The sequence below is a fragment of the Bos indicus x Bos taurus genome, chromosome 6 (genome assembly GCF_003369695.1).
Source record: "Bos indicus x Bos taurus breed Angus x Brahman F1 hybrid chromosome 6, Bos_hybrid_MaternalHap_v2.0, whole genome shotgun sequence".
NCBI lineage: Eukaryota > Metazoa > Chordata > Mammalia > Artiodactyla > Bovidae > Bos > Bos indicus x Bos taurus.
In genome coordinates, this window is record NC_040081.1 from 55,847,774 (window position 1) to 55,991,952 (window position 144,179).

Sequence of the window (144,179 nt, forward strand, 5' to 3'; positions counted from 1 at the left end):
TTAATGTGGGCTGACTGCACCAAAGTTTGGGGTCAGTAACTACATAGAAACTCAAAGAAAATAACAAAATCAGATAACAGAACTAATAATGTTGCTAACATCTGATGTATCCACAGCTCCTCACCATAAACAAAGTGGAAAATAGCAAACTTCCGTATACTTCGAAACTTTACTGTCCTCTCCTGCCTAGCATCAGTAGGCTGTCCAGTCTATTGCAAAGTTATATTTCTTCACTTGTTCAGTGAGTGACTGTCCTGCTTACTGGAATTTCCTCTGCACTCACTTTGATACTTTTGTATGAAGAACTGCAGTCTTTTCAACCACATAATGTTTTGTATGAATTCAAGACTGCATACTAATTCCTTTAATGTCAGTGGAAGCAAAGAATTCTCAGTAGAGAAAGTATTGTAGTCATAATAATGAGTAACCACAATGAAGATGCTAATCCATTGTAAAGCCCATCAAGGTGAATTTTTTGCAGTTAACTTCTGTGGGTGTCACAAACCTTGATTGCAAATGTCAGTTCTTTCCATGGTTAGTGACATCAATTAACTGAAAACAAGATGCAGGAACATGCAGATGCTTGTTTTAATGAGTAAACACAGCAAGCGTGGCCTGTGGTAGGTCTCACCTTGCAATATTACATATTTTGGGGAAGCCAGACAGAGAACAAGTTTAGACTTGAGGACAGCAAATGTCAATGAGGCTAAAGCAAAATGTTTGGGCTTTTTTCCTCCTGACCTGAGAGAGTATTTTCCTGCATATCTAGAAAGAAATAAATGTATATTGGTTCAGTGATTCAGCATTTCATTATCAGTTTTATTCAATACTTAAAATGTACATGGTGTAAATTCCCCATTAAAGTCTTCTGTTTTTAGGGATTCATTCACACCTATTCAAACATGCCAATATTTTTCTGACCTCTCCTAAATGTATTAGATATTCCAAAGAATTGTCCCATGCTATCTAAAAGATGATAAATCCAAAATTAATCAAATGATCTACCTATCAAGCTGAATTTTTTTCTCCAAATTCCTTGACTCATTTGGTTTACTATCTGTTCAGTCACCTAAACCAAACATTTCAATCATACTCCATTACCAAGCACAGTTTTATACAAGTGGCCAAGAAATGTTTCTCAAGTAAATAGATGACTGGGTTTTCAATACTTTCTGTTCCTCTTTTTATAACTGATGATTTAGAAGTTATAATTCAAGTCAGGTTTAGTCACTCAGTTGTGTCTGACTCTTTGTGATCACATGGACTGTAGCACGCTAGGCTTCCTTGTCCATCACCAACTCCTGGAGCTTGTTCAAATTTACGCCCATCGAGTTGGTGATGCCATCCAATCACCTCATCTTCTGTTGTCCCCCTTCAGTCTTTCCCCAAATCAGGGTCTTTTCCAATGAGTCAGTTATTCGCATCAGGTGGCCAGAGTATTGGAATTTCAGCTTCAGCATCAGTCCATCCAATGAATATTCAGGACTGATTTCCTTTATGATTGATTGATTTGATCTCTTTGCAGTCCAAAAGACTCTCAAAGGTCTTCTCCAACACCAAAGTTCAAAAGCACCATTCTTTGGTGTTCAGCTTTCTTTATGGTCCAACTTTTACAACCGTACATGACTACTGGAAAAACCATAGTTTTGACTAGATGGACCTTTGTTGGCAAAGTAATGTCTCTGCTTTTTAATATGCTGTCTAGGTTGGTCATAGCTTTTCTTCCAAAGAGCAAGCATCTTTTAATTTCATGGCTGCAGTCACCATCTGCAGTGACTTTGGAGCCCCGCAAAAATAAAGTCTGTCACTGTTTCCATTGTTCTAGTTCTAGTTCCTTTACTTCAAATCTCCTCTCAAAACATCACCTTCCTTTGCCTGCACTGTTGCTGCTCTAACATGGACTCTCAAGTCACTTAATTCTTGTGTGTCTACCATCTAAAACATCTAACTCCCTAAAGCATAGATTTTACTATAGAATTATTTGGTTCAAAAATATTTAATATCTCTCTTTTGTCTGCAAAAACACAATTCCAACTTCACCACTCTCCGTAATTATTTCTCTTACCATTCCCAGACTCATAAACCCTCTTCAAAAGCCATGCTTTCCTCTTTTTTATCATACAATGTCATGTCTTACTTCCTTGCCTCTGATCATATTATTTCCTATGCTGGAACATCCCTTCCCTCTGTTGTGAAAGCTGCTCAAATCCTGCTCACACATTAGCTCCTAATTAGGGATTAGGCCTCTAATCTGGAGAAGGAAATGGCAACCCACTCCAGTACTCTTGCCTGGAAAATCCCATGGATAGAGGATCCTGGTAGGATACAGCCCATGGAGTAGCAAAGAGTCGGACATGACTGAGTGACTTCACTTTCACTTTCCAGGCCTCTAATCCGAGTGAAATTTTTACCCCTCAAAGCTTTGGGGATACTCTGAATTCACAGTTCTGCTCTAATTCTCAACACAGTTTAAGCTGATTTTAATCATCTTTCTGCCTTTCTCTGAAGTTCCCATCATGTAGATAGTACCTGGGCCACAGTAAATGCTACAGAAAGTTCTCAGAATTGGTATCAAATTAAAGCCATATACACAACATATGCAAATTACATACATATTTCAGGAGTTAAAGGAACAGAAGTCCCTGAAAAATAAGATTTCCACTGGAGAATAAGCCCACACCTTTACCCCAACCCTTACCACCCCTTCCCATATCACTCTTTTCCTTTTCCTCAGCCTCTTCACACCACAAAAATTCTTGGGCAGTATTTAGGCCTGTGGTGGCATTCACTCTTTATTCCCTATTCACTGGGCTGTATTTTCCCATTTCATCTTCTAGGTGTTCTGAGTGTTGCTCTAAGAACTCTGGTGCTTAAGATGAGACAAGGCAATGCCCATGGGAGGGAGGGCGGAATTCAGGCTGTGCTTTGGAAGTTTTCATTTCATTTCAGAGTCTCCCAGAGAACAGGAGCCTGTCTGGAATGTACTGTCTTCTGCCTCTGGTGCTGTACTCTCCCTAATGAAAGGAGGGGCCTGGAGAGGAGGCAGCAGGCTTCTCTGGGTTTCTCCTCACACCCTGGACTCCTCCAGTATCAAGTCCTGTAATGCCTTGGCCTCTGTACAATGTGCCAATGGAGGGGCAGGCAGCAATGGGAACTTGCTGTGAATGAATTCTAATTATACACAGTGAAGATTTCTCACTAGTTAGAGAAAGCCACTCTTCAGGTTTGCTTTCTTTTAGTGAAGGAGCATTTTATCCAATTAGAGAGAAATTATCAGAGAGGAAAGAGGCCAAGTACCTATCTTGATCTCACTGCAGACGTGCCATAGAAGAAGGCACTAATTAAACTAATCTCCTACCCAGTGGTAATAGACTTTGCTCCAGCAGAGGAATATTTTTAAAAATTCTTTATGGTAAAAATATTATAAGTATATGCTAACTAGAGATAATCATAAGGACTCTCACATGGAACTATATCCAGCTTCAACAATTATTAACCTATAGCTAATTTTATTTCATCTATACACCACTACCACAATCTCAGATTATTTTAAAGCAATTCAGACAACATATTAGCTCATGCATAAGTATTTTAGAGTATCACATAGAATTATTAGCAATGTTATTAACTTAGTTTACCTTTGATTATTATACTTCTCATCCTACCACAGAATCCACATTTTGTTGCCTTAAAATGTGAAAAATGTATGGAGCTTCCACGGTATATCAAAACTGTAAAACTTACATGGCGAGTGGGATTGTGTGAGCTAACTCTGTCCCCGTGGTTTACCATTCTGTACACAATGGCATCCAGGGTGCTGGAATGCCCCTCCTTTGGTCACCTAGTAACTTTTCACTGGTCAACAGAAGCTGAATAAACTATTATGTGGCAGGAAAGTGCTTGGCGAGCTGACTTGGATCATCTCCTAGATTTTAGAAGAAAAAAAAAAATCCATAGCCAAGATTAAATTTGCTAAACCTTTAGGCTTTGCTGTCAGGAAACATTCCACTCTTGGAGAGTAAGATGGATGCAGAAGACATGGGCTCAGGTAAACTAGGCCATATATTGAAGCAGATTTGGAGACAAAATCTGATGCTAACGCAGGTGCTTCTGGGTGAAGACCACTGTGAAGGGGCTGGTGGGGCCTCTTGGATCGCCACAGTGGTCTTTCTGGGTCAGGAGCTCAGTGGGGCCCTTCACCAACTCTTGGAGCACACTGCAGGGACTCTGCGCTCCACCTGCCAGCAGCTGTATGCACTGCTTGACAAAGAGAATCATTGTACCTGGAGACAAGGCAAGTATTTATTTATTCTTTCTCTAAAAAATATTTATTAGCCACTCTGAGAGGGCTAATGAGCACACAGAGGCTACGTTAAGGTCTCAGTCCATAAAGAATGAACGATTTGATGTGGGAAGTAACACAACTGCACAGTAACACAAGGGACACTGAGGACAGTCCCATTACAGACGTACAAATGAAGTGCCTTAAGTCTTCAGAAACAGGTGAGATTACACTTTTTCAGGTGGAGAATTTTGCTAAGACAAATGCAGCATCTAACCTGAGGGTGAAGGAATGGATTGGGTTTATGCAGCCAGAACTTGGGCACGTTGAAAGAACATTCCAGGCAGAGGTGTTATCAGCAGGATACAACACTTAGAAGTAGGAAAATATAGGCTTAGTTTGAGGCAGGTTGATCAGTTTTTCCATATTGAAATATGATATTCTAATTTTAGACTTATTTAAACTTGAACTTGCTAATCGCAAAAATATTGGGAAGTCCAGGGTGGGATGGAATATGAAATTATACCCCCAAGACACACATAAAGAGGGGTGCAGGTTCTTGGGAATAAGCCCAGTTATGGATGCTAAGTACAGCATGGCAGGAAGAATGTGGTATCCAATGCCTATTATCTCAAACAACAGTTACTCTAGATAAGAAGATGGGCATCATGAAATCCAACTCTAAATAACATGGGGTGAAGGCAAGTGGGCAGGTCTCATCAATTGGGAATCCAGGGCAGATAATGTTAAAAATTCAGTCTAGAGAGCAGATCGTGGACATTGAGGGAAATCTGTCCAAAAGCAGCATGACCCAGAGACCCTAAGCTGGAACTCAGAGACAGGAATCAAATCTCTAGAGAGAACTGAATGTGATTCTAGGCAATGTATGAAGACGTGATTATTCATGGAGAATAAGGCCAGCTCCTAGAAGAGGAGTTCAAAATAAAGACTGGTTCTCAGATACAAGACAAAAAAAAAAAAAAGTCAGAACTAGAGCTCAATGATAAGGCTAGACTAGTTGAAGATGTTTTAGTGATGACTTTGAAAACACTGAGCCATATGGCACCTTAAATTACATATTTCTGAGTTCAGAGTTGAATTTTAAAGATTGGAGAGTTGCTAAGCCTATAAGAAGCCATCAAGTGACCCCAGCTGTGAGGAGAGGAGGAATGATTAAATAGGAAAATAAAATAAGAAATAGGGATGGAGTAAGAGACTATGTCAGATCAGATCACAATGAGAGGTTTACACCAGAGCAAAGAGGTTTGACTTGGTTTATTAGTTCTTGAGTAGCCAGATTCCAATCAGAGAATTGGTGTCAGAGCTATTCTTTGAAAGGCTTATTGAAAATTTGTCAGTGATCACAAGCCCAGCAGGATGAATAGTGTGAACCTAATTCAATCATAATAGCAAACAAAGTACTCAACAAAATATAGCATCTGCATCAGCAGAAATAATGTAGATATGGCATGCCTGCTACCCAAGTCTATTTGAAGCATTCCACTAAACTTCAGGCAAATCATTATATGTGGATCATTGATAAACTGTATAGTACTTTCAAAGAAGAAAGATAATTTCCCCCAAATCATACCAAATGAGGAATGAATGGAAGGAGATGTTGACTTCAATAAGACAGCATGTTATGGGGAGGTTGGTGGTCATGATACCTTCAAATATTCAAAGAATTTTCACAAGCAAGAGGAATTGGATTTATTCTTTGCTATTATGTTAAAAAGACAATTTGTCCCCAATTTCTAGATGTGTTAAAAAAATTACAGTTGTACAAATGACTTCTTCAAGAGGGATACAGGCTTTAAAGCCTAGTAAGGGTCTTATACACACAAAGGTCTTTACAGATTTCTAGGATAATTTCTCCATACTTTATTACATGTCAGTGGAAAAACAATGTGGTTTAGTTTTGTATTTATTCTTTTTATGTGTCTCTGTGTGTATTGTGTGTGTAGAAACCATTACGTTCATAGACTGCCTCATGAAAATAAATGAATATTTGGGGAGCACTGCTACATTTCTAAAGAAAGAAGAAAAGGAGATGTGTAATTTATGCGGCATGCATGATGAATGTACTCCACTGCAGACAAAGTCCACCATTCAAGATATCAAAGCAACAGACATTGCTGCAAGAGGGGAACAAAATGTCATAGAAACAGCTACTGTTTCTCCCACAAATGGAGAGGAAAGTCATTACACAAACCAGGTCCAGTTGAAAAAAAATAAAATACATAAGAGTTCAGAATTAGTGGAAAAAGAAAACAATACATCATTGAATGGAGATGTAACAGGGCAAGAAGAGTCACAGAACAAAATGTTCCCAGATAATGCAGAAAATAAAGATGATAAACAAATAGAACACATGACTATTGAGAGCATAAATGGAAACAGGGAAGAGTTGCATGACATAATCCAGACAACAGAAAGAGAAATTCAAGAGATTTCAGAAAGCCAAAGAGAAGAGATTACCACATCCTCAATAACATGTGATAGCTCCAATAAATGTGTGAATAGTCTTCCCAGTGACTCAGAGAGTCTAAAGCAAAAGAATAACATAATGGAAAAGGAGTAAGTAAATACAATGTAAGAGGTGCTTGTGTACGCCTACCTATATGTGTTTCCACTTGTATATAAAACAATTTACACATGAGTAAAATTTTATATCTATATTTCATATCTCATAAAGATATTAGCAATCAATAACTGTTTAAATTACTACCATAAAAATTTATAAGGCTGTTATTATTAGTTTCTTACAGCTTCCAGAAAAAAAAATGCTTCTTTAATGGAAGAAGGAATTGACTGTTTAAGAAAGTGGTTAAAATGAACAATTGTCCTGAACACGGACAGTTTCCTAAATCAGTACTCTTTAGATTGTCATGAGGAAAAAACAACTAGGAGACTGCAGAGTTCAAATATTAGAAGAGAATTTCCTAGCCTCTGATTTATTTTATGTATATTTTCAAATTCTCACATTTATTTTATGTATTAATATAAATCATCATGTATCTGTAACCTGTGTCTGTAGAACTCTGGGAGGGCTTAGGCATAAGCTTCGGGAGATTCTTAAAATTGAATATATATTTTCACAACTACTTTATATCCTTGGAGATGGTCTAGAGCTCTCGCCAGACTTTCAAAGAGCCCATGACTTCAAAAAAATATGTTGAAATTGACTGGTCTATTTTATGAATCCATCGCCCCTATACAAGGTAATAATAATCCATATTTCTCTAAATAAAATAAAATATTCATAAGCTATATTTTCCCAGTAAAAATAAGACTCTTAGAAGACAATGGGGAATAAAAATATCATTGGTTTAGAAGACAGATAGACATAAATTTATCTCCTGTTTTATTCCATACTAGTTCTGTGACCCTGAGCAACTTGTTTCATTTCTTAGACCCATTTTCTTATTTGTAGAAATTATATATACTTCCTGGGATTATTTGATAAGATCAAAGGATAAAATCATCTAAAGGGTCTAGTACCTTGTTGCTTGGCCAACCTTCACTCTCAGCTAAACATCTCTATGTTGATTTATTTTACCACCACCAATCCTCACTTTCTCCACCACACACACACCATCAAACATCACTTATCCCATCTGTGCTCTTTCAGACACACAATACCATTTCCAGGACAACACCACAAATGAGTCTATGGTCTCAGGCAAGTCATTTTGCTCACTTTGACTTTGTTATCTCATCTATGAAAGGAAAGGGATGAGCTCTGAGGTTCCCTGCATGTCTGAAAGTCTAGTCAATTTCATAGATGTCACAGGAGCACATTCAAGGCATGAAAGACCCCCCAGGTTTGAAAGACTTATGCTTCTGAAAAACAACTGTTAAAAGCAGTCAATATGTGGTTCCCATTTCACTTGAGAAAAACATTAACACTTTGAATCCTCACACTCAGAAATGACTCAATGCATCAACTAATGAGTCACTGCTGAACCACTCCCTCTAACACCTCCTTTAGGTGTTCTTGTTAGTGATTTCCTCTTTGTGGCAATGTAACCACTTTTGCTTGGCTTGCATGTTTCGTAAGATGACTGCTCATTGAAGCTCCTCAGGCTAGGAAGCCATGGTGCCCCAAGAAAGATGAGTGTCATAAACAAAACCTAGTTTGGAATCTGTTGTGATTCCTTCCTGAAGAATATTTTTTAAAAAGTCTAACTCTTTCAGGGTAGTTGTCCTAGTGTATACAGACTCAAAGGGAAACAACACTGGAATAAACCAATATGATTATTTTGGTGGCTGGACTAGATCTGCTTGATTAGATCTACAGGTCTCCTTGCTCTACTTTGTTAGTCTTTTGGAAGAAGAGTGTATTGAGTTGGGCTTCCAGGGCACAGAAGAGAGTCATTTTTGAAGTGTTACAAGGCAGAATCATTGCACCTTCCATTAAACAATGTATCTAATTTTCTGAAGTACCATTATCATCATGATCAGAGAATACTCAAACAGACCAATGACTTGAGTAATTTTCTATTCCTTCTCACTGTATGGGTTAAGAATTGTAAATATAAATAAATAATCCTCTCTTCTATTTCAACATATTTTTTAGATTTCTGTGTTACAGGGCATTTTAAAGTTAAATTTATTAATTGAAAATAGTTAAAACCTGATTATTTTAGAACTGGGTATTTACACTGTATTTTATAAAGATCCTTTTCTTTTTTTTAAAAAAAAATCTTTTTTAAAGATTCTCTTATTTCTCTTTGACACTGTTTATGTTTCAGTCATGTCACTGGTAGGAAATAAGAAATAGAAAGAAGAGAAGAAGTGCAAGCTGTGTAGAGATTTAATGTTTATTGAAAACTCATTTTATGTTAATTCACTATTATAAGAAGTTGAAACATTTTATCTCATTCAATCTTCACACTATTGTGAAGATTGAATTATTTGATATTTGATATTTGTTTCAGTTTATAATGGATAATGAAACCAGCGTTTTAGAATGATTTGAGGAAGTCTGATATAATAGAAAGTTTGAGCTTTTGTGTTAAAGATAGATGGATTCATTTATTGACTCTACAACTTACTATCTGTGTAATTTTCAGAAAGTTAAAATTTCTAAACCTCAGTTTCTTTATTTATAAAATGGTAATGACAGTGGGATATGCCTGACCCCATAGCATGGGAATTTAAACGAAATAATGTCTAGCACAAAACCTGATCATAGAAAGAGCTAAAATATTATTAATAGCTATTTTAATAAGAATTATTGATGTTAAAGATAAAGCAGTTAGTAAGTAACTAATATCAAATTTGAATTCAAATCTATAAGATTCTAAAATGTTTGGCAAAGCTGATGATGCAGAAAGTAAGAGTAAAACCAAAGGTAAAAATAAGCTTTTGGATTGGTTCTTTGAGGAATGTGAATATTCTGTTTCTATTCACCTTGATTAAATGTACATTCACAGTACTTTTATATTTTCTCAATTTTTATTAAAAATGTAATAAGCATCATCACTTGATTTATGGCATTTAGACAATTCCAGGACAACACACACACACACACACACACACACACACACACACATTTCCTTTCATCAAAACTTAGAAAACTATCCAGGTATTAGTTTTGATTTATCAAGAAGCTTCAGCAATCTTCAGATTTATATTTGAAGTGAGCAAAACTGAGAGATGAATTGACCACCTAAATAATAACTGTAATAACAACAATAACAATGGATAACTTACATGGTACTTACTATATGCCAGGCATAGCTTTTAAATGACTTTACTGTATAATTGTTCATTTAATTCTCACAGCCTTCATATGAGACTGGTATTATTTTTCACTATTTTAGAGTTGAGAAAGTTGAGGCACAGAGAAGTTGTGTATCTTGCCCAAAGTCACAGTGTCAGAAATGGGAGAGCTGGGATTCACACCACAACACCGTGGCTCTAGAACTGATACTCTTAGACATTTCACTATATAGTCCATAAATCAACTAATTGAAAAACAATGATGTCCCCTTTTCCCCTACAGGTATCTTGATGTGCTGAGTGATGATACTGTCCCCCAAGTGTCTTGTTATATTACAGCACCAGCCTATGTTCTACAACATTTACAATGCAGGATAACTAATAGCATGAGTTCTTTAATAGTGAGTGAGAATGAAGAGTTGGTCAGCAATGTCATCACTGTGGAGTGCTCAGATATGGAAAAGAGAATTCCATTTCCAATATGCATTGCGATTCCATTTACTGCACGTTACAGGGGAAATTACAGAGATATCATGGTGAAAGTGTCTGACATAAACCTTCGATCAAGTTATCTAACTCCAAATTCACTGGAGGGAAAGACAGGAAGTTACAAGGTTGGTCAATCCTTGATTACACCAATATTTTCTCTGTGACTCTTCTTCTAACTAATTACTCAGATTACCAAATCATTGTATAGATATAATTGCTTCATTGGTAAAAATGGAAGGATTGATGAGATTTATGCTGGTGAATCCATGTGTTATTTTTGTTTGTTTGTTTCATTTTTCTATACATAAAGATCAAACAGCAGAGCTTGTTGGTCAAATTTGGGAGTGAAAAACTTGATTCTAGGAACCAGCAAGTGTTATATTTTTGCCTGGAAAGCAAAACCAACATCATTGTTTAATTAGCGTCATACCTTAGACTAGTTTAGACTAACATTTTTAATGGGATGAGCTTCTGTTTAGAATCTCTAGATGACAGTAGCTTTATTTTTATCATTCATGGGTTGAGAAAATATTTGAGTGTCTGTGTGTGCTTGTGTGTGTGTTTGCACTGAGATAAATCATGTTTACTATAAATCATGTTTAGTATATATATGGAAAACAGTAAATGTGGTAGTTAGGATATGGATTGTGGAGGAAGACTGCTGGGTTTGAAGTTTGGTTCCTACATCAAACTTTGGTTGCTTGCAATGTCCACTTGAGTAAATTATGTAACCTTGCTATGACCCAGTTTTTTCATCTTAAAAGTGAATACAATAATAGTGTCTACCAAGTAGGGTAATAAGGATTAAATGAGAAAATACACTCAAGATGATAGAAGGAAGCCCATAAACACATTATAGTAGTTAATAAACTATCATTTATATGGTAGACTTTACTATAATAACTCTAAAGCCATCTATTCCATTCCAATCCCAAAGAAAGGTAATGCCAAAGAATGTTCAAACTACTGCACAGTTGCACTCATCTCACGTGCTAGCAAAGTAATGCTAAAAATTCTCTAAGTCAGGTTTCAACAGTACATGAACCAAGAACTTCCAGATGTTCAAGCTGGATTTAGAAAAGGCAGAGGAACCAGAGATCAAATTGCCAACATCTGCTGGATCATCGAAAAGGCAAGAGAATTCCAGAAAAACATCTAATTCTGCTTCACCGTCTATGCTAAAGCCTTTGACTGTGTGCATCACAACAAACTGTGGAGAGTTCTTCAAGAGATGGGAATACCAGACCACCTTACATGCCTCCTGAGAAATCTGTATTCAGGTCAGGTAGCACCAGTTAGAACTGGACATGGAACAACGGACTGGTTCCAAACTGGGAAAGGAGTATGTCAAGGTTATATATTGTCACCCTGCTTATTTAACTTATATGCAGAGTACATCATGCAAAATGCCAGGCTGGATGAAGCACAAGCTGGAATCAAGATTGCTGGGAGAAATATCAATAACCTCAGATATACAGATGACACAACCCTTATGGTAGAAAGCAAAGAGGAACTAAATAGCCTCTTGATGAAAGTGAAAGAGGAGAGTGAAAAAGCTGGCTTAAAACTCAGCTTTCAAAAAACTAGGATCATGGCATCTGGTCCCATCATTTCATGGCAAATAGATGGGGAAACAATAGAAACAGTGAGAGACTTTATTTTCTTGGACTCCAAAATCACTGCAGCTATGAAATTAAAAGACATTTGCACCTTGGAAGGAAAGCTATGACCAACCTAGACAGCATATTAAAAAGCAGAGACATTAATTGGCCAACAAAGGATGGTTAGTCCAAGTTATGGTTTTTTCCAGTAGTCATGTATGGATGTGAGGGTTGGACCATAAAGAAAACTAAGAACCAAAAAATTGATGCTTTTGAACTGTGGTGTTGGAGAAGACTCTTGAGAGTCTCTTGGACTGAAAGGGTATCAAACCAGTCAATCCTAAAGGAAATCAGTCCTGAATATTCATTGGAAGGACTGATGCTGAAGATGAAGCTCCAATACTTTAGCCACCTGATGTGAAGAACTGACTCACTGGAAAAGACCCTGATGCTGGGCAAGATTGAAGGCAGGAGGAGAAGGGGATGACAGAGGATTTGGTGATTTGATGGCACCACTGACACAATGAATATGAATTTGAGCAAGCTCCCGGAGTTGGTGATAGACAGGGAAGCCTGGTATGCTGCAGTTCATGGGGTCGCAAAGAGTCTGACACGACTGAGCAACTGAACTGAACTGAACTGCTAGCCATCTGTGGTGACAAAATCATATGCTTTGAAGAAAGAATACATGCACAATTATTAAACTGAGCATAGAGTTGATGGGAACTAAAATTTGAAGTTCTTCTCTGGACCACGGGAACTTATTTTTAAATAATTAAAATTATTTACTTTTCAGCTTTATATAAGTTGTTATTATTTGTAGAGGTGGGTAGGGAATAAATGTAAAAAAACGCCATACATACAAAGAATTCTTCTTGACTCATCTTTTCCTCTTCCAATTTGGGTCTTTTCTGAGTTATAAACAAGATTATACAGTTGAATATGAAAGCTGTGCCTGTTCTAATTATTTACTCCAATTCGTGCAACTAAGACGTTTTCTATTCAGTCTAGGAAGTAGCTTGTGGCCTTTTACCATTGACCTATCCATGTGACTATCATAATAATAACAAAAAATGTTCATAGCACATATGCTTTTCACCAAATAGATATGAATATGGTTAATAAATAGCGCAAAAGAAAAAAGGGAGAACATTTCTACTCAGAAAAATAAAAGCATATACTTTTCTTTTAATAGTTTTCTAATGGTAGTTATCCCTATATTTAGCCCAAGAAAATTTAAACTCTGGATTCCTTCCAAATTTTTGTGTGGTTCATACGACATTTAAGAATTCTAATTCTGGAGTCAGATAAACCATCGTCAGAATTCTGCTCATGACACTCCCCTGCTTAAAAATCCTTCCGTTTCCCCAGTATCTGCCAAATATACTCTAACTGCATGGCAACCATCATGAGTTCCGAGAAAACCTTTTTTCTTACCTCTCACCATTTTCCCTCTGGCCAATTAAGAACATTCATCATGCCGTGAATTTTCCCAGCAACAGATTCATACAGAGATATTGTGAAATCTCTTCCTTAGTCAGTTTTCAAATGATAGATTATTTTCCATTGTGATTGTCCTGAAATGTTTGTGTGTGTGTCTGGATGATTATCCTCTCATGCCTGGGTGGAGCTCGGCTGGTGTTTGGGGAAGCATTGAATAGACCAGATTACTTCTAAGTCCTCCTCTTCATTTTAAGCTTTGGTGATTATATTGAGTAGATAATTATGTTTTCATTTATGTACACAGTTCCTTTCTGTGTGATAAAAAAGCTTGAATATGTCCTTGCATATATGCATTCCAAATTTAAATGTCACTATATAAAAAAGAAACACAAGTGTGTCTCTTTGCAATCATCTGCTCCCCCTGCATGGAAGAGAGAAATAGAGAAAATGACTTTATCAGGAGGTTATGAATTGTCAGAGGAAGGAATTTGCTGACAGTATAAGTGCTGTAGGATTGGTGTAAACTACCCAAATGATGAAATTTTAGCCCTCAGAATTTCTAAAACTGTTAAACTTTCTGGATAGAGGCCAGTGCTTAAAGTCCATTCTGGAAAAGAAGGATAGGATTCCAAACATGATTAATATTTGTGAAAACACTAAATTTACCTTTTACCTTTTCAGGGGAATAATTTAAATTGAAAAATATATTTATTTCTCTTTTTTTCTATTGTGTGGTTTAAGTTTGAGAAACTCCTAGTAACTGCTTCTAGTTTATCTCATGAAAGGACCATCCATTTTGGGTTAATGAAGAAATTCTCAATGACAGAAACAGCATATAGCTATTGTTTTTTCTTTTTTCCCCACAGCTGTAGAATATGTACAGCATATACTTCCAGAATAATGCACTACTAATGTGTTTTAATGTCATTGTCTTAATATACTTCAATCCACACAGGGGACCTGTGCTGAAGTGAAAGTTTACAAGTTGGGGATCTTTTCTGTTGTGTCTTGTTTAAAGAAAGAGTCCTTTACAGTAACAAAGAAAGGTCTTACTCATAAGACAACCATGGATTCCCGAATATCCTTAAATTACCCTCCAGGAGTTTTCAACTCACCAGTGCTTGTACAAATAAAGGTAAATATTAAAAACTGGTGAGGCTTTGTGTGGGTTATCAAACTTTGTCCTAAAAGGGAAGAAGATACAAATATTTAATATAGCAATAAATGAATTTTCATACTTTTAATCACCTAACTTATAGTGTCATCAGTGAAATAGTGGTGATTTAGAGCATATTAAATCTCATTCCCAAAGAAATCCCTGACTTATTGTAAAGCCTGTTCTAGCTATTTTTTGTCTTATTTTGTTGTACTGTTTATGATATTTGTTGACCAAAAAAATGTTGAATATCTATGATAGAATTAATGTTGGACTTTGGGGCTTTTGTATAATTCAAGAATTCCACCTGAGAGGATGTTTAAAAAAGAAGCTAATCAATTAGAACATTTCTGATTATGAATATTTGGTTATATTTAATTATAAAACAGTTCTTTTGGGGATGAGAATTTAATTCATACAAGCATTACATACAAGACGTACAACTATGTATCAATATACATTTTAGAAAACATATTTCTTCAATATTTCCTATCCTTCTAGTCTAACTCTTCCTCATGCTCTCCTATTTTTTCCCAGTTGTTACCATAATGGGTAAGGGAAGAAAAGTCAGGAAGAAAACATATTATAAATAATTGATTCATAAATATTTTCTATAAACTGTGAAATTTTGAAATCATTCTAGTTATTTTTATTAGCCATTCTTATGTGAGAGGAAACAAATAAATGTAGTCTTGTTTGTCTAGTTTCTGAAGATCACTTGATCTAACAATAGTTCTAATTAGAAATTATGTAAAATGTCTATTTTGTTTTCTGGGTCATTTTGTTGCCTACAATTAACAGTGATTCTCAGTTATTTATAACATAGAACAAGAAACCTAGATTTTACAAAGACTTTGCAAAAAGAGGACCAATCGCTATGATCTTTCATAAGATAGTGTTGATTCTAGCCAACAATGCAGAGAAAAATGTATAAAACTATGTTCTAATAAATTTTTAGAAAATTGACTTGGACATGTGCTGATACTTTGCATCTTCTGCTATTAAGATATAGCAATATATATCCTTTATTTTTCTTTGTTTAGGTTCAACCAATTGAACCATCTCTGGTGGCATATTTAAAAACTCAGCAAGAGACTTCCTACTCAGTACTATCCACAAGCCCTATGATTCATGTTCAGCACCCATCAACACATTCTTTTCAGAAGCCAGTCACTGTACTCCTACCTTGCTCTCCACACCCTGACAAAAAAAATCTTGGGTCTGAAATAGATCATAAAAGAACAGCTAGTACCACAACAAACAGAATCATACCTTTGTACTTCAACAGGTAAGTTTGACCCTAATGGCTCTAATTGACTTAATGGTAAACAAAGAAACATGATTAAAAGTGTAATCAGATATAGTTAAGTATCAGCACTGAAATATGATGAAATATTTTTAATATAGAAACAAAATATTGTGGATCTGGAAGGGTAATGGTTTTAGCTGTCATAGGTCCAAAAGTATGCTCTGAGAAAAGATTGACACAAAAGAGGCAAAATTAATCCTCGCTTTCAAAAAATTTATGATATGGTTAATTACAAAGATGTAAAGGTTTGATCTCTGGGTCAGGAAGATCCCCTGGAGAAGGAAATGGCAACCCACTCTGGTATTCTTGCCTGGAAAACCCCATGGACAAAGGAGACTGGAGAACTACAGTCTGTGGGGTCGCAAAAGAGTCAGACACAAGTTAGTGACTAAGCACACACACACACACACACACACACACACACATGCACACACACACACACACACAAATAGTAACCCTAATCTTTGTTTCTGTCCTTTCATTTAATACTTTTTTTTTTCCTAACAAGAAAGGTAAACAGGAACCTTTACATTCTTTGATTCTGAAGGCAATTTTTTTTTTTTTTCTTTTTGGAAAAAACGTTAGAGGGAGAAACAACTTCAGACAGAAATAATAACAATTATTAACTGAGAAGCTGATTTTTTAAACCAGATTCCTTATGTATATTATCTCATCCAATCTGCCCACCACCTCACCTTCATTTTATCACTTGGAAGTCTGAAACTCAATGAGACTAAGAACTTGTATTATAATTATCTGCAGGTTGTACATCTGAGGATCAATCTATCACAGGTCAATAATATTTTTTTAAAAATTCTAGCAAGCTTCCCAAGGCAAAACTTGAATATGCCATGCACTGGCAACTATTTATATACCATTTAACTGTATCAAGTATTATAATTAGTCTTGAGATAATTAAAAAGAAGACGTGTGTCTAGATTATGTGCAAAGCCTATGCCAATTTCAAAAGGGACTTGAAAAGTTTGGTACCTGTAGGGGTCTTGGAACCAGTCTCTTGCACCCAGATACTGAGGAGGGACTGTGCCTAAGAAGTGTGTGAGCTGGGTTTGGACTCACATATTTTACCTCTAATCATGACTCTGTATAGCACATGGATCTGCCATGTATTTAGTTTGAGGCTGTAAGATTAGAAATTGAGAGGTGGAGTATTTGCTCTTTACCACTGTGTTTCTAATTTAGGAAGCTGACAATAGTAGAACATTGGCCAGGCGACCAAGTTAAACTTTTGTTAGTATTAGGTATGTGAGAGCGAACACAGAAGTATAGACACGATTCAGTTGTCTGTGCTTTTGCTGTACAACATTATATGTATTATATCCTAATTGGCATTGAGTTAATCCATGTTCTTGTATATCATGGTAAAGTACGATTTAAAACCAAAAATATCCTGGAGCTTCCTACTTAAACATATTAGTCTTAACAGATTAAGACATTCTCTTTCAAATATCCTCGCATTTTATATACATATATTTTATGTGTGTGTGTGTGTGTGTGTGTGTGTGTGTGTGTGTGTATATATATATATATATTTAAAGATGAGAACTTAACTCTAAAATTTGATTCTTACTGGTAACTTATTGCTAAAATCTAGTAAATGTTTCAGTTGTCTCTAGGGTAGGTTGCAAAGGATTAATAAAAATAAATTTGTGTTGACATGTACTTTATATTATAAAACAAAGTAGCTACATTTGCCAGAAAGATAATAATAAAACAATTTCCTGTTCCCAATTGTTGATCTTATTCATAGTCTATATACACCAGTGAGAATAAAAATGTATCCCTGTCATACACAAATATCATTTGTGCAAGTGACTAGATCAATGTTTCTTTTGCCTCTCCCTTGCTGTACTTCCACATCCCTCAGAAACAACAGGGCAGAATGTGGAGAGAAATTGGAAGCAGTGTATTGCACTGTCAAAAATGAAATTGCCAAAATATAGGGATAACAGTAGAGGCAATAATATCTCTAAAAGATATGCATACTGGGGGTGGCACATTTTCATACACTTCATTGACTCAAAGTACTGGAAATCTAGTCAGTACCGATAGGAGAATGTTACACCTTGGTCCAGAGAAATTATACTCGGCAAAAATGACTAGACACTGAAAACTGGTTTAGAAATGTTGCCCTCTAGATCTATGAAAGATTCAAATGACAACCAAATTGAAAATGGGTGAACAGATGTTCACTCAAAGATAAGAAAATACCCAACTCCTCCATGATGTGGTAAGGGAAAAAAAAAAAAATACCAATCAACACCAAGACTTCAAAGAAGAACAAAAATAACCACAACAAAAATATATAGAAATGACCATCAGGATGGGGCAGAAAAGAATAAAGAACAGCAGGGTGAGATACAAAGATAAGAGACTGAGATGAAAAGTCAACAAGGTATGATAAGGGCTCATCTAAAGTGATATAACTTAAGAAATTTAAGTACCATTGAGAAAGAGACCAAAACAACCACAAAAAAGTAATAATCAAAGGCACAGAGATGTAATTTTCTGATGTTGACTAAAACCCTGAGTTAGAAAGTGTTATTTCAAATTTTATGGAAAAAAACCTATACTTTAGACATAACATAGCAAATTGAAATGTATTTTTAAATAAAAGGTAATTCCATAAGCATTCATTCAGCAGAAATAGATTCAGTAAGAAGGAATAAAATCAGTCTAGCCCCAGGCTCATTCTGTATAGCATGATAAATGGACTAAAGCCTTCATAGATTTGAAGGGAAGATGTGGAATTAGGGTTTTCACCTAACAAGCTTTTTTTTTTTTTTTTAAATACAAGTGCTCACAAAATGTACCACTCACTTGATCTTAGCAAAATAAATAGATAAAATTAATGAGTTGGGAATAAAAATTTAACAGATCAAGAATAGGACATTAACTCATTTTCAAAAATCTAGAATTGAATATAAATTATATAAAAGCAAAAGAAAAGTAAAAATTCATATGGCAAAATGGTAACAGAAAGAAAACAAGAAAACAGCATGGTGAAATTAAAGAGAAACTATTATATAAATAAAATCATCATTTATATTAATGGGAAATAGATGGGGAAACAGTGGAAACAGTGTCAGACTTTTATTTTGGGGGGGCTCCAAAATCACTGCAGATGGTGACTGCAGCCATGAAATTAAAAAACGCTTACTCCTTGGAAGGAAAGTTATGACCAACCTAGATAGCATATTCAAAAGCAGAGACATTACTTTGCCAACAAAGGTCCGTCTAGTCAAGGCTATGGTTTTTCCAATGGTCATGTTTGGATATAACAGTTGGACTGTGAAGAAAGCTGAGCGCCAAAGAATTGATGTTTTTGAACTGTGATGATGGAGAAGACTCTTGAGAGTCCCTTGGACTGCAAGGAGATCCAACCAGTCCATTTTAAAAGCGATCAGCCCTGGGTGTTCTTTGGAACGAATGATGCTAAAACTGAAACTCCAGTACTTTGGCCACCAAATGCTAAGAGCTGACTCACTGGAAAAGACCCTGATGCTAGGAGGGATTGGGGGCAGGAGGAAAAGGGGACAACAGAGGATGAGATGGCTGGATGGCATCACCAACTGATGGACGTGAGTCTGAGTGAACTCTTGGTGATAGTGATGGACAGGGAGGCCTGGCATGCTGTGATTCATGGGGTCACAAAGAGTCATACACAACTGAGCGACTGAACTGAACTGAAATATAAATAGGTTAAACATAATTTATATGAATGTCCACCTTAATCTTAAACATTTTTAATATTTTACATGCTACATTTGTGGAGATTTCCTTAGATTTATCATATATTTTACCAATTTTACTGTCAATTGTTTAAGTTGTTCATTTTAATAATTATAATTCTCTTTTCTAAAAGGCTATTATTATATATTAAAAATTTTAAAATATCTTTTCTGAGGTTCTCTATTTTTTAATTATGCTTACTATTTCTTCTTTTATTCCTTTAATCATTGTAAACACTTTCGTTTTAAGTCTCATTCAGATTATCTTACCTATGAGCATGATATTAACTGTGATATCTATTTACATGGTATAAACTAGTAAATTGCCTTTCATACTAATTCTACTCTACAAATTTTAGCCTTAGAAATTTATTTCCAAGTATTGATTATACTTCTTGATCAGATCAACTGTTCTTTTCCCTTCCTTTCCACCCACAGCTTTTTTTTTTTATTTTATTTTATTTTTAAACTTTACATAATTGTATTAGTTTTGCCAAATATCAAAATGAATCCGCCACAGGTATACATGTGTTCCCCATCCTGAACCCTCCTCCCTCCTCCCTCCCCATACCATCCCTCTGGGTCGTCCCAGTGCACCAGCCCCAAGCATCCAGTATCGTGCATCGAACCTGGACTGGCATCTCGTTTCATACATGATATTTTACATGTTTCAATGCCATTCTCCCAAATCTTCCCACCCTCTCCCTCTCCCACAGAGTCCATAAGACTGTTCTATACATCAGTGTCTCTTTTGCTGTCTCGTACACAGGGTTATTGTTACCATCTTTCTAAATTCCATATATATGCGTTATTATACTGTATTGGTGTTTTTCCTTCTGGCTTACTTCACTCTGTATAATAGGCTCCAGTTTCATCCACCTCATTAGAACTGATTCAAATGTTTTCTTTTTAATGGCTGAGTAATACTCCATTGTGTATATGTACCACAGCTTTCTTATCCATTCATCTGCTGATGGACATCTAGGTTGCTTCCATGTCCTGGCTATTATAAACAGTGCTGTGATGAACATTGGGGTACACATGTCTTTTTCCCTTCTGGTTTCCTCAGTGTGTATGCCCAGCAGTGGGATTGCTGGATCATAAGGCAGTCTTACACTGTTGGTGGGAATGCAAACTAGTACAGCCACTATGGAGAACAGTGTGGAGATTCCTTAAAAAACTGGAAATAGAACCACAGAAGCTTTTGTATGCTTCTTTGTTGCTTTCCTGAGTCAGTTGTTCAAAGGGATTTTGGTTGTTTTTGTTGTTTCTCATTTCAAGGCCAGTACTGTCCTTTTGGGGGTTCCAGTTTTATGACTGAGTCAGTTCTAGCTGACAGCTGGAGGCTGTATGTAATGGGCCTAAGTGCATGTTAGACTCCAGACCCCACACATCTGGTGTGTGTGCGTGACTGGTGGGATTGGGGCAGGCTGGTTCATGGAATCAATCCCTTGTGTTCCCTAGGAAGGAAAAAGAATTCTAGCTTTTTGAGATTTTTTTCCCCCCAGATCTAGGGGATTTTCTTTCCAGCTTCAGAGTTTGTCTAACTTGTGTGTTTGTGTGTGTGTGTCACTTTGTCTGGCGTTCTAAGATTGCCATTTGTCATCAATTCAACTAGCCAAATTTCTTTTTTCTTCTCCATTTCTTTGCCTTAGTACATGATCTCTCTGCTTTTTCTGCCATGATTAGCTGAAGAACTCTCATTTGTTCTATAAGTTGAAGCTCAGCTCTCTCCTTATGTCAAGATAGTCTGTGATCTCCAGAAGGGATTAACTGCTCCTCTCTTAGTTCCAGCCCTGTTCTTTTGTATATCTTAAATCACACCATAGTGTTATTAAATTTATCTTTTCCATTTATAATCACTCAGCATAATTACAACATAGTTGGTGCCATGTTGAATTTGGTGAATTAAATAAATTAATGAGTAAATTTGTGGAAAAATAAACCATGCCATTAATTTTCTGTACTTTCTGACAATACTAAATTGATAAATTATGATATGCTCTGCTGCTATTAGTGATAGACATGGGAGATGCATTTTCCCTATCTAGAGGAGCATAAAACAATTAAGTAAAAACCTATATGAACTATTTACTTAACATTCTTATATCAAAGAGTAAAAGTTAGCTGAACATTTTCTGTGGAAATAGAAACACAATGAAGCAATCCATGTCTCAGAATATAAAAAAGATAAAATGATTTGATGTCAAAATGTAGTTTGAAAATAAAGAATAAAAGGTCTTTGTTGTAGTACATTCCTTCATGTGTGAATGATTTCTGGGCAAAACATGACAGTCATTTAATTATGAGCCAGAAAAGATTTATTGATAGTAATGAAAGGAGAAATTAATTTATTAAATAGAAGCTTATTTCATATTATGCAAGAAATATTTTAGAGAATTAGATGGGAAATTGTGTTTTTTTTTTTTTTGCATGAAAAATGCCATTTCTACAAAATGCTGTTGGTTTTAAGATAACCTTATTAAAATATATGTGAGTCATATACAAGAATATCTGTACAATATACATGTCATATAAAAATAATAAAATGGAGAAACTGGTAACACTATCACATAACTTAAGAAATTATATATCATTAATAAAATTACTTCTCTTTACTTGTCTCTTCCCATCCTATCCCTTACCTCCCTACCCTAATTACTCTTCATTTTCACCAAAGTTAACCACTATTAAAACATTTTGACTCATTCCTGTGCTTTTAACTTTTTTTACTTTCATCAATATATTTTTATTCATCCATATATAATGTCTTGTGTGGCTTTGTCTGTGCTTGCCACTTCTAAAAATGCTACCCTTCTGCATATAGTCTTATGGTCTTGCTGTTCCATTTATTATTGTATAAAGTTTGTTCTCATTTCTGTATAATAGTCTATTGAATAGCTTCATATTTCAATCATCAGTGTTCTTATTGGGGGATATTCGTGTAGTTTCAATTTTTGCTAACATGGATATTACTATTATGATTATTCTTCACTCAAAGTATATTGTGTAGGCACTTCTTCAGAGTATCTACCAGTCTTACTGCTGGGCATAGAGTATACACATGTACAATTTTACAGGTTTTACAAACTGGTAGAACTAAATTTCATTCTCCCAGTATTTTTTATATTTTTTAGCCTTGCATATTATCAGATTTTGTAATCTGAAAATCTAATAGTTGTAAAATGGATTTTTGTGGCTTTAATCTGTAGTTCTCTGATTAAAATAAAGGTGGCATCTTTCATAATGGCTTTTATTAGATATTTGTGTTTTCTTATATGTCAGTTCAGTCAGTTCAGTCGCTCAGTCGTGTCCGACTCTTTGCGACCCCATGAATCGCAGCACGCCAGGCCTCCCTGTCCATCACCAACTCCCGGAGTTCACCCAGACTCACGTCCATCGAGTCAGTGATGCCATCCAGCCATCTCATCCTCTGTCGTCCCCTTCTCCTCCTGCCCCCAATCCCTCCTAGCATCAGAGTCTTTTCCAATGAGTCAACTCTTCGCATGAGGTGAACAAAGTACTGGAGTTTCAGCTTTAGCATCATTCCTTCCAAAGAACACCCAGGGCTGATATCTTTCAGAATGGACTGGTTGCATCTCCTTGCAGTCCAAGGGACTCTCAAGAGTCTTCTCCATCATCACAGTTCAAAAGCATCAATTCTTTGGTGCTCAGCTTTCTTCATAGTCCAACCCTCACATCCATACATGACCACTGGAAAAACCATAGCCTTGACTAAACGAACCTTTGTTGGCAAAGTAATGTCTCTGCTTTTGAATATGCTATCTAGGTTGGTCATAACTTTCCTTCCAAGGAGTAAACGTCTTTTAATTTCATGGCTGCAGTCACCATCTGCAGTGATTTTGGAGCCCCTCAAAAATAAAAGTCTGATACTGTTTCCACTGTTTATCCATCTATTTCCCATGAAGTGATGGGACCAGATGCCATGATCTTCGTTTTCTGAATGTTGAGCTTTAAGCCAACTTTTTCACTCTCCACTTTCACTTTCACCAAGAGGCTTTTGAGTTCCTCTTCACTTTCTGCCATAAGGGTGGTGTCATCTGCATATCTGAGGTTATTGATATTTCTCCCAGCAATCTTGATTCCAACTTGTGTTTCTTCCAGTCCAGCGTTTCTCATGATGTACTCTGCATATAAGTTAAATAAACAGGGTGACAATATACAGCCTTGACATACTCCTTTTCCTATTTGGAACCAGTCTGTTGTTCCATGTCCAGTTCTAACTGTTGCTTCCTGACCTGCATAAAGATTTCTCAAGAGGCAGATCAGGTGGTCTGGTATTCCCATCTCTTTCAGAATTTTCCACAGTTTATTGTGATCCACACAATCAAAGGCTTTGGCATAGTCAATAAAGCAGAAATAGATGTTTTTCTGAAACTCTCTTGCTTTTTTGATGATCCAGCGGATGTTGGCAATTTGATCTCTGGTTCCTCTGCCTTTTCTAAAACCAGCTTGAACATCAGGAAGTTCATGGTTCACATATTGCTGAAGCCTGGCTTGGAGAATTTTGAGCATTACTTTACTAGCATGTGAGATAAATGCAATTGTGCAGTACTTTGACTGTTAATTTCTTGCTCATTTTTGAACTTTTTACATTGATTTGTAAATTTTTAATGGTCTTGGTGCTAACCTTTGTCAATTTGTGGCCTGTAGTTTTATATTTATGTGACTAATTTATCATATATTTCTTTTATTATCAGTGTTTTTTGTCCAAGTCCTAAAATACTTCTATCTCCTAAATTATAAAAGTGTTCTTCTTTATTATCTTATAATTTTAAAGGTTTGGATTTCATGTAAGTCTTCAATCCATCTGAAATTGACTTTTACATACAATGTGAGGTAAAAATTCATATATTGTTTTTATGTGGATAGACAGCATGATTTATTGAATGGTTATTTCTTTCCCTAACAATCTGTGAAGCCTCCTCTGTCATATAACAGATTTTCTTTGAACTGTTCCACTGGTCAGTCTTGTTGTATAGTTTTGAGCTAATCTAACACTGTCATAACTTTTAAGGCTTTATAATAAGTTGATCCCTGATAGGTAAGCCATATCATATTATTCTTATCCAGATATTTTTTGGTTTGTTTTCCTTGAAATTTTTCCACTCATATAAAATAGAATTTGTTAAGGTCCACAAAAACAAACTGTTGGGGTTTTGCTGGTAATTGCCTCTGACATATGGGTCAGTTTGGAGAAAGATGACATCTTTAGTATATTGTATCTTTAAATCTATTACCTGTAATATATGCTTCAATTTGTGTTGTTTTCCAATGTCTTTCAATGAAGCATTGCCAAAAAGTCTCCACACATATACTATATACATTTTATTAGGCTTATTCCTAAATACTATATAGCTTTGGTATGTGGATTGGAAAGTCAAGTAAGAATTTAATTTTCCAAATCAAAAATAAAATATCACTCAGACTGGCCAACATAATACAGTAAGTCTCCTTATGTGCAAGTTGTGAACTTTCAAAGATGTGAACATGTGTCTGCATGCCCAACCATGTAAGTTAGTTCACATGTCTGGCATACATCATCATGTGTATACATTCTCTACAAGTGGCTGTGATTTTGTGTACTTTATTGTTCTATGGAGTATTCAGTAGAACAGTATCTTTATTTCAAGTCCAGGATGTATGGAAAAAAGAGTAAAAGCAGTGGTGATACAGTTGGTACTGCTAAGAAGTGCCAAGAGATACCGATGGAAACAAAAGTGAAAATAATTGAGAGAGTGGAGCGAGGCGAAAAGATGACAGACATCTCTTGTTCTTATAACATGAATTGTTCTGGTATGATTCTAAAGAAAAAAGACTTGTGAAGATTATAGAACGTGTGAAGTCTGCTGTGCTGATGATGTCAATGATGTCGGCAATACTATTTAAGAAGCATGGAAAAGTGATAGAGGAAATGGAGACACCTCTCAGTGTGTGAATGCATGCATGCTAAATTGCTTCAGTCGTGTCTGACTCTTTGTGACCCTACAGACTGTAGCCCGCCTGGCTCCTCTGTCCTTGCAGTTCTCCAGGCAAGAATACTGGAGTGGGTTGTCATGCCCTAACCCAGGGGATCTTCCTGACCCAGGGATCAAACCAATGTTTCTTATGTCTCCTGCATCAGCAGGTGAGTTCTTTACCACTAGCACCACCTGGATCAGCATCAAGTCCCACTTAGCTTAATGCTGCCTGGGAGTTTCCTGAAATACTTTGAGAAATTATTGATGAAAGCAAGTATTTACTTAGTATTCCCTGGTAGCTCAGATGGTAAAGAATCTGCCTGCAATTCAGGAGACCTGGGTTCAATCCCTGAGTTAGGAAGATCCCCTGGAGAAGGAAATGGCAACCCGCTCCAATATTTTTGTCTGGAGAATCCCATGAACAGAGAAGCCTGGTAGGCTATAGTCCATAAAGCTGCAAAGATTCAGACACAACTGAGCAGCTAATGCTTTCATTTACCTAAGGAGGTTTTTAATATGGATGTGACAGCGAATGTGCAACAGAGAAAGAACAAAGAGAAACCAAAGGAAAAAGGAGTAACTGAAAAACCAAAGAGATTCATGACACAGGAAATGGCAAGGAGATTTTCTTTATTTGAGGAGGTACTGTTTATTCTTGAGGGACAGGACCCAGATGTAGAATGTTACATGAAGGTTGAAGCAGCCATTGCAGAATGCAATCCAAAGCTACCCTGTCATCTATGACAAGAAAAAAAAAGAGCTACTACCCAGACATCACTGGATTTTTTTTTTCCAAGAGGGTAGATAGAATTTAATCCAGCAAGAAACCAGAACCTGTGCCATCAATGTCAGGCATGAGTGAAATTGCAGCTTGGCCCCCATCTCCTATTGCTGATGATCCTTCAGCTCTACCATCTCTCACTTCTTCTCATTCCTCTAGTCAGTAACTTGTTTTGCTTCTTTACTAGATGTCAACCCCTGTGTGCAAGCTATTGTAATATACTACAGTACTTTTCAAGGTACTTCATGATTAAAAATGATTCCTTTATTTTTTGTGTTTGTTTTTTATGTATTATTTGTGTGAAAAATATATTAAACCTATTACAGCACAGTACTATATAGCTAATCATGTTAGTTGGGTACCTAGGCTAACTTTGTTGGACTTATGAACAAAGTGGACTTATAAACTCTCTCTTAGAACAGAACTCATTCATATATAAGGGACTCACTGTATTAAGGAAGATCAACATTGGAGGACTGACCCTCCCTGACTTCAAGGTGAACTATAAAGCTACAGTGATCAAGACAGTGTGGTAGTGACCACTTAAGAATTGACACATAGACCAATAGAACAGAATACAGAACCCAGAAAATACAACCAACTGATCTTTGACGAAGGGAAAAAGGCAATACAATGGAGCCAAGTCAGTCTCTTCAACAAATGGAGTTGGAACAAGTGAACATTCACATGCAAAAAGAGTGAGTCTAGACACAAATATTATACCCTTTACAAAAGTTAATCCAAAATAGTAGCATGTAAACATAAATATGAAACACAACAGCATACAAAACTCCTAGAAGATAACATAGGTGAAAATCTAAATGATCTTGTGTAAAGCGATGACTTTTTCGATAAAACATCAAAGGTATAGTCTGTGAAAAAAATAATTGATATTGTTGGACCTCATAAAGTTAGAAACTTCTACACTGGGCAAAAAATGCCAAGTGTGTAAGAAGATGAGCCACAAACTGGGAGAAAATATTTGCAAAAGGTACATCTGATAAAGGACTGTTATCCAAAATTTGTAAATAAGTCCTAAAACCCAACAATAAGAAAACAAAGACCTGATTCAAAAATAGGCCAAAAACTTTGATACCTCACCAAAGACAATGTACAGTTGCCAAATAAGAATTTAAAAAGATGATCTATATCATATAAGTGAGACTCACTTATAACACTTATAACATATAAGTGTTAACATAACACTCTAACATACGTAGATATCACTACATATCTATTAGAATGACCCAAATCTGGGACATTAACAACTTCAAATGCTGGTGAAGATGGGGCAAAACAGGAATTCTCATTCGTTGCTGGTGGGAATGCAAAATGGTACACTTTAGAAGATAGTTTGTTGATTTCTTACAGAACTAAATATAATCCCACCATATGATCCAGCAATAGCACTCCTTGGTATTTCCCCCAAAGGAGTTAAAAATGTATACACACAGGTGTTATAGCAGCTTTATTCTTATCTGTCAAAACTTGGTAGCAAGCAAGATGTTCTTCAGCAGGTGAATGAATAAATAACACCCACACAATAGAATATTATTCAGCACCAAAAATAAATGAGCTAACAAGCCACAGAAAGACATGGAGCCACCTTAAATGCGTACTGCTAAGTGAAAGAAGCCAATCTGAAAAGGCTACCTACTGTTTGATACATACTATACAGCATTTTGGAAACGGCAAAACCATGAAGACAGTAAAATATCATAGTTATAGGAGTTTGGCATTGGAGACAAATGAACGGCACAGTACAAAGACTTTTTAGGTTGGTAAAAACCTAAATCACTCTGTACAATACTATAATGATGGATATGTGTCAATACGTATTTGTCCAAATCCACTGAAGTGTTAGTCACTCAGTCATGTCCTATTCTTTCAATCTCATGGACTGTAGCCCTCCAGGCTCATCTGTCCATGAAATTCTCCAGGCAAAAATAATGGAGTGGGTTGCCATTTCCATTTCTAGGGTTTCTGTAGGGGAAACTAGAATTGGATGCCTCCTCTAAGGAAGATTCCTGGGCATGTTCATTGTCAGAACATTCCTCTCCTTTGAAACACTTAGGGCTTCCCTGATAGCTTACCTGGTTAAGAATCTGCCTGCAATTCAGGAGACCCTGGTTCAATTTCTCAGTTGGGAAGGTCTGCTGGAGAAGGGATAGGCTATCCAGTATTTCTGGGCTTCCTTGGTGGCTCAGCTGGTAAAGAACCCGCCTGTGATGTGGGAGACATTGGTTCAATCCCTGGGTTGGGAAGATCTGCTGGAGAAGGGAAAGGCTACTCACTCCAGTATTCTGGCCTGGAGATTTCCATGGACTGTATAGTGCATGGGGTCACAAAGAGTTGGACAGACTGAATGACTTTCACTTTCACTTTCTAACTGCCAGATTGTTTAATTGTTAGCCATTCAGTGCAACACAAAGAGTGAACTCTAATGAAATTAAGGACTTTGGGTGGCTATGCTATGCCAATGCAAGTTCATCAATTATAGTAAACATACCACTCTGGTGGGGAATGGGGAATGGGGATAAATGGAAGAAGTTATGCATTTGTGGGAGTAGGTGATATATGGGAAATCTCTGCACCTTCCTCTCCTTTTTACTATGAATCTAAAACTGCACTAAAAATATAGTTTAATAAACAAGAAAAGAAATTATCCTTGAAAAGTCCCCTGTATCGTCTATTTGCAAAGACAAAATATTGAGGTACTTTGGAACAGATCTTTTTATCTTGGAGAAAAATCTTTAATTGTGTGGCACTAAGGCATATGTCTGGGAATTATGTTATCAGTACACTGTAAGACTTGAAAAAAGCAGCCTAGGGCGGATATGTGCTGGTTTGTGTATCCTTCTACTTTATTTTTAGATAATTATACCAGAAATTCTAGAAATTGTCTTTTCCATCCATGTGGAGCTCATAGAAGTTTTCATGTTCTTCAGTGTTCAGTATAATTGAATATTTGACCTCAAACGGCCCAAACATAATTCCCTCAATGCCTGAAATTTTGGACATGGAAAGAGTCTTGAACTCAAGAAATAGCAAAGTCAGCTGTTCTTGAATAAACAAGTTGATTTAATAAAGGTTGATTATGTTTTATGGAACTATTAGTATATCAAAATCTCATCTTTTGTGGAGTCTGATCAAGAGCTATTCACTGCCAGGTAATACTACTTGTCAAAGTTTGCTGATGGTATCATAAAATAAAGAGTTTAATTGCAGAGTTGTTAAGAACGTCTGGAATAAATAAGGATGTCATCAAATTATTTAATTTCAATACAAGTTGTGTCTATTATCATATTAAAGACTAAATTTTAAGTGATAGATGTACTAACTAACCTAATTATGGCACTACTTGTCAATATATACAAGTATCAAATCATCACATTGCACATGTCAAACTCACATAAAGTTATATGTATATTGTATCTCAATGGAAAAAAATAGTCTAAATTTGATCTTCATATCATTAAGGACTTTTTTTACTTTAAGTGATAGAAAAACAAACTCAACAGGGAATCCTTTAGTTCATGTTAATTACAAATCTAGGGATACTTTTATTTTAATATTTCACTTGAGCCATAAAGAATAATATTAAAATATTATTTTTAAGTATTTCTGCTTTTTCTGCCTTTCTCTGTGCCAGTTTCATTCTTTGACATATTCCTCATGCTGGAGATATTTCTACATCTTCAAAACTCCAAGTTCAGTAGAAAAGAAGAATCTTCCTTTCGCCATGACTATACGTAAAAGCCCTGGGTCTTATTCTTACTCCAAATCTGTCACAAACCCATCACTAAATAGATCACTGAAACCAAAAGGAAGACGTGCTATACAAGGCAGGCTTGCCTAGTTTATGACATGATAACAAAAACCTGATTCATCAAAGCCAGGCTGCCTCTTGGTCATCTCTCTCCCAGACTTAAGTTGAAGGGCAGTCATTGTTTTGTTGCTGTCATGGTAGCAGAAAAAAGAGCCTTGGATACACTTAAACTAGCAGTTAAATACTTAGCCTGAAAATGACAAAATGACATTTCTCAATATTCATTAACCAGAACTGGTCACATAGCCCCACTCAACCACAGGGGACAAGGAAGTACATTTCTATCATGTGCTCAGAATGTGCAGAAATCGGGCATTTTGGCAGACAGCACTGATGAATGCCACATGTACTATATGGCTCAAATCAAACACCCACCCAGACCTGGGAGTGGGGTCAGCCCCACCACAGTGGATAACATGTAGATTTTCACAGAAAACTTAGGCTATTAGCAGGGAAAAAGTAGTTTTTTATTAGAAAAAATATTACACATAATGAAGTCAATGTATAGTAAATGACCAAAATTCTGGATTCAGTATGAGTAGATCTTCCTGTGTTAATAGATCATTAACTTCCAAGTGTTAAAAATTTACCATATTTGTGGTTATAAGCCAAAAGCTGAAAACTTATATTTTCCCCTATCCTCTTGCTTTTAATCTGGGTTGATCAACATAGTCTAAATTTTTAAGGGTAGACATTTTAAACATAGTTCAATTCCTCATTCCGGTTCATAAGATAGCTCAACCTGTGAAACTAAAGTGGTTTTAAACACATAACTAATTCTATTCACAAGTGAAGATGGGAGATTCACGTTTACATATTCATTCTTTTTGTTTGTTTTGTTTTCTTCTTTCTTTTCTTTTTGTTTTAACTTTTTTGGCCTCATAGTATGGCATGTGGGATCTTAGTTCCCCGAGCAGGGATCAAACCCACATCCCTTGTCATGGAAGTGAGGAGTCTTAACCACTAGACCTACAGGGAAGTCCTTGTCTTAATTCTTTTAATTTTTTAAAATGTAGTTTCATTTATTTATTTCTGGCTGTGCTGGGTCTTTGTTGCTGGGTAGGCTGTTTATCCGGTTGTGGGTAGCTGGAGCTACTCTGTAGTTGTGGTGTGCAGGCGTCTCTCGTGGAGCACAGGCTCTAGGGCATACGTGCTTCAGCAGGTAGGTTCAGTATTTGCGGCTCCTGGGCTCTAGAGTACAGGCTCAATAATTGCGGCACTCGGACTTAGTTGCTCCACTGTACGTAGTATCTTCCTGGATCAGGGGAACGAGCCCGTATCTCCTGCATTGGCAGGTAGTTTCTTTACCACTGAGCCATCAGGGAAGCCCCCTGTCTTCATTGTTAAGTCCTTAGCTAGAGTTGTTCTATCCTCTTATGGGATGTAGCATCATTAGATAGGGTTTTGTTTTTCTTTTTCCAGAAAGATATTCAGTATCAAGGAATTTTCTTTCATTAATTGTGAGGAACCGGTATCTATTTCAATGAATTTAAGAAAAGAAGAACTTACTGTAAGGCTTCAATACTTAAATCTCTGCTTTCTCCATCTCTAAGCCTACATTACTTGATCTTGTTTTTTTGTTTATTGTTTTTCCTTTTCTCTCTTCACATCTGCTCTGGCATTTCTTTCTTTCTTTCTTTTTTTTGTTTTCAATGTACTGGAATTTTTCCTTTTCCTTTTTTTTTAAAATTTTTATTTTATTTTTAAACTTTACATAATTGTATTAGTTTTGCCAAATATCAAAATGAATCTGCCACAGGTATACATGTGTTCCCCACCCTGAACTCAAAATGGATTAAAGATCTAAATGTAAGACCAGAAACTATAAAACTCCTAGAGGAGAACATAGGCAAAACACTCTCTGACATACATCACAGCAGGATCCTCTATGACCCATTTCCCAGAATATTGGAAATAAAAGCAAAAATAAACAAATGGGACCTAATTAAACTTAAAAGCTTCTGCACAACAAAGGAAACTATTAGCAAGGTGAAAAGGCAGCCTTCAGAATGGGAGAAAATAATAGCAAATGAAGCAACTGACAAACAACTAATCTCAAAAATATACAAGCAACTCCTACAGCTCAACTCCAGAAAAATAAATGACCCAATCAAAAAATGGGCCAAAGAACTAAATAGACATTTCTCCAAAGAAGACATACAGAGGGCTAACAAACACATGAAAAGATGCTCAACATCACTCATTATCAGAGAAATGCAAATCAAAACCACTATGAGGTACCATTTCACGCCAGTCAGAATGGCTGCGATCCAGAAGTCTACAAATAATAAATGCTGGAGAGGGTGTGGAGAAAAGGGAACCCTCTTACACTGTTGGTGGGAATGCAAACTAGTACAGCCACTATGGAGAACAGTATGGAGATTCCTTAAAAAACTGGAAATAGAACTGCCTTATAATCCAGCAATCCCACTGCTGGATTACACACTGAGGAAACCAGAAGGGAAAGAGACATGTGTACCCCAATGTTCATCGCAGCACTGTTTATAATAGCCAGGACGTGGAAGCAACCTAGATGCCCATCAGCAGATGAATGGATAAGAAAGCAGTGGTACATATACACAATGGAGTATTACTCAGCCATTAAAAAGAAAACATTTGAATCAGTTCTAATGAGGTGGATGAAACTGGCATTTCTTTCTTAATAATCTCTCTGCTTACTCATTTTCATAGCCCAGGGCACTACAACCAAAGGGCAGCAAGTTATAATACAATATCTGGGCCTCTTTATCAGTTAAATTTCAAAGACAGGAATCAAATTGGTTAGGTGTTGGAAATTGATCCACTGTTAGCGAAATCAGCTCTGGTTGGGGGAAAGTATCACGTAATACATACAACTGCCTCTTTTAAGGCTTTAAGGTGGGGCAGGTTAGCAAGAAGGAGAACTGTACAAGAAAGCTAATTGGCCATGCCTACTGTAGGAATTAGGATGAGAATATCAATACCATTTACGCTTATACAATTTTATGTGCTTTACAAACTGTAACTCATTTAATACTACAAGGTTGATAGTATCATTACACTCATATTGCAGATGAGAAGACTGAGATATAGGGAGGTCAAGGCAGAGCCATCCAGAATTTGGAAGTAGGTAGCATTGCTCCAGAATTTATGGTGCTATATCATGAGTCTTGGCTATCCTAAAATATTGGTTTACATCAGTGAGTTTACTGTCTTGGGATATTCCCTTAACTCTTTGACCGGGAGCAAAATGCTTCTCATTCTCCAAGGCTCATCTTGAATATTAGCATTGCCACTTTGCAAGCTCTCCTTCTGCTGTTAAACCGTCTCATACATTCCCTTCATTACTACACAGATCACCTTGTCCTGTGATTAACACTGTGAGCTTCTACTGAGCAAGGGCAAAATATTTCTTACCTTTGTGTTCTTGATGCATGGTATAATGACTGGCACACAACATATACTTAAAGAACTGTTATTGGATAGTTCACTTAATGAAAGAATGAATGAATTAAATATGATTTATGCTACACAAACCTTACAAATTTCTCTCCTGCTACTGCAATATAGGACAAAAAGCACTTCCATAAGAAAACCCAGAAACAATGCTTGCGAATCTTTGAAATTATTGGGATTCAGAAGCCGGGAGAGTGGTTGGTTTGTGCTTGATGATGTCGTGGTGAGATCTGTGCAGAGTGGCCTGATATCATTTGAATTGTGTGAACATCTAGAGAGGTAATACAATAGTAAACAATAAATGTTGATGATATTCTATTCTGATGGCTTGTAATTGATGTTTATAGAAGTAGAATCATAGGATTCGATTTTTTTTATTTCTCAGATAGAAATATGAATAGTCCTTTAGGGTGTGTTTAAAATGCAAACTAGATCTGACATGAATACACTATCTGTAATTTCATTCATGATAGTTTAATAAGTGCTGTTGGAAACCAGTCTTAACTTAGATTTATTTTTACAGCTTTCTTCTAACTCCAAAATAGTTCTAAAATAGTGCCTTCATTTCTGAAATTCCATGGAGATAGTAATTAACTGTTCTTATTATGCTCATCTCCTACGTATGTATTAACTGAATTTGTTATTTCTGTGTCCTCATTTTGCTTTCTCATTTCCATGTTTTCTAGACAGCTCATTACTCTAAGGGTTTCAGACATTTAAAGGTTCATGAGAAGCAGACACTCATAAAGAGAGGGCCATTACATGTCCAAAGACAACCTTTATCTTACAAAGGAAGAGTTACATCTACAATTGTTGTGGGTCAGTTTCCCTAGAAAGAGTCTAAAATGAGAATGCAGGTGATAGATTGAGAGAAGGCTTCCAGCGGACTCCTGTTGAGGAATGAGAAAAACAGATAGGGGCAAGGGAAGAAATGGGAGAAACTATGGCTTAAGTTGAGGTTTGACCTCAGCCTGACACCTCAGGAGAGCCCTGATGTGAGTACCAAGGAGACTGGCTTCACACTCTTTCATCAGTTAGTCTTTGTGGATGTGGGGCTGTGCTGGGGGAGGGGGCTCTTTAATGACCTCACACTGATTTGATTACCTCTGTTAAGAACATACCTCCAAGAAAGCCACATTCTGAGGTATTGGGGATTTGGCCTCCAATACAGAAGTTGGGTGGAGGTGACACAATTCAAATCATTCGGGGTACATTGTAACAACCCTTATCACAGTGATGAGATGAATATTTCTATCCCCACTGAATATGATGTATATTTTTATCCTATTGATATTAGGATATTGTTGATAATAAATGGATTATCTTGATTCTCTCTCTCTTTTTGAAGGAGTACTCTGGTAATGCTAGGTAAAATGTAATTTAAAATATGCTGCCATAGGTAGAGCTAACCTGATGATTTCTTTGTTTATGGGCATCTGTTTTAGATTTAGCTTGATTTAAGCTGGTTTCCTGACTGCCAAGAGTTTCATTCAAGTCATTCATTCAAATTCATTCCATTAATGGATTTAATCAGTCTTTAGAATGCTTGATTTTTAAAGGAGGTTTGGTTTATCATGGCCTTTCGGAGGTGTGATTAGTTATTTGTGATATTTTTGAGACCGGTTGTTTTCCCTCAGGTCACTCCTCTTTACCTCTCTGCAGGTTTATCGTGCTTCACTCTTCTTCCAGTGTGGACAACGGCCATTTGGTTTCCTTTGTGAAGTCTTTGGAGGAAGCCATGTTCAGCACCACTGCCTGTGTTATACTTTATTACCAGAAAGACAACCCACATAGAATTGTTATTTTAGTGGTGCCTTCTAAAGATTTATACCAGGTGCTTGGGAACTTGCGCTCAGAAGCTTCTAGTGGTCCTCCAGAACCATCTCGCCATTTCCAAGTGAAAGAAGGAGAACTGCTTCTTTTACGATTTACTGGAAATATATTTGCTTCAAGTAAGTATCATGAAATTGTTTTGTATATACTGTGGGCTATCAGCCACGTGCTTCAGATGGAGTTCCCTAAAGGTGCTTCAAAAGAGTCTTCAAAGGACTGAGGGAAGGCTTTGGAAAAGTAGGAAAAGGACAAGGACTTATTTATGTCTTTCTTTCCAGTCTGTTTCTTCTCTTTTTTAGGGCATGCATGTTCCCTTATGGGCCTACTCTAAGTGACACTCTTCTGGAAATAGTCTTCTCTCCATAACTGCTCTAGCTGAGACTATGCTAGGATCATCTTTCCAACACCAATGTAGTTGCTTTCTAAATATTCCTTTGCTTCTACTATTAGCCATGTGAAACAAAATGTATTTCCATACAGTAACAGCAGTGATCTTTTAAAATTATAAATCATACTTTATTACTCCCCCCAGTTAAAACTTTGTAATTACCTCCTATTCTACTTCAAACAATATCAAAACTCTTTATGTTGTTCTGCAAAGAATCTGATCTAGGGTCAGTGTACTCCCAAGAGATGTATGGATAGAAATATGTTTCAGTATAATTGCCTTATTTATAATTCCATTTCTTTTATTTTGTATACCTAAAAGTCTACACTGAGAAGGAGTCAGTAAGTTTCACCACACTCAAAAAGGGTTCAAAAGTTGCTATGAACCTCAAATCCAGATGACATACCCCTGCTTACCTCTTATCTTTACATTTATCTAGTGATCTTTTATTTCTATTACAAATCTTACCACAACTTGAAATTATTTTTTTGTTCTTATACTTTTCATTCCTATACTTAAGTTCTTGACTAGAATGTAGATTCCATGAGGGCAGTGACTGTGTCTTTCTTGCTATGCATCCCTGAGACCAGAGTAGTTCCTGGCACTTCAAGGGCTTTCAATAAATACATAGTAAATGAATGAATATATGATGCCAAGGAAAACAAGGTGAATGACTATGAGAAGTGACAGGAGAGGTGGGAGAAGTAAGGAAATGACTGAGGTAGAAAAGCTAAAAAGAGATTTAAAAAATAGTAAGCAAAAAGAACAGAGAGAAAACAGCTGTGTGAGAGAAGGGAAGAAAAGATCTTTGGGGGTGCTGCCATCACAGGCATTTATTTTTATGAAAAAGACTACTTTCTCTTTCTAACTCCCTTCCTTGAGGTAGAATAAGATCTAACAGTGTGCATGTAAAGGAGGAGGTGTGGGGGGAAATTCAGAAATGGGTTTTGTGGGGATTTCTGGCTCATTATAGACTTGACTTAAAGTAATATTCTCTATTTATAAATTAATATAGATCCCATTGATTTTTTAATGGTTTCTGTTTTCTAATTTTGAAAATTACTCCAAGCTCCACTGGCTCTTTGCTCTTTGTTGTTTCCAAAATGATGTGGCTTAAAGCTTCAGCTGACCGTTTTTGGTTTCTCAGAAATAAGTGAGATTCAAAGTGTCCCAATTTGAAGTATCTTTTCCACTGTCACAGACATTGCCTCAGCCATCTGAGCCAGCTGTCAGGACCTAGGGAGTAAGTGACACAATATCAGAAAAAGGGGAAGGGAAAGGAGAGGAGGAAAGGAAGGAAGGGTGAAAGACATCCCTCCTACTTGGCTTCCAGAGAAGAAACCACCCTGGGACAATCTCTCTAAGATACAGTCAAAACCTGGAAGTGTCTCACCCAAACTAATGATGCAGAAGACTTCCTGTAATACTTGGGACAGCAGCTGTGTTTACTTCCTGCCCTAAACAGGAGAGTTACTGTGATTCTCATAGGCAGGGGTGAAGTGTACTGTCATCTATAAGGGGGAGTGAAGAGCATACACTAAAATAAAAGTGCCTGGAGACAGCCAGTGTGTTCACAGTTCCTCAATATAGGAATGAAATACTCCTCTTCAGTCAGGGAAAATGCACCAGGCAGAATGCCAGGATCCTTCCTGCTTCGCCTTTTTTAGAGATGTATATTCAGACATGGAGCTTCACTGGATTTTCTCCATCCATCTTTCTAGTGTATAACATATAAGCCCCCAGTACAATCTAAGAGGAGCAAGACCCTCAGCAAAAAACTGAAACCTCTGTTTGATTCCCTTTGTTGTATGGCAGAAAGTAACACAACATCTTAAATAAACTATGCTCCAATAAAAAAAAACAAAAAAACAAAACAGAATTTTTACCTCATCCTTTCATCAGGGCCTGTGGTAGCCTCTGTGAATCTCAAATACAAACAGCCAGAGGTTGTCTGCCTGGGGGTCCATCTCTTGACCTATCCCCACGGGCTTCTGCAGTTGTCTCCTACTATATTTTCATATCTCGTTATAATGATCATGTTCAGAGAAGCCTTTCCTGTCTTTCCTGATTATATCAGTTTGTATTTTACTTTTTCAGATTTCTATGTAACTCTCATTGGAAATGGTCATAGATTTCATCTTCTATTTATTTTTTAATTGCTTGATCAACATCAGTGTCTGTGACTACAGTCCCAAGAGAGGACTGTCTCTTTAATTAGGGAGGACTATTCAATTCCCAGCACCTAGAATGGTACCTAAAAGCTATACGAAGTATTTGTTCAAAGAATGAAGATAAAACCTTGGGGATAAACTCAACATTATAGTATTGTGTGATTAAAAGTATTTAAAACTTTAATAAATTTAGATGGCTTCTCTCTGAGAAATATCAAAATCTCTAAATTCATTACATAGTTGGACATTCAGTCATGTCTGATTCCATGGACTTTGTGACCCCATGGACTATATAGTCTATGGAATTCTCTGGTCCAGAATACTGGAATGAGCGGTCATAACCTTCTCCAGGGGATCTTCCCAACCCAGGGATCGAACCCAGGTCTCCTGCATCACAGGTGGATTCTTTACCATCTGAGCCACCAGGGAAGTCCAAGAATACTGGAGTGGGATCTTCCCAGCGTATACTTCCCAGGAATCAAACTGGGGTCTCCTGCTTTGCAAGCAGATTCTTTACCAACTGAGCTATCAGCTGGAGCGATCAGGGAAGTCCGGGCTACCAAGGAAGCCCTCTAAATTCATTACATGGAATATAATGATTCTTTTGATTGAGGATCTCGCTACATGGAGATTATTTCTACTTCTAAGAGAAAATTAGACATATTTCCCCTTTACACTGGCCTTTGGCATTCCTCTGGACACTGCTAGAATCTGCTGTCTTTCTCTAGGTTATACATGTTGATATAGCACTTAAGCTTTCTAGTGTATCACATCTGAGCCTCCAGTGCTCATAAAATTCATAAAATGCTGGGAAAGGGGCAGAGAGAATTGTACATAATGATGCCTTAGCACAACTCACTCATAACACTAAGTAATGCCCTAAAGAGGTTTGTGTGTGTCCAAGTTTCCCCAAATACCCTTTGGCCTAGAGAAGTAGTTTTCCCAGACACAAGTGTTAGAGTGTTAAAATGGCCATCCTTTTATTCATTTAACAAAGATTCCTTTCCTTTATTATATTGTATTTTACTGCAGAGAGACATAGAAGAAGCAAATAAGTAAATAAAATGTACAGCTTAATGAGATGGAAGCTTCCTTAAAGAAGAATAAAGCAGGGAAGGGACATAGAAAGTCTCAGAGAGAGTGGCAGATTTGTAATTTTAAATAGACTCATCTGAGAAGATCTTTTTGAGAAAGTACCATTTCAGCAGAGACTCAAAGATGAGAGAGCAAGCCACGATCCTATCCCAGGAGAGTCTGTCCCAGGCAGAGCAAGAAGGCTGGGATGGCTGGATGAGAGGGAGGGAGAGGAGACTTGGAGGAGATGAAATGGATACTGTTCCTGCCTTGAAGGGCATTTTAAGGACTTTTCCTTTTATTCTAAGTGAAATGGGGAGCCCTGAAGGATTTTCAACAAGGTTGTCACACAATCTGGGTCAGATTATATCTGTGTTGAAATTAGATGATGTAAGGCAAGTTAGCAGCAGGGAAATCAATGAATAAGCCATTGCAATGAACCAAGCAAAGAATACTGGAGGTTTAGAGGCAAACATATTGGAAATCATGTCTGGCATTTTTGCCATAGACATCTTTGCTGTGAGCATTTTTACTGAATAACTTATTGACCATAACGCAATTTTGCCATAAAAGATACAGTGACAAAAAATAAAAAAGGGAAATTTAAAAGCAAATTTTAAAAGCTAGTGGAGGTGATGGAATTCCAACTGAGCTATTTCTAATCCTAAAAGACAATGCTGTTAAAGTGCTGCACATAATATATCAGAAAATTTGGAAAACTCAGCAGTAGCCACAGGACTGGAAAAGGTCAGTTTTCATTCCAATCCCAAAGAAGGGCAATGCCAAAAAATGTTCAAATGACCATACAATGGTCCTCATTTCACATGCTAACAAGGTAAATCTCAAAATCTTTTAAGCTAGACTTCAGTACTACGTGAACCAAGAACTTCCAGATGAACAAACTGGATTTAGAAAAGGCAGAAGAACCAGAGATCAAATTGCCAATATGTGTTGGATCATAGAAAAAGCAAGAAATTCCAGAAAAAAATATGCTTCATGGACTATGCTAAAGCCTTTGATTGTGTGGATCACAACAAATTGTGGAAGATTCTCAACCAGACCACCTTGCTTGCCTCCTGAGAAACCTGTATGCAGATCAAGAAGCAAAAGTTAGAACTGGACATGAAACAATGGACTGGTTCCAAATTGGGAAAGGAGTACATCAAGGCTGTATATTGTCACCCTGCTTATTTAACTTATATGCAGAGTACATCATGTGAAATGCTAGGCTGGATGAATCACAAGAAGGAATCAAGATTGCTGGGAGAAATATCAACAACCTCATACAAGCAGATGATACTACTCTAAAGGCAGAAAACAAAGAGGAACTAAAGAGCTTCTTGATGAAAGTGAAAGAGGAGAGTGAAAAAGCTGGCTTAAAACTCAACATTCAAAAAACAAAGATCATGGAATCCAGTCCCATCACTTCATGGCAAATAGAATAAAGTGGAGACAGTGACAGACTTTTTTTCTTGGGCTCCAAAATCACTACAGATAGTGACTGCAGTCATGAAGTTAAAAGACACTTTCTCCTTGGAAGGAAAGCTATGACAAACCTAGTAAGCAAGTTAAAAAGCAGAGACATCAATTTGCTGACAAAAGTTCCGAAGTCAAAGCTATGGTTTTTCTACTACTCATGTATGGATGTGAGAGTTGGATCATAAAGAAGGCTGAGTGCCAAAAAATTGATGCTTCCAATCTGTGGCGCTGGAGATGACTCTTGAAGTTCCCTTGTACAGCAAGGAGATCAAACCAGTTGATCCTAAGGAAATCAATTCTGAATATTCATTGGAAGGACTGATGCTAAAGCTGAAGATCACATGTGGCCACCTGATGTGAAGGGCCGACTTGTTGGAAAAGACCCTGATCCTGGGAAAGACTGAGGGCAGGAGAAGAGGGCGACAGAGGATGAGACGGTTGGATGGCATCATTGACACAATGGACTTGGGTTTGAGCAAATTCTGGGAGATAGTGAAGGACAGGGAAACCTGGCATGCTGCAGTCCATTGGGTTGCAAAGAGTCGGATGTGATTTAGTGATTGAACAACAACAAAACCACCTAATGAATCATGAGAAATGAATAACAAAATTATAAAGACTTTATTGTGAAATATAAAATATTTAAATACAATTAAAATGTGTGTAGTTTCATGCCAATGCTGCACAGATAACTGATTTATTTTGTGACTTGTACCTAAGCACTTGTCTCTAAGTATCTGTTCATTTTTTTATATATATTTTTACTTGTTTATTTATTTAGCATTGTTTTTATTTTTTTATTCACTAAAATGTCATCCATCACTGAGAGAGGTATCAGTTTCCAAATACTGGGATGCATATTTGTAACTGAGCTTTGTGGAGCACTGCAAAAATACTGTCTGTCCTTCGTATATTGTCACATGTCCATTGATACATGTTCCAAAGTTCTATGGGAAAAGTGAAAGTGAAAGTCACTCAGTCACATTTGACTCTTTGCCACTCCATGCATTATACAGTCCATGGAATTCTCTAGGCCAGAATACTGGAGTGGGTAGCCTTTCCCTTCTCCAGGGGATCTTCCCAACCCAGGCCTCCCACATTTCAGGCAGATTCTTTACCAGATAAGCCACAAGGGAATATGTGTTCAACTCTGGGTCTCTCAGGCCCATGGTCTCAGCCTCTTTCTACCCCAATGTAGTGTTTCAAAGAAACAAAAAACAAAAAACAAAAAAAACAATTCATGGGGTAAATCATTGTCATCTGTCATGATTTTTTGGTTGTATATGTCAAATGAACCTATTAACCAGGTATTTTATCTCTTACAGCAAAATTGTCTTGTGGCCTGATCACTAAATCTGTGATATTACACATGCTGTGCTGTATATAGTCACTCAGTCGTGTCCTACCCTTCATGACCCCTTAGACTGTAGCCCATCAAACCCTGGGACTGAACCCAGGTCTTCTGCATTGCAGGTGGATTCTTTACCGTCTGAGCCACCAGGGAAGCCCAAGAATACTGGAGTGGGTAGCCTATCCCTTCTCCAGGGGAACTTCCTGACCCAGGAATTGAACCAGGCTCTCCTTCATTGCAGGTGGATACTTTACCAGCTGCTCTACTAGGGAAGCCCTATGGCCTGAGAGTTATATGGCAAAAAAGTTTGTGGAAAAAGGCTCTGAGAAAGAGCCTATAACTATTTGCTATAGCCTATTTGTCTATAGCAAATATGCTTACAGTGAAAGTACCTATAACTAGAAGAGATGTGTTAGGACAGAGAAATATCCCAAGCCAGTGGTTTTCATGAGAGTCTTCTGGTTCTCCGCGTCCCTAGCCTGTTACTTCCTCATCTTACCTTTATAAGCAAAAGCACGTATTACTACCTTTGTACTTCCTATGTTTTCAGTGAAAAATACTCCAAAACCCAATATTGAGAAAATATATTGCTATAAGAAATATCTAGTAACACAAAATATAAATAAATCCTGTTCTTATTTCTATGATAAATTTTTACTGTATAGTTACTACCCTACTATTCCTACTAGGAACTGTATACATAATATGCACAAAGAGAAAGGTTCTCAAAATGTCAACTCATGATTGCTTTTATAATTTTGGTATGTAATGAATGACTTTTGGTTTTACTTCTCTAAATATGACAGAGTGGGAGAAAAAAAATAAAACAGTGCAATTTTCTGTGCTACTCATCCTCTTTTGGTTCTGTTATTTTTTTTAAAACTGTGACAAAGGGTCTTCCAAATATAGTGCAGTATATCTTAGTGACAGTGAAATTCCACCTTTAAAAAGCTACATAATGTTTTCTATATAGAACAATAAGGTAATGTTATTTATTACTAGTAAATGCTCAATAATTTTATCCTTATTTCATATGTAAATGTGATTCTTAGAGATTTACATTTTAGATCTTTAGCTTTTTTTAATTAACTGGCAATAAAAGGTCGATAAGTTCCTCAATCTTTATACAATGTATGTATGTAAATTATTCCTTATGAGTAATTGTGTACCTGGCAGGGAGCACCATTCATGAGATGGAAATAGAAATTTAGTAAATTATATTCTACTGGGACAAAAGTCGCAACGTTTTTCTTGCTAGTACTCTAGAGGGATGGAAGTAGGAGTTTGTTAGGTTGCCCCCCCGCCGTGATCCAGAAACTCTAATTTATTATTTTCAAGATGGCATTTCAGTTTCAGTGACTCCAAATAATTTTCTGCCCTCCTACCCCATTTTTTTTTTTAACCAGAGTGATTCTTTTAAGACAAATCAGTCTAGTCATGCTTATCTTAGAATGTCTTAGGAATCTGTTTTGTTCAATGAACCAGGTTGCCCCTAAAACACAGACTTGTGCAAAGGAACATACTGCTATACCTTCCATAACCTGGAGTTATTCTAATTCTAGATTTAACTGTGCTTTAGAAAGCCACCAAAATGACCTCTAGCAGTCACAACAATTAGAAAAGTATTGATGTCATCTGCATCTCTCAAAGAACTCTTATGTCATTGGGAAGATTGGAAGTTTCCAGTCAGAGAGATACAGAGGTAGACTGAGATAGAGATAGGTAGATAGAGAAAGAGAGATCTTGGAGTAGTCAACTTTCAGGCCTCTCAGAGCAGCAGGAAGTTGCTGCTGATATAAAAGCTTCATATTGACATTTTTTTAAGAAATTCCAGTGGGTTGTTTTTGTCATAAACACAAATTCAAAACAATGTAAGAATCCCATCTGTTTTTTCTCATTTGTTGTCTTGCTCTTGTTTACTGAGCTCTTATTATGTGCCACATCCTTTCCTAATCATTCTATCCATACATTATCTCATTTCATTCCCAGAACAATCCTAGAAGGTAAGTTTTATTTTTCTTGTTTTAAAGATAAGGAAGTGAAGGCTCTAAGAAGTTCAGATGTGAAAGAGCTGGATAAATATTGCCATGTAAATAAATACTAGAAGCTGAACTTGGATCTAGATCTTTATGTCAGAAACATATTATAACTACGACTTTATAGCTTACTTTTAAATTTGTAAAGGGTAATGCACACCTGCCTTAGGGAATGTGACTGTGTCTGTTTTACTATTCCAATGAGAAGGTGAAATAGCCTGATAGTCATGGTAAAACCCCTATGAGTGAAATGTTATGTTCACTAAAGTTCCATTATTTTCAGTGGATCGTTGAGAAGACTTTTACATAGCCTTGTGTGGGGGGATTCACTAGGTTTTAATAGAAATTTCAGTAACTATTAAATCTAGAAACTATTACAGTTGGAAGTTCTAGAACAGCACTGTATTTCTGCCATGGTGAATATGTTTTATATATGTACTCTCCAATAAGGTAGCTACAGACAGATGTGGCTATTGAACATTTGAAATGTGGCTACAATGCCTAAGGAATTGAATTTTTAATCTTAGTTTCAACTTTAATTTTAAAAGCTACATGTTGCTACCATATAGGAGAATATATTTCTAGAATGTCCATGGTGAGGTCATGATAGTGTGCAATATGAAATGGATAGTTAAGTGAAAGGAAAAAATGTCATTGTTAAGAAGTGAAAACAATTTTCTAAGTAGAGAAACAGCTAAATATTTCCAATGGTTTCTTGTAGTATAATGTAACAGAAAGTGAAAATCAGATCAATGATGATTCCCACAAATGCATAAAAAAAGAAAAGAACCAAGGATATGAGATCTAGAAGAAGCGGCCAGAGAGAACGTAGTTCAAGTATAGATGAGAATTCTTTTAGCAATTTACACAATCTCAGTCTAGTGCTGCTTTGCTAGGTTATGTTTTGATAAGAAGTATTTACACACAACAGATAAATTTAAAAAATGAATGATTATTTGAATTTTTAAAAATTAAGTTAGATCTGTGGTATGTATTAACAGTAACAAATACATTTTGCTTTTATTTAGGCAATGGGAAGGATTATGGGAAAGACTACAAGCTTATTTTTCATTTACAAAGGACACCTAGACTGGAACTCCAAATCAAAGAAGTGGATGAATTTGGAAACTATAGCTGCCCTCATTATAAGGGTGCCATTGTAGTTTATAAAGTACCTAAAGAAAAGATAGTCAACAACTTGGATGAATCTCTTATATTTAATGAAAACAATTATCAGTTGCCACTTTGCAAATTAGCATTGAGATTACCAAAGGTGAGTAATTTTGCCTCCCTAATTACTATATTTTGTTAATTTCCTGTAATTCTCTACAAATTCAATATTGCAGATATATGGATACTTATGGTTAAAAGGAAAGCTAGGAATAATGGTGACAAGGAAGGAGTGAGTAGCCCCAATTTAAGAGTAATAGAATACATATCAGGATATAAAGTTCTTTCATATCATCATTATTCTAGGAACAATTCAAGTTGGTTTGATCCTGACAGGATGTTGTTAATGACTATTGAAAAATGTCATTCATTTCTATAACTGCATCTGATTAACTAGAAAAATCAATTATAAAAACATTGAAAATATTTGGAACACAACACTTTGAAAAATTGTGTGGTGAGCAGAAAAATTGTTTTGAAATACATTCAGGATAAACAAATCCTGCACATTTAAGACTTAATTACTCTTTCATTTCTGATTTTACTTGAGTTCTTTTTTTCTTCGTTAGTCTAGTTAAAGTTTTTTCAATTTTGTTTATCTTTTCAAAGAACTAACTCTTAGTTTCACTGATCTATTTTACTGTCTTTTCAGACTCTATTTCATCTATTTCCACTCTGAAAAAAGGAAAAGTATTAATCACTCAGTTGTGTCCAACTCTGTGGGATCCCATGGACTGGAGCCTGCCAGGCTCTTCTGTCCATGGAATTCTCCAGGCAAGAGTACTGGAGTGGGTAACCATTCCCTTCTCCAGGGGATTGTACCAACCCAAGAACTGAACCCAGGTCTCCTGCCTTGCAGGCAGATTATTTACCATCTGAGCCACCAGGGAAGCCCCTATCTCCATTCTAATCTTTCTTATTTCATCTCTTCTGTTAACTTCAGGCCTTTTTGCTCTTCTTTTTCTAGTTTTTTTTTAGGTACAAAACTAGATTGTTTATTTGTGATTTTTCTTGTTTCTGAAGTAAGCCTGTTTTATTATCATGAACATTCTTCTTAGAACTGTTTTGGCATAGATTTTTGTGTTTACATTTCTGTTTTCATTCGCCTATGTATTTTGTGCTTGTGTCTTTGAATTTCTAGTTGGTTACTGGTTATTCAGTAGCATATTGTTCAATCTCCACAAATTTGGTGGTTTTCTGTTTTTTCTTATGGTTGATTTTTAATTTCATGACATTGTTGTTTGGAGAAGATGCTTGACAGGATTTTGGTTTCCTTAAATTTATGGAGACTTGTTTTGTGACTTAAGTGTGTGGAAATGGCCCATGTACACTTGAGAAAACTGTGTATTCTGCTGCTTTAGATGGAATGTTTCTTTTTTCTTTCTCTGTATATGTATATCTAATCTATTAGGTTCATTTGGTTTGATGTGTTGTTTAAAATTGATGTTTGATTATTATTTTTCTGTATGGATGATGTCGGAGAAGGCAATGGCACCCCACTCCAGTACTTTTGCCTGGAAAATCCCATGAACGGAGGAGCCTGGTAGGCTGCAATCCATGGGGTCACTAGAGTCGGACACGACTGAGTGACTTCACTTTCACTTTTCACTTTCATGCACTGGAGAAGGAAATGGCAACCCACTCCAGTGTTCTTGCCTGGAGAATCCCAGGGATAGGGAAGCCTGGTGGGCTGCCATCTATGGGATCGCACAGAGTCGGACACGACTGAAGCGACTTAGCAGCAGCAGCAGCAGCATGGATGATGTATCCATTGATGTAAGTGTAATATTAAAGCGGGACTTCCCTGGTAGTCCAGTGGCTAAGACTCCAAGCTCCCAAGTATTGCTGTCAGTTTCTCCCTTCAGGTCAGCCCTAATATTTGCTTTCTTTATTATAGTGCTCCCCTACTGGGTGCATATATATTTATAAATGTAACATCTAAAGAATAAATTATAATTGAGACCATAAAAATAAAAAATATCATAAGAAACTACTATAAACAATTATAGACCAGCAAACTAGGCAACCTACAAGAAGTGGATAAATTCCTAGAAACAAACTATCTTTTAAGACTTAGTCATGGATAAATATACTGAATAGAAGATACTTAATCATGAAGAAAATCTGAATAGATTGATTTCTTATAAGGATATTGAAATGGTGATAAAAAAAATCTCTTAACAAACTATAGTCTAGGATCAGAAAGCATTGGGGGTGAATTCTCCCCAAAATTTAAAAAAATATTTAATACTATCCTTCAAACTCTTCCAAAATGTTGAAAAGGAGGGAATGTTCCTAAACTCAATTCATGAAATCAACATTACCCTGATACCAAAATCAAATAGGATACCACCAAAAAAGAGAAAAGTACAGGCTAGTATCCTTAATAAATGTAGATGTAAAAATCCTCATCAAAATATTAGCACACTGAATCCAACAATAGACTCATACAGCAGGATCAAGTGGGATTTATCCCAGGAATGCAAGAATAGTTCAATATTTGAAAATCAATCAATGTGTTATACTACATTTCAAAATAAATGATAAGAATCATATGATCATCTCAATAGAAGCAGAAAAAGAATTTGACAGAATTCAACATCCATTTATGAAAAAATATCAACAAAATAGGTATAGAGAAAAGGTACCTCAACATAATAAATGCAATACATGACAAATCGACAGTAAACACCACACTAAATGGTGAAAAACTGAAAGTATTTACACTAAGATCAGGAATAAGACTTTTACCTAAGAAGATATGCAGATGGTTGATATGCATATGAAAAGATGTTCAAGATCACTAGTTATCAGGGAAATGAGATTCAACACTGCAAAGAGATATACCTCAAATTTCTCATATAGAATGATTATTGTCAAAAAGACAAGAAATAACAAATGTTAAAGAGGATGTGGAAAAAAGGGAACATTTATACACTTTGGGGATGGTGGGAATGTAAATTGAAGGAAATCTAAATTGGTCCAGCCACTGTGAAAATCAGCATAAAGATACTTCAAAAATTAAGAAAAAGCTACTATATGATTCAGCTATTCCACTTCTGGGTATTTATTCAAAGTATACAAAAATATTAATTTGAAAAGATATATGTACCCTATCCTCATTTCAGTATTATTTACAATAGCTAAGATATGGATACAACCTAACTGTCCATCAACAGATGAATGGAAAAGGAAGATCTGGTATATATATACAATGGAATACTACTCAGGGATTAAAAGAATGAAATATTCCATGTGTAATGACATGGCCTGACTTTACGGTACTTAGTTATATTATTGACTAAGCAATATAAGTTAGACAAAAGAAAGACAAATACCATATGATTTTACTCATATGTGGAGTCTAAAAAACAACAGAAAATGATTAAACAAACCAAAATAAAAATAAATTCATAGATACAGATAACAGATCGGTGATTACCAGTCAGAGGGGAGGGGGTTTTAGGAATGAGCAAATGGTTGAAGAATGTCAATTGTATGGTGATGATTGATAACTAGATTTTTGGTTTTGTGCACTTTGCAGCATATACAAACATGAAATGGTAATACACACCTGAATCATAAATAATGTAACATAGCAATTTTACTTCAATTAAAAAAAAGAGTCAATTACTTTTGTCTAAAATTCTTCTTTGTATTGGGAAAGTAGGGTTGAATTGTTCCCCTCAACTTGTGAAGCAAAAAGTCAATGATGTTATTGCTATACATACTATTTCTTTTAGTGATCCAGGACTTGTACTTAACTATATTCTAATGAGAAGTGAAAAATGTTTCACTCCAGAGGAAGAACAAATTTTTTATCCTTTAAAGAAAGTTGAGTAGTTTTCCTACTTTTATGGTTTTTATATTTTTACTTGTGTTATGAATAGCAGAAACATGTTTTCTATGGGAAAAGATTTTGTATTTACTTTAAATATATTACTAAAGTAAGTCATTTGATAAATATTAATTGAAATTCTGAAATGGAAAATGTGCTAAGTTAGGCATTATGATAAATACTGAGTTATATAGGATAATACAAGCCTTAAAACTGCATTGTCCTGAATGGTAGCTACTATCCACATCTTTCCATGGAACACTTGAAATATGGCTAGTCCAAACTGCTGCTGCTGCCGCCAAGTCACTTCAGTCGTATCCAACTCTGTGAGACCCCATGGACTGCAGCCTACCAGGCTTCTCCGTCCATGGGATTCTCCAGGCAAGAACACTGGAGTGGGTTGCCATTTCCTTCTCCAAACTGAGATGTACCATAAATGTCAAATACACACTGGACTTCAAAGACCTAGTACAAAAATAGAAAATATTTCATTAATTTGTTTATAATGATTTCATTGTAAATGATAACCTTTTGGATATGGAGTTTAAAATGTATTACTAAAACTCATCTCACCTGATTAAAAAAAATTTAACTAGAATATTTTAAAGTATATTTCTATAGGATATCATTGCTCTAAATTATTTACAATCTAGCAGAGTAGCAAAACATGAACAAAATTACCTTGTAAGATTGTGAATGATTAGATTAATGGTATAAACAGTGTACTAATAGTTATTCAGAGGAGGGAAATTGTTTTTCTGAGAGTTAAACTCGAGAAAAATTTCAAGATGGTTATGGCAATTTATCTGAGCTTTATAAGTATGTAGAAATTTGGCCACTGGAAATGAAGAAAACGTATGTTAGGCTGAGGAAATGGAATAAATTTGACTGGGGATTGTAGGCATAGTTTAGCAGGAATTCAGAATTCATATAATAAGCATTATAATAATTTATAAAGTACCAAAGATCTTTCAAGTGTTTTCCCTTCATTGCATCATTAAATTCTCATAAAAATCACACGAGGCATTATCATTTTATAGGAAACTTAGGCACAGAAATTTTAGGCAAGTTGTCCATGGACCAAAAACTAATAAGTGTCAGAATTGGGATTCTGACCCAGAAAATCTGCTTCACACATGGGCAATCACAGAGCACTATTGCCTCTTGAGCAGGTAACACAAGAATTTTTATTCAAGGATGCAAGATGGATTTTAGGACACTCAGGTTCTCCCTGCAAGTTGTAAGACAATTTCATGTATAACATGCTTTAGTGTAGAGGTGACAGGACATGGATTCTGGTCATTGGCACTGAAAATAGCCATTTGCATGGGCCCAGAGACATTAACTCTACTTGCTGGTTTCAGAGAGACTTCCTGAGGTTCTTAAGAGCCATGAGTAAGGTAGCTGACTGTAGCAAAACCACTGATACAGAAAATGACATTTTAAGAAAGGTATAGCATCTTCCCTGGTGGCTCAGAGGTTAAAGCATCTGCCTCCAATGTGGGAGGCCTGGGTTTGATCCCTGGGTCAGGAAGATCCCCTAGAGAAGGAAATGGTAACCCACTCCAGTATTCTGGAGAATCTCATGGACGGAGAAGCCTGGTAGGCTATAGTCCACGGGGTCGCAAAGAGTCGGACACGACTGAGCGACTTCACTTACGTACTTATAGCTAGAGAGGTGTATATTCACTATCCATTGTTCATTTTCATTTCCACTTAGGGTCCATGCCTTTGCTTCTCCCTGTGTTTGGGGGTCTCTTCCCTCCGATAGTCACATCAGTTCAGTTCAGTTCAGTCATTCAGTTGTGTCTGACTCTTTGAGAACCCATGGACTGCAGCACATCAGCCTTCCCTGTCCATCACCAACTCCCGGAGCTTACTCAAACTCATGTCCATCCCATTCTCCTCCCACCTTCAATCTTTCCTAGCATCAGGATATTTTCCAATGAGTCAGTTATTTGCATCAGGTGGCCAAATTATTGGAGGTTCAGCTTTAGCATCAGTCCTTCCAATGAATATTCAGAATTGATTTCCTTTAGGATTGACTGGTTGGATATCCTTGCAGTCCAGGGAACTCTCAAGAGTCTTCTCTAACACCACACTTCAAAAGAATCAATTCTTCAGTGCTGAGCTTTCTTTATAGTCTAACTCTCACACCCAAACATGACTACTGGAAAAACCATAGCTTTAATGAGATAGACACTGGTTGGCAAAGTAGTGTCTCAGCTTTTTGATATGCTGTCAAGGTTGGTCATAGCTTTTCTTCCAAGGAGCAAGTGTCTTTTAATTTCATGGCTGATTTCACCTTCTGCAGTGATTTTGGAGCCCCCCAAAATAACGTCTCTCACTGTTTCCATTGTCTCCCCATCTGTTTGCCATGAAGTAATGGGACCAGACGCCATGATCTTAGTTTTCTGAATGTTGAATTTTAAGCCAGCTTTTCACTCTCCTCTTTCACTTTCATCAGTTCAGTTCAGTCGTTCAGTCGTGTCCGACTCCTTGCGACCCCATGAATCACAGCACGCCAGGCCTCCCTGTCCATCACCAGCTCCCGAAGTTGACTCAAACTCACGTCCATCAAGTTGGTGATGCCATCCAGCCATCTCATCCTCTGTCGTCCCCTTTTCCTCCTGCCCCCAATCCCTCCCAGCATCAGAGTCTTTTCCAATGAGTCAACTCTTCGCATGAGGTGGCCAAAGTACTGGAGTTTCAGCTTTAGCATCATTCCTTCCAAAGAACACCCAGGGCTGATCTCCTTTAGAATGGACTGGTTGGATCTCCTTGCAGTCCAAGGGACTCTCAAGAGTCTTCTCCAACACCACAGTTCAAAAGCATCAATTCTTTGTTGCTCAGCTTTCTTCACAGTCCAACTCGCACATCAAGAGGCTCTTTAGTTCTTCTTCACTTTCTACCATAAGTGTGGTGTCATCTGTATATCCAAGGTTACTGATATTTCTCCTGGCAAACTTGATTCCAGTTTGTGCTTCATCCAGCCTGGTATTTCTCATGATGTAGTCTGCATATAAGTTAAATAAGCAGGGTGAATATATGCAGCCTTGATGTACTCCTTTCTTGATTTGGAGCCAGTCTGTTGTTTCATCTAAGGTTTTAACTGTTGCTTCCTGACCTGCATACAGATTTCTCAGGAGGCAGGTAAGGTAGACTGGTATAGCTGATTCTTCTTATTTAGGTCTTAGCTCAGACATCACCTCCTTATCTATATTCCTCCATCTCCTTATCTCAAGGTGCTCTTTAATTAGTGAACCTTTTAAAACTTACTTCATAACACTTATCATTAATTGAAATTATTATATTTATTTATTATTATATTTATTTATTTCTACTTGCAATTGCTTCTTGAGAGAGCAAGGTCCATGTTCTTGCTCTAGCATTAGTGATTAGAAAAATGCCTCTCACACTGTAGGCACTCTAAATATTTGTGACTGGTTGAACGAGGGGAAGTCTACAGAGTCCCTTAGCTTCTACTAAAGTTTAGGAATTACTGACTTAATGGAATACTTGAGTACTCCCATATCAGTGATTTATAGGCTGTGTTCAAACACTTGGCAGGTAGGCCAAGGGGTTGATTTGGATCAATGTTGAGGATTTGAGAGCAGAGAAAGGATTCATCAGGGGTGCACTCTAGACACTTTGATTTAGCACTTTACTTCCTAAGATCATTATGTTGTTCTAATGCTATGGGGTAACAAAGAGGGAGACAAGTAAGGGAGGCTGTTGGGATTCTCTGACAGGATTTGGCCAGAGTTTCAGAAAATGGAAAGAAAGGCTCTTATGTGAGACAGGACAACTTGAGGTACAAAATGTGACCCAAATTCAGCTTTCAATTTGCAGTGATTTCTCTGTAGCCCAACTTCATGAATTAATTAGTCAAATTAGCCAAGCTAGAAAATTAAGAGGTTTATACAGGATTTTTCTCAATGAAAGTCCATTTAGAGATTGTCCAGATCTTTTGTATGAGCTCTTCCTTCACTTTAATTCTAGAACAACTTCTCCACCTGTTTGCCTGAGCAATTCCTACTGGCTATCCCTTACAACTCTGCTGAAGTGTGACTTCTCTCTGGAAGCCTTCCCCTACCTCCTTCTCTACCAAGTTAGGTGCTCCTGGCATGTGTTTCCACTACATTCTATGCTTTCCCTATCACTGGAGTTATTATATTTTATTATAATTACTTGCTTTCCAATAGACAAGTGTTTCTCAATCTCTTTTCTCTTCCTAAGGGATCTTCAGACTGTATAACTGTTTATGTATTGTATGTGTGTGTGTGTGTATATATATATATATATATATATATATATATATTATATTAAAACTTTAAGGTTTTTTGTCTTACCTAACAACAAATTTTCTCTCCTTAAGAGTGATGTTACCTCGGTTGGGAATGAGTATAATCAACCATGCAGATGCGTCCACTACTCTGCTCAAATTTGGATTGTCAGTGCTATGTTTATAGTACACATTTGATAATTATTTACCTGGAGAAGGCAATGGCAACCCACTCCAGTACTCTTGCCTGGGAAATCCCATGGACAGAGGAGCTTGGCAGGCTACAGCTCATGGGGTCGGGAAAGGGTCAGACACAACTTAGTAACTAAATAATTAGATAAATGAGATAATTTTTCAAATCCTAAAATTGTCCAACCTTGAAATTAATCATCTTGAGACTATATTGTCATGTTAAAAAATACATTTTAAATGTCTGCTGCCTTTCTTATATAAACACATAGCAAGTATGCCATCTGTCTTTTTTTCCCTCCTAGATAGATCTGTATAGGGATTTCCAGATTCACTCTTTTGACCTTTTCTCACGGTATAGCCTGGCAGGCTACAGACCACAGGATTGCAAAGAGTCAGACACAACTGAGCATCCATGCAAACTAACTCTTTACAAGTAAGTTTCTTGGCATTGAGAAAGAATCTGTGGCTGGAAAATTATTTCCCTCATTTAAAACTAACATATCTAAATGGGAATTGAAACCGTGACCTCTATTTCTGTGAGAACAGACTTCTTCCATAAAGTTCAGAATTTAAAAAAATTCCATCTCAGCTAGACAGTACTAGGATGTGCTATTTTTCAGGAATGGAAGTAGCCGCATTATATGGAGCTTGGCATTAATGCATATTACAATACACATACATTTATAGATGTGGCATAAATTAGGTGAAAACATCTGTCAAAATTCAAAGTGTTTTCCACAGAGAAGGCAAGCAGTAAATATTCATATCTATGTATATAGATATAAACACGCACATATTGGCATACAAATAATTATAATGTATGACCTTAATGTACTACCTCTGTTTTCCAACAATGTGAATATATCACCCATTACTTCATGCTTGTGAGTATCTCTGTTTATCTTATTCTTCAGCCTCCATATTCCATTCATTCATATTTTAATTCATCCAACACACATCTTTTGTCTCCTGGGCCATGCATACTGTGGTGTTCCAATATATATGGTCTCATTCTTCCCTTGCATCTCTACAGACTACTCTCAGATCAGAGTGTAGAGTGAGCCTTTAAACCATCAGTCAGATCACCTCCTGCCTCTGCTCCAAACACTGCAGTGACTTTCGGTTTCATTCAGAGTAAAAGATTCTATATGAACTTGCCCCCTTGACACTAAGACTTTTGTTTCCTCTTTACTTACTTAACTATTGTCACAACGGCTCTCTGACTATTTTTGGAACTTGCTGCTAATGCATAGGCTTTAGGTCTTTGTATTAGTGGTTCCCCCTGCCTGGAATACTCTTCCAACCATTAGATACCTACATGGATAACACCTTCATCTCCTCCTTCAGTTTGATCAAATTTCAGCTTCTCCCTGAGGCCCACCTTGATTCTATTTCTTATTGCAGTCAGTTCCTACCCATACAATTTGACACTCCTGATCCTTCTGAAATTGCCCTGATATTTTTCTTTCCTCTAAAGCAGTGCTACTTTCAAACATCTATTTCCTCATGTATTATGTTTATTGTAGGAGCACCTCCACTCCACAGCCAGGACATAAGGTCCTTGAAGGTAGATGTCTTTATCTGTTTTGTTCACTGATGAATCACAAGGAATTATTATAGGATAGTATCTGGCATCAGAGAAGACAATGGCACCCCACTCCAGTACTCTTGCCTGGAAAATCCCATGGACGGAGGAGCCTGGTAGGCTCCAGTCCATGGGGTCGCCAAGAGTTGGGCACAACTGAGCGACTTCACTTTCACTTTTCACTTTCATGCATTGGAGAAGGAGAATTGGAGAATTCATGCATTGGAGAATCCCAGGGATGGAGGAGCCTGGTGGGCTGCCATCTTTGGGGTTGCACAGAGTCGGACACGACTGAAGCGACTTAGCAGCAGCAGCAGCAGCAACATCTGGCATATGTTAAGTCCTCAAGAAATGTTTGTTGCATGGGTGAATTCATAAATAGAGCTTTCATTCAAAATACCAGAAGTGTAAAGAAGAAAGTAAGAAGCAACAAGAAGAAAACTAAATTAGCATCAGAGGGTTGACAGAATTGGCAGTGGCTGCTTATGGATAAGATGGCCAGTAAAGGCTTCACTGTGGAGGTGTCCTTTGGGCTGAAGAGTCACAGTGACAAGAAGTCTGTGTGCTGTGTGGTCAGGAATGCACCCAGGCTGACAAACAGCAGGTATCAAAATGGCAGTGGGCATGAGCTTCTTATCAAGGACTAGAAGGAAGACTACTACAGTGAATGCACACATGAGGGACAGAGAAAGGGCCTGAGGTTTGAAAGTTAAAGAGGGTCCTAATGATAGTTGGCATTTCAATATGATCTTCTGAAAATAGTCACATAATCAATATATGTGTGAAAATGTATGGCTGAAAAAGGTGATTTATTTCCAAGTTTTTCTTAAGATGTGCTTCAAACTTCTTCCTTTTATAAATACTCAAGCCAGTTCAGTTCACATGATGTCTATTCGTGCTTTGGTGGAAACCAGGCGAGTTTCAAAGAAGTGTCAAAGGTTTTTAGGTGGCAGGAAGTAGTGTGCGTCTGTGCTTCTGAAATCACGTCATGTAGATGTCTGTCTGTGCAGTTCCGTTATTTGCACCAGCTTGAGTTGTGGCTGCCTTTGAGTGGTGACTCTTCCTGTCTGCTCAGAGGCTTTGCTTTGAAGGAGAGAAAGGCTCCAGGTGGCTGCTTCTGCAGGACTGTATTCAAAGTCGCAGTCATACCTAACCTTCATATTTACGTAAGCCAGCCGTTGACCCAAGTTTTACTTAGCCTGAACTTCCTCTTTTTTTTAAATTTTTTTAAAATGAACTCCTGACATGTGATTTCTAGTAAATAATGGTACAGCATCAACCCTTACTTTCTCACCACATAAAATAACTTGCTGTGTCAAAGGGAGGAAGCATGCAGAGGCTGGTGCAACATTCAGTTCTTCAGAATCACCACTTTCTTACCATTTAGGACTCTCCTTAGCATCTCCCTGCCCTGCAAAGGCTGACTTTCTTTGCTGTATGATTTTTTTTCCCCCAACAATATGACTACTAAAAAACGACCTTGATTAAATAAATGAGATGTTTCCACTATTGAAAATGTTTATATTCACAGGTACTACAGTTCTATCCAGGCTTTTTAGTTGTAACAATTTATAAAATTATATTACGTTTCAACAATGAAATGGAACTTTTAATGCTACTGGTAAGAAAGCAGATTAAAAAAAAATTAAAAAAAAAAGATAACCTGTGAGAGAAATCAGAGTTGTGTGTGATGGGGGGGGGGTGGTAAATTTAAAATAGTAATTTAAAAATTTTTGATAACTTAGTCTCATGTTTTCTGTACTAATTATAATACTGTACTGCTTCATATTCCACCCCTACCAATTATAGAAAAAAAAAACACTAGAATCTTGGTAAGTAGACACATCATGTCAATGTCTTTATCCTCTGAAAGTTTTAAAAGCCTTCTCACTCTTCCCAGTGTTTCAATGCCAGCGTCCTGGGTGCTGCTTAAACATGCCTTCCCAGCCTGTAGCCTAACCTTCCTCTAAGCCATCAGAATGACCTTCAAAGAGAATTTTGCCCAGGTCACTGAAAAAAGAACTTTATATTGTACATGACACACAAAAGGGAGGGAATGAGCGAAACTGGTTTAGTCAGCAACAGGATCCTAATGTTTTGGAAAGTGCTTTGCCCACCAGTTTAATCAGAAGAGAATAATTGCCTTTGCTTTTACTTCTCCTTCCTCTTCTCTTCCCCTCCCTTTCCTTGTCCCTGTCCTCTCTTCACCTCATCTCTCCCATCTCTTCCCCTCGCTCTTCCCCTTTCTCTGTCTCCCCTCCGCCTTCCTCCTTAACCCTCTGTCCTTAAAAGGAAAGGTTTTCTCTGCTCAGTGGGCAGTACAACTAAACCAAGAATTGCGCAGTGTTTGGCCATATGGTTTTCAATAATTCTTTCATAAAGGAAGCACAGACATTCCCGCCTGTCTGGAAAAATGTAACAAAAATAGGTTAATTGATATATTTGGATTTATTCTGTTAAAACTGTAACATTTAATAAGTAAAAAATGATGTTCATTAATTCAAACAATTTTCTAGGTCCTGAACTGTACTGTGGCTCAGCAGTAAAGATTCCATCTGAAATGCAGGAGTCATAGGCGGTATGGCTTCAATCCATAGTTCAGGAAGATCCTCTGGAGGAGAGTATGGCAACCCACTCCAGTATTCTTGCCTGGAGAATCCCATTCACAGAGGAGCCTGGCGGGCTACAGTCCATAGAGTGGCAAAGAGTCAGACATGACTGAAGCGACTTAGTGCGCGCGTGCACACACACACACACACATATAAAATGAAGGGCTTAAAAAATGAATACAGGTCAGTCCTAACTTTCAAGGAAATTATGGTCCAGTGAAGGAAATAAAGCATAAACACTTTAAAAGTTATAAAACAATGCAAAATATAAATAATAATTGAATACAATAATACAGTAATATCCCAAGACAGGAAGTGATGATAAATTGCAAATAAGTGACTGAGATGGTAAGTGCTAGGACAATTTCAGAGAATTTCCAGTAGACTGAGGTGACTTGGGGACATTTCACAGAGCAAGATAGTTGTAGGGAATGTTTAGGTTCTGGAGAGGAAGAGAGAAACAGGCAGTGTGTTCCACATGAGAGGGATGGCATGGGCTGAAACTTACAAGTATCAAAGCACAAGGTGTGTTTCAAGAAAAGACAATGAACAGAACAGCATGGCTTGAGTGAAAGATTTGGAAAAGTCATATTAATAAGTTGGGGAACTATCATAGAGGGATTTGAATGCCTTATTAAGTTCATCCAAATGTCTCTGTGAAACTGTTATGGAGGAATCTTTTTGTCAAAATTTGTCAAAAGAATGTGATTGATTTCATCATAGAGAGATCATGTAGAAAGGAGAGATTCAAACCATACATCCTTAGGATATGAGTAAACAGCAAAATCTCTTAGCCACTGGATTCTTGGAATGAGTCTGGCCATACTGAGGATAGAGAAGTAGGTATCTAACTAGTCATCATTGAGCTTATCTTTCGTCCTGTAAGTAGTGGCTAGTGATTGGAAAATTTTAACCAGGACGGTGACGTGATCAAATTTTGTTGACTTATTACTGTGACAACCTATAGGTATATATTAGAAAGAGATGAGTTTCAGCAACAGTAAAATAGAAATCTAATGAGGCAGCCTTTGGACTAGATGGTGACAGGCTGATGCTCAGATCATGGCAGCAAGGATGGCAAATGGAGAGCAGGGTTGGAGCAACTGGACTTGGTGATGGAGTGAATATGTTTGGGGATGGGAGGCAGATGACACTGGGAGATGGACAAAGTTGTGGAGTGGGCTCTTCTAGGGTGGCTCTTAGGACACTGGATTGAGCTGCTGTCCTTTGACATAACTTCATGTTTCATTGACTTTAGTTTGGGAATGTGTTCAAACTTCCATTTCATCTCCGTTCCCTCTAACGTCTCATCCAGTAGATCACTGCAACTTTCTATGTGAAGCCCTATCACCAGTCCCCTTTTCTGTCAATACTTCTAGGCTACATGAGTGATAGGTAGTTTTTCTCAAAAATAAATATGATTTTATCTTTTCTCCTAAAACATCTCAATTGGTACTTTCTATCTATTGATCAAAGTCCAAGCCACTTACCCATATATAAGACCCTTAACAAACACCCACAACTTACCCTTGCAACTCTTCATATTACATTTACCCAAAAAACATTTTGCTTCACTTCCACTTAAGCTCTCACTTTTTCACACAGTATTGTATTAATTGCCTCATGGCTCTTCCCAAAGTTTGTCCCTGTGAGCACTGACTCCACACTTAGCTCTATTATCATCTCTTTAGAAGAAGCTGTTAAATTTTCCAGGCAGAATAAGGTACTACACAGTAGCTAGAACCAAAGAACTTTGAACATGTACTAACTATGGTCTGTTATTAATTTAATTTATATAATAATAAAAGTAATGATAATATAGCTGATATTTGTTGTTCTTGGATAGTAACTTGGTAAAACACTTACACGTATTAAACCATTTACTGAAACAGTGGTTGAAGAACCTGAGATATAGAGAGGTTTGAGAACCCAAGTTGGTCTGAGTCCAATAATGGCATTCACAACCCCTCTACCCAGGGACTCCTTTTGTGTTAGAGCTCCTCAGACCTAGGAGAATAGCTCATTCAATCCTTTAATCCCATCTCTAATATACATTCAATAATGTTTTGTTGCACTATCAAAGGATAGATGAATGCATGCTGGGGAAATTGATAAAACAATTAAAGGTGGAGTCTTAATAGCTGACCAAAGCTTTACCTGCTTCCTTTCCCAGCTAACAGTTACATTTAGCAGAAGCCTTTTGTGCCTACAAAGGAATGATTAATGTGGGGATTTCACACACTGGCCACAGATGGGAGGAAGATGTTTGTAAGCTATCTAGGCCTTTCCCAGCACATTCACATCATCACCCCTTTCTGTTGGAAAGGTTATTCCCATCTAGAAGCAGGAAAAAACAAGCCAGGAAATTAAAAAAAAAAAAAAATCTGTTAGAATATTCCAGAGAATTTTGTTCAGAGTTGAACAGGAACTTTGACAGATATTTGTGCCTGAAAAAAAACTTGGGATTATAATTTAAAAGTGAAACAATGAAGAGACAAGGTGAAAGCTTATACAAGTTCTAATAGTGCTGTTTATCTTTGATTCGTTGAGTTGTTTTTAAAATCAATATGGTCTCCCACATAGCTGCATTTATGCATCAAAAGCATCTGCTTTGGCCAGAACTGCTTTGAATAGTGAGCAAGCTTTTAAGCATATTCACAATAGTTAACACTGATGGAGTACTTGGTAAATTCCAGGTACGTTTGAAGTGTTCAATGTGCATTAAGTCTATCTTCACCGCAACCCCACATACTACGTCTAATGCCTCACCCTTTGGTAGATAAAAATATCAATCTGGAGATACTAATTTATATATTATCTATTCCAGACTGCTCTTGATGACTTTCCTTTACTGATTCCACATGTCTTCCATTTTGTTGTTCAGTTGCTAAGTTGTGTCCAATTCTTTGCAACCCCATGGACTGCAGCACACCAGGCTCCTCTGTCCTCCACACCCTTCTGCAGTTTGTTCAAATTCATGTCCATTGAGTGCATGGTGCTGTCTGTATTTCCTGAGTTATCCAGGACCTTACTTTACTTTATGCCTGCAGTCATCCCTAAGACTTCTTCCTTCTCCCTGTGCCAGCTCTTTCGATCATTTAGGGGTTTTTGGATTGGTCTATCTAGATTCCTGGGTCCTCAGGTTGTCTTCTTTTGTGATTGACTCCTTCAAAGGCTGAAAGATAATCAATTCCTTCCTCTGGAGAAAGTCATACTCAAATTGAAGCCTTAAATAGAGTCATTTTCTAAGAAGTAATTTTAAAAAACAATGAGGAAACAAAAGTTTGGCTGCAGTAAAAAGTGTAGAGTTTTAAAACTAAAAAAGATCTGAATGAAACAAAATGGACATTTCTAGTATTGGTAACAGCCTGATTTCATTTCCGAAGATCTTAATTTCTAGATTATCTCCAAGTGAGACCACTCTGGGTCAGTTCTTTTAGCTCTAAACTCAGTTTCTACTTTTTTTCCACAGTAGTCTTACTTTTCTGTAGGCTTATTAGGATCTTCAGATCTTTCTATGTAGAAGCCCTTCCTTTCATTGTGTGGACCAAGCCTTGAGGAAGTTCTACACTGTGCGGTAAAAATGTTAACTGTGATGAAAACAATAACAGGATATTTATTGACTGATGCTTGTGTCTTTTAATCTGTTTCCCTCTCTCTCTCTCTCTCTCTATATATATATATATATATATATATTTAAAGGTGTGAGTGTGTGGAAATTTTCAGAAACACACGAAAATAGAGGAACTACAATGAAACTACATGGACTCATCACTTTACTTGTAATTCTGTTTGTTTCTCTAAGGGTAAGGATTTTTTAACAAACAATGGCAAAACCCAATAGAATTAGTTCAGTTCAGTTCAGTCGCTAGGTCGTGTCCGACTCTTTGCACCCCATGAATCACAGCACGCCAGGCCTCCCTGTCCATCACCAACTCCCGGAGTTCACTCAGACTCATGTCCATTGAGTCAGTGATGCCATCCAGCCATCTCATCCTCTGTCGTCCCCTTCTCCTCCTGCCCCTAATCCCTCCCAGCATTAGAGTCTTTTCCAATGAGTCAACTCTTCGCATGAGGTGGCCAAAGTACTGGAGTTTCAGCTTTAGCATCATTCCTTCCAAAGAAATATCAGGGCTGATCTCCTTCAGAATGGACTGGTTGGATCTCCTTGCAGTCCAAGGGACTCTCAAGAGTCTTCTCCAACACCATAGTTCAAAAGCATCAATTCTTCGGCTCTCAGCCTTCTTCACAGTCCAACTCTCACATCCATACCTGACCACTGGAAAAACCATAGCCTTGACTAGATGGACCTTAGTTGGCAAAGTAATGTCTCTCCTTTTGAATATGCTATCTAGGTTGGTCATGACTTTCCTTCCAAGGATTAAGCGTCTTTTAATTTCATGGCTGCAATCACCATCTGCAGTGATTTTGGAGCCCCCCAAAATAAAGTCTGACACTGTTTCCACTGTTTCCCCATCTATTTCCCATGAAGTGATGGGACCGGATGCCATGATCTTCGTTTTCTGAATGTTGAGCTTTAAGTCAACTTTTTCACTCTCCACTTTCACTTTCATCAAGAGGCTTTTTAGTTCCTCTTCACTTTCTGCCATAAGGGTGGTGTCATCTGCATAGAATTAGTAGTTATTACTAATAGTATCTATTACCCAACCCATGTTATATATTTACCTACTGACTCACGTTCCTCCTTTTACTATTAATTTGTTCAAAAAACAAGTTCTGAAAAGTATCCATCCATACATTGCACTTGGCTTGTGAGTCTCCTCCTCCATTTTTTGAATTCTCAGTGTAGGTGACATCCTTTACAGACATCACCTTAATCTAGCCTCAGAGCATACTTCAGAGGTAGGAGCCATCGTCTCTGTTTCACCAATTTGAGATTTTAGCAAGAGTTTAGATGACTTGCCTCGACTTGCATAATCTCACAGGGCAGAGGCTGTGCGAAGGCCCAGTTTTCAAAATCATTCCTATCTCATGCTCTTACATTTCCCTCATTCCTTACACAAGCTGGGTCTTCTGTTTCCTTTTGTCTGCCACTTTTGTCACTACATCATATTTCCTCTCATATCTCTTGCCCCTTTCAATGTATTTGGCAACTCTGGATCTTTCAGGAAGCCAGGGTGCTTGAATCTTTTGCTGAAGCTAATAGAGCAACCTTAGTCTCATAAGGTGGTTTCCTTTGTTATCTGGAATTTTAAGCTCTTGAGGCAGAAGCAGATTTCTCTATCATTTTGGTTTCACATACACAGTGACTTCTGAATAGCCCAGTAGGTTCCTCTGTTCTATCCACATAGATAGGTCATAGCTCCTCATTTTCAGAGCAGAGTCACTGCTATCCTTTTAGCATGATGAAAGCTCTGGCTTTCTCTGGCTCAGGTTATGAGTTCACATTTTTTAACTTTTTGTTGCTGACCTATCACTCAGATACCCTCAAAATGTTCTTTATGGTTTTAAAAGAACAAAAATACTTTCCATGCATGTTTACAGTAAAAGATGGTAAAAGGTAAGATTACTGGCAAATAAAAGTCAATGCTCAGTTACATTTTCCCCAAATTTCAGAATTCTAAGTACTTTATTTTTAGAACAATAACATAACAGCTTTGAATAAAATGGATTCACATAGTGAGGCAGTTATTTTATTTTTAATTCTTTTGAATCCCTGATTCACTCAGTAGATCTTAGATTGGTGCTTACATGTTTTTAGCTCTCTCAAATACCTGCAGAGTTAACAAGCAGAGAGCAACTCTCAGGCTCAGAGATCTTGGCTGGCAAGATAATAATATTGTTTTAACTGTATTTTTTTTTTAAGATTTCCATGTGTTTATACAAGTTAAATGGTATTTCCACTTATGCCTGAAATACGATTTTTTAAATGTATTTGTGTAGGTAAAAAAGTAATTTTAAAGAAAAATGTTAAGTAATAGCTATTATCTTGAGTACTTATTATATACAATGATCTTCTCAAAGTTATATGATGTAGCGAAAGATTTCTTTTAAGGGCACTATGAAGCAGATACTATATATCATCATGTCAGATTCATGAATGAGGCAAATGGGACACAAACCTGTAAGATCACAAGGTTGATATCATTAGGAATTGATTTCTTTCCCTCTTTCTAATACTGCTTCCAAATCCAGAGCAGTGATGATATTTGTGACTGCTGAGCTTAATACAAGAGGTACTAGAATGGCCAAGGGAAAGCCTAGTCTCACATCCTTCCCTTTATATACACAGGTTATAAATAAAGGATCCATAGTCTTACAAATTTTAGCTTTAGTATTACATCTGCTACTTAGTATGTATGTTTTTGGTCAAATTATTTAATCTCTCTAAGCTTCAGTTTTCTAGGGAACCCTCCTCTACTGTTGGTGGGAATGTAAGTCGGTGGGAATGTAAGTTGGTGGGAATTTAAGTGGTGCAGCCACTGTGGAAAACAGTGTAGAAGTTTCTCAGAAAACTGAAAAAGAGAATTACCTCCTGATTCAGCAGTCCTACTCCTGGGTATATGAAAGTGAAAATGAAAGTGAAGTCACTCAGTCGTGTCTGACTCTTTGCGACCCCGTGGATTGTAGCCCACCAGGCTCCTCCATCCATGGAATTCTCCAGGCAAGAATACTGGAGTGGGTTGCCATTTCCTTCTCCAGGGGATCTTCCTGACCCAGGGATCGAACCCAGGTCTCCCGCATTGCAGGCAGACGCTTTAACCTCTGAGCCACCAGGGAAGCCCTGGGCATATAGTTGGATAAAACTATAATTCAAAAAAGATAAGTGCGCCTTTATGTTCATAGCAGCACTATTTACAATACCAAAAACATGAAAACAACCTAAATGTTGATGGACAAATGAATGGATAAAGATATGGTTCATGTATACAACAGAATACTACTCAGCCACAAATATAATGAGATAATATTCTTTGTAGCTCCATGGATCCAACTGGAGATTATTGTACTCAATGAAATAAGTCAGAAAGAGAAAGACGAATAATATATGTTATCACTTATATGTGGAATCTAAATTATGACACAAATGAACTTATCTTCAAAGCAGAAACAAACTCATGGATGTAGAGAAAAGACGAGTGGTTGCCAGGGGAAGAAGTGTTTGGAGGTGGGTTGGAGTGGGAGGTTGGTGTTAGCAGATATAAGCTATTACATAGAGACTGGATAAATAGCAATGTCCTACCATATAACACAGGGAACTATATTTAGTATTCTAGGATAAACCATAGTAGAAAAGAATAGAAGAAAAATGTATACCCTGAAGAAGGGAATGGCTACCCACTCCAGTATTTCTGCCTGGAGAATCCCATAGACAGAGGAGCCTGGTGGGCTACAGTCCATGGGGTCACAAAGAGTCAGACACAACTAAGTGACTAACACACGCACATATAAGTATAACTGAATCACTTTGCTGTAGAGCAAAGATTAACAATGTAAATCAACTATATCTCAATTAAAAAAATAAACTTCAGTCTTCTCATTTGTAAAGTAAGTATAACAATTACCTTACAAAGTTACAGATATACTAGACTCCACCAAGGTTATGTAATATATTTTCAGTTATTAAAGTTATTATTGGTACATGATAAGTAATTAAAATTGTAGCTAATATCATTATCTGGAGGAAATAATATTAATGTTTAACTCAGGACTTTAATTGGAATTCTTTAAGACAGGGCTTTGGACAGAACTGGAATTCAAGATTAGTCCCATGTTACCTTGGAGAAGTTACATCTGTGAAAGGGGAATGACAAATTTTCAAATGTGGTTTGGAATGAAATAATATAGTTACACATTTAGCTCAATTGTTGCCACCAGTCCTGCTTGGTATTCTCTGAGCTTCCTGAATCTGTGATTTGGTGTCTGATATTAATCTGGGAAACTCTCACCCATTATTGTTTCAAATACTTCTGTTTCTTTCTCTTTTTTCTGGAATTCCTATTGCACACAGGTTTTCATAGTCATTTCACAGTTCTTAGATGTTCCGTTTTTATCTTTTTTCTCTTGATTTTCAGTTTGGGGTTTTCTGTTTAGATATCCTCAAGCTCAAATTCTTTCCATGGCCATGTCCATGTACTAAAAATCCTAAAGTCATTCTTCATTACTCTTACATGTTTTGATCTCTAGCATATCTATTTGGTTCTTTCTGAGACTTTCCACCTCTCTGTTTACATTGCACATCTGTTCTTATATGCCGTTCACTTTTACACGAGAGCCTTTAGCATATTAATCGTAGTTTTAAAAAATTCCTATCTGATAATTCTCATAGTACTGCTATATCTGAGTCTAGTTCTGATGTTGACTTGGTCTCTTCAAACTGCTTTTTGTCATTTAGGCTGTCTTGTAATTGCTTCTCTTGATAGCTGAACACGATGTACTGGGTAAGCGGAACTACTATAAATAGACCTTTAGTGACGTGGTGGTAAGCGTGAGGGAAGGCAAGTGTTCTACAGGTCTATGACTTGGTCTCAGTCTTCAGTGAGCCTGTGTCTCCTTCCCATCCACCTTTGGTGGGACAGGATGGCTAGAGGGACCTGAAGTTGGCTATTCCCCTTCCCATAGGTCAGTTACACCCTGATAAAACACCAGCAAATTAAGCTTTGGTTAAATAGTTTCTTCTGAGGGCAGGCCTTCTACAGACAGAGTACTCTGGGATATTTCAAAAGGCTTCCTTTCCTCTCTCCCTGCAGGAACCACAATGGGATTTTTCTCAGATATTCACTATAAGAACCTGGTTGAGTTCCTGGAAGTAAAATTCACAGAAGTGTGGGAAATTTCCCCATGCCTGGGTGCTCCTGGAGTCTTCTCCTGGAGCTCCTGGACTTGTCTGCTCTGCGCCTCCAGGAATTTGTTGATCACAGTTCAGGTTTCCTTACCCTGGGCCTAGTTCCTGCAGTTGTTTGTGCTGTGGGTTTCTGCTCTGGTTAGTTGTGATTCTCAGTAGCTCCTTGTCAGTCTCTTCAAATCTGACTAAGAGGTTTGCCCCTGTGACCTTATTTCTCTGACAAATTTAAAGACAGTTGTTGATTATTCAGCTTGTTCTGCTTTTCACTGTTTAGGACAGAATGGCAACTTCTGGCCTCTCACATGCCTAACTGGAAACTGAAAATCTAGCCTAGTTCTTCATGCCAGTAGGTCCTCACTCAGTGCTACTATAAGCTCTTATTTGATTTGTATTATGTTGGACCCATAACTGAAGCACAGAGATTTTATGCTAACATTAATATTTTATATCAGATTACTTCTTTGATCAAGATTCTATCTAATGTATTTATAATATAAAATCTCTAAGAGTTTTATAGGAGTCATACATTATGAAGTTTGAGACTCTACAGTTTATTACTATGATGTGATAAATGAACTCAAGTTAAGCAAATGGCCGCTATTACTTAGTTGAAGAGGCCGCTATATGAAATAAATAAAGAATAAAGTAAGCAGTTAAAACTTGTATGTAGCTATGGTATCTTAAAGGCTTTTGGCAAAATCCATGCTAAAAATACACAAAAATATACTAATTACATATATTCCCTTGATTTATTATTCATTCCACTTCCACTTTTATATCTTCTGACTACAAAATAAATGACCTATTTATCAGAAAAGTCTACAAGAAGTGTTTGGGGATAGGAGAAGTATGACGGTTAAGGCTGGATGGAGGAGTTGTTGCCACAAGATATTATCATAATTACCTGTGAAAATGTCTCCATGAATAACTGCCTTAAGGTAAATGATAAAAATGCTAATATCAGCATCACATTTTTTTTGTTGGATGTGTAATGCTGCCCTTTAGCTATAATTCTCTGTGGCATCCATGTTAGATGGTACTTAAAGTATCAGAAACTTTTTAGCATGTTACTTTACACAAAAATTGGTTCTTCAGTAGAGATTCCAAGAACTAGTGTGTGTGTGTTACTTGCTCAGTCATGTCTGACTCTTTGCAAACCCCGTGGACTGTAGCCAACCAGACTCCTCTGTCCATGGAATTTTCCAGGTAAGAATACTGGAGTGGGTTGCGATTTCCTTCTCCATGGGGCTTCCCGACCACAGCTCTCCTGCATTGCAGGCAGACTCTTTACTGTCTGAGCCACCAGGGAAGCCCCCAAGAAATAGTAGGCATGTAGAAATTAAAGAAGAAAAGTCTATAACTTGTTATTTCTATAGCCACCAAATAGCAATAGTAAGATCTTCATGACCCAGATAACCATGATGGTGTGATCACTCACCTAGAGCCAGACATCCTGGAATGTGAAGTCAAGTGGGCCTTAGGAAGCATCAGTACGAACAAACCTAGTGAAGGTGATGGAATTCCAGTTGAGCTATTTTTGAAATCCTAAAAGATGATGCTGTGAAAGTGCTGCACTCAGTATGCCAGAAAATTTGGAAAACTCAGCAGTGGCCACAGGACTGGAAAAGGTCAGTTTCCACTCCAATCCCAAAGAAAGGCAATGCCAAAGAACGTTGAAACTACTGTACAATTGCACTCATCTCATACGCTAGCAAAGTAATGCTCAAAATTCTCCAAGCCAGCATTCAACAGTACATGAACTATGAACTTCCAGATGTTCAAGCTGTATTCAGATAAGGCAGAGGAACCAGAGATCAAATTGCCACCATCTGTTGGATCATCAATAAAACAAGAGGATTCCAGAAAACATCTACTTCTGCTTTATTGACTATACCAAAGTCTTTGACTATGTAGATCACAACCAACTATAAAATTCTGAAAGAGATGGGAATACCAGACCACCTTTCCTGCCTCCTGAGAAATCTGTATGCAGGTCAAGAAGCAACAGTTTAAACTGGATGTGGAACAACAGACTGGTTCGAAATTGGGAATGGCATACATCAAGGCTGTATATTGTCACCATGCTTATTTAATGTATATGCAGAGTACATCATGCAAAATGTCAGACTGGATAAAGCAGAAGATGTATTAAGATTTCCAGGAGAAATATCAATAACCTCAGATAAGCAGATGACAACTACCCTTAAGGCAGAAAGCAAAGAACTAAAGAGCATCTTGATGAAAGTGAAAGAGGAGAGTGAAAAAGCTAGCTTAAAACTCAACATTCAAAAAACTAAGATCATGGCATCCAGTCCCATCACTTCATACAAATAGATATGGGGAAACAATGAGAGACTTTATTTTGGGGGGCTCCAAAATCACTGCAGATGGTGATTGCAGCCATGAAATTAAAAGATGCTTGCTCCTTGGAAGAAAAGTTAAGACCAACCTTGACAGCATATTGAAAACCAGAGACATTACTTTGCTGACAAAGGTCCATCTAGTAAAAGCTATGGTTTTTCCAGTAGTCATGTATGGATGTGAGAGTTCAACTATAAAGAAAGCTGAGCACTGAAGAATTGATTCTTTTGAACTGTGACGTTGGAGAAGACTCTTGAGAGTCCCTTGGACTTCTAGGAGGCAAACCAGTCCATCCTAAAGGAAATCAGTCCTGAATAGTCATCAGAAGGACTGATGCTGAAGCTGAAGCTCCAATACTTTGGCCACCTGATGCAAGGAACCGACTCATTGGAAAAGACCCTGATGCTGGGAAAGATTGAAGGCAGGAGGAGAAGGGGACACAGAGAAATTGGTTGGGTGGCATCACTGACTTGATGGACATGAGTTTGAGCAAGCTCCAGGAGTTGGTGATAGACAGGGAAGCCTGGCATGCTGCAGTCCATGGGGTCAGAAAGAGTTAGAAATAACTGAGCAACTGAACTGAATTGAATTATTGTAGGTATCCTTGAAGTTAGTGACCACGCATGTTATAATTGGGGGCTTCCCAGGTGGCGCTACTGGTAAAGAACCTGCCTGCCAATGCAGGAGACATAAGAGACATGGGTTCAGTCCTTGGGTTTGGAAGATCTCCTGGAGGAAGGCATGGCAACCTACTCCAGTATTCTTGCCTGGAGAGTCCCATAGACAGAGGAGCCTGGCAGGCTACAGTCCATAGGGTTGCAAAGAGTTGGACACGACTGAAGCAACTTAGCATGCAAATAACTGAGTCAGTGTACCATACACCTGAAACTAACACAGCATTGTCAATCAAATACAAAGTAAAATTAAAAAAAAAACAAAAAAATAGGATATTATTTTAGGCACAAAAGATGTCATTTCATGTCACTCTTTCCATTTTTCACTTCAAAATATGTTTTATTATAGTAAGGATTTATAATTTTCCTGACTTCTTTTTTACTTTCAGTTTGGTTTTATGGGTTATCATGGTGAACCTGCAGAAATTTCACCCAACAACTTTGTTGAATTCCCTAATTTTACCCATATTTGTTATTTTAAGCTGGAATGGAAGGCACAGTGATGATATGATGTTACTAAACAAATCAGTGCTGAACCCAACCTATAATGGCTGTTTCCACTGCTTTATTTTTCACTCTAGTCTTTTTGGTGTATGTTCCTAGATCCCCTGGAAAAGGAAATGGTTACCCACTCTAGTATTCTTGCCTGGAGAATTCCATGGACAGAGGAGCCTGGCAGGCTGCAGTCCATGGGGTCACAAAGAGTCGGACACAACTGAGTGACTAAACACTTCACTTAACACACTCCTAGCATGAGGTTACCTTACTTAACTATGGCACCATCCTAAGATTCCTGAAAGCCTATAATAAGGGCGAGTCCTGACCAAGATTGAAACTCTGAGCTTCTTTCTATCAGAAACTCGATAGTCTGCAGCTGCTGAACCCAGGTGGGCTATGAGACCGCAGGGAAAGGGGTTGTCTCCAATACCATTATGTCATGAAACACTTAACTTGTGTCTCACTATATATAAAGTTATAGGATTTACCTTATTTACAAATGGATCTTTTAAAATTAATTTTTATTGGAGTAGAGTTGCTTTATAATATTGCATTAATTTCTACTGTATAGCAAAATAAATCAACTGTATGTATACATATATCCTCTCTTTTTTAGATTTCCTTCACATCTAGGTCACCACAGAGCACTGAGTATGGAGCTCCCTGTGCTATATGTAGGTTCTCATTATTTATTTCATACATAGTATCAGTAGTGTATATATGTCAATCCCAGTCCCCCAGTTCATCCCACTGCCCTTCCTTTTGGTATCCATTTGTTTGGTCACTACATCAGTGTCTCTGTTTCTGCTTTGCAAATAAGATCATCCATACCATTTTCTAGATTCCACATACACGTGTTAATATAGGATATTTGCCTTTCTCTACAAATGGATCTTTGGACAATCATTTATTGTATTGTAATCTGAGAGGTATCAAAACATTTCTGATACAAAATGAGACTCTAGTTCTATCAAGAATTGTGTGACAAAATTAAGTGACTTACTGAGCACACACTCTGTACAAGGAATTCAATGAATCTATTCCATTTTATTTCATCTAAAGTATGTTACACATTGTATTTCATATAAAGTTCACTACACATCTAGGAAGGAGACAAGATGATGACAGAAATTTTAAAGTTTAGGGAACCAAGTCATGAATTGACTCAGGGGTCAACAACTGATAGAATGAAGTTTAGACTCAGTCTTACCCAAGAGCCCTCAGGCTCAAGCAGCCTTGTATTAAGGAAAGCATGTATTTTGGAGTTCATCAGAGTGGTATTGAGCCCACAGTTCCCTCACTCTGAAGTCTCAGCCACAAGGCCTCACTACTTTTAAGCCTTGATAGTCTCTTTCATCCAAGAGGAAAAGAGTAAGAACTCCTCATCTTCCTCACAGCATTTTGGGGAAAGATAGACGAGATAACCCAGAAGAACACACTTTGTAAATAACTCTGAAGCAGGCTCAGTTTTGACAGTTTCAGACAAGCCTGATAAATAAGTGCTGAGATTCATCCAACTCATAAGAGTATTTGCATAGAAGCTGAAGTGATTCCTGGAGTAAGAAATTAAACTGTATTCACTGCTGAGTCTGAAATAACTGAATATGAGATATGACTTGACAGAGTTCTATTTGCAGGGGACTCAGAGTATGTTTGCCCTCCCTACACACATATTTATATATATTAGAATATAAATAATTTTTTATTAAAGACATCTAAATATATACCAAATATTCTATGTTAAATGTGTCACATATTAAAATATATTTAAAGCATACAGGCCATCAGATGTTGAGAACAAAGTACTATAATTATTAATGAAATCTGATTCTCAGTTCAGCCCCTTGTCCTAAGGGGAATGATTTTAATTTAAAAACAGAAGACATATTTAATTGAGTCCTGTGACACAACAGGGCAAAGTTCATATTACTGTAATGTCACGTAACCCAAGGGGTAGGGAGACGCTTACTTCATTCTATCACATTTTACCACACAATTTACACACCAGGAGAGCTCAGAGTGGTCACTGATGGAGAACTGCTTTGCTCAGGAGAAAAGTAGGAGAGATGATGGGCTTCATGTGGAGCAGGTTAGAATGGTATCACTGCTGAAGGATCCAGCAGAATGGTAGTGGGGTTGCAACAGAACAAACCCATGGTAACCACTGATATGGAATAACTGTGCTTACGTGAAACCTTGGGAGCAAAAGCGTGGCGTGGGTAGAACACTCATGGCACTACTTGGGATATGCACAGGAAGGGGAACTGCTGTGCCCACAAAAAGGGCTTTGATGGTTGTGTCGCCTGGCTGACCACTGTGCTGAACCTGGGGGAACGTGTGGATACCAAGAAAGGAAAGCCCATAAGACTGCCAGAAATACCTGGATGGGACTTTGCCAGAGTTGGAGTTTCTATGTACGCACCAGAGTTAAGTCATCTGTGCAACTCCTATGAAGCAACTTTTGAGTGAGAAATTAATTTATTACTGTACCTCTATAGCACTGGTTGTGTAAGAAGCAATCAGAATCTCACTTTGGCCCTGACATGATATTAGAAATCTCCATCATTTCTTGGATAAAGATATGTGTTTCATTCTTCCATGCACTGCTGGGATACATTTGGAATGCTAGGTGATAACTGATGTTAAGTCCAACTCAATGGTGCTTTTCTAACTGGAGCCACCATACTTCGGAATAAGAACCATCTGTGTTACAAATTTGGCCTGATCTGAGACCAATTCAAAGTATGAACTTAATTTTTGCCTTTTTCTTAAGATTCATTTTCATGAATGCTATGGTTTGAGAACACAGCCTTATTTTCTCAGTGAGTAGAAGACAAAGCCCCTTGATGAGAGTGTTGGGCAAGGGTGAGGTAGAAGTCTTGCAAAGAGTGGTAAATGTGTGCAATAATTTCTGTAAGCAATGGTGGAAGAGGTCTTCAGAGACATATAAAAATATTGCTGAGCAGTCCCAGTCCCCATCTGAAACAACAGACTTTAAATTTGTGGTGATAACAATCTTCATAATTGTCCACTGAGAATCCCCAAAGCTATGAAGAATTGAGGCTTGAGGGTATGGTGTAGTCACCCTGTGGTAAATAGAAGCACTGATATAAAAGAAAACACAGAAAATGATACAATAGGACCTACCAATATACAACTGTAAAGAAATTTAACAATGGTTAAAGAAGACAGCTTAAGTCATACAAGTAAATTTTGTTTAAGACTTCATGAAGTGGATAGTCTCCTTTCAAAGAACTACAAAATGGGGCAAAAGGTAAGAAACCTTTATAAGATAAGAAAAAGAGCAAGGATGAGACAAATAGAAAATATCCGATTCGCTGGGGCCACAAAGTCACCCGTGATGGGCGTGAGAAGGCTGGACTGGGCTTGGCCTTTATGGACTGGCCGACTGGATACACTGCATGTCTGGTCAAGCAGAACATTTATGAGGACATGAATGTTTTCTACGTTTTGCTTTGCTGATGTGGCATCCTGGGAAGGAGTGTGGATTCTTCTTGGGCCTACAGATTTATTTCAACAGAGGCACTGTCCTGTAGGGAAAGAGATCATGACACTGAGAGCTCCAGTTGGCCTCTGGGTCTCCATGTTTCACGGCTTCTGTGCTCATATCCATTCTGTGGTTCTGAAGAAGCAAAGAAAGACAGCTCTTGGGCATCATGGAACTAGAGGAACCAGAGAAAGTGGAAGTGCTGCAGCCTGAGGAACATTTCGAGCAGTTTCTGTTTCCAGTCATCAGTGAGGTGCAGGAGGCTATTGTGCCTCGCACTGGCGTGCACAGAAAAGCATATGACATAATAGGATCAGGCTGTAGGAAATGGGCAATAAATTCTTCCAATAAAACACAGGTGGAAAGCCTTGGGAAAAGCACTCTGAATTATTTTCAAAATCAATGGAGTCAAGGGCAGAGTGACCAAAAGGTGCAAGAAGGAGGAGAAGGCAAAGGAGATTGCAAAGATGACAGAGACAGATGTTGGCTGACCTAGTCAGGCAGGTAAAGAAAAGCAATTGTTGTGAAGGAAGGTCAGCCATTTATGTCTAACGGATTCTGGTCAAGCAGTGGAGATTGGCTGAGACCCTGAAGAAGCTGAAATCATAGAATCTTTTGTTTCCTTATTTTCTGTCTACACACTGTCCTCACTTACACTAATGTCCTGCTATGGTCTGTGGTTAATGACCTCAATATGAGTTGTAACTAACTGTTAAATAATTTTGTTTGAGGAAGTAACTTTTGTTTGGAAAATGCCCTCACATATGAGAATTGGTGATAAAGGCTCTTGCAGGAGTAAGAGAAGCTGCAAGCCTTCTGTAAGGAATCTCGCAGTAGCTACATTTGTTTCTGGGCTTTCAGTTATTTCTAAATCTCGAGGTGCTTTGCTCTTTCTTGTATGACCAGCTGGCTCCCAGGAATATTGAGTATGTGCTGTGCTGTGTGGCTCATGGGACTCAGAGCTGGAGTTCTGTAGTTCTGGAGGTGTCTGCCAAAGGAGCGGTGCTATTTCTGAAACATGATTTCACGCAGCAACTGCTAAAGAAGCTGTGCAGGGGACCAGACTCTTACAGGGAGTGTGAATATGGTTGACTTGGCTAAGACTGATGAATCAGAAGAAGGGGTAGAGGATGGTATTGTCTGTGTTTTGGGACTTTAATTTCTGTGTAAGACCTAAGAAGGAGATATGTATTTTGTTGAAAATTTAAATTTTGTGTGGCACACTATCTGATGTAATCAGTCTGGTCATTTTGTTTTGATAGCCTAACTCAGCTTTTTTGACATGGTGGTTTCCATGTCAAAAGATGGAAGAGTCCTTGTCAAGATCTCAATAGGAGATGAGCTCTTGGCATTCTGTTCAAGTTGATATTATACCTGGATGCATTTCAGGGGATTCTGGACATAAAATAAAAGAGTATTTGCAAAGGCCCTTGAGAGGCTAGGGAAGGAAAGTGAAGACTATCTGCAATGGGCCCTAACCTGGACAGGAAACAGGTATCTTCAATGTTCCATAAATCACCCAACAATAAGTTCATTTGAGTAGCCAACCTGACAATTATTTGAAGTCAAAACTTTACCATGAGGGGAAATATTATTATGGTAATAAAAGTAATTATTTTATTGACAATAAAAGGATACAAAAATTACCAAAAGTCTAACTGGGGAGGGAAAACAAACATATACAAGTAATGGTATGAGTGGCATTGATGACAGCACAAGACATTAAGAGATAAATTGACTGATGGTACATAAATTCTCAAATAAGAAACCAGGAACCAGAGTAGTTGATAAAAGAGGTGGAAATGGTCAGTGGTCTTGAAACATGGTAGGATATGAAGGAAGAGATCATTCAAGTCAAGAGAAAGTATCACATAAGTTAAATAGGTCTTACTACCCTATGTGTACGTGTCAATACCATATAAAGCATGGTAAAGAATTAATATAGGAACAAGGTACTTTATTGGCCCTCAAAGAGATGATAGTCTAATACGCAGAGCCCAGACTGATCATGGCTGGTTTCTGGAGTGGTGAAAAGATACAATGAAGGGAAACTTTTAGGTGCATCACTAAAAATAATGTTGGATAAAATAAAGGATGTGCTCAAGTTAATATTTTTGTTGTTGCACACAAAAGACCAAGTTGGTATAAGCTCAACTAAAAATGTTTCCTACGTTTTAAAAATTCAGTCACAGGGTTGTACTTAAGGAACATGGAAACAATAGACTTAAAAGCAGGGGCCTGTAAGACTCAAGACACAATACCCCTTCCAGGTGTAAGTGACTGTTTTTAGTTCCAATCTTTTAAAAACACTTCCAAGTCAATGAGAGCTGCGTTGTAACAAGACATAGTTGTATATATTTGAATTATTTATACTTGTATACTGATGGCATATAGTGAAGAAAAAACTGCCGCATAAACCCTACTGCACCCTTCTACAAGGTATGTGTGTAAAACTGAAAACTTGAGAGTCAGGTTGAGATTTGCTAGACAGCCTTACTGAGAAGTAACATATTGAAAGTGGCATTTTAGAAAGTTTATTTGGCAACATAAAGTCTACAGTATTCATGTAAGAGCAAGTTACCTGAGAGGAATAACAAACTTTCTCTAGCAAATAGTTGACCCTTAGGGGATGCAACAGAATAGCATTTGTTGATGTGAAGAAGAGAAGAGAGATAAGTAGGGAAAAATCAGAGTCAATCCTGCCAATGAAGGCATCCAGATAACCCTGTGTAGACACAGAATCTGTGGGAGCGGACACTGTAGGACAAGCACTGGCTTCCCTGCTTGGCTTGGAGCTGACCCTGAGCACCAGTGAGATTTTAAAGGTGGTATGCAAGGCAAAAATAGTGCACAGAAAAAAAAAATGGAATGAAAAGAAAAAAGAAAGAAAGGGGGAGGGAAGGAATAAGAAGGGTGTTTGAAAATCCCTGAATGATGAGAATATATGGGAGACCAGCATACTGCCTGGAAGTATAAAAGACCCAAGATTTCCCATGCATCCACAATTCACTGCTTCTGCAGTTGGGTTCCAGATAAAGAACATGGCTTGAATTTTCACATATTTCAAAAAATACACATACTTGACCACCAGAATCACTTTCAGTGCATCAAGTTGCTTCGAGCCATCTGTGAAGAAAGAATAACTGGAGGGGTGGGTGGTAAATTGTTTACACACAATAAAGAAAAAATCCAATGTGTACCTCTTGTCCTAGACTCAGTCCAGGCCATATGTCCATTGGTGGGAACGACAGAATCTGCTGCATGATTTAAACTGGCATTTCTCAATTTTTTTGGAGAGGATTAAGTGCAAAGTTAATGCCTCAAAAATCTGTGCACTTCTTTTGAAATACTACAGTATCAATACTCTTGGATTTATATTTTTCTTATGTTGATTCTTAATCTCCTCCCATTAAAACTTCTTATTGTAAGTTTTTTTTTTTTTAATTTCAGGTGTACAGCATTAGAATTCAATATGTGTATACATTACACAGTGATCACCAATACAAGTCTAGTTACCATTCGTCTTTGTACAGTTCACCTCCATCACCCATTTCACTAACCCCTCCAGCCCCCTTCTCCTCTAGAAACCACAATTCTGATACCTGTATCTGAGTTTGCTTTGGGTTTATTTTATTTATTCCTTTGGGTTTTTCTTTTGAGGTTGGACATATAAATGAAATCATATGGTATTTGTCTTTCTCCATCTGATTTATTTCACTTAGCATAATACCTTTGAAATTCATCCAAGTTGTCACAAGTGGGAGAATCTCATTCTTTTTTATGGCTGAGTAGTATTTCACTCTGTTCTTGGGTTTCCCTGGTGGCTTGGATGGTAAAGAATCTGCATGCAATGTGGGAGACCTGGGTTCGATCCTTGGGTTGGGAAGATCCCCTGGAGGAGGGCATGGGAATCCACTTCAGTATTCTTGCCTAGAGAATCCCCATAGACAGAGGAGCCTGGTGGGCTACAGTCCAAGGGGTCTCAAAGAGTTAGACACAACTAAGTGTCTAAGCACACAGCACAGTATTTCACTGTATATATTTGTGCATGCTAAGTCACTCAGTCATGTCCAACTTTTTGCGACCCCATGGACTATAGCCCACCAGCCTCTTCTGTCCATGGGGATTCTCCAGGCAAGAACACTGGAGTGGGTTGTCGTGCCCTCCTCCAGGGGATATTCCTGACCCAGAGATCAAAACTGTTGTCTCTTATCTCTCCTGCACTGGCAGGCAAGTTATTTACTACTAGAGCCACCTGGGAAGCCTCGGGTGTATATATATACATATATCTATATATGTATATATAATGTATCTTCTTTATCCATTCACCTATCGATGGACACAGGTTTTTTCCATATCTGACAACTGTAATATATTGCAATAAACATAAGAGTTGACTCATTGGAAAAGACTCTGATGCTGGGAGGGAATGGGGGCAGAAGGAGAAGGGGACGACGGAGGATGAGATGGCTGGATGGCATCACTGACTCAATGGACGTGAATTTAAGTGAACTCCGGGAGTTTGTGATGGACAGGGAGGCCTGGCGTGCTGCGATTCATGGGGTCACAAAGAGTCGGACACGACTGAGTGACTGAACTGAACTGAACTGAACTGAAGGGTGCATCTATCTTTTCAACTTAGTGTTTTTATATTATTCATATAAATACCAAGAAGTGGAAATATGGTTAGTTCTATTCTTAATTTTTGAAGAACATCCATACTGTTTTCCATAGTGGCTGCACCAATTTACAGTCCCACAACAATGAGTGTTTTCTTTTCTCCTGTCCTCTCTAACATTTGTCATTTTTTCTCTTTTCAATAATAGCTATTCTGCAAGTAATATCTCATTGTAATTTTGATTGACATTTCCCTAATAATTAGTAGTGTTGAACATCTTTCCATGCCTGTTAGCCATCTCTATGTCTTCTTGGCAAAGTGTCTGTTCAGATTCCCTGTCCATTTTTAAATTATTTGTTATTAAGTTATGTGAGTTTTTAAAATGTATTTTAGATATTAACCCCATAGATAAATAATATCTTCTCCCATTCAGTAGGTTGCTATTTCATTTTGATAACAGTTTGCCTTAACTCTTCAGAAGTTGTTTTTTTTTTTTAATTTATGTAGTCCAATTTGCTTATTTTTACTTTTCCCTTGCCTTTGAAGTGAGATCCACAATGTTACTGCCTATGTTTTTGTCTAGGATTTTTATGATTTCAGATCTTACATTCAGATCTTTAATCTATTTTTAGATCAGGAGCTTTCTATGCCACCATCTTGCTTGTATGCCTTAATGGATATTTTATATACATGTCTATGTAGTATACATGACAAGAATACCTACAAAATATTATATTCTGATTTAATAAATTAGTGCTTTTAATGAAGCAGTTTACAATACATTAATATAGAGTTCTACATTATTCTTGTATCATTGCTATGAGAAGACTTTTTAAAAAATCAGTTTTATTTTGAAATAATTATAGATTTACAGGAAGTTGCTAAATATAGTACAGAGAGGTGCTAGATATTCTCACCCAGTTTTCCTCAGTGGTTACACCTTACATAACTATAGCAAAATATCAAAGCCAGGAAGTTGACATCAATTAAACACGTGTATATAGTACTGTTACTGTTTTATCAGATGTGTAGATTTGTGTAACCACTGCATTCAAGATATACAACTGTTCTAGCATTACAAAGACCTACCTTGTGATATCTTTTTATAATCTTCTACCACCATCCTAACCCCTGGAAATCACCCATCTATTCTATATCTTTGTAATTCTGTAAGTTCAACAATGTGGTATAAATGGAATCAGAATATATGACCTTTCGAGACTGAATTTTTTTCACTCAGCACAACTCTGAAGTTCATGCAAGGTGTTGCATTTATCAATGACTTATCCTCTTTATTGTTTAATTGTATCCCACCTTGTGGACGTTCAATAGTTTTTTTAGCCATTCACCTTAGCTATTACAAATAAAGTTGCTATGAATATCTGTGTACAGTTTTCTGAGGTGTGTGTGTGTGTGTATGTGTGCATTTTATTAAATCATGTTTCAGAGCTGAGGCTGAGGATGGAAATAAACTGTCCAGAGCACTGAACAGGTTTTCAAACATATATTTTAACTTACTCTCTTGTGCTATTTTTCCTGATTCTATATTAACTGAAAACAAACCATTCTGTGGACAGTGTAGAAAGGTAATGATTATATATTTGATTTCTTCTTGACAAAATATTGATTCAGAATAATATTGGCTTAAAGACTTGGTTGTTTTTAGCATTATGTCTGCACATTGATTCACTCATTTATTCACAAAAACTAATGTTTGAATACCCACCAGGTACCAGGCCTGATGCTGAGTGTTGAGCAAGGTGCCTGGTCCGCAGGGGCTTTTACTAAATATTATGTTTGTATCATAGAGGTAGCTTGCTCTTTGTTAGCTGTATTAACAGTTTTAAATTTTAGTTTAGAAAGTGTTTATTCAGAGTTAATTAAACTGCTATAATAATATTTATATGTGTATTCCTAATTTAAATTTTCTGAAAGATTTGTGTTAATATATGTTGCCTTATCTTGGGAAAGCAACTGCTGAGCATGCAGACAAAAATACACAATGTGATTTGCAAGGCATGCAATTCAGGACTTTTCCCAAACAGGGGTGAAGTTCAGAAGGAGTTTAATGTGTAGCTTGTTCACAAATTAATGATTTCTTCTGCTTATTCTGTGTCCCTTTCTCCCCAAAGCATGAAAAATTAATCAACCGTCCACAGAGTACCAAAAGAATTTCTACAGATCCACTCGGTAAGAAATATTTGCTGTGTCCTCATTATGATGGTGCTCTTTTCTTCTTATATTTTATATTTTATGTGAATCTTAGGACAAACAGAGAACTTTGCTATTAACAATAATTTGCTAAATAATCATTTCTTATCAGCCAAATAAATAAGTTTTCCTTTATAAGTCATGCACATAGGAACAAAATTCTTACATAGAGATGTAGTTACACTTTTAGTAAAGTCTATAAGAAATATGAATTCTTCTAAGTACTGTTTAACTAAGGGAACTAGTAATTGCTTTATTTGGTCAACAAACTACTATGGTTTGTTCTTAAATGTTGACTATTAGGTTTTGAATCTTAAAATAGATCTTAAATAGAGGTATATATAGAGGTATGAAACCACAAGAGAAATATAAAATTTGACTGCGGTTATGTCTAATTCAGCTACATAACAATGACACATATTTCAGAATTTGACACTTTTATTCTATTTTAGTCTCTGAAACAATTCATTTTGTGATGCTAACAATTACTATTGTGACAATTTATAGGTCTTCAAAAGATATCAGTGAATATGTCTTGACTATTGTGTCAGTCTCCCAACTGATGGCATAACATTTCGTTTAGGGGTTTTCTTTGTGGAAGTGTATAAAAACTTTACAAGCTGCTGAATTAAATTATAAGTAGGTAGGATGGGCATAAACCTTAGCATTATACACTCTTTCAGAGGCAATAAAATTGATATTTTCAGTGAGAGCAGGATATAGAGCAAAAAGAAAACATGAAAGCCCAAACCCCCAAAACCAAACAAAAAATCCCCACTGAAACAACAATAGTAGTAGATGAAAACCGAGCAGGGTGATAATGTTAACTTTGAAGAACTTGGTGTTCAAATAAAAGCTCTCCCACTCCCCCTGGTAACAACCAGCAGAGAGGACAAGGGTACAGGGATCTTTCTTAAGTGTACCAGGGAGTCCTAAACTGCTATACAATGTGGTCTTGCATGGCCAATGCCATCTGAGCTGCTGCAGGATGATGGTAGATGAGGTTAGAGCAGGATACAGTTATAAACAGCCTTAAATGCTAAGTTGAGAAGTTTAGACAATGAAGGAGGCCACAAGAGATGTATTAACAAGGAATGAACAAGATCAGATTAGACTTTGAAAACTTCTCTTTGTTAGTTGTGTAGGAGACTAAAGTCAGCCTACACTGATAGCAGGGGTATGAGTTATAACCCTGGTTCTTACAATTTTCCAGAAAAAAGAGGTAGGACATGATTGAATCCATAAGACTATAAAGTGGGAGAAACATCTGAGGTATGATTACAGTTACAGCCAATAGAACTTGAGTATAGGTGATAAGATATAATAAGCTTTGAGAAACTGGGATAATCTTATGTGTGTTTAGTAATACTAAGCTGTAAAGTGAAGTGAAGTCGCTCAGTCATGTTCGACTCTGCAACCCCGTGGACTCTAGCCTACCAGGTTCTTCCATCCATGGGATTTTCCAGGCAAGAATACTGTAGTGGGTTGCCATTTCCTTGGAGTGGTCCCATTTACTAAGATAGTGAATAGAGTAAAGGATCAGGTGGAGGGAGGGAAAAACTAAAGTTTATTTCAATTTTAGTAATGTGGAATTTAAATTGGCTATACTATAAACTGGTAAAGATAACCAGGAGATGAATATTGCTGATGAATGTGGGTTTGGTTTCAAACCATCACAATAAAGCAAATATCATGATAAAGTCACATGAATTTTTGGGTGTCCTAGTACATATAACGGAGAAGGCAATGGCACCCCACTCCAGCCACTCTTGCCTGGGAAAGCCCATGAATGGAGGAGCCTGGTAGGCTGCAGTCCATGGGGTCGCTAAGAGTCGGACATAACTGAGCAACTTCGCATTCACTTTTCACTTTCATGCATTGGAGAAGGAAATGGCAACCTACTCCAGTGTTCTTGCCTGGAGAATCCCAGGGACAGGGGAGCCTGGTGGGCTGCCATCTATGGGGTCACACAGAGTTGGACACGACTGAAGTGACTTAGCAGCAGCAGCAGCAGTACATATAAAAGTTACATTTACATTATACTCTAGTCTAATTGTGCAATAGAGTTATGTCTAGAAACTAACGTACATACATTAAAAATACTTCACTGCTAAAAAAACATGCTGACCATTTCTGAACCTTCAGCAAGTCATAATCTTTTTACAATAGTAACATCAATGATCACAGATCACCATACCAAATAAAATAATGAAAAAATTTGAAATACTGTGAGAATGACCAAAATGTGACACAGAAACACAAAGTGCGCAAAGATGTTGGAAAAATGGCACTCATAGATTTGCTTGACCCAGAGTTGCCACAAATCTTCAATTTTCAAACAACAACAACAAACAATGCAGTATCCATGAAGGGCAATAAAGCAAAGCACAAGAAAACAAGGTGTGCCTGTACCAGGATTTAGGAAAACAGAGTTGAAGATACGCTAGATCTGGAATATTTCACATAGAGGAGATGGTTATGGCAGTTGGTGAATTTCGAGGGGAGGGGCAGAAATAGAAGGGGCCTGAGCTAGGAAGCAGTAATTCAGCACAATTAGGAGGAGGAAAGTCAGCACAGAGGGAAGAGAGAGAAAAGAGGAACACCAGGGCAGGCCATGGAACCCAAGGGAAGGAGTAAAATGCTATGTGGAAGCTGGAGAAGATGCAGACTAAGAATCAGTTGCTATAAGTATTATCTAGGAGGGCTCTAGAAAGATTGGAAAGAAAAGCTTAAACAGAGTTTTAAAAGAGGATATCAATATCCTGTGATAAACTATATGGAAAAGAATATGAAAAATAATGTATATATATCTGAGTCACTTTGCTGCACAGTAGAAATTAACACATCATTGTAAATCAACTATACTTAAATAAAATTAATTTTTTTAAAAGAGGTTATATAACCCCAAAGCAAGGGCCTAGGAAAGCATTAATATTGATGGATTTAAGGCATCAAATTTACGTTAGGCACGGAAAGGTTTTATGGAAAAGGAGGGACAGAGCGAGCCTGGGAGCTAGAAACAGTAGGAGAAACAAGGGAAAGGAAAGCCTGAGAGTACTTGTGGGAAGCCTGGAAAGAATCTGATGGAAGAGTGGTTAAGGGAATGGTGTAAAGGGAAATTATTTGATGAAAAACACTGTGGGGATGGCACCCATCAAGCATGGTGGAGTGAGATTCTATAAGAAAGTGATTTTGAAATGAAAGTGAGATTATGAGAACTCAGGTCAAATGGCTTTGTGGAAAGTTAGGAGGAAGAGCCGCTGGCTAAGTGAAACACAGTAAGAGTGAGATTGAGACTTGATTGACACTGCTGTGGAAAATTTTAAATGGGAAACAGACTTTTTAATGAATTTGTAAGCTGCTAAAGACTTAAAATGTGTGCAAAACATAAAACTTGAGGATCACATTCTATTTCTTTTATAACCTGGGATATTCCAGTAGTTGACTGCCATGTAAGTAAGACAGAATTAATGGCTGACAAATTGAGAACATTGAAAGCTAAAGAGGACAGCAGATTTTAAGGAGGATGCAAGCCCATTATTGACATATAGAGCTGATTGTCATGGTAGTATGTGTTCAGAGGCAGATAGAATGGTGTGAGTATCAAAGGACTTGCTGTATTAGCAATGGGGCAAGAAGCATATTAAGTAGGAGCAAAGGAATAAAAGCTGTGTAGGTTTAGGGGGCAGTGGTTAGCAATAATACTGAGCAGGTGAAGCCAAGGAGACAGAATAATTCTGGCTGGTGATGAAATGTAAGGATTGGCCATGAAAGTCAGTTTCTAATATGGAGTCATCACACAGGTCAGTGATGTTGACAAGATTTAGAAATGAGGAGGTCAGAGGCGCAAATAGTTATCAACAGGATTGCTGATGACGGGGCCTGCCAATGGCAAGAGACAGATGATGCAGTCAGGGAGAAGGCTTATCCATGTGGCATGGGCATTAAAATGAATATATTGCAGGAAGGAAGTGGAATGTTGGTAAAGTGACAGTGGAGAGGGCGGATGTGTTGGCTCCATTTCCTGAGTAGCTTTCACAGAAAAGTGGTATGATTTATAGTGTAAAAGCAGGTGCAATCTATGTGAGGAGGTAGATAGAATAAAGTAAAAGGTGGCAGACAGAGAGCTCTTTTCTGACACCAAACCAGGGAAACTGGTGCAGACTTTTGAATGAGTGGGAGAAAGTGGCTGTGATGCAGGTTAGAAGTTACATGAGGAAGGAGAGAGATGGTGGGGTCCGAGGGGTTTTCTGAGAGTGAGGGCTACACAATAAAATCAACAATAGAAAATTAGAATCATACATTTAAGTGGTAGCAGGAGTCACAGGGTAAGGGAAAGGGTAAGCTGAACATATAGGACATATTCAGAGATGTTTATGGTTCTAAATAGTCCAGAAACCAAGGGAAGGACGTGCAATGGATCTTCTATAGAACTCATCTTTGGAGAGTGGATCTTGGTGAGTTTATGTGTGTGTGTGTGTGTGTGTGTGTGTGTGTGTGTCTATAGTTGGGGGACTGGGGTGTGAGGATTGCCTAACTGCTGCTATAGTTTATGTATTAGGTTAGCACGAATTAAGAGAAGTATTTTTTGAACCTAAAAATGTATTTTAACATAGTACTATCCAAATGTGGTTGGGGACCTCAGCATCAGTGTCATCTGGGTGCTTATTAAAAATGCTAAGTTTTGCCCATATCCTAGTCTTATTTAGACTATCCAGGGTGGGGACATGAGCACAATGTTAACAAGCCCTCCTTGATCTCATGGAAGTTAACATTGGAGAAGCATTTCTAACCCTCTGCAATAGGTGGTTCCCTCAGAAGAAGATCCCAAAGGCTCTCAGCTGTTCTGGGTGGGCCGATATCTTTCTGCTGCCGAGAGGCCAAACCAGAGACTGAGTAGGTTTCTGTGAACAGGTGGAGGGTTGGATGAGCACACCCCCCAGGAAAGGGTTCTAACTCTGAGTGTCCCCCGTGTGCCTGGCAGAAGCCCTGTGGGACAACTTGCTCTACTGGCTGGCGGATGAGCTCTCAGAGGAGAATGCCCTGTGTCTCTCCTCCTCACTCCCTCTTCGCCGCAGCACCATTCAGCTCATCAAACTGAAGAACCCTGATGATCTCACAGAACAGACCCATGAACTTCTTTGTTTTTGGAAAAGATCACTCCCAAATTCCACCGACAAACTTCGCCTCCTGGCTCGCCATCTCCGCAAGATCGGCAGGAATGATCTTGCAGAAGAGCTCAAATTCAAGTGGGAAAATAAAGTGTTCACTGAACCACAGCAGTGGTCTGAGGTGGCCGAGTTAAGCCCCACTGCTCTTGCTTTAGCCCTAGAAAAAGGGTCGTAGATGGTTTGAAGATGGTTTCCATTAACATTTTACTAGCAGTTTCCCAGTAATGTTGTTTGAAGTGAACTGTTTGATAGATGCAATATTGAGACAAGCAGAGAAGCACTAATCAGACCATAAAAAGCATCTGCGGGTTTGAGTCCTTGCTCAGGGTTCAGTAGTGTATGTTCTGGAAGTAAGATTGTCTTAAGCCAAACTTAATAGCATTTGTAATAGAGTTTGCCCTGTGTATATTTTAATAGCTGAGGTAGCATGTTAAGTGTAAAGGAAATAAATTCTGTATAAATTCTGTATATCATATATATATATATATGATATAATATATTCCTTTTTATTATTCATTTTTATTATTATCTACATAAAAGTAAACTAGTCACTCAGAACTCCAAGTAGCTAATTCACATTCTAGGTATACTGTGGAGCCCACAGGTAACAATGCAAAATAAATTAGGCTGCAGAGGCCTGATGTTGATGATAGAAAATCACTTTAAAAAAACAGCCAAGGTTGAAATAAATTAAAAATAGACTAACACTCCAGCCATTGAGTGCCACAAATTTTTAGTGAGATACAGCCTAGAATCTGGAAAGCCTCATATTTTATTGTTAGTGAAGTGAAGCAGCAGAGAGATGATGGAATAGTGGTGTCTTTTGCCCAGACTTAGGAAAACAACCTGCTACTAAACCAGTTTGACAGAAACCTTCTTACATAAGCCCTATAGGATCACTGTTTTTTTTTTCAATTGCCTTAAAAAGGAAAAAACTGAAAGAAAAAACAGTAATAATTACCTAAGCCGCTCTATCATTGATAATCCCTGTTAACATCTGCGTTTACACTTTGAGGCTTTGGTAACCCTAAAGCACTTTAGCTCCTAAAACAGTGTGACATGATGGTTCATTAGATTCATAACGCCAATCCACTGATGGAAGACCATAGGGCCTTGGATTGCAAATACCAATAACTATTAGTTTCGATTATGGGAACAGCTGAAAATTAATGAAGTTATATGAAAAATTACACATTTATATGCTTCTAATATTTAAAGACAGGATCCCATTCTATAAATTAACCAGAGACTTAAGATATCTGTATGGTTATATGTTAAGAAAGAGAGAAGTCCAATTTTCAAACACATTGCTATCAAGAAACCTTATAACAGTCAAGAATTTTTATTATTTTTACCTGTTTCCAGAAAAGTACAATATTTCCCATGTGCTCTGGGAATGAAGGAAACAGACTGAAATGTTCATTGTTTTTTTTTTGACTACAAAATAACAGAAGAGTCAAGAAAATTAGATTTGCCTCTTACTCCACCACTAGAGATCACTATTATGAAAATATTTCGTTCCAGTTTTCTGTTTTCTTGAAGGAAATGTTTCTTGAAGGAAACGTTTTTACTTCTATGTATACAGATGTATCAATATATAAATACACCTATGTGCATGCATATGCACACACACACGCTAATACACACAAATCTCTTCACACATAGAGTCTTACCCTCCTCCTTCTCACTCATACACGTCTCACACACCCTCTCTCTGTCCTCACACCCCAACAAGGATACTCACTCATATAAATGCACACGTCCCCTCCCACACACCTGTCACAAACATGTCTGCCCCTTACAGGAACAGAGACTCTCATCCACCTGTACATTCTCACATGCATTCACACACTCTCACACACAAACAGCCTCCCATACTAACACACTTTTTCACATACAACTCCCCACCATAGACAACCTTACACACCTTGGATGTGTGTGGGACACACACACCTTACCACCTTGGATCCACTTGTGTACTCTCACACACATGCTTTCACAAATGCATCCACACCTCCCTCCCACAACTCATACATACACACGCTCATTAACATGCACACCCCACACCTCCCTCCCACAACTCATACATACACACGCTCATTAACATGCATACCCCCAGATACACCGACAAATACACCATCTCACATTACCTGTATACCTTCACATCCACACTCACCCATACCCACCTGCACTGTGTCTCACACACACACATAAATTCCTTTACATTCATAACCTCACAGGCTCACATCTCTTCACACACTCTGACACACATTTCCCCCTAGAATTAAAAAACTTGTATATTATTGCAACAGTATAATAATAGGTACATAAAGAACAAAGTGGGTCTTCTCTGTAACCCCTCCTCTCCCTTCAGCAATCAGAGGGCATGTGTGCCACGCCCACACCCTCCCCTGTGCAGCCTGTGCTCTACCTGGTGGGCTGACTGGTAAGGACCACAGCCATAGCACTTTGGCTTCAAGGTTAACGGGGAGCCCCAGTGGGAAGCTGGGAGGATGGAGAATGAGTTGGATGTTCCCTTTCTTCCTCCCTTGAATTCACTGCAGCCAGGCTGCATCTTCACCCAAGGGCCACTGACCCTCTCCTCTGTGAACAGCTCTCTCCTGGCACTGGGAGCCTCTCCTGCTCATGTCTCATCAGGTCTGGGGTAGTAACAACTCTATTGCATCACTGCCCCTTGTGGTTCCCCACACCCTGCCCAGGCTTTTAAGACAAAGCCTCCTCTAATTATCCTAATTTGAGTGTGTCATATATTTCCTATTGAGATCCTGACTGATATTTCTCACAGCAACTTTTCTTTTTTTTTTTGCAGAATGGGGATCATATATTATATATAGTTTTAAATGTTATTGTCTTTTATTAAATTATGAGCATTTTCCAATATCTTTAAATGTTTTAATAACTATCTCACTTTACAGTCATAGCATAATTTAATTTTAGTATTATCCATTAAAAAAATTAAAAAGTGGAATAATACAGTATATATATTTTTATGTCTGGCTTTTGAATTCAAATTTACTTTGTTGAACTTAATTAATGTTGTTTGTGTGGCAATAGTTTGCTCCTTCTCATTAATAAATACTATTCCATTATATGAAGCTACTATAAGTTACATATCCATTTCACTGTAACTAGGCATTTCAGTAGATTCCAGTTTGTACCTCTCATGAACAGGGTTTTTATTAACTTTCTGTAAATATCTGTTGGTGAACATATATATTAATTTCTTCTAAGCATTTAATTAAGAGGACTATAATTGGTTACCCTAATTCATTTATCCTTTCTTCTCTTGTTGGATATTCAGATGATTTTCTTTTCAAAAAATGATGCATGATCATTTTCTACATGTGTATATAAATTATTTCATTAGGATACATTTTTGGAAATGGGATTACTTACTAGGAACAATTTTAAGGCTCCTGATTCACATTGCTAAGTTGCCATTTATATTCTAATTGTCAGGTTATGAAGATTCATAGGAAAACAGCATATTTAAGTATATTTATATAAATTAGTAATTTATATAAAGTAATTTTATATAATTTATATAAATGAATGGCTTTGATTAATTACATTTATTAATCAATCAATCACTTTTATATAAATTCATATTAATTTATATAAATTAATCACTGAGGTGAATAACATGAAATTCTACATCATAGGTAAGCCTTTGGATTGTCTTTAATTGCTCTATTGGAAAAAAGAGATATCAGCTTAAATCTTTTACAATATTTCTTCTACGAATGAATAGATCATATCCTATTGTCATTGCCAGTTTAAAAAAAAGTATATGAAGCGAAATAATATAGCAGGTATGGGAAGATTCCAGGATGTCAGAGACCTTAGCAAATATAGCTAGTTTTCAATGAAAAAATGTTAAATCCATTTATTCAGTATATATGTACTACTGAATACAAACCCTGGGTCAGGCAATCTGTTTAATGCCAGGAGCACAGAATAGAGTAAGAGACAGTCCCCTGGGTTATGCTTTATGGGTTAAAGGAAAAAAAAAAGAACCAAGGAATGAGATAAATATATTGTTCATTGCCTGTAATGAATCAGGCTCTTTTGGCTTAGTCTTTTGCAAGTAGTTACTTCTTTAATTCTTCCAATGCCCTAAAAGGAAGGTACACAGCCCAGTTCTACAAGAGAGGAAATAAGATTATAAAGATTGAGTGCCTTGATTAATGTCACAGTTGAGTGACAGAGGATCCAAAGGTAGGTTGTTGGCTTGGCTCCTACCACATCATGTTGCTACTAACCTAAGGAGAATAAAAAAGGGAAATGGATATATCTATTTTTTCCTAAACTTTCTCTATTCCTACTTCTCATTTTGAAAAACAATATTTCTAATTCATATCAGTGGTACAAACAGATACCAGTTTTGAGGATGGGAATGGGAAAAGGGCCAGGAGGTGGGATGGGTTATGATTATTGATAGTGTCCCAGCTCAGTTAGTTAAATGTTCTCTTAGAGTTAAGAGACTGACAGATTAGGATAATATTGCATATTGACCTAACACAGACTGGTGATGCCCAAATACTGGGATATTTGCAGTAGATATCAGTAATCACCAATAGTTGGAGCCATACTACCATAACTAGCTATTTAGACACATAGAGAGCCCTTGAAAACAGTGGCTGCAAAACAAGGCCATTTAGCAATGAGGTCTTGGGCATCATTGCTGTGTACAGAATGAGGACTTCATCTAAGGCACATGGGTTCCCTGAATTTAAAAAAACAGTAGTTCAGAAGAAAGGGAAGTATCAAGTGAGGTCGAAATAGTGGCTGACGCAGATCTCGGATTTCCCGTGTAGCTTAGTCAAGCTAGCTTCTTGTCCCTAACCTCATCAGTATGCCCCTGGACTATGTCACAGGTTTTTGACTAACTTCACATCCTTAAACCTCCACTTGCCATTCTCTCTCATGTCCTCCACTGGCACTTTCAGTTTTCTCCACTCTGCATTTATTAGCCAATATACTAAATACTTTATACTTCAATTATAGTTATTATTTTTGTAAACCTCCACCGTAGTGCATGTTATTCAAGGGTGAGGGAGCTTATCTCTTTTGTTCACTGATGTAATTTTGTTACTCAGTACTCTTGTCTGGCACTTACTGAATGTGTCTCTGTTTTGGTATCCTTATTTTACAGATGAGAAAACTGCAGTTCAGGGTTACAGTGATACCCAGTCTGGTAGAGTCTGGATCAGAGCCTAGATGATTCTGTTTTCAAAGTCCTTTTTCCTCTGCTTCCAACATTTTGCCCTTGACTCCCTTGCCCCCGTCCCCTCCATAGCCCTCTCTTCCATAACCTAGGGTAAACTTTTTCCAGTCCCCTGAACCACCAAGACTCAGTTAGTTGTCCTTGGCAGCCTAGACTTAGGTCTAGTTACCGCACTTATACCCCGTTGTATTTGCCTATGTATCTGTTTTTTCTACGAGTCTGTAAGTTTCTTGACGGAAGAGACTGAGTTTTGTTCATTTTGGAATTTCCAGTACCCTGCACAGGTCCCAGCACGTAGTAGGGGCTCAACAAGTCTCTGCTGAATTAATGCATGAATCATATCTATACACTGTCATGCTTGGGCCCTCTTCCTGTGCCATCTTCCTTCTGGAAGCAACAGAGCTGGAGCCAATGTTCTGTCTGAAAAGGTAAAATTTAGATCAGACTCTGCTGTCATTCATCAAGCTGGAATAACTGACACAGATGAAACCAATTGCAAAGTTACCAGGATTCAATATTTCTTCACTAAATATACTGTAGCTGTAAAGTGTCCTCTTTGAGTGACTGCTGCTTTCTTACATACAGAAAAACTTTGTTATCCAAAATCACAGACTATCAGAAACTTTGCTGTTTGAAATCATATCAGTAAGAAGGAAATATCGCTCTCTTGCCTGGAGGATGTAAGTCACTTTGACACAGAAAAATGGTCTTGATTGACAACCTGAGTGCAGAGCCTCTGATAAAGGGTTTCTGGATACAGCATTGCCCCTCTGTCTCAACGTTAGTGTTTCCAAGGAAACAGGACTCTAGGTGCCCTTTGCAGTGCAGACCTGATGTTGATCTCTTTATACAAGCTGTTTTGCTTTGAGTCTATCAAAACACTCAACTCCACCCTATACCCGTGACCCAAAATAACCCTGTCTTTGCCTTTCCTCAATGAGACACCACTGTTCCTTCAGTGTGCAATCTCCCTCACTGCAATGAGACAATCAACCCAACTTTGTTGAACTTTAAGTGGGTACCTGGTGGTCCTAGGCTGTTCGGGCTAGCACATCCATGCTTCTGTGCTCTAATCCAGTAGTTCTCAAATTAGTTGCATGTTAGAATCAGCAGGAGGTGCCTGGACCCATTCTGAGAAATCCTGATTGAAGTAATCTTGAGTGAGTCCTAGGAATCAGAATTTTAAAGTCCTTCAGTTGATTCTACAGCCAAAGCTAAGAATTAGTCTTGTAGAGAAATGGACCTAAAAAAAATCTGGAATGGGCATTAAAATTCAGTTTCACAGGACCACAACTCAGTCCCCTAAGTCAGAAATTTCGGCTACAGACCTGAAGAATCTATACTCTCAGTGAATATCTCAAGTGATGTTTACATACAGGGAAGCTGAAGGACACTGCCCATTCTGTATAATTCGTGCTCAAAGTACTCTCTCAATTATGATTTTTCATGGTTAGCACAGACCCTAGAGTAACACAGGAGGAAAAAAGAAAACAGAGCAGGCTGTGTGCTGTGCTAGATATAAAAGATTTTTTTATCTTAGTTTATAGTCTTTTGAGACAATTCATCTGTTCACAAGACTAGGTAGGGTGGTATCAGGAATTGAGGCAGGGAATTGGGACAATGGGGAAAGAGGAACATTTGACCCAGAGGAACTAAATATTGAGTTTTACTCATCTGTGTTACCAGAAACAGTCATGCCAAAATCACAGAGATAAACTGACTCCCCTGAAAGCTGAATATTGTACACCTTTAAATTTGGTTCTGTTGATAGACTACACACCCAATAATACACTGTTAATTAGTATTTTTGATCTTTTCTCTCATTTTAAAGAGCAGATTTATATTTCATTTTAGTAGGTGTGCTAAAAAGTTTAAATGAACTATATTATATTATTTGTAGACATCTTTTTGTCCATTTTTATACATTCTAAAGACCTCAAAAATTTTAAATGACCCAGGACTTAATCCACTTGAAAAGCCCATGTCTGTGCCATACAAGTTGAAACTTAAAAAACAGTCACTGCAAATGCCTAGATGCCACCACAAGAGGGCCTCTGTATCTCAGATAAAACTAAGGAAATGTTCAAGACTTCACAGAGAAAACTCTTTATATTGTCAAATAATTGTTTTGCATGACACTTTAAAAATATTTGTTATAAGTCATTTTGGAGCGTAGCCTCATTCATGATCAGTATATTGTTAGTGTAATAGTACATCATTTTGTGGCTAAATTATGCTCTAATATTCTGAAATGTCAACTCTCATTTGACATAAAAACAAAATATATAAAAACTCTTGCATTATAGACACCTTTATGTTACATTGTATCTTCTGTTTCTTCAGTCAATGCAATAGACTTGAGAGTGCAATCTATTACTGATCATAGGAAATGATGTAATTTCTCTGAAATTATCTGGAAATAAGTTTTTAAAGTATAAACTATTAAAAGTATTACAGAGTATATGTATTTTTGACTCACTTTACTTTCAAATAAATGTGATTGAATTATTTGATTTCTAAATAATTACCTTCTTGCTTTTGAAATATTTTGAATAAAGTGTTGCTATGGTTTGCCAGCAAATAAAAATGGGTTACATATATTCAGAGTAGATTTCTGAATAAATATTATTTTAAAATAATCAAATAATATTTTCAGAATGTTTTGGTTGCAATTTTAAAATAATGTACTTCTGAGATTAAATTATAAAAAATGATGAATATTACCCCTTCCACAAAGCATCATGAAACACAGTGTGATAGCCATAGAACAGCCCTTGAACATAAAGAAAAAATGGGTATGACAGCTGAAAATAATCGAGCTACAAAGATGGCCACTAAAATGTAATTGATTGTACTGAAATATTTGCCACTTCTCTCTGTGGAAAGGCAGTGAATTCCTGCCCCATGGTTTTTACTGTTGGTCGTATAATTTAGAGTGCCCAGTGACATATGGGTATCATATTTGAGCAGAAGCTACATGAGCCATCCAGTGTTTCCATTACATTCCTTTGAGATCAGCAATGTCTCAAATAAGAAAGTTCTATCAGTCTGGATCCTGGAGCATGGAAGAGAAATTCATAGCCTATTTGTAACAAATAGTATAAAAACTATGTGAGAAAAATATGTTTCATTGTAACTTCCTATTATCCTGATTGAGGTAATTAATTTATCAAGCATAAACAAGAAAATACTGTGATTGGTTATCAGTCCTCAGATTTTAAGAAAAGGAATAGAGCCTTGGGCTTTACAGGCAAGGTAAAAAATAAATGATAAGAAGGGCAGCAAAAAATGCAAAGATTAGAATCACTGGTGTTAAGAGCAGACTGCTATAGCAAATGGGGGGAAGAGAAGGTCACTTATAGATGTGGCAAGCCCAAATACTATGCCACTGAAGAAAGATTAATAATAGATATCAATTTATTGAATGCTGACTGTGTGTTAGTTAACTAACCAATCTAATCACATGGACCACAGCCTTGTCTAACTCAATGAAACTATTGAGCCATGCCATGTAGGGCCACCCAAGACGGGCGGGTCATGGTGGAGAGTTCTGACAAAATGTGGTCCACTGGAGAAGGGAATGGCAAACCACTTCAGTATTCTTGCTTTGAGAACCCCATGAACAGTATGAAAAGGCAAAAAGATAGGGCACTGAAAGATGAACTCCTCAGGTCGGTAGGTGCCCAATATGCTACTGGAGATCAGTGGAGAAATAACTCCAGAAAGAATGAAAGGATGGAGCCAAAGCAAAAACAACACCCAGTTGTGGATGTGACTGATGATGAAAGTAAGGTCCTATGCTGTAAAGAGCAGTATTTCATAGGAACCTGAAATGTTAGATCCATGAATCAAGGCAAATTGGAAGTGGTCAAACAGGAGATGGCAAGAGTGAACATTGACATTTTAGGAATCTGCGAACTAACATGGACTGGAATGGGTGAACTTAACTCAGATGACCATTTTATCTACTACTGTGGGCAAGAATCCCTTAGAAGAAATGGAATAGCCATCATAGTCAACAAGAGTCTGAAATGCAGTACTTCGATGCAGTCTCAAAAACGGCAGAATGATCTCTGTTCGTTTCCAAGACAAACCATTCAATATCATGGTAATCCAAGTCTATGCCCCAACCAGTAATGCTGAGGAAGCTGAGGTTAAACAGTTCTATGAAGACCTACAAGACCTTCTAGAATTAACACCCCCAAAAGATGTCCTTTTCATTATAGGGGGCTGGAATGCAAAAGTAGTAAGTCAAGAAACACCTGGAGTAACAGGCAAATTTGGCCTTGGAGTACAGAATGAAGCAGGGCAAAGGCTGCTTCATAGAGTTCATAGAGTTCTTCATAAAACTTCAGAGAGTTCTGCCAAGAGAATGCACTGGTCGTAGCAAACACCCTCTTCCAACAACACAAGAGAAGACTCTGTGCATGGACATCACCAGATGGTCAACACCGAAACCAGATTGATTATATTCTTTGCAGCCAAAGATGGAGAAGTTCTATACAGTCAGTAAAAGAAACACTGGGAGCTGACTGTGGCTCAGATCATGAACTCCTTATTGCCAAATTCAGACTTAATTTGAAGAAGGCAGGGAAATAAATGAAACAGAGACTTAAAAGACAATAGCCTTGACGTACTCCTTTTCCTCCTTGGAAGGAAAGTTATGACCAACCTAGATAGCATATTGAAAAGCAGAGATATTACTTTTCCAACAAAGGTCCATCTAGTCAAGGCTATGGTTTTTCCAGTGGTCATCTATGGATGTGAGAGTTGGACTGAGAAGAAAGCTGAGTGCCAAAGAATTGATGCTTTTGAACTGTGGTGTTGAAGAAGACTCTTGAGAGTCCCTTGGACTGCAAGGAGATCCAACCAGTCCATCCTAGAGGATGGGTGTTCATTGGAAGTACTGATGCTAAAGCTGAAACTCCAGTACTTTGGCCACCTGAAGGGAAGAGCTGACTCATTGGAAAGGCCCTAATGCTGGGAAAGAATGGGGGCAGGAGGAAAAGGGTACGACATAGGATGAGATGGTTGGATGGCATCACCAACTCAATGGACATGGGTTTGGGTGGACTCCGGGAGTTGGTGATGGACAGGGAGGCCTGGCATGCTGCAGTTCATGGGGTCACAAAGAGTCAGGCATGAAAGAGTGACTGAACTGAACTGAACTGGGAAGGGTAAAAGAGAGAGACTTGGTAAGGTGGTATGTGACTGTATGGACTGCTTACTTTCATGACAGAAACAGTCGCAAAGAGTAGGACACGACTGAGGGACTGAACTGACTGACTGACTCCTTTTCCTATTTGGGGCTTTCTTGGTGGATTAGAGGAGAAGAATCTGCCTACAACGCAGGAGATGCAGGTTCAAAATCCTGGGTCAGGATGATTCCCTGGAGGAGAGCATGGTAACTCACTCCAGTATTCTTGCCTGGAGAATCCCATGGACAGAGGAGCCTAGAGGCTACAGTCCATAGGGTCACAGAGAGTCAGACATAACTGAAATGACTGAGCTGCTGCTACTGCTGCTGCTAAGTCGCTTCAGTCGTGTCTGACTCTGTGCGACCCCATAGATGGCAGCCCTCCAGGCTCCCCCGTCCCTGGGATTCTCCAGGCAAGAACACTGGAGTGGGTTGCCATTTCCTTCTCCAATGCATGAAAGTGAAAAGTGAAAGGGAAGTCACTCAGTCGTGTCCGACTCTTCACAACCCCATGACTGTAGCCTACCAGGCTCCTCCACCCATGGGATTTTCCAGGCAAGAGTACTGGAGTGGGGTGCCATTGCCTGCAGGCACACTATTAATCATAAGGGCTTCCTTGGTGGCTCAGACAGTAAAGAATCTGGGTGCAATGCAGGAGACCAGGGTTTGATCTCTGTGTCAGGATGATCCCCTAGAGAAGAGCATAGCAACCCACTTCAGTATTCTTGCCTGGAGAATTCCATGGACAGAGGAGCCTGGTGGGCTACAGTCCATGAGGTTGCAGAGTCAGACATGAGTGGGCAAATAACACTTTATATTAATTATAAAAGTAGAATACAGCAAAATTAGCTTTCAAGACACTCTTTACTCCTATAATTTTTTTTTTCATTGAAATCAGCCTTCTGACACAAAGCTTGAGTATCAGTTCAGTCCTTCAGTCATGTCCGAATCTTTGTGACCCCATGAATCGCAGCACACCAGGCCTCCCTGTCCATCACCAGCTCCTAGAGTTTACCCAAACTTATGTCCAATGAGTTGGTGATGCCATCCAGCCATCTCATCCTCTGTTGTCTCCTTCTCCTCCTGCCCCCAATTCCCCCCAGCATCAGAGTCTTTTTGCATGAGGTGGCCAAAGTATTGGAGTCTCAGCCTCAGCATCAGTCCTTCCAATGAACACCCAGGACTGATCTTCTTTAGGATGGACTGGTTGGATCTCCTTGCAGTCCAAGGGACTCTCAAGAGTCTTCTCCAACACTACAGTTCAAAAGCATCAATTCTTTGGTGCTCAGCCTTCTTCACAGTCCAAATCTCAATCCATAGATGACCACTGGAAAAACCATTGCCTTGACTAGATGGACCTCTGTTGGCAAAGTAATGTCTCTGCTTTTGAATATGTTGTCTAGGTTGGTCATAACTTTCCTTCCAAGGAGCAAGTGTCTTTTAATTTCATGGCTGCAGTCACCATCTGCAGTGATTTTGGAGCCCCAAAAAATAAAGTCTGACACTGTTTTCCCATTTATTTCCCGTGAAGTGATGGGACCAGATACCATGATCTTCGTTTTCTGAATGTTGAGCTTTAAGCCAACTTTTTCACTCTCCACTTTCACTTTCATCAAGAGGCTTTTTAGTTCCTCTTCACTTTCTGCCATAAGGGTGGTGTCATCTGCATATCTGAGGTTATTGATATTTCTCCCGGCAATCTTGATTTCAGCTGGTGCTTCTTCCAGCCCAGCGTTTCTCATAATGGACTCGGCATAGAAGTTAAATAAGCAGGGTGACAATATACAGCCTTGACATACTCCTTTTCCTATTTGAAACCAGTCTGTTTTTCCATGTCCAGTTCTACCTGTTGCTTCCTGACCTGAATATAGGTTTCTCAAGAGGCAGGTCAGGTGGTCTGGTATTCCCATCTCTTTCAGAATTTTCCACAGTTTATTGTGATCCACACAGTCAAAGGCTTTGGCATAGTCAATATAGCAGAAATAGATGTTTTTCTGGAACTCTTGCTTTTTCCATGATCCAGCGGATGTTGGCAATTTGTTCTCTAGTTCCTCTGCCTTTTCTAAAACCAGCTTGAACATCTGGAAGTTCACGGTTCATGTTTTGCTGAAGCCTGACTTCGAGAATTTTGAGCATTATTTTACTAGTGTGTGAGATGAGTGCAATTGTGCAGTAGTTTGAGCTTTCTTTGGGATTGGAATGAAAACTGACTTTTCCAGTCCTGTGGCCACTGCTGAGTTTTCCAAATTTGCTGGCATATTGAGTGCAGCACTTTCACAGCATCATCTTTCAGTATTTGAAATAGCTCAACTGGGATTCCATCACCTCCACTAGCTTTGTTCATAGTGATGCTTTTTTTTTTTTAATTTAATTTTATTTTTAAACTTTACAATATTGTATTAGTTTTGCCAAATATCAAAATGAATCTGCCACAGGTATACATGTGTTCCCCATCCTGAACCCTCCCCCTTCCTCCCTCCCCATACCATCCCTCTGGGTCGTCCCAGTGCACTAGCCCCAAGCATCCAGTATTGTGCATCAAACCTGGACTCGCAACTCATTTCATACATGATATTATACATGTTTCAATGCCATTCTCCCAAATCTTCCCACCCTCTCCCTCTCCAACAGAGTCCATAAGACTATTCTATACATCAGTGTCTCTTTTGCTGTCTTGCACACAGGGTTATTGTTACCATCTTTCTAAATTCCATATATATGCATTAGTATACTGTATTGGTGTTTTTCTTTCTGGCTTACTTCACTCTGTATAATAGGCTCCAGTTTCATCCACCTCATTAGAACTGATTCAAATGTATTCTTTTTAATGGCTGAGTAATACTCCATTGTGTATATGTACCATAGCTTTCTTATCCATTCATCTGCTGATGGACATCTAGGTTGCTTCCATGTCCTGGCTATTATAAACAGTGCTGCGATGAACATTGGGGTACACGTGTCTCTTTCCCTTCTGGTTTCCTCAGTATGTATGCCCAGCAGTGGGATTGCTGGATCATAAGGCAGTTCTATTTCCAGTTTTTTAAGGAATCTCCACACTGTTCTCCATAGTAGCTTATTAGTTTGCATTCCCACCAACAGTGTAAGAGGGTTAAGGCCCAGCTGACTTTACATTCCAGGATGTCTGGCTCTAGGTGAGTGATCACACCATTGTGATTATCTGGGTCATGAAGATCCTTTTTGTACAGTTCTTCTGTGTATTCTTGTCACCTCTTCTTAATATCTTCTGCTTCTGTTAGGTCCATACCATTTCTGTCCTTTATCGAGCCCATCTTTGCATGAAATGTTCCCTTGGTATCTCTAATTTTCTTGAAGAGATCTCTAGTCTTTCCCATTCTGTTGTTTTCCTCTATTTCTTTGAGTGTAGACTGGCTAAAACAGGCCAGACCCATGAAAACTATAAGCATATAAAGACACATTTTTCAGGTCATTAATTTTGTGGTAATTTACTGTATAGCAAGAGAAAACTAAATGCATGTACCTTTAGGCTGGTAATTTTGAGTCATTAATCAAAGTTCAAAGTTTAATTTATGTTCAGAATTATTTGCTTGAACAAGTAGGAAAGTATGATGGTAGAGTTTAGAAATATGTTCAATAAAGAGCAAGGCAAAAAAAAAAAAAGGAAAAGCAATGAGAAATGATTTTAATAGAGGATCTCTAAGCTTTCTTCTATATCAAAGTTTATGGTTTTATTATCTATGATTTCATGACCTCTAAAATCCCTTCTTTTCAAAGTTCTTCTATGGATTTTATTAATTTTGCCAGATATACTGAGTTGTTGATTCTGGTAAAAGTTTGTAGCAGTGGTGGTCTACCCACAATATATAACTTTGATTGGACAGGAATTCTTCATTGTTTCCTTATATGAGTCTCAGGAGTCTATGCAAAAGGTTTCTCCCTGAGACTAGTATGAACAAACGTAAGGGCCCTTTCATTACTATAGTCTTTTCTGTCAATGTATGTATTTCCTACCATAATCTTGACCTGTATTCACTTTGGCTTTTTCCTCTCTTTGCATTTATACAGCAAAGGTTAAATATTCATTGACAAGCTGAGATTTTTTTGGACGAATCCCTGTAGTTTTTGTGCAAGATCATTTTTAACCTTACTATTCTTCTATAGCAAAAACTTCATGAATAGTTTTAATTTTTCCTATTTGTAATGAAATGTTGTTCCACTAAAATATATGGCAAATATATGACCTTTATTTTAAGAGAATCCTTTTCCTTTCCAAGATCTATGAAATATTTTATTCCAAATACAAAATAAGGCATAAAAGCAGAAAACTGGTCTTCCATCCTATAGCTTTACAAAAGGAAATCTTGCTGTGAGAAAGCAGCTTCCTAAGTAATGGATGTTCTTTGTGTCTCTCTTGCAGTGTGCTCCATTATTCATTAGTATATACTGTCAGGATGTCCTTTATCCAAGTTTAATTTCCCTTTCTTTCCTTTTTAATTCATTACATTGAATTACATGTCTCTATTCAAGAAAACAATCCCCCTCTTTATTCTTCTTAAGTATTTGGGAATATAATTACTTTTGGATTCAGTAACATTGCTTCAATTAATGTATCAAGTTGTCTTTCTAGAAGAGAATTGTTCTTGTCTTGTCTGTTTGGGACTTGCACTGTTTTGAATAACATGTAAAGAAGCTAAATTGCCACTCCTAGTCATTGAACAGAATGCAGTACTCAGTTCTAAAGGAGCTATTTAGTTACTTAATAAAATCTGGCAGAGGAACAACTCTGCTTTTTGTAGAAGAGTCTGTGTTAAAATATGTAAAATTTGCATCGTATGGGCTGTGAAGCTACTGCCTTATGACATATGTGAAAGCGTTAGTATTAGATTGTGGGTCAGATGTCCTGAATCTCTAGTTCAGGTTCTGAAACTCACTCACTGTTGACTTTTGGCCAAGTTCCTTAATATCTTTGTCTTAACTATTTTCACTTAAGTTTGAAAGGGTTAGATACATTTAAGATGGCATAAATACTGCTTGAGGGTTGTTCTCTCATGTCTACGTATCCATAACACATAGTTGATGGTGGCACAATTCATTCAATCATTCATCCAAATTCAGCCAAAATCCTCATTCTTAAACTCAGTGGTTTTCAACATACATTGTTACTGTTTAGCATGAAACAATATACCTCTCCAGGAACAGATGGTCCCCAAATAATCTCCTATTTATCCAGAGTTCTATGTTTCTTGTCCTACCTGCTAACTGAAAGAGTTTTACATGACTCAAAGAAGGCCCGGTTTTGCTCCAGTTCTTGGCTGTGTGTCTTATTTACTCACCTTTTCTTAATGTGGAATATACTTTGTTCCTGAGTAGAATAGACTGCTAGCACAGTGGTTCCCACTCATCCGTGTGCATCAGCATTTGTTGAAACCCAGATTGCTAGGCCCCATCCCTGGTGAATGATTCAATATGTCTGAGTTAAGACCCATGAATTTGTGTTTCTGGTAAGTTTCTGCTGCTGCTGCTAAGTCACTTCAGTCGTGTCCGACTCTCTGCGACCCCACAGATGGCAGCCCACCAGGCTCCGCCATCCCTGTGATTCCCCAGGCAAGAACACTGGAGTGGATGGCCATTGCCTTCTCCAAGTGAGTTTCTAGGTACTTGTGATTTTCTGGTCTGGGGATCACATTTTGAGAAACACTGCTGTTTAGAAGAACTTTACTTAACCTAGCTATGCTACTCTTCTGTATTGTTTTTCTCTTTTGGAAAATATAGTATTTTTAATGAAAATATAGTATTTCTATTAATATATAATTAACTTATAATTGTTATTTTTAAATAAATTTATCAATAAACATGTCATGAATTTTGTTTTAATTTATAATATGATAAATATAGCCAGATATAATCAACAAGAAGAAAAAAAACACTTTAGGGTCTTCCATTTTAAAGCATGGAATGAAGTCATGAACCAAGGTTTTTTTTTCCCTAGAGAATTTACAGCCTGAATAATATAATTATTAAAATATCAAAAAAGTCTACTAGTGACGGGTACTTTTAGCAGGTCTTGAACCAAGCACATAAAAATTGCCTTTTCTTTGGGAATTTATTAAGACTACACATTGACAGAAACTATAAAAGAGATAAGATCAAACTGGGAACATAAGTGATTTAAGGAATTATTTTTTTTTAAGTTCAATAACTTCAGAGGATGACAGGATTAAAAGAAAGCAGGGTTGGAACAAACAGGATGAGTTGGTGGCCACACCTGTGGCATGTGACAGCATGCCAAGATGTGTTCCTTCTCTACAAGTCTCCTTTACCTGCTTGGCATTTTTATTACAAGGAGAAATGGACAAAGTAGAAATAGTCCAGACAGGAAGCATATTAAGTAAAATTCTCATTAAAATATGAATAACTGTTATTAAATCTCAAGAGCCAGGCTGGGAATGTAGACAGGCAAAGCCCCTATGGTGTCAGAGAATATGAGATTATGAGCTAGATGACTTCATTCAGATGGGGCACGTATTTACAAGCCTTCTAGTAGAGGAAGCTTAGATAGAAAGTAGAGAGGAAGATGACCTAATGGGGGCCTGAAGGAAATGTCAGTCAATGGGAAAAGAGTAGCATTTAACACAACATTTATATAGTTCAAAATCATGTTTTGGGTAACCATTAGTAAATCTAACTCATGGCTAAGGGTGAAAATAATGTCTGTTCTCTTACATACATAGCAGGCAGTCTTCTGTAGGAAACTAAAATATGTAAATCTCTTCATTTTTATTTTAAGTTCCTCCTTGAAGCAGAGGGATTTGAACTATGTTAAAAAGTCTATGTACTGGTCATAGCAAACACCCTCTTCCAACAACACAAGAGAAGACTCTACACACGGACATCACCAGATGGTCAACACCTAAATCAGATTGATTATATTCTTTGCAGCCAAAGATGGAGAAGCTCTATACAGTCAGTAAAAGAAACACTGGGAGCTGACTGTGGCTCAGATCATGAACTCCTTATTGCCAAATTCAGACTGAAATTGAAGAAAGTAGGGAAAACCTCTAGACCATTCAGGTATGACCTAAATCAAATACCTTATGATTATACAGTGGAAGTGAGAAATCGATTTAAGGGACTAGATCTGACAAATAGAGTGCCTGATGAACTATGGACAGAGGTTCTTGACATTGTACAGGAGATAGGGATCAAGACCATCCCCATGGAAAAGAAATGCAAAAAAGCAAAATGGCTGTCTGGGGAGGCCTTACAAATAGCTGTGAAAAGAAGAGAAGTGAAAAACAAAGGAGAAAAGGAAAGATATAAGCATCTGAATGCAGAGTTCCAAAGAATATCAAGAAGAGATAAGAAAGCCTTCCTCAGCAATCAATGCAAAGAAATAGAGGAAAACAACAGACTGGAAAAGACTAGAGATCTCTTCAAGAAAATTAGAGATACCAAGGGAACATTTCATGCAAAGATGGGCTCGATAAAGGACAGAAATGGTATGGACCTAACAGAAGCAGAAGATATTAAGAAGAGGTGGCAAGAGTACACAGAAGAACTGTACAAAAAGGACCTTCACGACCCAGATAATCACGATGGTGTGATCACTCACCTAGAGCCAGATATCCTGGAATGTGAAGTCAAGTGGGCCTTAGAAAGCATCACTACGAACAAAGCTAGTGGAGGTGATGGAATTCCAGTTGAACTATTTCAAATCCTGAAAGATGACGCTGTGAAAGTGCTGATTCAGTATGCCAGCAAATTTGGAAAACTCAGCAGTGGCCACTGGACTGGAAAAGGTCAGTTTTCATTCCAATCCCAAAGAAAGGCAATGCCAAAGAATGCTCAAAATACTGCACAATTGCACTCATCTTACACGCTAGTAAAGTAATGCTCAAAATTCTCCAAGCCGGGCTTCAGTAATACATGATCCGTGAACTTCCAGATGTTCAAGTTGGTTTTAGAAAAGACAGAGGAACCAGAAACCAAATTGCCAACATCTGCTGGATCATCAAAAAAGCAAGAGAGTTCCAAAAAAACATCTATTTCTGCTTTATTGACTATGCCAAAGCCTTTGACTGTGTGGATCACAATAAACTGTGGAAAATTCTGAAAGAGATGAGAATACCAGAACACCTGACCTGCCTCTTGAGAAATCTGTATGCAGGTCAGGAAGCAACAGTTAGAACTGGATATGGAACAACAGACTGGTTCCAAATAGGAAAAGGAGTATGTCAAGGCTGTATATTGTCACCCTGCTTATTTAACTTCTCTGCAGAGTACATCATGAGAAACGCTGGGCTGGAAGAAGCACAAGCTGAAATCAAGATTGCCAGGAGAAATAACAATAATCTCAGATATGCAGATGATACCACCCTTATGGCAGAAAGTGAAGAGGAACAAAAAATCCTCTTGGTGAAAGTGAAAGAGGAGAGTGAAAAACTTGGCTTAAAGCTCAACATTCAGAAAACCAAGATCATGGCATCTGGTCTCATCAATTCATGGGAAATAGATGGGAAAACAGTGGAAACGGTGGCAGACTTTATTTTTTGGGCTCCAAAATCACTGCAAATGGTGACTGCGGCCATGAAATTAAAAGACGCTTACTCCTTGGAAGAAAAATTATGACCAACCTAGGTAGCATATTGAAAAGCAGAGACATTACTTTGCCAACAAAGGTCCATCTAGTCAAGGCTATGGTTTTTCCAGTGGTCATGTATGGATGTGAGAGTTGGACTGTGAAGAAAGCTGAGCGCCGAAGAATTGCTGCTTTTGAACTGTGGTGTTGGAGAAGACTCTTGAGAGTCCCTTGGACTGCAAGGAGATCCAACCAGTCCATTCTGAAGGAGATCAACCCTGATATTTCTTTGGAAGGAATGATGCTAAAGCTGAAACTCCAGTACTTTGGCCACCTCATGTGAAGAGTTGACTCATTGGAAAAGACTCTGATGCTGGGAGAGATTGGGGGCAGGAGGAGAATGGGACGACAGAGGATGAGATGGCTGGATGGCATCACTGACTCGATGGACGTGAGTCTGAGTGAACTCTGGGAGTTGGTGATGGACATGAGGCCTGGCGTGCTGCGATTCATGGGGTCGCAAAGAGTTGGACATGACTGAGCAACTGAACTGAACTGAACTGAACTGAAAAAGTCTATTATATAAGGAAAAAACTCATTATTAATGTACTAACAAGTACATACACTAAATAGATTAATTAATGTTATTAGTTTATAGGGCGTCCATAAATCATTACTGAATGAATGATCATATTAATCAAAAAACTAGACTAACTGGCTAGGTGCAAACACTATAGCTCCCTACCCTCAAAGAAGGAAATATTTCCAGTTATTAATAGCTTGTAGTACATGATGGCAATTGGTCACCAAACTGTAGACAGGTTCTTTATTTTGTTCATTAATATTTCCTAAGTGCTGAGAATAATATGTTATCCAAAATTAGTGCTCAGTAAATATTTAATAAATAAATTGTTACATTGGTTTAGGGTGTAAAAAAGACAAAATTTAACTCAAAGCAGAGAAAACAATAAAGTGAAGTCATGAGTTAGCTTACTGATAAGTATATCGTTTGGGAGAGATTTAGAGCATCCTCTCCTATAAAAGGAGGGCTTTGGAGCTTTTATACTAATTCTCAGTGAGCTTCTCAAATCCACTCTTGTCAATGAGTTGTCCTTGAACACAGGCTGGCTTCACCCGTGGCTGTAGCATACAGTCATTTCTCAGTATCCCTGAGGGATTGGTTCTAAGACCCCCATGGATACCAAAATTCACTGATGTCCTTATATAAATGGTGTAGTATTTGCACATAACCTAGAAACATCTTTCCATATACTTCAAATTATCTCTGTATTACTTATAAATATAATTACTTAATTTATATAAAAATATATAATATATAAATATATACTAATATAATATAATCTCATATAAATAGTAGTAAATACAATGTAATTGCTACATAAATACTTGCCCATGCTTGGTAAATTCAAGTTTTGCTTTTTGAAACTCTTTAGAATTTTTTTTCCAGATGTTTTTGATTCACTGTTGGTGGATGTGGAACTGGAGGATGCAGGGGGTTGACTGTCCTAGCTTCTTCCAATTGTTTCTGAAAACAAGAAATCTCACTCAAAATGATCAAGACCTTCACCTAACAGTATTTGGACCGTCCTCAATATATCCTTATGAGCAGAGGGTACCAGGTTCTGGGACACTAATGGTGACAAGAAACAGAGTGATCAACACACCCCTCCATCCTTACGCTAAACATTGTCTGTTTTTCCTTAAAGCTCGTACTATCTGCTCCGGCCTGAGTGCAAGCCTTACCTTCTTTAGCATTCATTAAGGCATTTCCCTCCACACCACTGTGATTATTTTATTAGAAGTAAAAAATGGTTTTAACAGAATGTTCCTCACTTTGCTAAACTTTAAAACAGTGGCTGCCAATTCTGGCTGATCATCAGAGTCACTGCTGAGTTTTCTAAAAATTCAGATTTCTGGGACCAAGCTGGTGATTTTGATTCAGTGTGTACCTTAAGTCATTCTATCAGTTAAGTTTTAGCATCGTTGCTATTAGCACTGAAAAAATGTATGGTACAATATTTGAAACTAAGAGTTTGTTTGTATTGGGTTTGGCACTCATCATTGGGTGACGTTAGGTACTGTTTCTCTTTGTTTTCCTTGAGATTGTAAGCTTATTAAAAGAATAAAACCATCCTCCTTATATATATGCCTCACTATATCATCATATTTGATATACTGTGTATAGTGTGAGTTCTACAAATATGATTGGTTTCGACATATCACCACAAAGGAGACATGGGGATTTGGGGCCGGCAGATCTAGAAGGTTCGACTGGAGTCTGTGCCTTGCTTACAGAAACTAAAGGTTTTGTACCTCACATTTAACCTGGAAACCAACCCATAGGTCCATCAGAAGTACTGCTCTCCCACAATAACCAGGGATGCTCAGTCTGGTAAGTCAGTAGGACAGTCAGATTAAAAGCTCTATTTGATTTATATAATAAAAATATTTCTAATGTGATATTTGACATTCACAAAAATTCTATGCCAGCAATTATCAAATAAAGTTTGAGAATAAGAAGAGACTCCATATAGACTAAAAAGTCAATATTGCTTTGATTTGCAAATCAAAACTCCAGTGAGGTATTACCTCACACTAGTCAGAATGGCCATCATCAAAAAATCTACAAATGATAAATGCCGAGTGGGTGTGGAGAAAATGCAACCCTCCTATACTGTTGGTGGGAATATAAATTGGCATAGCCACTATGGACAACAGCATGGAGGTTCCTTAAAAAACTGAAAATAGAGCTACCACGCAATCCAGCAATACCACTACTGGGCACATAGCCAGAAACAATTTAAAAAGATGCATGTACCCCAATATTTATTACAGTACTGTTTACAATAGCAAGGACATGGAAGCAATACAAATGGCTTTCATAAAAGGAATGCATAAAGAAGATGTGGTGCATATGTACAATGAAATATTACTCATTCATAAAAAGGAACAAATTAAGTCACTTGCAGAGATGTGGATGGACCCAGAGTCTGTCATACAGAATGAAGAAACTCAGAAAGAGAGAACAAATATCGTATATTAATGCATATCTGTGGAATCTTCAAAAATGGTACAGATGAACCTATTTTCATGGAAGGAATAGAGACATGGACATAGAGAATGGAAATGTGGACACGGCGAAGTGGGGGAGATGGTGGGATGAACTGAGAGAGTAGGATTGACATATCTACACTACCATGTATAAAATAGATAGCTAGTGGAAGCCTGCTGTACAGCACAGAGAGCTTAGCTCGTTGTTCTGTGCTGACCGAGATGGGTGGGAACGGAGGGATGGGGGAGAGGCACAAGAGGGAGGGGATATATATAGATAGCAGATTCACTTTGGTGTATAGCAGAAACTATGGGCTTCCCTGGTGGCTCAGTAGTAAAGAACCTGCCTGCTGACGCAGTAGATGCAAGAGAGAGGAGTTCGATCCCTGGGTTGGAAACATCCCCTGGAAGAAGAAATGGCAACCTATTCCAGCATTCTTGTCTGGAAAATTCCATGCATAGAGGAACCTGGCAGGCTACGGTCCATAGGGTTGCAAAGAGTCAGACATGACTTGGCGACTGAACATACACACACGCAGAGAACAGAAACTAACACAGCATTGTAAAGCAATTATACTTCAATAGAAATTTAAATCTTATCTCAATAATTATATGTCATATGTAGAAATGATAAAAAAAATTGTGAAAATGGTATGGAAAAACAGGTTTTTTAAATGCTGTATTAAATCAGTTAAGTTACTATACTATGCTATGTTATTTACCAATTTTTAAAAAATTTCTGAATTTCTTAGTCCTTGCTTTATATTTTTACTCAGTTCCTTAATGGAATTTTATGGTTTCATAGTTCAACAATGTAACTTTCCTTTTGATTAGAAACTTCATTAGGGCAAAACATATATATTTATTCAATTTCCTTGGGGTCCTACATGACAATGTTCAAAATGGATATGGAGCATTTATTCACAAAATCAATTTTTATGGAGATGAATGCTTCTTTGTGCTTTTCCTTAACTTTACATCACTCATTTATCGCAAGTGTTAAAAGCCTAGATGATTGCTATATTTTCCTTTGGAGTGACTAACGTTTTGATCATTGATAAGCGCAAAATTATCACTGGGATTTTTTTTTTTTTTTTTTCTGTGATCACTTGCGTTGCTTTATTCTGAGATCAAGGTAGGTTAATCTCTTGTTCTCTGCCAGGTCTGAGTGTATCTATTTAGAACTGGGAGAGAAATAGACATCATTTTGTAGCTCAATCTCAACCCCTTGGCATGGCCGCCTAGAAATCTGTCTTGAAGATTCTAACTCCATGAGTACTGGGACCAATTTATGAGTGAAGGAGAGAAGATGATTATGTTATGATGGATCATGCATCACATACCTGGAGAACTCAACTTAAAGATGATTTAATACCAATAAACGTTACCACTCTCATAAGGAGCCTCCAAAAGCCTGAAAAGCTAGATAATAAGATGTATAGATTTCAATGCACAAATTCAGACATTTGGGGCAATGGTAGAATGTGTGAGAGCCTTCCTGGCCTCCTTCAATTATTTCCACAAAGGGGTTACTAAATTTGCCTAATTTTGAGGCTGCTCTTTTGGAGCAGTTTTTTTTCACATATTTCTACCAAAATATTTTATGACTTATACATGAAACTTGATTTTTAAACAAAAAATATAAGTAAAAACACATTACCATTATTATCATTATGGACAAAACAGACAATAAATTCACATGAATATAGAGAGGGAAAATGTTCCATTTAATAGTACAGAATCTTTTTTTGTTGGAAGAAGAGAAACAAAATGTCAATCTCTCAAATTTAAAAAATGCTTCCCAGTTAGCTTGGCCATGATCCCAGGCTGGTTTCTGGGAACGCTATGAATCACCCCTGACTTACCATATATGCCAGTTTAAGTTCTTCCCAAATGAGGCCAAAGGCAGTCAGTTCTCTCCCTATACCACCTCACCTGCCACGTTGCTTATTCTTGAGAGAGATGCTGCTTTGATCATCTGTCAGGTACAACTTTCTCAAAAGTAATTTAGAATTTCCATTTATAGGAAGTGTTTCCCAAGCAAGCACTCTATTACATCACTTACCAGCTAGATTGCAAATTTTTTGAGGATTGGAGAAATATTTTATTTAGCATAACATTTCTGGGACCAAGGGCAAAGAAATGAGATGACTCCTCCTCATATTGTTTCCCTGTTGAGGGCTGCTATGCTTTGGTATACATATGCAGGTCCCTCCCATCTGTCCATCTGTCCCTCCATCCATTCATCACACTAATCAGCAAGCATTAATTGAGCATCTATATTATCAGAAATAAAGAGATGAATACATTGTTTTGTTTTGTTTTTTCCTCAAGAAGAGCACACTCTAATATGAAAGAATTAAATTATAATACCTTTAATTTTCTGTAGATAGATCAGAAGTGCAGTTAGGGTCTACATACCCTTTAAGAAAAATTTTTTTGAGCAGTAAAATATCTAGATGTCAATGCTTTTATAAGAAACATTACTTCTGGGAAGGTTTCTCCTGTAGATTGGGAGTCAAAGTAAAAGGAACTTAAGGTCGACTATAGAGCAGGGGTCCCAGCCTCTGGGATCTAACACCTGCTGATCTGAAGTGGAGCTGATGTAATAATGATTGGTTGACTGAAAGTCTCTAGGTGTGTCTGACTCTGCGACCTCATGGACTACACAGTCCAGGGAATTCTCCAGGCCAGAATACTGGAGTGGGTAGCCTTTCCCTTCTCCAGGGGATCTTCCCAGCCCAGGGGTTGAACCCATGTCTCCCGGATTGCAGGTGGATTCTTTACCAGCTGAGCCACAAGGGAAGCCCTGATGTAATAATAATAGAAATAAAGTGTACAACAGATGTAATGCACTTGAATCATCCCAAAACCAGCCCCCCTACCTGAGTCCGTGGAAAACTGTCCCCCATGGAAATGGTGTCTCATGCCAACAAGACTGGGACTGATGCTATAAATGACTCTATAATTGAACAGGAAGCACGTGGATCAACACTGAGGCCACGTAGTAAGAACAGAAGTGCATCTCCCCTGAGCTCTGGCAGAAGTATGAGACTGATGGTTCTTGCTTTGGAGAAAGAGATCCACTCTATCTTTTATTTATTTATTTTTTCTTGGTAGAAATATCTGTTCCATTCATTCATCTGACAGTTGAACTCCAGAGACATACTTGAAAACATAGGCATCTTTCCTTGGACTCTGCAAAGATACTTTCCTTGAGAGCTAAAAGTCAGCAAGTGTACCTGTGGTGACACGGGCGCTGTGAGCAACAGTAACGACGCAGAGCCAAGCCTGCCCTGCATAGTTTGCAAGGGTCAATGAGAAAGTACTTCATTCATCAGCCTGCAGCCTGGGGCTTCCATATGACTCTGCTCACGAGGCAAGCTGGCAGTGTATTCATTTGACTGTGTTAGGACAATAGAGTCCGTGGATAGATTGCAATTTTGAGTCTCTCCTGTTAGAGAAAAGCAAATGGGATGTAGTACCCATCCCTTTTGAACACGTGTGCATTTTTCAATGGAGATCATTTCTTGCATTCATTCATTCATGATTGTTTTGTCATCCAATTAATCATTAAACACCAATCAGCTAGAGTCAGGTAGAATGTTAGATGCTGTGACTCCAACAGCTTGAAAATTTTTTTCTCAAGAAGTTTTCATTCATTTTTTCATTCAGCATATATTATCTGAACACCTACTATGTGCCATATACTATGCCATGTTCTGAGGATACAATAGTAAACAAAAGCACACGTGGCCAGGTGTCTGCCCTCATTATTTTGCAGTTTTCTTTTTAATGCTATGCTGAGAATACTGAAAATCTAAGTTCTCTGACTTGTGGGTGGAGCCACAGACTGAAAACTCCCAGAAAGGCAACTTATTCTTTCAGAACTAAACAATCAGGAAGAAAAAGAAGAAGCCTGTTTCCTATATGGAGGAGGAACCATGGTTAATCTTTTCCTTGGAAACAAGAGCAGTTAACTAAAAAGATTAATCTGATATATATTTTTCATATTAGTATATTATATTAGGCTCAATGCAAAATAAATTTTGGAAAGTACAATTATAGATATAAAACTGATAAAAATGTGGAGAAGCAGTAATAAATATGTTCTTTTTATCAGTATATTGTTTTCAATATACTGATATATATTTCAGGACACTTCTTCACATTGAAATGGCATGAAGCAGTATCCACTCTAGTATTCCTGCCTGGAAAATCCCAAGGACAAAGAGCCTGGTGGGCTATGGTCCATGAGTCATAAAGAGTCAGACACAACTGAGCCTCTGAGCACACAGTACAAAAAGAGTCTAAAAGGAATAGCATTGTGACACAGCTGGATTCTTGTCATGGAAACTTCCCTCCAGCAGACTGTCTTATTCTTTGACATTCAGCATCCTTAAATATCAGGGCAGAAAGTTAGAATTAGATTTCCTTTCTTTTACAAATGCTATTAGAAGATAGAAATTTAAAAATAAGTAAATAGGTTTTAAGTAGAGGCCACACCAAGAAAGTAATATGAAGAAAATAAAAGCTATGGCTGTTTTTTAATGACTGTTTTTTTAATATATATAAGAAAAACTGGAAAGTGTAGTTTGTAATGACTGAAATAAAAAGTCCATTATATGGAATCTAGAAAGATGCTACCAATCATCTGATATGCAGGACAGCAAAGGAGACACAGACATAAACGACAGCGTTCTGGACCCTGGGAGAAGAAGGTGGGATGATTTGAGCGAATAGCACTGAAACATACACATTACCAAGTGCAAAATAGATAGCCAGTGGGAGTTTGATGTATGACGCAGGGCACCCAAAGCTGGTGCTCTGTGACAACCTGGAGGGATGGGGTGGGAAGGGAGGTGGGAGAGTTGTTCAGGAGAGAGGGGATGTATATATGCCTATGACTGACTCATACTGATATATGGGAAAAAAATCACAATATTGTAAAGTAATTATCCTCCAATTAAAATAAATAAATAATTTTAAAAAGTCATTATATGGGGTTGAAAGGGGAAAATTCTAAGTGAGAGGTTACTCCAAATGTTCTCCTCATTACCCACAAGCACATCACAGACAGCACTGGCCCTCGGCACATGCTACTAATCTATACCTGGAATAAACTCTTCTCTTGAGCCTTCTACCCAAATGAAACAATTCTCAAATATTTCTCCTTCATGGCTCTTCCAACCACTGTGATCTCCTTTGAAGTCATTAGACTTGTCTCTATTGCCCATTTCTCTGCCTAACCAAATGTTGCTTCGTGAATTTTTTTTTTAGATCATAATTATTACCACTAAAGTATCTAGACTAAGCCCAAAATGGAGTTGCTTATGTTAAACTCCACATCAGCAAACCAGAACTTAACTAAGTCTATATGCTCAGCTGTTCAAGAAAAGGAAAGCCAAGGTCAACCATTCAGTGTTTGGCTCCTCAGCTCAAGTTTCCGGACCTGGCTGCAAGACTTCCCTTTGCTCCAGGTAAAGAAAGAAACCCTGCTTTAACCAATCAGCAAACACCCAGGATAACGTCTTTGTTCTGCTCACTGCAGTCTATGGGCTTCCCTGATAGCTCAGTTGGTAAAGAATCCACCTGCAAAGCAGGAGACCCTGGTTCGATTCCTGTGTCAGGAAGATCCACTGGAGAAGGGATAGGCTACCCACTCCAGTATTCTGGCTTGGAGAATTCCATGGACTGTATAGTCCATGGGGTCACAAAGATTCAGACACAACTAAATGACTTCCACTTTCACTGTGGTCTGTAAAATCCTCTTGCTTTATACAATTCTTTAAAACTTCTTCTACACTGGATGCTTCCAGATCTGTGAATTGTTGGATAACCAATCAGATATTTTCAAAATTTTAAGATTATTGGACTTTAACATTATTCAGCTCTTCCACATGTACATATTTTTTCATATTTTCCATCTCTGTCAAAAACTTTAGGGATCTGGGATGTCTCTTCCACATTTTTCTTTATCAGTCACATGGACCAAAAGAGAATAAACACCTAAATTACTCTATGACCTTAGATAACTCAGGATCTGCTCAATACATTTACACCAAGCGGATTTAGGAAACTACTGCACAATTGCACTCATCTCACACGCTAGTAAAGTAATGCTCAAAATTCTCCAAGCCAGGCTTCAGCAATATGTGGCGTGAACTTCCTGATGTTCAAGCTGGTTTTAGAAAAGGCAGAGGAACCAGAGAACAAATTGCCAACATCCGCTGGATCATGGAAAAAGCAAGAGAGTTCCAGAAAAGCATCTATTTCTGCTTTATTGACTATGCCAAAGCCTTTGACTGTGTGGATCACAATAAACTGTGGAAAATTCTGAAGGAGATGGGAATACCAGACCACCTGATCTGCCTCTTGAGAAACCTGTATGCAGGTCAGGAAGCAACAGTTAGAACTGAACATGGAACAACAGACTGGTTCCAAATAGGAAAAGGAGTTCGTCAAGGCTGTATATTGTCACCCTGTTTATTTAACTTCTATGCAGAGTACATCATGAGAAACGCTGGGCTGGAAGAAACACAAGCTGAAATCAAGATTGCCGGGAGAAATATCAATAACCTCAGATATGCAGATGACACCACCCTTATGGCAAAAAGTGAAGAGGAACTAAAAAGCCTCTTGATGAAAGTGAAAGTGGAGAGTGAAATAGTTGGCTTAAAGCTCAACATTCACAAAACGAAGATCATGGCATCTGATCCCATCACTTCATGGGAAATAGATGGGAAAACAGTGGAAACAGTGTCAGACTTTATTTTTCTGGGCTCTAAAATCACTACAGATGGTGACTGCAGCCATGAAATTAAAAGACGCTTACTCCTTGGAAGGAAAGTTATGACCAACCTAGATAGCATATTCAAAAGCAGAGATATTACTTTGCCAACAAAGGTTCGTCTAGTCAAGGCTATGGTTTTTCCTGTGGTCATGTATGGATGTGAGAGTTGGACTGTGAAGAAGGCTGAGCGCCGAAGAATTGCTGCTTTTGAACTGTGGTGTTGAAGAAGACTCTTGAGAGTCCCTTGGACTGCAAGGAGATCCAACGAGTCCATTCTGAAGGAGATCAACCCTGATATTTCTTTGGAAGGAATGATGCTAAAGCTGAAACTCCAGTACTTTGGCCACCTCATGCAAAGAGTTGACTTATTGGAAAAGACTGATGCTGGAAGGGATTGGGGGCAAGAGGAGAAGGGGACGATAGAGGATGAGATGGTTGGATGGTATCACTGACTCGATGGACATGAGTCTGAATGAACTCCGGGAGTTGGTGATGGACAGGGAGGCCTGGCGTGCTGCGATTCATGGGGTCGCAAAGAGTCAGACACGACTGAGCGACTGATCTGATCTGATCTGAGAGCAGTAAGTAAACTTGCAGATCCTATCTGAACCGCATATGTTCTTTGTCCTACTTTGGCTTCTTTTGTAAATAATTTCTGGATAATAACAACAAATATTTGTTAGCAATTAAATAATGGAGAAAGAGATGACACCCCACTCCAGTACTCTTGCCTGGAAAATCCCATGGACGGAGGAGCGTGGAAGGCTGCAGTCCATGGGGTCACTGAGGGTCGGACTCGACTGAGCGACTTCACTTTCACTTTTCACTTTCATGCATTGGAGAAGGAAATGGCAACCCACTCCAGTGTTCTTGCCTGGAGAATCCCAGGGACGGCGGAGCCTGGTGGGCTGCCATCTATGGGGTCGCACAGAGTCGGACACGACTGAAGTGACTTAGCAGCAGCAGCAGATACTGCCAAAGACTTCATTTTTTCTCTCTTCCAAGGTGATACTGCAATGCTATTTTACTCCAAGTGTACTGTCTATTTTAGAGTCCTTTTCCCTTTCTTAAGTTTTGATATTGTAACTACTTGAAATTCTAACAACATTACAGCTAAGAACTTTGGTAGAACAAAGTAGAAGCAACACAAACCTGTCAAAATTCATTGCATTTTTTTCTTCAAAATTTCAGGAGGTCCATGAGTCTTTTGATATATTTAAAAATAATCACTATGAACATAAATTACATAAGCTTTCAGTTCAGTTCAGTCACTCAGCTGTGTCCGACTCTTTGTGCCCCCATGGACTGCAGCACGCCAGGCCTCCCTGGCCATCACCACTCCCGGTGTTTACTCAAACTCATGTTCATTGAGTCAGTGATGCCATCCAGCCATCTCATCCTCTGTGGTCCCCTTCTCCTCCTGCCTTCATTCTTTCCTGGCATCAGGGTCTTTTCCAATGAATCAGTTCTTTGCATCAGTTGGTCAAAGTATTGGAGTTTCAGTTTCAACATCAGTCCTTCCAATGAATATTCAGGACTGATTTCCTTTAGGATGTACTGGTTGGATCTTCTTGCAGTCCAAGGGACTCTCAAGAGTCTTCTCCAACACCACTGTTCAAAAACATCAATTCTTTGGCACTCAGCTTTCTTTATAATCCAACTCTCACACCCATACATGACTACTGGAAAAACCATAGCTTTGACTAGATGGACCTTTGTTGGCAAAGTAATGTCTCTGCTTTTTAATATGCTATCTAGGTCAGTCATAAATTTTCTCCCAAGGAGCAAGCGTCTTTTAATTTCATGGCTACAGTCACCATCTGCAGTGATTTTGGAGCCCAAGTAAATAAAATCTGTCACTGTTTCCCCATCTGTTTGCCATGAAATGATGGGACCAGATGCCATGATCTTAGTTTTCTGAAGTTCGAGTTTAAGCTAACTTTTTCACTCTCCTCTCTCACTTTCATCAAAGAGGCTCTTTAGTTCTCCTTCACTTTTTGCTATAAGTGTGGTATCATCTGCATATCTGAGGTTACTGATAATTCTCCTGGCAATCTTGATTCCAGCTTGTGCTTCATCCAGCCCAGCATTTGTCATGATGTACTTTGCATATAAGTTAAATAAGCAGGGTGACAATAAACAGGCTTGATATACTCCTTTTCCTATTTGGAACCAGTCTGTTGTTCCATGTACACTTCTAACTGTTTCTTCCAGACCTGCACACAGATTTCTCAACAGGCAGGTCAGGTGGTGTGGTATGCCCATCTCTTTCAGAATTTTCCAGAGTTTGTTGTGGTCCACACAATCAAAGGCTTTGGCATAGTCGATAAAGCAGAAGTAGATATTTTTCTGGAACTCTCTTGCTTTTTCAATGATCCAACAGATGGTGGCAATTTGATCTCTGGTTCCTCTGCCTTTTCTAAATTCAGTTTGAACACCTGGAAATTTACTGTTCATGTACTGTTGAAGCCTGGCTTAGAGAATTTTGAGCATTACTTTACTAGTGTGTGAGATGAGTGCAATTGTGCGGTAGTTTGAGCATTCTTTGGCATTGTCTTTCTTTGGGATTGGAATGAAAACTGACCTTTCCTAGTCCTGTGGCCACTGCTGAGTTTTCCAAATTTGCTGGCATATTGAGTGCAGCACTTTCAGAACATCATCTTTCAGGATTTGAAATAGCTGAACTGGAATTCCATCACCTCCACTAGGTTTGTTTGTATTGGTGCTTCCTAAGGCCCACTTGACTTTGCATTCCACAATGTCTGGCATTCCAGAATGCCTTGGGAGGAAAATAAATGGTTTGAACTTTCTATTTACTTGATCATTGTATACATGAAAATTTAATAATTTATTTTTACTGGAATAAAGATCATTTGTTACCCTAATATCAATATGAAGACGATACCTGAAAGCCAGTAGCTAACATAATATTAATACTCAACAGTGAAAAAACCAAAGCTTTTCCTTTAGGTACAGGAATAACTCAAGGATTCTCACTCTTGCCACTAACATTTAACATAGTTTTGAAAGACCTAGCTGGATAAATTGAGTTACTTGTTCAAAAGGAAGAAGTAAAATTGTCACTATTTGCAGAGGACATGTATAAATAGAAAGGCCTAAAGACTGTGAAAAAAATGTTAGAACTAATAAACAAATTCAGCAAAATTTCAGGATACAAAGTCAATACAGAACATACTCTCATGTTCATTACAGCATTATTTAGGATTCACTGATGAATGAATGGATGAAGAAGATGTTTTATACCTAAACAATGGAATACTATTCAGTTTCAAAACAGAAATATTGCCATTTGTGACAACTTAGATGTTGAGGGCATTAATGCTAAGTGAAATAAGTCAGATAGGGAAAGACAAATACTGCATGATGTCACTTACATTAGAATGAAAACAAAACAGAATCAAGGTCAGAAACCAGTTGGTGGTTACCAAAGGCAGGGGCTGGGGGGGGGTGGGTGGGAGGAATGGGTGAAAGGGGTCAAGAAGCAAAAACTTTCAGTTATAAAATAAAGAAATATTGGGGTACACGTGTCTCTTTCCCTTCTGGTTTCCTCAGTGTGTATGCCCAGCAGTGGGATTGCTGGATCATAAGGCAGTTCTATTTTCAGTTTTTTAAGGAATCTCCACACTGTTCTCCATAGTGGCTGTACTAGTTTTCATTCCCACCAACAGTGTAAGAGGGTTCCCTTTTCTCCACACCCTCTCCAACATTTATTATTTGTAGACTTTTGGATCGCAGCCATTCTGACTGGTGTGAAATGGTAATGTTCATTGCAGCACTGTTTATAATAGCCAGGACATGGAAGCAACCTAGATGTCCATCAGCAGGTGAATGGATAAGAAAGCTGTGGTACATATACACAATGGAGTATTACTCAGCCATTAAAAAGAATTCATTTGAATCAGTTCTAATGAGGTGGATGAAACTGGAGCCTATTATACAGAGTGAAGTAAGCCAGAAGGAAAAACACCAATACAGTATACTAACGCATATATATGGAATTTAGAAAGATGATAACAATAACCCTGTGTACGAGACAGCAAAAGAGACACTGATGTATGGAACAGTCTTATGGACTCTGTGGGAGAGGGAGAGGGTGGGAAGATTTGGGAGAATGGCATTGAAACATGTAAAATATCATGTATGAAACGAGATGCCAGTCCAGGTTCAATGCATGATACTGGATGCTTGGGGCTAGTGCACTGGGACGACCCAGAGGGATGGTATGGGGAGGGAGGAGGGAGGAGGGTTCAGGATGGGGAGCACATGTATACCTGTGATGGATTCATTTTGATATTTGGCAAAACTAATACAATTATGTAAAGTTTAAAAATAAAATAAAATTAAAAAAAAAGAAGACAAAAAAATAAAGAAAGAAAGAAATAATGGGAGATATAATATACAGCAGGGTGACTATAATTAATAATGTTATATCACAGATTTGAAAGTTGATAAAAGAGTAGATCTTAAAAATCTTCACTATAAGAAAAAAGTTTGTCACAATATACGTGGACAGATGTTAACTGCACTTATTTGGTGGTCATTTTGCAATATATACAAATATACCATTATACTTATTTCATGTGTACAACACAATTCTATATGTCAATTGTACCTCCATAAAAAGGTGATACAAGGAAAAGCAAAGAGTTACCATACAAAGAAAATTCAAAGTGCTTGAATTTTCTGATTATTTTACATGTATTATCTCTGCTGTCTATTCTCTCAAATGTCCAATGAAATCTTACTTTTTTATTGCCCTGATACAGACAAGGATTAAGATATATAGCAGTTAAGTAACTTGCTCAAAACACAGAGTTCTATACTGCTGAATCAAGATTCAAATCTAGGCATTCTGACTGGAATTTACGCTCTGAATTCTGATATCAGGAACTAGCTACTTCTTCTGGCTCACAAGAGCTGATTGTTAAATTTTCAGGAACCTCGTGAGCCAGTTGATATCACATTGGTAGTTTGAAACTGGCCATGGTGAAAGTCATCAGCAAAATAATGTCCTCTCAAAGTTGTCTGTGTCCTAACTATCCTGGAACCTGTGAACAAGTTTCTTTCATGGAAAAAGGGACTTTTACATGCTATTAAGGATACTGACTGTGGGGAGATTATCTTGGATTATCTAGGTGGGTTAATTTGATAACATTAATCCTTAAAAGTAAAGAAATTTCCCCAACTGTAGTTCGAGAAAGAGATGTAAAAACAGAAGCAGACTCAGAAAGATGAGTGTGAGTAGGAAATTGGTATGACAGCAATAGAAAACTAAGGAGGTTAGTGGCAATATTTATAGCACAGAATTCAGCAAATGGTAGAAAGAGGCTCCATGCTTTTTTTCCTTACCAGCACATCACTGCTCGTAAAGAGTATAATATACTGTATCTTATTATGTAGATGAAGAAATAGAAATATCAAGAGCTTAAGTAACTTATCCAGAAGATAGACTAGACATTTGGTTAAAAACTGTTTGTTATAGTTAATATATAAACATGTTTCTTTGCAATAGCTGGGAAGTTTAATTTATTTATTACTGTACAATGTATTTATGTCAAATATATCTAGGTAAAAGCCTTCTCTATAACATTCATCTATCCATTAATTTACACATTCAAACAAGAATCCTGTCACTTCTCCAATTTAACAAATACTTATTGATGAGCTACTATATGCTCAGCTTTAGGATTAGGTTACTGGCAGACAAAACAGTCAAGAACAACAACACAAAACCAAAAACTACTCCACTTTTATAAAGTTAAAAATCTACCAGAATAATATACAAAATCAATGCCCTCAGACATAGAACGTTAATTTGGAGATTAGGAGCTTTCACATACCAAGGTGTTGTCATCTGGGGAAAGTCCATCTCAAATAAGAAACTGGGGTCCACTCTGCAGCCTCCTTAACATTTATTGCCTTTCCTCCTTCTCCTACTAACCCTCCTCTCCTTGTGCTTCTTCCCCTTTACAGAAAGTGGGTCTCCCTTAGAAAATCATCATTAAAGAACTTGGTAAATGAAGATAGAGTTCAAAAAAAGAGCTATATTGAAGTCACTACTTAAAGAGGCATAACCAAAGCTGCTGGAATGAGAAAGGATGGTGGAGACACTGGGAAACTAACAATGTCAAGTTCATGAACCCAGAATGAAGAGCCCTGGATAGGAGTTATGCTCAGGAGAGACTCAGCCTTTGCCAAAGGCACAGCACTCAGGCATGAAAGTAGGAAGGAAAAACTCCGTGATACTCCCTCCTCCTACCGCCTGTCCTCCTGCTGCTTCCTTCCATTGACCAGAGCTGCCGGAAGCCAGCCAGCAAAGGAACTTGCGTGATGCACTCTGTTTTGGTGGAGACCTGGGGTTGCAGATGTTAAAGCCTGGATCCAGATGAGAGATTAAGCGGAGATCTTGGAATACAAAAATAATTCTATTTATGTTGCAAATGGATAAACTATTACATATTAATGAGAGATATACCCTAAACTAAAGATAGAATCTTCTAATAGCATAATTTAAGATGATGTTAAGAAATACTTTGGGGTGATGAGGGCTTACCTCTTGACCTCAGATCATACTGATCTTACAAATTGTCATCCCTACCATGCACCTTCTGTGTTACTGTAAGTCACTGCTGAATTAAATCATTCACCAGCTTTCAAGTTTGCTTCAGTTTCTGGTTTACTAAGTTACTGTGTTTTCAGAAGAAAGCACTCAAGAAAATAATCAGATACGGGAGATGGGGAGGTTAGGACATTCCAATCAGACTGTCTTTTGTCCTCTAATTTATTAGTGTTGACTTACGTAAAATGAAATCCTGCTGTTAAAGAATGGATCTGTGGGACACTTTGGGTGAAAGGAAGTCCCTGGTCCAGTGGGCATTGTCCTTATATGGGCAGCCTTAAGAAGTTGTTCACTGATGTGTGTGGAAAAACATGAGCTTTTGCTACATGTACACCCTTAACCAGTAGATGTTACACAGAGTCCTGTGCATGTATTTTTCTACTTATTGTTGGTAAGTAGAACAACTGTATGAAATCAAGGAAAAATTCTTATAGGCTTGAAACACCAAGGATTATCTCCATTTTCCTTGCAAATAGTAAATTTAATTAAAGATAATTTATATTTTAATATATTTGAGGAGAAGAGAAGCAATGGGATATTTAATATGTTTGGAGAAGAGAAACACTCAAGAAAAGAAGCAATCAAGTATTCCTAGCTTTATATTTTAAAGTACAGTTATTCTAATTATTCTCCATGGGCATTCTAGCCCTCATAGTAATTTAGTAAATTTAGTAATTGTGCTGTTCCAAAATGTATGGAGGACAGGGTAAATTTAGAGTGCTTTTCACAGCATTGATTCTGTTCTTTGATCAATGGTCTGGGTAGTTTGAAATCTAAATCATGCAGATTAATGACACACTGAAAACATGCTATTCTTCCCCACCAAATCTGTTTGTTAAATTTACAGAGTAACTTTCCCACAGTCACACCCTGTTCTCAGGCTGCTCATATCTTACTGGAATATTTTTCTAACTGTATACTATACTGACTGGGATTTTTCTTCCATATTAACTTCTGTTCTGTTCATTCTGTAAACATAAAATCCCCCCAAAATATGATTACTCCATTTTTTCCCTTTACTGTTAGCTGCATCATTTATAATCGTTGCATTATCCACATATTTTACATATTTGCTACTATCTTTCTCTTTTCCAGATCTAAAATGTCTAATGTCTAACAATTTGTTAGACATCATTCAGCTGGGCTTTATGGTACCCTATGGCTATCTCCTAATTATATGGGGAAAACTACAAGATATCATTATAATCTAATATATGTGAGTATGTTTTCATTCAAGCAAATGTGAAACATAATTTATAGCCAGTGGATCAATAAACCAATTATAGAATAACAAATGATCCATGCTAAGCAGGCAGTGATTATTGATGACAAATAGGATAATAAGTTTTCATTTTTTTCTTACATCTAACCAGAACTTCAGTGTTACGGACCATATATTAGTCAGGATTCTCCAGAGAAATAAAACCATTAGGATGTATATATATTGAAAGTGATATAAGAATGGGATCATGCAAATATGGAGGCTGACAAATTCTAAGATCTGCTATGTACTCTGTATACAAAATGTATAAACAACAAGGACCTACTGTATAGCACAGGGAGCTTATTCAATATCTGTAATAACCTGTAATGGAAAAGAATCTGAAAAAGAACACACGTGTTCTGTGTGCATGTGTATGAATGAATCACTTTGCTGTACACTTGAAATGTAAATCAACTATACTTTAATTAAAAAAAACAAAACCAACCAAAAAAATCTTAAACAACAAAATAAATTCCAATATCTGCATTCAATAAGCTGGAGACCTAGGAGAGTCAATGGTGTTGATTTATTTCAAAGACCTGCAGGCTCGAAATTCAATGTTTCATTTCCAGTTTGAAGGCAAGAAGAAGCCAGTGTCCCAGCTCAAGGTCAGTCAGAGAGGGGAAGTTCTCTCCTCGGCTTTTTTACTCTATGGAGCCTGATGAGATGAAGCACATCCACATTATTGAGGGCAAACTACTTTACTTAGTCCATCAGCTTCAATGTTAAACTCATGCAAAACACAGAAACACCCAGAATAATATTTGACTAAAATATATTGGGTACCCCATGGCCCAGGCAAACTAAGACATACAATGAGCCCTCGTAGACCATGGGATACTTCACTGCCTTTGTTCAGTTTCCTCACTGTAGATTGAAGGGTTTGTTCTGGACCCACGGTTTCCAAATTCAGCTGAACTTCAGACTCACCTGGATACCTTAAAACACAGATTTTTGCTTCTCAGTTGAGATCTAGTGAATCAGACTTTCTATGAATAGAGCCCAGAAGTCAAGGCATTCTGATTCTATGTTCTGCAGGTTGATGGTTGGAACTCTGTAAGTTATATTTCTCTATTGCTGGCTAGTTTCTTCAAACAGAGCTCACTAGGAGGAGACTGGAATGTGGGAAAAGGAAAGAAGGAATTTCATGATTCCTATTTGCTTTGTACCTGTCAGCATCACTCTAGAAGTGGCACTTACACTCTGGGAAAAATTTGATTCTAGTTTTCAATTTTTGTTGGCATGTTCATAACTAGTCTCATTTTGACCCCAGAGAGCCACAATCTCACAGTCCCAGGTCTGGTTCTCCAGTTCCCTTATTTGCTCCTCTGAAGCATCAGTGCAGGTGGGGCAATGGTCCTTCCTCTAATATACCAGAGCAAAGCTTAGGGACTCTTCTGAGTTTCCGACATCCCAACACCAGGTCCTCAGATGTCTGAGCCATATCTCCATGGCCACTCCTCTGAACTCAGGGTTCTGATAGTCCCAAACCCTTCCATCTGCTTCTCCTACTTGTTGAGGTAGTTGCTGCTTCCTGCCTTTTCTATCTGGTGTTCACCTTACAGCTGCTTTTGGCTGTTACCGGGCTTCAGCATCCACTTCACCAATTCCATATAAGTCTTCTGTCGATAGGCTTAATGCAATTTGTGTTTCTGGCTGATGACTGTCTGCTGGATGTTAGGGAACCACCCCTGTGAACCACTTGCTGCACCAGACGTTAGTCAGATTGGTCTGCTTTTTGTATCTCGGACACATCAAGCTTTTTCTGGCTTCAGGACACTTGCACTTTGCTGTCCCTCTGCCTGGGAAATTATTCTCTTGACATTTTAGGCTTCTTCTTTCATGTATTTGAGATTTTGGCCTATGTACTCCTTTCTCAGAGAACCCTTTCCTGATAACATTACAGAAAATATGTGTTATAAAATTACTCTCTGTCATTATGCTGTTTATAGCATTTATCATCATTTGTAATTATCTGGTATGTATTTGCTTACTAGCTCATTATTTTTCTTCTCAACCAAAATGTATGTTCTAGCTATATCTCTAACACCTATAAAGTGTCAGGTATACGCAGAAGATCAATAAATTATGTCTGTGACATATAAAAATCTTTATTAAGATGATAATCAAACTCTCAGTATCCTGAAGTTCTTCAGACCTTCAGGATGTTTATTACTTTTAATATACATTCCACAATGATCTGAGTTCCCATACTGGATAATTGCAGGAAGTCTAATTTTCTACCCAAGTATTTTTGATATCACTCCTTATGTGTCCTAAAAATCTATTTTGTCTTGCTTATCACTTCTTTTTCTCCCTTACAGATTGCCCCCAAGCTTCTCATCACCACTTTCTTATTCCTGAACATACTTCATCCCAAAACATAGATAAAATCCTCTAAACACAGCTAGAGCAGTACTCTTGTCTTTAGCCATTTTACCAAGTGTTGAGAGCATAATATTGGCAATAATAACAATAATGTATTCAGCACTTGCTAGGGTGAGAGACTGTATATATTGACTTAATTACCCCACCAATCCTATGACAAAGTATTATTATTATCCGTGTTTTCTAGATAAGACACTGAAGCATTGGGAAGGTATGTAAATTTCCCAAAGACATTTAACTAATACGTGATTAACCCAGGATTTAATCCCAGACAGTGCCTGCAGAGTTCATTCTCTTAAATGGAAGGGAATTATAATCTACAGAAGAAAAGGTTAAAACTGATCATCTGAAGACTTTCTCCTCTAATGTGTTATCTCATTCTCTTTAATCTAAGTTCTCCCACCAGACATATCTTTGTCAGCTGCTGCTTATTTCCAGATCACTGGGGCTTGCTTCTCTTTCTTTGGCATAAATTCATCTTTTCTCAGCTCTATTTCACTCTCCAAACTTGCTCAAGGCAGAGAAAATCGATATGTCTTAACAACAAAATAATCTTTGCAAAGACTAACTTAACTCAAAATTAGCAAAGTCTTTTACATAATTAAACATTAACAACAGCTTGATCTGAAAAATGAGCATTTTCATTTTCTCATGGTCTTATTTATGCGAGGCTAAAAAAGTCACCAAGGAGGTCCTTATAATAGCAAAGGGAGGATGCTGGCATTTGCCTTATAATTTAGAAATGGCTGTAGGCTTTAAAATACCACACTTTTCTCTCCTCTTTATATGCCAGAGACGGCAAGGGTTATGTGAAACAACCGTGGCATTTGCTACACCCAGGAACTAACAGGAAGAGGGGTGACAGCATGACACACGGCTTACAGTGTTATAAAGTGGCCTTTGAGAGCTGGGAAGTCACAGCAGTTGGTTGAGCAAAGATAGCACGACAATGTCTGAAGAGTGAAGCAAAAATCCAACATGACCACCACGAGCCTTTAAGAGGGCAATCATGTAAAGAGTTTGGAGAGTAATGCTGTTGAATAATAAGGATGTTAGAAAAGACTGATTCTCCTGGTCTAAGAAGGTAGAGACCCTTGATATGTTAGAAACCCAACAGTGGACCTAGCTTCTCTAAATATTTTAAGGACAGTCCATGCCTAGGTGGGTTGGAGATTAAACCATTGGCAAAACAAAAAGACAACCTACTGAAGGGGAGAAAATATTTGCAAATGACATGACCTATAAGGGTTAATATCAAAAATATAAAAACAGCTCCTACAACTCAACATCAAAAAAACAAATAACTCGATTGAAAAATGGACAGACCAGAAAAGACATTTTTCCAAAGAAGAGATGACCAACAGGCACATGAAAAGATGCTCAACATCATTAATCATCAGATAAATGCAAATTAAAACCACAAGCTGTCATGTCACATCTGTCAAAATGACAATTATCAAAATGACCACCAATAACTACTGCTGGCAAGGATGTGGAGAAAGGGGACCCTCATACACTGTTGGTGGGAACATAAGTTGCTGCAGCCACTGCACAGCATGAATGTCTTAAAAAACTAAACATAGAACTATCATATGACCCAGCAATTTCACTCCTGGGTGCATATTAATAAAACACTAATTTGAAAAGATACAAGACCCTAATGACCCTAATGTTCATAGCAGCATTATTTATAATATCTAAGATATTAAAGCCACCAAAGTGTCCATCAACAGATGAATGGACAGAAAAGACATACACATATATGCATATACACACACATACACATACAATGAAATATTGTAGTGTGTGTGTGAAGGTCACTCTGCTGTATCTAACTCTTTGTTACCCCATGGACTGTAGCCCACCAGGCTCCTCTGACCATGGACATCTCCAGGCAAGAATACTGGAGTGGGTAGCAATTCCCTTCTCCCAGGGGATCATTCTGACTCAGGGATCAAACCTGGGTCTCTTGCACTGCAGGCAGATTCTTTACCATCTGAGTCAATGGAATACTACTCTGTTATAAAAAGGAATTTGTAATAATATGAATAGACTTGGAGAGTATTATACTGTTAAATAAGTCAGACAAAGAAAGACAAATAATGTATGATATCACTTATACTTGGAATCTGAAAAATACAACAAACTAGTGTGTATAGTGTATATACCAAAATGGAGACAGACACAGATATGCAAAACAAACGAGTAGTTATCAGTGGGAAGAGGGAAGGGCAGAGAGGTAAGATAGATGCATTGGATTAAAAGGTACAAACTATTATGTATACAGTAAATAAGCTGCAAGGATATAGTGTATAACATAGGAATACAGCTAATATTTAATAATAACTACACATGGGTTCAGGCTTCCCTGTAGGCTCAGTGGTAAAGAATCTGCCTGCAATGCAGCAGACCTTGGTCTGATCCCTGGGTAGGGAAGATCTCCTGGAGGAGGGCATGGCAACCCACTCTACTACTCTTGCCTAAAGAATCCCACGGACAGAGAAGCCTGGCAGGCTGCAGTCTACAGGGTTGCAGAGTTTGACATGACTAAAGTGACTAAGCAGCAGAAGTAAATGGACTTGCTTGGTGACTCAGATGGTAAAGAATCTGCCTGCAATATGGGAGACCTGGATTTGATCCCTGGGTTGGAAAGGTCCTTTGGAGAAGGGAATGGCAATCCACTCCAGTATTCTTGCTTGGAGAATCTCATGGGCAGAGGAGCCTGGCAGACTACAGTCCATGGGGTTGCAGAGTTGGACATGACTGAGCAACTGATAATTTCTTTCACTTTCTTTCATAAACGGAGTATAACCTTTAAAAATTGTGAATCTCTGTGTTCAATACCTGTAAAATTTATATAATATTGTACATCAACCATATCTAAATTTTTAAAAAATAATAAAGTTTTTCTTATATTGAAAAGATATCTGCACACCCATATTTACTATAGCATCATTCACAATAGCCAAGACATGGAAACAACCTGTGTCCATCAACAGATAAAGAAGATGTGTGTGTGTGTGTGAGTGCATGTATGTAATAAATGCATATGCACACACACATTCAGCAGTAAAAAGAAGGGAATCATGCCATTTGTGACATGGATGGCCTTTGATGACATCATGCTAAATGAAATGAGTCAGACAAAAAACAGCAAATTCTGTATGATTTCTAAAAATGCTAAATTCAGAGAGTATAAAACTCACAAAAACAGTTGAATGGTGGTTAACAGGGGCTGGGAGCTGGGGAAAATTGAGAGCTGTTGGTCAAAGTGTACAAACTTCCAGTTATAAGCCAAGTTCTGGAGATCTAATATGTAGCATAGTGACTATAGTTAACAATACTGTGTTATATACTTGAAAGTTATGCTAAGAGAAAGAAAGAAAGGGAAAGGGAAAGTCACTCAGCCGTGTCCTTCTCTTTGCAATCCTATGGACTATACTGCCCATGGAATTTTCCAGGCCAGAATACTGGAGTGGGTAGCCTTTCCCTTACTCCAGGTCTCCTGCATTACAGGTGGGTTCTTTACCAGCTGAGCCACAAGGGAAGCCCAAGAATATAGGAGTGGGTAGCCTATCCCTTCTCCAGCCAATCTTTCCAACCTAGGAATTGAATCAGTGTCTCCTGTATTGAAGGCGGATTCTTTACCAACTGAGCTATGAGGGTAGATTTCAAATGTTGCCGTTTCCCACACACAAAAAAGTAATTATGAAAAAAAGTTTATCCTATTTGGAAAGTTAATATATTACACACGGCTTGGTAGTTTAGTGGTTCAGCTGCTTTTTAAAATGGTCTACCTTGTCTTCTCTTGATTTTAAAAAGCAATAGCCTGAAATTGACAAAGCAGAGAATGACAGAATAAGTCTGTCCCAAATCCCCAAACAGGTTTGATTTTGCATGTAACACATAGAATTAAAAAATACTGATAAATCTTTGAATTTTTTTAAAGTCTTTACTGTAGAAGATAAAAAATTATTCAGCTGAAAATAAATGAGCCACAAGTTGTTTATGTAACTGTCTGAGGATAATATGTCAAAGAATATTATGATAGTAAATTGATAGGAAAAAATGATTTATTAGTCTCAAGTATGAAATAATTTTAAAAAAAAGTGTTGGACATCATGTTTGAAATGTCATTCTGCCTCATTGAATGACATAATTTGTATTAATAATTTATGATTAGACTATTTTTATTTAATGTGGCACAGTAACTTTTATGAGCATGTTGGGAATTATTGCAAACTGAATTTCACATGAAATATATCTGTTTCACAGTACTTTGCTTTACGCATCTTAAATATATTACCAGATAGGTAACAGATTCAATTTCTTTCATTTTCTTTTTAAAATAAACTTAATTTCAGAACATTTTGGATTAACATAAAGCTGAAAATACAGAGAATTCCTATATAACCCAGGCCCAGTTTCCGTCTATTATGAACATATTGCATATTTGTTATAATTAATGTTGACATATTAGTAACTAAAGTTCATAAATTATTCATATTTTCTTACTTTTACTCTGATGCCCTTTTTCTGTTCTTGGATCCAGCACATTAATTTTAGTTAACAGGTCTTAGGTTCCTCTAGGAAGTGATAATCCCTCAGACTTCCCTTGATTCTGATGACCTTGACAATTTGGGGGAATACAGGCCATGTATTTCGTAGAGTGTCCCTCATTTAGGATTTGTCTGGTGTTGTTTTATGACTAGACTGGGGTTATAGGTTTTGGGGAGGAAGACCATAGAGGGAAGGTGCCCTTTTAATTACATCATATTATGGGTAAATACTATGAATGTGACTCATCACAGTTGATGTTAACCCCATCACCTGGCTGAGACGGTGTTGTCAGGTTCCTCAACCATGCTGCTGCTGCTGCTGCTAAGTCATTTCAGTCCTGTCCGACTCTGTGTGACCCCATAGATGTCAGACCACCAGGCTCTGCCATCCCTGGGATTCTCCAGGCGAGAACACTGGAGTGGGTTGCTATTTCCCTCTCCAATTCCTCAACTATAGGGTTACTCGATTTTCTCTTTCCATATTCTACTCTTTGAAAGGAAGGTGCTTCCTTAATTAAACCTGAAGGAAGGTTTAATTCTCTGGGGCTGCCATAAGAAAGTACCACCAACTGGCTGGCTTAAATATCTGATATTTATTGTTTCACAGTTCTGGAAGCAAGAAAGCCTGAGGTCAAAAAAGTCAGCAGGGTCAGTTCCTTCTGAGGACAGTAAGGGAGAATCTGCTTCATGCCTTTCTCCCAGCTTCTGCTGTTCGCTAGCATCTTTGGAGTTTTTTGATTTGTACACACATCATCTCAATCTCTACCTTCAAGTTTACTTGATGTCCCTGTGCGCATTCATGACTGTATCCAAATTTCCCCATTTTAAAAGGAGAAACAGAAACACAAATGTAGATAACAAACATATGGAATCCAAGTTGTGGAGGTGGAGAGTGGGATAAATTGGGCTGACCATGTACAAAATAGATAACTAATGATAACCTACTATATAGCACAGGGAACTCAGTGCTCTGTGGTGACCTAAATGGGAAGTAAATCCAAAAAATGAAGGGATATACTTATAACTGATGCATTTTTCCATATAGCAGAAAATAACACAACAGAGTAAAGCAACTATACTGTAATAAAAACTAATTTAAAAAAATGACTCTAGTCATATTTGATTAGGAGCTCACCCTACTCCAGTATGGCCTCATTTTGACTAATTACATCTGCAATAGTCCTAGTCCCAAATAAAGTCAAATTCTGAGGTAGCAAAAGCTTGGGCTTTAGCAAATAAAGTTTGGGGGAATACAGTTCAAATGATGCTAAAACTGAAGCTCTAATACTCTGGTCACCTGACGCAAAGGGCCGACTCACTAGAAAAGATCCTGATGCTGGGAAACATTGAGGCCAGGAGGAGAAGGGGGAGACAGAAGAAGAAATGGTTGGATGGCATCACCAACTCAATGGACGTGAATTTGAGCAAGGACAGGGAAGTGAAGGACAGGGAAGCCTTGTGTGCTGCAGTCCATGGGGTCATAGAGAGTCAGATAGGACTTAACAACTGAACAATAACAACTTAACCTGTAACAGTTGTTATATATAATGCACACTTAAAGAGTGGGGAGTTATAGTCTACCTCATTTATTTATATTAGAATGGACTTATTGGTACCTGCTTTATATTTGGGGTTATAATCCAATATTATTTTGTTCCTCAACTTTGGCATTTGGAGCTCTTTCATTTGGCTCCTCTGGTGCCTTTAACATACTCCCATCAACATAGTTTTTTATATATTTTTAAAAATGTAGCACTTCCTTACTTTCTGCCCCTACAAAATGCTCTAACCTCATCTTTTGTATTTCCTGACCAGTATCATGGTCAAACTTTTCTCCCAGGACCCAAGGAGCCCTGGTATCTTTTGTTGGAGAATGGTGTCAGCAACCAAGATCAGGGCATGAGGTGTGCTCATTGCTTCCAAGTTGCTTCTATGTCCTGTAGGCCAACAAAGTAAGGAGATATAGGTGTATATAGTAACCTATGTATATATAATATCTACATATATTTCCACATGTAACCATCTGAATCTATATTCAGCTAAATGAGTTCATACTAATGTCTCCAACTGTAACCCACTACCAGGCGGGTCATTCTAGCCTCTTCTCCTTGCTTCTATGTAACCTCCCACTATAACACTGAGCAATCTGAAAACTACCACCTACCATCCATTCACTTAATTGTAGTATATATTAGTTATTCACTTAGTTGTAGTATATATTTATAACAGATTTTCATTTACTTTTAATCTACAGAATTATTAAAGTATAAATATTTATAAACCAAGTATAAATATTTAAATATGCAAAATTTCACACAGTAATAGTTTTACATTTCCTAGGAATAGCTGCAGACTAAATTGAAATGTAATTTCTTCTCTGGATCATTGTTAATGAGGACAGTGCCATTACTAAAGTGCTTTCTGTTTAATATGTTAAAATTAAATATGTTTAATGTAATATGTTAAAATGTGCATTAGACCAATTAGAATAAGTGAAATAAACATCAACTTTATGTTTTCATCAAGTAGTAAATAATAAAGTGTATGTAATCTCCCTAACCCTCCCATTTCTGTCTCTCCATACATATATATATATATATATATATATAACACACATATATATTATTTGTATTTATTTCATGTTTATGTACATAAATATATTCTACATATCCATACAAACATGTAATAATATAATTGTGGAAATTCATAAGTAATGGAATAATTATTGAGTTTCTAAGACACAAATAAGATATAAAGGTAAAAGCCAAAAGGAATTTTCAATATAGTATTAATAATTGTTTTTGGTTATTATAGGGAAAAAATGCTTCTGATGCCAGAGATTTGTATTGGTAGAAATCCAACTAAGTTAAGCATTATGAAATGTAACCTTTTTTTTTGTTCATCATATGCAACGTTGAATTTTGCCTGCCTTCTATAAACTCTGTATGATACAGTATTTATCAATAGTGGGGTTTTTTATTTTGTTTGGTTTCAGTTATAAGTTTGGTTATAATTGTAAAGACCTATTTACTGGTTCCAAATAGGAAAAGGAGTATGTCAAGGCTGTATATTGTCACCCTACTTATTTAACTTATTTGCAGAGCACATCATGAGAAACGCTGGGCTGGATGAAGCACAACCTAGAAACAAGATTGCCGGGAGAAATATCAATAACCTCAGATAGGCAAATGACACCACCCTTATGGAAGAAAGTGAAGAAGAACTAAAGAGCCTTTTGATGAAAGTGAGAGTGAAAAAGTTGGCTTAAAGCTCAACATTCAGAAAACTAAGATCATGGCATATGGTCCCATCATTTCACGGCAAATAGATGGGGAAACTGTGGCTAAATTTATATTTTGGGGGCTCCAAAATCACTGCAGATGGTGATTGCAGCCATGAAATTAAAAGACTCTTACTCCTTGGAAGGAAAGTTATGACCAAACTAGATAGAATATTAAAAAGCAGAGATATTATTTTGCCAACAAGGGTCCATCTAGTCAAGGCAATGGTTTTTCTAGTGGTCGTATATGGATGTGAGAGTTGGACTGTAAAGAAAGCTGAGCACTGAAGAATTGATGCTTTTCAACTGTCGTGTTGGAGAAGATTCTTGAGAGTCCCTTGGACTGCAAGGAGATCCAACCAGTCCATCCTAAAGGAGACCAGTACTGGGTGTTAATTGGAAGGATTGATGCTAAGGCTGAAACTCCAATACTTTGGCAACCTCGTGCGAAGAGTTGACTCATTGGAAAGACCCTTATGCTTGGAGGGATTAGAGGGAGGAGGAGAAGGGGACGACAGAGGATGAGATGGCTGGATGGCATCACCGATTCAACAGACCTGAGTTTGTGTAGGCTCCAGGAGTTGGTGATGGACAGGGAGGCCTGGCATGCTGTGATTCATGGGGTCGCAAAGAGTTGGACACGACTGTGCAACTGAACTAAACTGAGACAGCATATTAAAAAGCAGAGACATTACTTTGCCAACAATGGTCCATCTAGTCAAGGCCATGGTTTTCCCTGTAGTCATGGATGGATGAGAGAGTTGGATTATAAAGAAAGCTGAACGCCGAAGAATTGATGCTTTTGAACTGTGATGTTGGAGAAGACTTGAGAGTCCTGTGGACTGCAAGGAGATCCAACCAGTCCATCCTAAAGGAGATCAGTCTTGGGTGTTCATTGGAAGGACTGATGTTGAAGCTGAAACTCCACTGCTTTGGCCACCTGATGCAAAGAGCTGACTCATTTGAAAATACCCTGGTGCTGGGAAAGATTGAGGGCAGGAGGAGAAGGGGACAGTAGAGGATGAGATTGTTGGATGGCATCACCAACTCAATGGACCTGAGTTTGGGTAGGCTCCGGGAGTTGGTGATGGACGAGGCCTGGCGTGCTGCAGTTCATGGGTTTGCAAAGAGTCGGACATGACTGAGCAGCTGAACTGAACTGAACTTACTCTCAAGCAAAGAAAAAAATGAGGATGTTTGGGGACAGACCCCCAGATTAAACAGTTAATTAAAAATAATGAGTTTATGTCAAATTGTGTGGTATAGGTTCTGAGCACTCACTGACTACAAACTTGGATCTAAGTTTTCCATCAGTCCCCCTGTCATGGACACCTTTTCTGCAAGCCTTCAATGTCCTTCAGCTTCATTTGTCTTTTGTCTCAGTTACCACTGTGGTGACCAGTTCTGCCTGGAACTGGACTGACTTCACACAGCCACCAACATGACAGCTGGGCTCTGGACCCAAGCCACACTCTCACCTCCCATTCTGCAATTTCTCTGTTGATAGTATTTTATTTTGAGTCCTTGGCTTCTCCCTGAAATCTCATCATTGACATCAGCAAAGGAACGTAATAATCTTCTTGCTCTCAAAATGTGATTCCTGATGCCATTTTCCTTCTTGTATTGCTCTTTTCTCAGCAAACTCTTATGTATCTGTGTGCTTACTGTGTTATGGAGAAAGCATTAGACACAAAATGGGAGCCTATCACATGGGAGCCTCTGGGTCTCTCAGGGAATATGGTAAGACTATGGCAATTTATTACAGCATTAGTAGAGTTGATAATAGCAGTTTTTTTTAAGCTTCTGCATTTGTCTTAAAAGTTGAATATGAAGCTTCATGAAGAGCTTCCTGTACATGAAGAGAAAAGGCTGGCTGCCCTTAGGCGGTCAAAGAACAAGGGATTTAATTTTTACTTTAGACTCACTGAGCTCTTTCAGAGAGAAAAATCTGCAGATGACATTTAATTGCAAAGGCAAGTCCAGCATTACATGGGCAGATATCCTTGAAGGAATGAATTGCTTTATCAGGGCATCTGCTGCTAATCCCAAATCACATGGAATTCATTCACTTGGTCACCTTTGTAACTGACTGACTGCTTTTATTTTTTTAAATGTTTTATTTTATACTGGAGTAAATAAAGCTTATGTTCTACTAGTCCTTCTGATAATATTCTGAGATTCTTCATGAAACTGGGGAACAGAAAAAGAAGACAGAGAACATGGAGAATTGCTTCCAAACCATCCAAAGTGAAATTCAGGCTGTGAGATGATGATACTTTCCCTCCAGTGGGGACATTATAACCTTCTATTCATGGGAAATTCGATTAAAATGTGCATCTCTGCTGTTGCCTGAAACATTTAATTCATATCTTAACTTGCTACTGCTGTGCTCAAGATTTTCAAATCAAATATTAAAAATGAACTTGTCAACTCCAGCAGCTTTATGCTGGGAGTTAAACACTTCATAAATTCTCCTTCTTATTTTAGTCTATTAAAATACACTTATAAGTGAATGTACAGTGGCCTAAATTGTTACTAGGTAATTTTTACAATGAGTTTTAAATTAGGTTCTCTCCACACACTCTCTAATCCACCTCATTTCCTGTGTGTATTTTCATCTTCATGTCAGATTCACAATCTCAGAATCTAACAGAAGGCATTGTGTTGTTTGAATAATCTCAGAAGTCTTGTAGTCTAATATCTCATAAACTTGCTTTTCTATTTTAGGCTTTTGAACTATTTCAGATCTACCTAACTAGCAATGCAAAAAAGAAATCAGAATTCATTAGACATGTCTGTCTTTGAATGGAAAAATTATGACCTTATAATTCTTTAATAAATACTCAAGATTGAATATCAAGATGTTTTTTCTCTCTAAAAATATATATATACTAGTTAACAGTTATATAGTGATGTCACCTATATAAGTCAGAATTATTTTTACTTTCAATCGGGAGAAAAAGAACCTCACACTAAATTTCCTGGATGTAAAGAGGTATGGTCGCTTTTATGAATGGCTAGGTCCTAAGACTCCTTCAGATTCTGTAACTCTCGCTATCTCTGCTCTTCAGGTGGTCCACAAAATGGCTGCTGAAGCCCTCCACTTAAATCTTTCAAGTTTACTAACCTCAGTGGAAGGATAATCTTTCCCAACAGCCCTTAAAAAAGAGTCACAAAAGGGCACATTTCTCTAGCATATAACACTAATCACTCGGATCAGGGCTCTACAGAGCCCTGTTTGGGTAGACCTACCTCACAAGAAGGGCTTCCCAAGTGGTGCCAGTGACCCATCTACCAGTGCAGGAGACCTGGGTTCAATCCCTGGGTAGGAAGCTCCCCTTAAGGAGGGCATGGCATCCTACTCCAGTGTTCTTGCCTGGAGAATCCCATGGACAGAGTCTGGTGGGCTACAGCCCATAGGGTTGCAAAGCGTAGGACATGACTGAAGCGACTAAACATGCATGTCTCACAAGAAATATCCTTATGGCCTCACAGAAACACATGATATGGTTTTTCCCAGGAAACAAAAGTTCCATCACCCGAGAAAGGAGGGGGAAGAAATAATGAACAGACAAAAATTATGGTAGTTACTGCACTCTATTATTCTTTGTTTTGATCTCTCCTCACATCTGAATTTGGATTGTATTCTCCTAGGTTACAGAATTTATCATGTTGTATTGTGATTATTTTTGTATTTCTCATCTGGATCAAACTTGGAAAATCTTAAAGATAAGATGCAAATATTACTAATTTTAAAATATTGCCAGTGTCTCATTTTCAGAGTCTAATCCAGTATTTGTCATTTAGTAGTTCAATAGATAATTACTAATTTTACTAAATAATTAAATGTAACTAATATTCTTTTTTTCCCCTGCCTCTGTTTTGGCATTCTTTTATCCTCTTATTCAGCTCTTGTGAGTCCTTTTTTTAAAATTCCCTTTAATTTTACATTTTAGCTCATTCTCAAATCATTTTCCTAGGAAGCCAAAAGAGAAAAATATGTAAGCTTAATAATACATTTTATTTACAAAAGACACTTTCACTTTTCAAAAAGAGTCATCTCAGATCTATTTTAAAAAAAGGAAAAATACAAAAAATTGAGTCATTTCATACATGAAGCTAACTAAATATGCCTAAAATATCTATGCTGTCATTTTATCAGATTCATGAAAGTACCTTGATCTCTTGTTGGCCCTCCTCCCCTCCATCTCCAACCCTGTGACACACTAATTGCCATTCTTACTTAAAATGAAACTAATTTTGATTGTGTAGCATTATGCTGCATTTTTGCCCTGAACTTTTGGCATGTTTTCCATCATTTTCTATTATGAGTCACATGTATTGCTATTTAATTTATTATTTGTTGAGAGCTAGTCTCATCCTACGGAGAAGGCAATGGCACCCCACTCCAGTACTCTTGCCTGGAAAAATCCCATGGGCAGAGGAGCCTGGTAGGCTGCAGTCCGTGGGGTCGCGAAGAGTCGGACGTGACTAAGCGACTTCACTTTCACTTTTCACTTTCATGCATTGGAGAAGGAAATGGCAACCCACTCCAGTGTTCTTGCCTGGAGAATCCCAGGGACAGGGGAGCCTGGTGGGCTGCCGTCTATGGGGTCGCACAGAGTTGGACACGACTGAAGCGATTTAGCAGCAGCAGCAGTCTCATCCTAATTAAACTCAATGAGCTTTACTTTGTTTCAACAAGCAACATCCAGCACATGTCTGAAGTCTATGGCTCTGGATTGGTCCTGAGGCTGTTGTAAGGCTGAGGTTACTCTGAACTACCTGCAGATTAACAGATACGTCCCAGATCACCACGAAGAAAATAAAATTAGAAGAGCTTCCTATGCAGCCTCTTTTCCTATGCACCCTCTTAGTGCTTAAACACTTCTTCCTTCATCCCTGTATCATGCCATGTTTAACTGAGTTGTTTTTAGTTAATTCTCTCTTGAATGTCTTCCTGGAAAAAATTTCCCTGGTGATTTTTACTCATCTCCTTCTTCAGAAAAGCTTTCCTTAAACTCTAAAAAGATAATTGGGTTACCCTATTGTGTACTGTGTTATCACCTTGCAATTTATTTACCAGATTATCACTGGTCTTAATTGGACACTTAAAAATTAGTTCTGTGTTCCCTACTACCTTGGTGATAAAAACCTGCCTGCCAATACAGGAGAGGTAAGAAATGTAGGTTCAATCTCTGGGTGGGGAGGATCCCCTGGAGGAGGGCAGGGCAACCCACTCCAGTGTTCTTGCTCGGAGAATCCCACAAACAGAGGAGCCTGTCAGGGTACAGCCCATAAGGGTCGCAGAGTTAGACAGGACTGAAGCGGCTTAGCACACACTGTGTCGTAAATTCAGTGAAAAATAGGACCACCTTGTCTCATTTACTACTGAATATCCAGTCCAAAATAAAATGATAGTCTGATCCCTCAACAATTTTTAAATTTTGTTTTATTTTATTTTATTGTGATAAGAACACTTGACATGAAATTTACCCTTAAATTTAAGGGTACAGTACAATATTGTTGACAAGTAAAATATTGTACAGATTTCCAGAGCACTTTCATCCTATTTGACTAAAACTTTATGCCCATCAATTAGCAACTTCTCATTTCTCCCTCCCTCAAATCCCTGGCAACCAACATTCCACTCTTTGGTGAGTGGAATGGAACTCTATGAATTTGGTTCTTTTAGATACTTCATTTAAGTGGAATCATGATGTATATCAGCATGATATACAGAAGCTATCAGTCTTCCCTGATATAGCTCAGTTGGTAAAGAATCTGCCTGCAATGCAGGAGACTGGGTTCCATCCCTGGGTTGGGAAGGTCCCCTGGAGAAGGGAAAGGCTACCCACTCCAGTATTCTGGCCTGGAGAATTCCAGGGACTGTCTAGTCCATGGGGTCACAGTCGGACATGACTGAGTGACTTTTGCTTTCACTGTCTTTACCTTCATGCTGTATATATCTTCTGTGCCTGACTTATTTCATGTAGCATAATTTCCTCAAGATTTATCCATATTGTTACATATTGCAGAATTTTCTTTTTTAAGTCTGCCTAGTATTCTGTTATAAGTGCATATTACATTTTCCTTATCCATTCATCTGTTGATAGACATTTAGGTTGTTTCCACATTTTGACTATTGTTAACAGTGCTACAGTGAACAAAGAACTGCTAATATCTCTTGAGATTCTGATTTCATTTATTTTATGTAAATACTGAGAAGTGAGATTGCTGGATCACATGACAGTCCTATTTTTAAGTTTTGAGGAACTTCCATACTGTTTTCAATAACAGCTGCACCATTTTGCATTTCCACAAACTGGGAAAGGGTTCCAATTACTCTGTGTCCTTCACATTCAACATTTGCTGTCTTTTGCTTTTTTGATAATAGCTCTCTAGAGAGATGTGAGGTGATAAGTCATTGTAGGTTTGACTTACATTTCCCTGGTGATTACGATGATTCTTGGGCTCCAAAATCATTGCAGATGATGCCTGCAGCCATGAAATTAAAAGGTGCTTGCTCCTTGGAAGTAAAGCTATGACCAACCTAGACAGCATATTAAAAATCAGAGACATCACTTTGCTGGCAAAATTCCATCTAGTCAAAGTTACAGTTTTTCCAGTAGTCATGTATGGATGTAAGAGTTGGACTATAAAGAGAGCTGAGTGTCAGAGAATTGATGCTTTTGAACTGTGGTGTTGGAGAAGACTCTTGAGAGTCCCTTGGACTGCAAGGAGATCCAACCGGTCCATCCTAAAGGAAATCAGTCCTGAATATTCATTGGAAGGACTGATGCTGAAGCTGAAATTCCAAAACTTTGGCCACCTGATGTGAAGAACTGACTCATTGGAAAAGACCTTGATGCTGGGAAAGATTGAAGACAGGAGGAAAAGGGGATGGCAGAGGATGAGTTGGTTGGATGACATCACTGACTTGATGGACATGAGTTTGAGCAAGCTCCAGGAGGTGGTGATGGACAGGGAAGCCTGGTGTGCATGGGGTCGCAAAGAGTTGAACACCACTGAGTGACTGGACTGAACTGATGATTCGGATATTGAGTACTTTTTCATATACCTGTTGGCCGTATGTAAGTCTTCTTTGGAAAAATATCTATTCAACTTCTAAGCCCATTTTTAGATTGGGTCATTTTTTTTTCCTATTGAGTTGTAGGAGCTCCTTATATATTTTGGGGATGTTGACTCCTTGCTAGATAGATGGTTTACAAACATATTCTCCCATTTCGTAAATTGCCTTTCCACTCTGCTGGTCATTTGGTTTGCTATAAAGAGCTTTCTACTGTGATGTAGTCCCACCTGTTTATTTTTGTTTCTGTTGTCCATGCTCTTGGTGTCACATCAATGAAATTATTGCCAAGACTAACATCATGGAGTTTTATGTTTTCTTCTAGGAGTTTTAAACTTTTCGATCTTGCATTTAAGTCTTCAATCCATTTTCAGTTGATTTTTGTAAATGATGTGTGATAAAGGTCCAGTTTTATTCTTTCGATTGTGGATATTTAATTTTCTCAGCATCATTTCTTGAGGAGACTATCATTTCCTCACGTGTATTCCTAATACTGTTGTCAAAGATCAGCTATGGATTTCTTCTTTGTTAATTTTGACTTGGCTATTGCTGGTCCTTTGTGGTTCTGTATGAACTTTAAAATTGTCTATTTCTCTGAAAAATGTCCTTGGGATTTTGATTGGTATTGCATAAAATCTGTACATTACTTTGGATAGTATAGACATTTTAACAATATAAAGTCTTCCAAACCATGAGCATGGGATTTTTTTCCATTTGTTTGTGTCATATTTCTTACCAGTTTAGGCTGTTCAAACCATCATTTTTTGACTGAAATCTGAACAAGCTCAGGATAAAGATCTCATTTTTCTTATTCATAGCTGTGTCTCCCAAGATCTAGAACACTGTTTGGCCCATGTGTTGTATTCAGTAATTATTTCTCTGAATAAGTGAAGGAACTTTAACTATGTATCTGGTAATAAAATGTCTTTGCATTAAAGAACCAGTTTCTGAGTTAGTGATGCCTCCTGGTGATTTTTCTTAAATCGAGTGACAGGTCTTTGGGCTTCTCTTCTGTGTCTAAGATTTCACAGTGCAATGTAACTGAGGATTGTGTCAATGAGATACTTTTAAGAGACCCTAGTACAATCCTAGTGGTATAAGAATAATACTTTATATATGAATATCACTAAAGTCTTGGAGCACACAAAGCTGTGTTAGGTTTCTCCTGAGAAACAGACTAGTCCGCAGTGTGACTGTATTTGAAAACAGGGAGAGGTTAATAAAGGTTAAGTGATCCTGTAGGACTGGTGTCCTTATAAGAAGAAGAGGTGAGAGAGTTTTCTTTCTCTGTGAATGTACAGAGCAGAAGGGTCATGTGATGACAAGAAACCAGCTGTCTACATCCCAGGGAAAGAGTCTTCATCAGAAACTAACCCTGCTGCCTCCTTCATCTTGGACTTTTCACCTCCAGAGCTGTGTGAAAGTGAATTTCTGTTGTTTAAGCTACACAGATACGGTGTATTTTGTGGTATTTTGTTATGGTAGCCCTAGCAGGCTAACACAGAAGCATTGCCTAAGGTATCTCATCTGAGAGGTAAGGTCTTTCTAACAGAAAAATCTATGAGATTCAAGTGAGGAATGAGCTAAATGCTATGTGAAGTTGGGCAAGGGACTCAGTTTTTCAAAGGCTCAAATTCTTCTTTTTAAAAACACAGGCAGCAGTGTCTAAGTTACTGGATTACTGTGAGGATTAAATGATTAAATAATTTAAGGAAATGCTTGGTAAACTGTAAAGAATTATATAAACATCCTGGTTCACCCTACCCAGCCTGAGAATCTTCTGTTTCATAGAGACAAAAATAACATCTGCTTAGCTCAGATCTCATCAGCCCATTCTTGGGCAGGAAGCTCCCCACCCAGGTCTTTCAGATGGAGAAGACAAATATTCCAATTGAATATAAACAATTTCCTTCCACAATTGCTTTGAGGTCAAGTTGTATGAAAGATTTTCCTTTTAAACCAGTAATTCTTAGGAAGCAATTCTAAATAGGACAACTTTCCTATTCAGCTTTTTTCCTGATTTTATTGATGAATATTTGATAAATATAATTGTGAATATTTGATAAACAGAATTGTGAATATTTGATAAATAGAATTGTAAATATTTAAAGTATACAATGAGATGAATATACACACACACACACAAATGGGATAAAATGGATTATGGATCTTGATTACCATGATCAAGATAATTAACACGTCCATTACCTCACACAGTTAACTTCTTTTTATCTTACTTTCTGTGCTGAGAATTCCAAAGATCTACTCTCAGCAACTTTATTATTATCTATAGTCACCATGCTGTACATTTGATCCTGAGAACTTAGTCTGTCTTTGATGAAGATGAGAAAAGAGAAAGTACAGGAATACACTAAAGCATTAGTTTCAAGATGAAAATCTGTTACCTATTTAATAATTCATAGGTAACAAATAGGTGTAGGTTCTTTGTGCTAATTCCTATGCAACATTCTTCCTCCTATTTTAAAACTGTTTATTCTTTTAAATGTGATTTGATTCTTAATTTACTTCACACATGTTTCTGTCCAGTGTGATTTAATTAGTAGACTGGCATATTTCTTTTTCCTTTAAAAATATTAATTGAGAAAAAATGTTTTCAGAACACAGATGATTTATTTCTCTAGGGTCTGTATTGAAAAGAAGTCACCCTGTTTTGTTGTCAAGGATACCAAAAATTGCTGGTTGACTGGTTAGTCGTTTATTTTCTAATGAAAAAAGACAGCATTGAGATTTCCTGGGAAACAAATCAATGTAAATGGGGATTGTTGTTGCTGTTTATTCTCTAAGTCATGTCTAGCTCTTGCGACCCCATGGACTGCAGCCTACCAGGTTCCTCTGTCCGTGGGATTTCCCAGGCAAGAATACTGGAATACTGGAGTGGGTTGCCATTTCCTTCTCCAGTTAATGGGGATAGTGGTTTAAAATCTTGCTGCTGAACTATTTAGAACATGACAGCAACCAAACAAGATTATAGAGCAAAATCAAATGATATAAAATGTGTTAAAAAGACTTCTCATAATGCTGACTTAGAATGCATGCAAGCATAATGCCATTAACATAATTGAATCTACCATGGAATAAACCCATGCCAATGAAGAATCTGAATATCAAACTGTGTAGAATTGGGTTATCCTTGTGTTGTCATAGAAACTAGGGCAAAGTGTTTCCTCATTTAATTTTAAATTAATGTATCTTTTGTTTCATTAGCCAGTAGTCATTGTGTACTTTTCATTCACCTGAATTTCAGAATATTATAAAGAATGCATCATGGCTTTCATGTAATGAAAGGTGATGGAGCTTCTGGGACTTAAAAGTAAAATTCTCTCAGAGTATAACCTATTATTTTAGGAAAACTATCTTTGAAAGCCGTATTAGTTTAGAACCATCATCTGAGAATTGTTAGATGTTCTGTACCACCAGTCTTTGAGAGTTCAAACACAAGGAAAATAGGCCAAATATGAAAGAAGGTCAATGAGGGAAGAAAAAGGAATCCAAATATGTTATTGTCTAAGTAAAGTAGACAAAGAACTATACAAAAAAGATCTCCATGACCCAGATGACTACGAGGTGTGATCACTCACCTAGAGTCAGAGACTTTGGATTGTGAAGTCAAGTGGGCCTTAGGAAACATCACTACAAACAAAGGTAGTGGAGGTGATGGAATTCCAGTTGAGCTTTTTCAAATCCTAAAAGATGATGCTGTGAAAGTGCTGCACTCAATATGACAGCAAATTTGGAAATCTCAGCAGTGCCCACAGGACTGGAAAAGGTCAGTTTTCATTCTAATCCCAAAGAACGATAATGTCAAATTATGCTCAAACTACTGCACAATTGCACTCATCTCCCATGCTGGTAAAGTAATGCTCAAAATTCTCCAAGCCAGGCTTCAACAGTACATGAACCATGAACTTCCAGATGTTCAAGCTGGATTTAGAAATGGCAAAGGAACCAGAGATCAAATTGCCAACATCCGTTGGATCATTGAAAAAGCAAGAGAGTTCCAGAAAAACATCTATTTCTGCTTTATTGACTATGCCAAAGCCTTTAACTGTGTGGACCACAATAAACTGTGGAAAATTCTTCAAGAGATGGGAATACTAGACCACCTTATGTGCCTCCTGAGAAATCTGTATGCAGGTCAAGAAGCAACAGTTAGAACTGGACATGGAACAACGAACTGGTTCCAAATTGGGAAAGGAGTACGTCAAGGCTGTATATTGTCACCCTGCTTATTTAACTAATATGCAGAGTACATCATGTAAAATGCTGGGCTGGGTGAGGCACAAGCTGGAATCTAAATTGCCAGGAGAAATATCAATAACCTCAGATATGTAGATGACACTACTCTTATGGGAGAAATTGAAGAAGAACCAAAGAGCCCCTTGAAAGTGAAAGATGAGAGTGAAAGAGTTGGGCTTAAACTCAACATTCAG

The 144,179-nt window shown here is 37.8% G+C and overlaps 1 protein-coding gene across 2 annotated transcripts; it reads left to right on the plus strand.

Annotated features, from left to right (window-relative positions):
* Positions 1-3,889: 3,889 nt before the first annotated feature.
* Positions 3,890-93,406, plus strand: DTHD1 (death domain containing 1). 2 transcript variants are annotated; one of them, XM_027544237.1, is made up of 10 exons: positions 3,890-4,294; positions 6,247-6,859; positions 10,293-10,623; positions 14,498-14,677; positions 15,742-15,986; positions 33,897-34,061; positions 35,445-35,734; positions 45,143-45,387; positions 80,391-80,448; positions 85,454-93,406. In XM_027544237.1, exons 1-10 carry the CDS (start codon positions 4,024-4,026, stop codon positions 85,813-85,815), a joined length of 2,760 nt encoding a protein of 919 aa, XP_027400038.1. In that variant the 5' UTR covers positions 3,890-4,023; the 3' UTR covers positions 85,816-93,406. The 2 variants fall into 2 exon arrangements, with proteins under 2 accessions (XP_027400038.1, XP_027400037.1); XM_027544236.1 differs by lacking the exons at positions 3,890-4,294; positions 33,897-34,061 and having other exon boundaries at positions 6,089-6,859.
* The last annotated feature ends 50,773 nt before the right edge of the window (positions 93,407-144,179 follow it).

Coding starts and splice junctions, on each gene's coding strand:
- DTHD1 (XM_027544237.1), top strand. CDS start 4,024: ATGGATGCAGAAGACATGGGCTCAGGTAAACTAGGCCATATATTGAAG. Junction 6,860..10,292: donor AATAACATAATGGAAAAGGA/GTAAGTAAATAC, acceptor TTTCCCCTACAG/GTATCTTGATGTGCTGAGTG. Junction 45,388..80,390: donor TAGCATTGAGATTACCAAAG/GTGAGTAATTTT, acceptor TTCTCCCCAAAG/CATGAAAAATTAATCAACCG.